At 41.8% G+C, this 144,179-nt stretch overlaps 1 protein-coding gene across 1 annotated transcript; it reads right to left on the reverse strand.

Annotated features, from left to right (window-relative positions):
* Positions 1 to 349: 349 nt before the first annotated feature.
* Positions 350 to 75,470, reverse strand: shisa6b (shisa family member 6b). The gene is made up of 9 exons (XM_078278933.1): positions 74,941 to 75,470; positions 73,180 to 73,340; positions 63,793 to 63,894; positions 20,169 to 20,207; positions 7,988 to 8,050; positions 6,939 to 6,959; positions 3,747 to 3,899; positions 1,432 to 1,535; positions 350 to 1,231 (listed from the first exon to the last, which is right to left on the reverse strand). The coding sequence occupies exons 1-9, from the start codon at positions 75,468 to 75,470 to the stop codon at positions 350 to 352; spliced, it is 2,055 nt and encodes a 684-aa protein (XP_078135059.1).
* Between the last annotated feature and the right edge of the window lie 68,709 nt (positions 75,471 to 144,179).

Here is a 144,179-nt window from a genome sequence, read left to right on the forward strand (position 1 = left end):
CCTGTGGATGAATAGGGTAATCAAGTGAAAACAATTACAGTGGAAAATAATAGGCAAGTTAGCTGGATAATACCATCCCTCTCTCATCCACGACCCTCTCTGGCTTCAGATCTAACAGGGCCTGTGTATGCAGTGTACAGTGTAACTTGTTTTTCCGGTCTCTCACAGTAAGCTTGTGGATGTTCTTGGTCCTGGAATCTCTGACTTTGCAGGAACTTCAGTCAAAGAAAGTGAAATTGCCACCATCCTACTCTAAAAGAAGGCCAGTGTACCCATGTACATCTATCATCCCCACCTCTGGCACACAGCAGTGCACCTTCCAGTGCAGTTCAGGTTGTGCTGGCTGCCGTTACACAGTCACCTCAGTCTTGCTGCCTGTGCGGTAGTGCTGCGGCTGCGGCTGCTGCTGCTGCTGCTGCTGCTGCTGCTGCTGGTGATGCGGTGGGATGTAGTGGAGCTGTTCCATAGTGTGAGTCCGTCTGGTGGCAAATGCCTGCCTCTTGGATGCTGTCTGGTTCATGGCTAAAGTGTTGGAGTGCCCACTGCCTCCCGCTCCCAGAGCCCCGCTGCCACCGCCATTGTTGGAGGCACTGGGATGGGAGTGCATTTTGGTCATCTTGTAGCGGTCCATAAGAGGCGTGGTTGGTACGAACACGTCTGTGTGCGAGATGGCACGTGACATTGACTTGTCGCTGCCATGAAACCCGCCGGAGATGTTGCTTACCATGCCGCGCTTCAGCGACATCATCAGCTTGTCCGGTGACAGCAGAGGATCCTGGGATAGGAGGCGGTCTTGTGAGTACAGCCGATCTTGTGAATAGAGGCGGTCTTGAGAGTAGTGGCGGTCTTTTGAGTAGAGGTGATCCTGCGATAGAAGTCGGTCCTTGGAGTACATGCGGTCCTTGGCGTACAGGCGATCTTGGGAGGTGTGGCGGTCCTGTGGGAAAAGACGCTCCTGGGATCGAAGACGTTCAGCAGACAGGAGCTGTTCGTCTGAGAGGATCCGGTCTCCATACGGGGACATACCATTAGAGGACGTGCTGTAGTCTTGCTGTGGGTCTCTCTGCGGGGACAGGACGCGGTCCTGGGACATGGCCCTCTGGACGCGACGGGGCCTCTGCCTTTGTTGAGACTGTTGCTGTGAAGACTGGGACTGGGGAGGGGCCTGGGAGATGGAGGACTGCGGGGGCTGGCTCTGGAGCTGCTGCTGCTGCTGCTGCTGTTCCCGGTGCTGTTGAGCAAAAGATGAATGAGGTGAGTTTATTCACAAGCTGAGGGGGAAAAATCTCTGCCACCCACCACTTCAAATTAAGAGAAATACCAGCTATAGCTTCTAACAAATTAAAATCTGGAGACTCAGAGATAGCACACTTACTTTGTCTTTTAGAAAAACATGACCTTGTTTAGAGGCCTGCACACTTATGTACCCACCTGGTCTTGAGTCATTTTGAGAACATGCAAGGGAAGAGTGCCTCTTGCTGCCAGGTCGGGCAGGTGGCGCTTACGAGTGTAGTAGTCGTCGACATCTTTATCTGCTGCAGAGGAGACAGGAATAAAATGACAGAATCAAGAGGTGAAGAGGAGATTCAGGGAGTGAAAGCAAAAGAAAACACGGGAAGGTGTTAGAACGCAAGGGGAGAAATTGGATAAAGTGGGTTTGGAGAACATTGTGCACAATGTCGAGAAAAGTGTTGGCGGACCCATCTGTGTTTCACCTTTCCAAGCTCATGGAGGGGGAAAAAAAAATAGAGAGACAGAGGAATCGCAGTCAGACTGTAATACATGCTAGGCACATAACAGCTACACATCCATTTGGGATTCTACAGGCAGCTCTGCTGTAGGGGCAAACTTTTCAAAGGTCATGTGAAACATGGTCATATCATACAGATACGGAGGGAAGCACGCAGGCACCTCATATGTAGTACATGCTGGACAGCTGTCTATGTATTGTTGAATTTATTCATCACTTTCCATTGAGAATGTCCTTGAGTGGATATTTTATCCCTATTAATGTGTACAAACAACTACAACATGCATTCAGAAGCAGATCAAAAAGACAAGAAAACATTTCCAGAGACAGTAGAGTGTAGGAGTGAATGTATCATCAACTGCATGCCACACAACAAAACACATGCAGAAAGACTTGTCTTTGAATACAGAACCACACACATAGTGACGCACATTCACAAGAACTCTGTCAGACATCTTGTCAAAGAGACGAAATGCAGCTCAAATTAAAAAGTGGAAACAATAAGTCCATTGTTGTAAAGATGCACATTCTGTATTCTTTCTGAACACTAGCATGAATGTTTCACCATCATGTCATCCATATGGTGGGATTAAATCATGGAGAGCAGACCTCTCCACCTTGTTGAGAATTGGTAGATGACTCTGAGCATGTCTTTTTCAGCACTGTTCACACCACCTGTCAGGATTACACTCAGCCAAAATCCCCTTCAGCAGCGAGCCACGGCTGCTTGCTGCAAATCGATTCATTATGAGAGATAATAAAAACAAGATGTTCCTTTCTCAAGCATAATAGTCTTCAGGATTTGGGCAGGGCATTGCAAACTCATCAACTATATTACCACGGAGTGAATGAATAACTTGTGATGTATACTGTCCTGCCCTGCAATGGGCTAAATGCTTTTCTTCAGTTTGATACCAATTTGCATTAATAAGCAGCAGCATTCTTCTCTTTTATTATCCCGACAATGAAAACGCTGCTCTATCTTCCCTCCAGCACAATCCAACATGATCTATCAGTGTGCAGACACTAGTTGAGCAACAAAAAGAAACTGCAGAGCCTTTTGGCTATTTGCTGCAACAAATAATTTGCTTTGGAAGCAGAAAGAAAGTTGGGAAGACTGAAGGACACTGCCTTAGGATATTTTGTCTCTTCTGTGGGCTTCCATCTCTGACTAGTTTTTTCATTTGGTTTTGTTTTACAGCCTAAACTATTACGTTAATTCGTTGTAATGTTCGTAATGTTTTTTGTGTTTTCTCCCAATAAAGGACCAGTAAATAGCAGTGTATAGTGTATAGTGTATCCTGCAAACCTGTTTTGCAATTTAGTGTGAGGTGGTGTCTGGCAGCTAACAGGGGGAGCCAGTGTGGAGTAAGCCCTGATGGGATGAGTTGTAGATCGTCATCCTTCAATTTGACTGCACGCCAGCAGCGAAGTGGGGCAGTCATGATGAAATTACACAAGCCTTGAGAAATATTTGCGTTCCACTCGGAGAACATCATGAGATGAGACCTCATTACGCAGCAGAAATCCAGCGTAGCACCACTAAATCAATACGGAGCCGAGCCGGGCACAAGAAGCCGCTTAATGTACTTATACGCTCCAAGAGAAGAATAGTGGCTGCAGCCTTTGAGTGAAGGCAAGGGAAGCATTGAATATCAATGACTCACAGTTTCTTGAGATGACTAGGCTGATTTCATGAAGGATCAGAGTTGAGGAATGGGTATTTTCTGATTCTGTTTCAGGCCCTCTCCATCCACTGAAATGATCAATGGGGAGTTGCAAAGATCTCCAGACAAATGTGTACGAGGACTTTACTTTCGACTGTTTGATGTCCTTCGTACAACACGCTAATCATTTTCACAGCTGAAACACTTCGGAGCCATTCAGTAAGTCCCAGTCAGGAGTCAGGAAAGCACACTTAATGCAGTATTTCTGTCATGCAGGGCATCAGGGCAGGGAGCCTACTCTTGCATTAGTGCAGTGAACTTGGACCTACTGAGTTTCTTCAGGGATGAGAAGCGGCTGAGGTCGGCTTTGACGGCCGCCTCATAGGAGGGCGGCAGGTGAGACAGGCTCTGGAAGGAGCGTGAGAAAGACAGGTCGTAGGGCTCCGTCTGCGAGGTCAGGATGCCACTTATCCGATTGTTTTCTGGAGACACATACATACATATACAGACACAGAAGAGGGAAGAGAAAAGACATGGGCAGGCTGGCTACTCCTGTCCCCCACCCCCCCCCAATAAAAAAGCTAGCAGGTTTAGATCATTATGGAAGACCACCTGCTGAGGTAGAGAAGGGAAGATTGAGCTGGCGGGCAAGCTGGAGCTTTAGTGTTACAAACATTTCCTGGAGGCAAAGGTACTCTGAACAAATCTCAGAAATGATCTCTTTGGTATGAATTAAGAAAGTAAGTATTCTCTTTATTGTGCAAGTAAATTTGGGTTAAATATACTACGAAAAATATAAACCAGAATTTCTTGAGACCTCTTTCAGGTCTAAATAATGCATTGTTGCCAGGGCTGTAGCTATCATTGAGGACACAGAGGACATGTCCTTGGTATTCTCTCTGGGACTTCAGGCGTTTCATTTACATATTTTCTTTTTTTTTTCTTTTTTACATGTATACGTTTTTAAGGCTTGTTTTGGCGTCAAGTTAGGGTTAGGGTTCACATAGTCTGGATCAATGGAAGAACATTTCCAGAAAAATTGCCTGACATCCTACGCGTGGCTCACGAGCCAGATGTCCCTCACCTTCCGCTCTGTGTGTGTTACCGTTCTCAAAATCCCTTCGATTCAGGAAACAACAAAGAACTTGAGCTAGCGAGCAACACGCTGAAAATGTCAAGTTTTGAAGATAATTTGATAATGCAACAAGGCAGGCCTGCTTGGTTCTTTTGGGAAATGATTGTAAAAATTTACAAAGAATATGTTTAGGGCATTTCCTCTCTAACTGGGACGTTTTGGGACTGATTGGTGGGATTGCTGTGGACAAAGTATACACAGTGATAAACAAGTAAGAGCTAATGAGGTTTAACCATTTAACCAGCTAATTTAAATAGCTCACTTACTGTATTGTGTCAACAGTTAACTTAATTTAATATTGTATGTGGCGTTTTCTTTTGCGGGGTGCAAATGTTCCACCAAAACAAGTTCCTTCCTGAGACTATTCTGCAGAGCCACCGTCTCTGAAAACATATTTTCCTCTTGCCTTTTAATTTAACATCATTTACTCAAGAAAAAAGCTTTAGTGAGAGAAATGGTTGCATATCTAAAACTCCAACTTGCTGATGGCAGCGATGGGGGAGTATAGGCGGTCACATCAGGCACTCAGTGAGTGTTTGGTGTGGGACTGACTTGACACGTGACATGGTTTGACGGGAGGAAACAGTGGTCCAAAAAAGAAAAGAGAGAAAAAAAATAAAAAGGAGACAACACACCAAACAACAGATGTGTGCTGCAGAGTGACCCTGCTCGGGACAGTGCTGTGATGTGATCTGGGGCTGGGCAGGCAGCAATGCCTGGACTGGCTGCCGCTGATGTGACGTGATATGATGCCAGGAAGACGCACAGGAGGGGGGATGGGGGGAGGGGGGGTTGACTGGACCAAAGCCCTCTTTTATTTTCTCTTTATCTCCCTTCCTCACACATGCACGCACACAAACATCTGCAGTCTGTCCCATTCACCGCCATCTTCCTTGCTCTGTCAATCTTATCTTTCCTACCATGCTGCCACCCACTTTCCTTCGCTCCTTAATTCTTTCTTGTCCATTCAGTATTCCCCTCTCTCTCATTTTATTTCTCGCTCCTGCTCTATCTCGCCCTCCCCAGTGGGCTGTGAGTCTGTCACGCAGTGCAGAGCAGCGGGCATGGGTGCGGCTCCACACCAGCCTCCAATGGAAAGATAAAAATAGGGCTTTAGTAACTGCTGCAGAATGGAGAGAAGGAAAGGAAAGAGGAAAAAGAAATGGAGATTAGAGAATCTAAAAGGAAAAAAGAGACTGAAATACAAGAAGGAAAGAATATAGTGGGATGAAAGGAGGAGGGGAGCTTGGGAGAGTAGGACGGAGGGGTGGTGGCAGGGCTGGGCGACAGCAGGGGGTCCTGGGAGCGATCTGTGATGGGACTGTCTGCCACACTGCATCAATAAGGGGAGAATTGACTCAGACTTTGGCATGCTGTTAGCTATCTCAACAGCAAACACATTTCACTGCTTCATCACGATGGACAGTACAACCACACAGACCTGACTCAAGTAGTCTTTGCAAATCTTACCTTAATCTTGTTTTTTTAAAGGATCTTAGGAAGTCTGGAGTTATTTTTCTTATTACCAACAAATGCAATGAAAAGACCAAAACCAGCGATTCATTGATTGGTAGTGTATCTCTATTGTGCACCGGGGGACATGTTCCTGCATCAAGATGAACATGGACACATACACCTGTCCTCATAACCAGACTGAATGAATTTATTCTGCCTGGCACTAGTGGGAAGGAGAGTTTAACCTCTGATCTAAGCTCTGATTGGTCAACTGTTTTCCCATCCAGTACAAACGGCACCACGACAGACCTATGTAAATCTATAAACAAACAGAAGATGTGGTCGGTTCTTCAAAGGTCTGGAATCAGGGTAATATATGCATTTCTGGTGCCATTATTATTCACTTGTGCATCAAATGTGTATTCATCCACTGCTAAAAAAAAGTCCCCAACACATTGACTATTTCCCCTTTATTTAAAAAAAAAAAATGAGAGGTTATTTTTTGTCTTACCAAGTCTTCAGTAGGAACCAGTGGGTGTGGAGTACCACAGACAGAGGGGGAAGTTAGAAAGTAGAAATGGTTGGTTTTGGTCTTTTTTTGGGAATAGTTTGAAAATAAGAAAACTATATAATAACACAAATTATACTTTGTTGCACATTTACATGAAATCACATGAATTGACTTTCATATGCTTTCATGAGTCAAAAGGATTCTGGATACTTTCTTTGTCCCACATGACAAACTAAGACACATTTTCTTGTTGAAGTAGGTTCAAACAAACTAACAAACTTATTATTTTTAGCAAATGGTACTTAAATCAGGTCTGAAAACACAGGAAGACACAAACGCTGGGGCTGGTTTGTGGTGTAGGTGAACACAAATGTTTGCTGGAATGTAACGAATGACTTTTACACTAAGTGTATGACTTACCACGTCTCAATGATCGGTGAGCTACCAAACCCAAGTGAAAAACAAATATTTCAGAGACACGTTGATGGTGAGCAAAACAGAACCTACAAAGACCTACTCCATATTCAGCATGGCTAGTAAAGAAATAATGAAATCAACACTACTTCCAGAGGCAGTGATGTACACTCGTGTTTATGATTATGCATTTTCTGTGATTTGCAGCTGTAACTCCTGGCTTTTTCAGTCACAACCTGTTGGTGGGATTTTTCATATTTTCCATAGAGCTCCAAGGCATTTCTCTAAAGTTGAGTGTGTGTGTGTGTGTGTGTGTGTGTGTGTGTGTGTGTGTGTGTGTGTGTGTGTGTGTGTGTGTGTGTGCACATGTGTGTGTGTGTGTGTTTGCAGAGCAAGCAAGCCAGGTTTCTATATTTGTGGTTGAAACAAACAAAATATAAATCAAATGGCAACATAAGAGTGATTTAATTAATATAGTGAATATTCCGCTAATCTAATCTCTGCTGTCCTTCCTCTCTCCAGCCTCCAGCTTGCTTCCTTACGCAACTTCTAGTCTCCACATCGGCCAGTCTGTGACCCCGGGCAAGACCTCGGCTCGCTCAACAACTGTTCAAACAAACAGCTGCATGACGTCAGCAATAAAAAACGATTCACGGTGATGCTCCTGTGAGGCTATGGTGATAACTTTCACACGCTCTGTCAACCAGAGGACATGATGACCTCGACAGAACATTAACTTGATCCTCCGCCAATTGTATTCCCTTTCAGAATGAGATGGACTGTGACTGCGGCCTGATCCCACTCACAGAAAGATGTTAATGACTATGGGATGTGACACGTCTATGATTCAATCTTTAACGAAAGAGCCTAATTTTAATAACGGAATGGCTTCACAGTGGGGCGAATTGAAGAGAGGACCATGTCAAGGGGCTTTTCACACATCAATGTCAAGCACTAAATTCAAGTCAATGCCTCGGTGGCCCAGGCATCATCTCAAACACTGAACTCAGCTGTGAATTCACTTGAATATTCCCACTGCCCCTAGTGTGTCTTACCATTCTTAGGTGTGCGTGTAGGGCTACCTAGAGCCACATGGTTATAGTTGTGCTGATGGGTACCTGCAATGACAAAAGCAATGAACATCTTGTTCAGTGTCCATGAGGAATGCTCTGTATCAGCTCACATACAGACTGTTAGCAGTGGGACGGGGACAGTCAAAGAGATAATTCACCAATTTTTATGTATGCTTTTCACATAATTAACACAATACAGATTGATGTAGAGAAATTTGAATTGACTTTTATAGTATACTCAAGTCACAAAGCCAATATCAATATTCTGTTGCTGACTAACTTATTGAGTGGGTGAAGTATCCCTTTAAGTTCCTCAAATTAAGTGAATGGACATAAAAATAAATGAGAGACATTATGGGATGAGTGAAACTGCAGTCGTTGTAGTCCGTTCAGTGTTACCCTGCAAAACATTCACATCAATCAGAATCCAGAAAGTCAGAGAGTACAAACACACAAAACCAGAGCTGTATAACATTGATCCCATCCTGTGCTGGAACACACTCCCATGCTCTCTGGGAAATGTATTACTTGAGAGTAAAGACACACAGACTACAGTAATCGGTGCATTCATCATGAAAAGATGCCTCAAACACAATTTAATTTAAGAAACCACAAGCCGATAACAACAAAACACAACCAAATGGTGCACATTTTTATCACCTTGAGAACACACAAACAGCACTCAAAATATCACCTCATATTCATAAACGTCAAGTAAAGAAAGGCATCTACCAAAACGACAACACGTGGCGGCACACACAGATGCTTTGCTAATCCAGTTACAAAGTGGGACGTAGAAGTATTATTGTGCCAGCGTTTTTTGTTTGCAGACACATCCTCACCTGACACAAGCACACACACACATACACACACAAACACACACACACACACACACACACACACACACACACACACACACACACACACACACACACACACACACACCCTTCGTTTTTACAGTCGCTGTAAAACTTTTTCTTATAATGATATAATCAATGATCCTCAACATAGAAACATGGGAGTCTCCTACTAATGCAACAATGCTAAAGGTTAAAGTTATGACCATCACTTTTAGGTATAAGGTAGGTATATTAGGAATTTCTTAGTTCCTAAGAAATTATGTTTTGTCAGTCAGGCACAATACCCATGAGCCTCAGCAACTATTGCTTTGCAGAAGAGGCCAGAAGCTCGTCAGAGGCGTAAATCAGATGAACTAAACTGTAGATGTGATCCAGAATCCAAAAGTCAATTTATTTACCATGCAAATTATCTCTAGCTTCCGCACAGAACAGAATTTAAGCCCCGTGGGTGGATGTTTCTTATCCAAATGCACCTTGGGAGATGTGCTATACACCTGCAATCAGAATGTTTCAACTGAAACAACATTTGCGTGGAAAAGATCCCTCTTGACCATTGAAACCGTAGTTTGACAAACCAAATCTGAATCTCAGCTGTAAAGCATGTCTATTCTCTGTAAGTTATGTGCAGTGCTTTTTGCTGTTGCTTATGTTTGCATGTGTTTCTGAATGTGCTGATGTTTTACATGCATTTGTTGTGACAGTTTTTTTGTTGCAGTCAACGATACAATTCTTTAAACATTTACACACTCTGTCCTTTGTTTCTCTGGCTCTCTGTGTGCATGAGTATGGTCTAATCAGCAGTAGCAGTCTTCTGTGTTGTCATCTGGGAAAGCAGAGCCATTTTAATTTTCAACTCAGAGAATAAACAACTGTTCAGCCAATCATCTCTCCATCCTACTGTGCAGGAGTGCTTGCGTTTGACAGGGAATATGATGCAGTGGTACAGAGCTCGGCTGGGCACCGCAGTGTGGAGGTGCTTTAGTTGAAAGATGGGCCCTTTACAGAGCCCATTGTGCTGAGAAAGATGATGAATGACAGCTATTCTCAGGATTGCGTAGGGCTGTGTGTGTGTGTGTGTGTGTGTGTGTGTGTGGTTTTGTATGTTTGTAAGTGAGGAGGAGGCAGCGATAGATGGAGACCCCGTCGTAGAGTGTTGCTGTCGCGACACGTTCATTTGCTGTCTACTGCTGTGCCTGTTTAAAAATGCATTAAAGCCAACTGCTGAAACAGTCATTTACATGTCACAGGAGTGAAGGAGGAGGGGGAGGCTCGCTGTTCTCACATTATGGGTTTCAATATTTACTCAAGCTATGGAGATAGATGGGATATGTCTTCTGTGTGCTCCTTCACTGGCTTTCTCTTTTTTCATATAAAAGCATAACAGTGATTGTCACAGAAGAGTTGTTTTGAAAAGGGGGAAACTCAAAGTGATCTGAGACTGTCTCACTATCTGTTGTGTAACAAGAGTAATTGCTTTTACAAACTGTCCCTTTCCGAAAGTGTTTCCAACAGAAAGAAACTAATGCTGAAAGTGCTAAAAATGTAGTTTACATTAGGTCTGTTCACACAATATGTCATTGTCTGTGGACGGATGGGGTAAATGTGAAGGGTCTTTTTATTATTTAACAACTCTTGCACGTCCGTCATTTCTAAAGTGATGAAATGATGAGTAGAAACATTTAAAAATCTTTCCTCTTCAAAAATAGAAGTGCAAGTTTTACAGACTACATTTAAAATTCCTGTGTGACACCACCTACAGATATAATTATAATTTTTGATATAATGTATGAATACTTAATGAACTGCTCAATTCACTTAGTTCACAAGGCCAGAGCACATGAACACAACAAAGTTTTAAGTTTCAGCAAGTTTTTCTTTTCCAACCCTGTCTCCTACCTAATAGCTTTATATACTAGTAATAGATAAGTAGTTGGAGCAAATGTCACTTAATTATTGTAATGGGTTACGTTTACTGGCACAGTTTTCCCAGAATAGGATGTTTGACAGTCCAATAATGCAGAGAAGTCATAGGATTGTCAATCCTGTGTCCCACAAACTTGGACTAGGTTAGCTTTTGTACCTATTACAAAAAGCTAATTGTTTTCATAGTCTTTCCCTAACCTGAACAAAGTGCTTTGGGCTGCCTAAACAACCATAACAGTGTAAATCATGCTTCAACTGACAGGAGCGGCTGTTGTGGGAAAAGAAATGAAACATATACATTTCTTGTTATGCTGATAAAAAAACATTTTGGGCAGCATCACGCTTCCAACAAAACCGATATGCTAATACAGATCAATTAATACTGTACATGCTGTTTTTTTTAAGACAGGGTTGTGATGTCATTACAGTCATGGTATAAATACAAAGGCTGATCTGCTGTTATGTCGTTCATTCCAAACAGGCATCTTCACGTGCAGCCTACAGCCAGTAAACATATAAGGAATTACTTCTACAGCAAAAGGAAAATCATTCAATGGGATTATCCCCAATATATTGAAAGAAGACTATAAAATGATGCACAATATTTATCCCCCTAAAGCCTGATTTATGGTTGTGCGGAGGCTCCACGCCGAGCTTTCGCCATAGCCTATGTAAGTGGCCTCATGTTTATAATTGTGCATTGGTGTGTGCCTCGAGCCAGCATGTGTGTGTGTGTGTGTGTGGTAGAGCGAGGGAGAAAGTGAGTGACGGCGATTAGCTTCGGAGCGATTACCGACTCTGGAGTCATAGTGAGAGAAACAAAGTGTCTCCCCTGTTCTTTCTGACCACGGTGAGAAATCTGGAGCAGGAAAAGTTAACCCTCTCCTTGATTTCATGTTGTTTATGGAGGAGAACCAGGAAATGAGTCACGCTGCCAAGCTACGGCCACTGTGTATTTAAGTACATTTCTTCTTAGGTTTAATTATGTTATGTCATCATTATGTAAGATTGTAATGCTCATTGAAAGGAAATGACTGCATTGTTTATATATTTCTTTAAGTACGATGCCGAACTGTTCTACAATTGTTTGTATCGCATATTTGTGAAAATATCCAAATAAACGTCCAGCCTACACTATGTATCAGGCAGTGCTGGACATGTCGTCAGTCCAACGCCAGGCCTGTACAAGTATGTGAAGAGTACTTAAGTCAACCCTATATTTGAATTATTATTATGAGAATCTATAAACTGTGACATGCTACTGGAAAATAGTTGATCCGCTAATTCTGCAACTTGTAGCTTCTCTAAAACCACAGAAAGACAAACTTCACAAAAAGAAAAAAGAAGTCAGAACTGGCCTCAGGACGCTGCTCAGGGCACCATTAGGAGGAATAAGAGATTCCATGTTTCCTTCATCCCAAGTGCTATTGATGTGCTTAATAGCAAATAGCACTCTGGCTGCATTCCTTGTACTTCTCTTGCACACTTGCACATTTGAACTCTTGTTCATGTGTACTTGTACATGTCTGAATTTCCATTTCCCTGCTCTAGCTCTGTGATTGATTGTGTTTCTGTGTCAATTTTGTCTTTGTGTATTCTGTTTCATGTGAACCCTGGTTGCAAAACACATTTCCCCTCATTCTCCCAGAGTTGATCATTAACAGGTATTATCAGCACAGCTCCCCGTCTTTCACCAAAAAGTACGGACTCGGACCGATTCTATACAATGTTCTTGATCTCTGAGAAGTTTCGTCTCAATCTGGTGATTCAAGCCCGGTCTAAGGGGTCCAGAGGGACGGGCTGAGCTGAATGGCCCACTGAGAACAAGCATAGGAAGAGTCTAGCTCATTAAGAACCTGGAAAGCCATGTTCAGTGATCCCTCCGTAATCTGGGGACCAATTAACCGCATTGAGGAAACAGTCCCAGTACAACCAGCAACCCCAACCTCTCAGAGCCATGCAGTTGCTTATCGTCTCCAGCCAGCCCACCACGCTGCCGCCCTCCTCCCCTCTTTGAGCTGACATTGCCAAATAACCTCCACACGGCGTGTTAACATGAAGCAGCTCGAGAAAATATGTTGATGATGAAGGGAGCTTACAGTGAGGGTGGGACCCCCTGGATACACTGCTGACCATTAGTCAAGCCAGTGCTGCTATACAGTGGACTGATTGAGTATGATTGACATGCTTTCCAGATCGTTGGGTTACACAGGGCCCTTATTTGAATTGCTAAATGGATCTTTTTCTGTCAGTATGTTGATGACGCAGCTGTGTGTTTGCCAGATTTAATGTCTGAATCAAGCATATATCTATGACGGGTGGGCCACAGACACATTATTCTGGATACAGTCACCCTCACCTCCGCAACAAGATTAGTCACATTAAATTTCACTTGGCTTATAACCGATCTCCGGAGGATTCCTCCTTGGCAAGTTTGCATCCAGATGGCACACAAGTGACTCAGTAATCTGACATTTGGCGTGGCATTTTGTTTCACATCACACTTCCAAACATCACATCCCTATACAGCACACAGGGGAGGCAAGAGATGGCATGCTGAGCCGGCCACAAGACACCTTGAATTCAGTGCCTCACATGCTCAGAGCTATCCTGGAAACCATCAGAACATTGATTTCTACGAATTAGCATTCTGTCCAACAACGGAACAGCCACATCATGATATCCAGTTCGCTCTTTGTAAATGATTTGTGTGTGTGAGTGTGTTTGGCCAATCTTTTGTGTTTCTATGAATAGGGAAGTCTTTCAGAGAGTTGAAATGAGGCAAATCTCCGTGACAACTACAAGGGAGCAAACAAACGTAACATACAAACAAACAAGCAAGCAAGCACATCAGAGTATTTGCTTAATCAACTGAGCAACCTCCAGGTGTGAGCTCGCACATGTCAGACCCAATACAAACACTGAGTAAGTGCATTGAACAAATCAACGATTGGATGTGCCAGACCTATCTTAAATCAAACGAAGAAAACACTAAGGTAGTTGTTTTCGGAGCCAAAGAGGAACGATTAAAAGTCAGCACAGCTTCAATCGGCAATGTTATAAACAACAGACAAAGCCAGAAATCTTGGTGTAGTCATGGATTTAGACCTGAATTTCAACAGCCACATTAAGATAATTATAAAGTTAGCCTATTATCACCTTAAGAATATATCAAGGGTTAAAGGACTTATGTCTCAGCAGGATTTGGAAAAACTTGTCCATGATTTTATCTTCATTAGACTCGAATACTGTAACGGTGTCTTAACAGGTGCAGCTGATTCAGAACGCTGCTGCTCCAGTCCTCACTAAGTCCAAAAGAGTGGATCACATCAGTCCAGTTCTGAAGTCTTTCCACTGGCTTCCCGTCTCTCGGAGAATTGGTTTCTAAATAGCACTGTTGGTTTGTTAAGCACTGAGCGGTTTATTTCTGATCAGCTGCTCCATTCTGAACCCTCCAGACCTCTCATGTGGTCTGGGTCAGCTCTGCTTTCTGTCAGAGTCAGAACTAAACATGGAAAAGCAGCCTTCACTTGCTACGCTCCACAGATCTGGAACTAACTCCCAGATAACTGCTGCAGCTCTCACTTCTTTTAAATCAAGGCTGAAGACTTTTTCTAAGTAATTGTTCATTTCTTACACTGCACTGTAACTTTTATTCTTGTATTTCATACATGTCTGTGTATTTATATTTGATCTGTTTTAATATTCTCTTTAACAAATGTTTTTTAACTGATTTTAACTGCTCTTTAATGCTGTTTTTATGCAAAGCACTTTGAATTGCCTTGTTGCTGAAATGTGCTGTACAAATAAAGCTGCCTTGCCTTGATAAGTATTAAAATGATGTGCATCACATGCTATGGCACAAGGATGCAATATTATTGACCACCGTTTGGAGATACGTGTTACATAGCACTCTCCACCACCATCATCAAAACACCTGTGCACTTGGCCAGTGAAGTGGGTGTGCTTGTCGGATTACAGAAAATGACTAAATCTGTTGGATGCACAATTCTGACATTAAGACACTTAATGTTGGTGTTCCTTTGTCACCAATGTGTACTTACTATACACAATTTATTTCCTAAAATCGGAGGGTTGATATGTAACCTGAGCTTCATACTTTTACTTTTAAAAGAATTTTATAAGAAAGAAGAAAACCCTGCAGCAGCGTATGCCCCAGATGTGAGCTACCAAGCTGTAAGTAGACATGGTAGAAACCGTGGTGGACACAGACAGACTACAAAACACTGACAATACAGACAGACAGGCACAACTTAATGGAAACCCTAAAGGCTTGGTATCTCTCAACAGAATAGAGTGGGTGGGTGGGGGGGGGGGAAGGGCAGAAATACAGTGGACACAGGATAAACTGACACAGACAGCAGATAAGAGAAGGAAAAGTATGAAAAAGGAGGCTGTGGTGGGGCAGTGGGATGAAAAGAGGAGAGAAACATGGGCCAGTGATCACAAGGCAGCACCCCCCCTCCAGACTGCACACTGCCCACCTCAGATCTATTAGAGAGCTGTGCTGCTCTCTAAAACCCACAGCCCTGCCATCCCATTAGCCCTGCCAAGTGGAGCCACTGGAGTTCTGAAAGGCCCTGAGGAGGGGGTGGTGGGGGTGCACTGTGCATGTGTGTGACAGAAATGAATGCGGATATCTCTGTCCTATCGGCTCTGTTGACAGCCTGGTGCTACCAGCACATCCCTGCCCTCCTCTCACAGCACAAGGAAGCAGAGGAAAGGGAAGCCACCGTGGGCTTGACATTTAACAACTGACAAAAGTGTTCACATTTAATCGCTAAATGTTAACTGCCATAATAGCCCAACTTCACTCGGTTAGTAGTGGACAAAGCTTTAGGCCCCTAGACAGAAGCTCCCACCTCCTCATTGATTTCACTGGCAGAGCTTGAGGCTTTAAGGGGAATTTGGGTATTTTTCATTCAACCTGGACCCTATTTTCCCATGAATTCATGTCTAAGTGACTAATGTAAATGTAAACAAACTGCATTTATATAGCATTTTTTCAGTCTTAACGAGTACTCAAAGCACTTTTACATACAGGAACTATTAACCATTCACACACACACATTTATACACTGGTGGCCGAGGCTGCCGTACAAGACGCAAACTGCTTATCAAGTAAACCTTTACACACATTCACACACTGCAATTCACACAGTTCAGTGTCTTGCCCAAGGACACTTTGACGTTGGACTGCAGGGCCAGGGATCGAACCACCGACCTTCCGATTAGTAGACAACTGCTCTACCACCTGAGCCACAGCAAAAAATCTTTGAAATTGGTCCAGCATGAGCGAGAACACTGTAATGCTGTAACCAGCAGCCGTGAAGCAGGCTGCAATGTAACCCTATAGGACAAATGTGCACCGTCAGACTAAAAGTGCTGTTTTTGCCACTGACAGGCTCAGATTGTTATTCTAACCTTGTGTTGACTTTGGGTCACATTGGCCCGTTTTAAATTTTTGTTTTATATCAGAAAATATTGGATGTAAAAATAAGCGCTGAAAATGTGTAGAAGAAAAATTAAAAAATGTAAAACGTTTTTGGTTGAAGGTTGAAGGGAAGACAACACAAGGGCTAAGTGTCTGACTACATTATGGGAAAATGGAATCTTCTGAAATCTTGCCAGGTGACTTGCTAGTGGGGAGAGAGGAGATCCAGGGAGTTTGTTGTTTTGGAGTACAGACAGTGTAGCTTAGTTTTATGTACGTTACCTTTGGATAGGGAGAGGCTGAAGTTGAGGCTAGTTGTGCTACAGCTACAAATATGCTGAGTTCAGAATGTGGAAATGTTGGAGCTGGAGCTGAGTAGTTTCTTAATCCTGTCTTCTATCCTGTTTGCAAGTATTGACTCTTGAGAAGTATTTCATTTGATATTATTATTATATTATTTGATATAGTTGTGTGTGTATAGTTAAATACAGTGTTGCCAGAGCAGGCTGTACAAGGTTTACAATGTTACAAAGTGCTGTTTCATATTTGTTGATGAAGATTGAGTTTCTGTGGGTGGCGTTCTTTTGGTTGTCATGGCAGCCACTGCTAATCATCAACTGCCCAACTCATTTTACTTTTGTCAAACAAGTTACCATTGCACTAGCTTCTCATTTCAAACTGCGACAAAACAGACTTTTATTATGAAAAGGAGACATTTATTTAAAAGATATAGGTTAAGCTTTTTGCCAGGGTAAATCCCTGTTTTAGATTGAGTCCAAACTGACTCACAGTAGCCAGTCAGTTAAGAATCAGCACTGAATGCTACAATTAGCAGAGCTAGAAATACTTTAAATATGACTTATAATTATTATCACCAGTGCTGCAATTGGGTTAGAGTTAATGGGGAATTTTGGTATTTTTTCAACATGGACCCTATTCTCCCATGCATTGGTGTCTAAGTGACTAATGTGAACAAAAATTGGTCCAGTATTAAGCGAGAACGCTGTAACCGGCAGCCATGAAGCAGGCTGCAATGTATATGTACCCTATAGGACAAATGTGCACCGCCAGTGTACTTCTACCAAAAAAACAGTTTTTGCCACTGACAGGCTCAGATTGTTATTCAAAGTGTCTCTCCACATTATAGAAAGATGGTGAAGTTTCCATTATCCTGCCATGCTTTCCTGTGTAACTAACTGATGCCAGGTCAACACAGTAACTTCAGCTAATAGCATTAGCTTACCTCTGCGTCTGGCTCCTCAAAATCAGTTTCATGTTTTTATAGCATCTTTTAAATTATTCAGATAGAATTGTTTTTGTTTGTAGAAACAAAAGAATTTGTGTTATGTGTTAATATCAGCCCATTCATGCCAGGGTCTTTATTTGTACCATATATGTTCAACTCCTAAATACAGTTGCTTGTGTGTCCCTCCACCTCAGCTACTGATATCCAGAACCTCATCATACTGTAGTTTGACAAGTTCCTCGCTACCAAATCCATCTGCTCTCTGACAAGAAAATCGTGTTTTTCGAAAGCTCCTAAACCAAGTGTGAGGTCATCACAGTTTATTTAAAGCTGAATTCATCTCTGTCGAGCTGAGAGGAACTGCTCCGGAGTCTCCTCACTAAATCTTTCACATTATACAAAGGCTTTTCCAAATCCCCAATTCCATATGCATGTAAAATAACAAATAGCCTGAAAGTGAAAATGGCTATTGCTTGTATTTCTGTGTCATGAAAGCAACAGAAGGTGCATTACATTCAGCAGGACTGCAGGGAAAGAGAAAGCACTCTGGGAAACACTATCAACAAATACTGAAAAATTAACAAAAGCAAAAAGCAAACGCTGATATATTGTTTTGTATTGCGGCTAAAACCATTTGTATAAGTAAAGTCTGCAATGTTCTAAATAGCTGTGCATGTCGGTTAACAATCTACATCTCATGTCTGCTAATGAGTGAAAACCAATTAGCACGTTTTGAATTGGTTGAAATGAATAGCTACACTGATTATCATCATTATTATCATAATCATTATGCATTCATAGATAACTCTGTTAATGAGAGTCACTAGAGCTGCAGATTGCAACGTCCCTGTGTTCTTCCAAGTGCAATAACACACCAGTCCAGACTGTTTCTGTATCTAAGTATCACTCTTCATCCCATAACTCACAATCACCCCCAGGGCACCAAAGGCCAAGCAGTCACTTGACACGTTGCTGCCTCTGCAGCTTGACAAATGTGCCATGATAGACCGAGCAGGGATAGGAAAGGGCAGGAGGTTGAGATGGACTTCATATCCAGTTCATTTTGAAATGTGATAGACAGTGAACCCAGCATGGACTATTGTGACCCTGTGTGGTAAAAGGTAATAAGAGATCCATTTTATTGAAGTAGTGCTTCATGATGGTCCTACGGCGCTCGTCTGCTTTCACCCTGTGCTCTCAAAGCTCAGGTGATTTGCTGGGTTTAAAGGTAATAATCTTTCCTGAAAATCAAACAGTGTAACAGCATGACATCGAAGGAATAAAAAAAGCCATTTCTCTCAACAGTTGATTGACATACCAGCCGACTCCATTTGCGGGCTGTTGAAAAGCAGACTTCCTTTGAGAGGAGGCGGAGGGCGAGGAAGAGGTAGAGGAGGAAGAGGAGGGTCCGTATATCTTAAGCAAGGATAAGCACAGATTTATCTGATGTCTTCTTAAAATAAAAGAAGTAACATCATCAAAACTGCCTTTATCCATGCCTTTATAGACCAGCCCTCCTCTCCACTGAGACGGACAGAGTCGAAGACCACGCACACCATAGAGGATAGGACATTGATTTCGGCCAACACAGAAAAAAAAGCTTCAGTGAAACAATTCAAAACATACATTTCAAAGAGCAGGAATTAGGACAGAGGAGTGAAATGGGACCAGTTTGGTTTAAAGGCACAACACAATGAGAAAAACAACAATGTGGGCCAGCTGCAACAAACATCAAGAGGTACAGAGTATTTTTGTTTATGTCCTAGTTTGGTGAGTTGTAACATTAATTAGGCCCAGACTCTACTCACAGAATGGAATTTTTAAATGAAGTTAAAAACCAAAAACTATTGTGCAATTGAATTCTCCTCTTTACAATGTTTCCTTGAAGGCAAGCCCACATCACCACACCATTGATTTAAACAGTACCAGATAGGGGTGTAACGATGTGTGTGTGTGTGTGTGTGTGTGTGTGTGTGTGTGTGTGTGTGTGTGTGTGTGTGTGTGTGTGCGTGTGTGTGTGTGTGTGTGGTGTGTGTGTGTGTGTGTGTGTGTGTGTGCGTCTGTGGAAACAGAAACAAGCATGCTAGCCTTAACTATTCGTCCATCACAGGGCTACATATGTTATATTACATGCATTTTAGTCAGTCCGTCGTCTCTGCTTTGTAAACAAGCACAAGCTACATCCAACCTGCAAATATCCACTCCTCACTTTCAAAAGATGACTTTAGACAGTCCCAAAGCTAATTGCCTCCTGGTTCCAGATCCATACTGAACAACACTGTGTATCAAATCTGTCAACTGAAGCCAATAAGTGTAAAGTTCATTATAAACCTCCTGCACTTGTCTTAATCTTTTTAGCAAACTGTGAATGTTGTGTACCGTTACACCCCTAGAACCAGCGAACATAGACTGCACACATTACTCAACACACGGACAGGAGAGCTACATGTCAGGGGGGGAATACACAGGTTAGAAATATACATAGAATATACAGTAGGTCAATGGAAAGGCACTGCACTACAGGTAACACTCCAGGTGTAAGCTGCCTCCAAACACTGATCAGATGGTACTTCAGACTACCACTTTTATTCCTTAACAGGTTCATAAGAGAAATACAGAAACCATTAAGAAGTGTTGAGAGGCAACTTTGACCTTTTAACAAAAAACAGCCATCCCTACCATGGTGACTCTGGGAGCGGACTGGCCAATGGTTATCTCCTGGAAAACAGAATCAAGTGGTTATTTATTAGATTGTGCTGTTGTAATAGACAGAAAAATACAGTCACATTGAACAATCGGCAGTTAATGTATTTGCACTGAAAAGCTAGGACAGGGTTAAAGTCACAACACCTGTCTGGGTTATACGTGAAACTGACCCTTTTTGTGAAAATAGGGAAATTGCAAACAATCGACAGCACCATTATATGAATAACATCTCTTTAGTCAGTCAAATATTGCCCATGTTACAGCAACAGATATGTGGAAACATAGTGCAGGAGGCTGCCGGAAATGAGTACAACTTTAGTGTTCGGATATTGATGGTGTTAAATGTTTCAACTACTGGCTGATGCTACCTGACACCATGACACAAGCCATCAAATCATTTCTCTCTCTCTCTCTCTCTCTCTCTCTCTCTCTTCTCACACACACACACACACACACACACACACACACACACACACACACACACACACACACACACACACACACACACACACACACGTACAATGCTACCAAGAGTGGGGTAAGAGAAAGGAGTTGGAATTTGAAGATAAAAAGAGAGAATTGGAGTAGGAGGAGAGGATAATGAGAAGAAGGGAAGAGGGATAAAAAGTCGGCGTTGTTCCCGCAGCCTGACAGCGCAGGGCTCCAGCCATGCGGCACTTTGATCCATCACTATTGATTTACCATCAGCTTCTCACGGCTGCTGCCTCCCACACGGCGACACAGAGCCACAGGGATGTGTTCCCCGGCTCGGAACCATGTGCACACCACATCTGACCTTAAACCCACTGACCACATAAAGCCTTATTGTTTAGCGTCATGATAAGGGGTGGGTGTGCTGCTGTAGATACACTGATAGTGCATATTGTCCCATATCAGCGTACTGATAGCAGCAGGAGGTTTAGATGAAACCCCCTGTGAGAGAAATATGCAAACAGCACATCTCGTTCTCAAGTACGCGTAACACAGCATCAGCAGAGTGAGTCACATTCTGTAGATTATTATTATTATTATTATTATGATCCACTCTTTCCTTTTCAGATTAGCCCTTCTCATCAAAACAAGAATATGTATTGTACATTAAATTGAGAGCATATGGCCTTTACAAAAAGAAATAGCACATCTGCTTTCTTAAAAAGTTATTTTCATTATTAAGCAATAAAACACACTCTGGCTCAGTTCAATACACTCTACAACCTTACTTGGTCTGGTATGACCAGTAGCCTAAAGAGGCTATTGTTAGATGAACTTTATATAAATATTCTGACATTAGGTGCTGTTGGGGGCAATATATGGTCTGGATCAACAGGAGTACATTTCCAGGATAAAGCCTGACATCGAGCATGTCAGGCTTTGCCCCTTCCTCTCTTTGTGTGTTGCAGTTCTCAAACTCCATTCTCTTTGGGAAACAACAACAGCCTTCGAGTTAGCAAGCTACACTCTGAAAATGGCTTTTGCAGAAAATGTGGATGCTTGATTCTTTCAGAGAATGATTGTAAAGATTTATAAAGAATATGTTTAGGGCATTTCCTCTCTAACTGGAATGTTTTGGGACCGATTGGTGGGATTGCTGACGAAGTACACACGGAGATACACTGGTAAGAGCCAATGAGGTTTAACCATGAATCCAGCTGATTTAAATATTTCACGTTACTGTATTGTGTCAACAGTTAACTTCATTTAATATTGTATGTGTTTTCTTTTGCGGGGTGCAAATGTTCCACCAAAACAAGTTCCTTCCTGAGACTATTTTGCAGAGCAAGCCTCGCTGCGTTAACAACTCAGAGCGTTTTTTTCTCCTATCCCAGAATGTATCTGTGATGTAGCCAGACCTCAGAGATAGAGCTGGCAATGCGAGACTAGGCGCAATGTATACACTTTAAAGTCATTAATAAGCTCCTTCCTATTTCTCCTAAATAACATATGCCCAAGCCTTCCTCTGTTACAAGTTGTATCGTCATTGCCGCGTGTCACAGAAACGTAAGCCCACCCACGACCTTTTCCTAAACCCAACCGTCCCGTTCTTCTCGCGTGTCAAACGTAAGCCCACCCACAACCTTTTCCTAAACCCAACCGTCCCGTTCTTCTCGCGTGTCATGGAAACGTAAGCCCACCCATGACCTTTTCCTTAACATAACTGCGTCAAAAGGGACGCCAATAGTCCCTACCAAGCAGATAAGATTTAAATGTTTTTTAAAGTTTTTAAAATGTTTTGGTAGTTCTTGATAACACCCCCCCCCCCATCGCAGCAGAGGCACAGCAGAGACCACTGACAGTAAGCTCTTACTGTACTCTGTTAGTGGAGATTCCTACGAGATAACCTTGAGCGTTATTCCAGTCAATAACTTATCGATGGCTTGATAAATCCATCAGGCTGTAATGCAAGGCTGACATATTGATGGCTGCAGAATGTTTTCCCCTAGAGGACACACTCTGTCATCTCCTGCATCTTTTGTTTGGTCCGTATGTCTGCTAGGGGGGGAGTGAACTCGACTATACAGGCTTAAGGCTCGGGGAAATTTGTGGCTGTGCTAAACCTTCAGCTTTAGTAGTTGTATTTTTTATTTTGCATTGGTTGTGGTAATGCATGTAATTCATGTGTTAGTGACCCTGCTATATGAGCCGCAAAAGACCAAACTCATCAATTTGTGGTCTTTCACACATCAGTTTACCGGCCTGAGTGTTCCCGCGTGGTTACTTAGAACCAAAATGTGACCTTGATGCCCAGACATTAGTTACAGTTCTCCCGACTCAACATCTTGCAGTGTATTTACGATGTGTACAGCATTTCAGTCAACAGAAACTTGTAAGGTTGAAGAATGCTACAGGAAGATTCAGCATTTCCTTTAGCGCTGCACAAGAAAACAATCATCTCATTTCACAGCGTTGCCATGTAAAGCAGTCAGTCATTTACTTGCACTGCAGGGAAAGGAGGGGAATCCAAAGGTTTAAAACTTTGGATCACTGGAGAGATGAAATGTTTACAAATTACACTCTTAAAGCAGGGCTACAAATGACATAAGTGTAGTTGGCAGCTCAAGTGTAAACATCATTGGTTATGCTCCTTAATTGGAATTAGACTGTGTTTTACAATCAACTGCTACACCTACATACAGTGAGCAGGAGTGGTGTTGGCTGGGACAGCATCCCTGAGGGGAAAGACAACTTGGAGTGAAAAGCTGCAGAGGAGTCTCTGCACTGAGGAGACCTCTCTCCCAGGGCCAGCACGCCCAACATCAGCACTTAACAATGTTTGCTCAGATTTTCAGCTCAAGGTAACTGGTTCTACAAGGCTCCGCTGCATTTCCAGCCGCCCTTACCCGGCTGGCCTTGACATATCAGCAGGGCTATCTCCTGAAATCAATGATGTGGACTCAGCCCACAAAATGTCAGCCGCAAACGTGTCATGTGTTCACAATATACACAAAGCCAAGGTAAGAGGATTTATTTTTCAACAACTTTCAGCAAAACGAACTGAGGGCAACACTAACTCTCTGGTAGGAAGCTATGTGCGGCCGAAAGCTTTGTAACATACGTTATAATGCTCGCCTAGCTGCAAGCATGGCACTCCCTCATGCACTCCCTCATGCACTCCCTCATGCTAGCTTTTTTTTTACTCTGATCTTTATTGAGCAGTACTGTATGTCATTTACAAAATACAGAAAGCTAAATTTATTTTTTGCTCAAACTTCATGTAGTCATCATAGCTGTGAGTTTCATTGATAGTAATGGGCATTTCAGTGTTTTCAGGCTACATGATGGGAACAGTGACTCCAGGGGCTTCTGCCATGCTGTGATGAATGTCTCAATAAAGCTAAATGCTTTTTTATGACTGTAAGACTTCACATACTCTTGCATTTCATATTAACACATATTGTAGCATATGTAATTTCTTATAAACCATGTTTGCTAATGTCACCGATGCATTCAGCTCACGAGCCTGGAAGCTGAAACCGCATTCAAACAAACTCTGCTGCTCATGAATTTATTGGCACAAATGTATCATTGTAATCTGCCAACTCTGAACTTTTAATGTAGCATGCAAAGCTGCTGTTAGCATACTTTACTGCCTTACTGCTTCACAATCTGAGGAGTAAGATTTTGATGATTGTATGATTTAAATGTTACGTCCAGTTTGTTACAGCTTGGGTCTTATTTTTGTAGTTTTCTATAATTTCTCTCAGTAGTAATCAAGTTCATTGCAGAGATCTGACAACACGGCGTCATCACTAAAAATAAGTCAGAAAAGGAACAAAAAACAACCCAGTCCTGAATCTAAACCGGCAATAATCAATATTCTTTGACCGACAACTTTCTTCATCTGGTTCGCTCTCACCACTCTTACGGTACAGATCCATTTGACCGACACGACTTGGTGTCGCGACGTCATACATCCATGGTTGATGCTCCACGCCCTTGACCGGCAGCTGATTGGACGAACGCGCAACGTGGATCTGGCTTCTCGAGAATTTCAACAGAGTGTCATGACGGCTCGTTGAGAATACGATCTAGTATTTTACAAAAATAGTTCACCGAAACTAGTTTCTGAAAACATTTTAAGCAAGAAACAGGCCATGCAGTTGCTGAATCTGTCTTCATTTCAGATCAACAAAGGTTAGTTTGAAAGATCTACTTCTACTGGATAGTCGCGTCGCGTTCAACGCATTAATTTGCATAAAGATGGGCATCGGCCAGCTTTTTGACGCGCAGCATTTTTTCAAATGCAGGAATCCCGGAATGCTTTGCGTGCACGTTGAAGTTGCTTGACGTCACCCATAGGAATAGAGTGGAGCGCGGCGCGACAGAAGCATTGCACGGTCAAATGGATCTGTACCGTTAGCATTGTTTTCAAAAAAAGATCTCGCCAGGTCCATGGTTTTCCTGCGGAATTGGGCTACTTTTAAAGTGTTGCCGCGGGTCGAATTTTTGGTCCGCTGGTTGGGTAGCCCAGACCCACATAGACTGGATGTGCCCCGCTGCCCATCACCTGCCTCTCTTGCCAAGGCAGCAAATGGACTAGTACACAGTTTACAACAAAACGGGCTAGTTTATGCATCAGTGAATTGGTCTACAACCTAACAAAGATGTATTTATTTATGATAACATACTGCATCTAATTACACAAAGCAAATTTAGTACCTGGGTGAAATAACTTTAACGGGAAACTGCTTTTAATGTTGGTACACTAAACATGTATGGTGTTACTTTGTAGCTATTACAATACATTAAGCAATTATAGTAATGCTGTTGGACTTTAAAGTGCTCATATTATGCTCATTTTCAGGTTCATAATTGTATTTAGAAGTTGTACCAGAAAAGGTTTATGTGGTTTAATTTTCAGAAAACACCGTATTTTTTGTTGTACTGCACATTGCTGCAGCTCTTCTTTTCACCCTGTGTGTTGAGCTCTCTGTTTTAGCTGCAGAGTGAGGCATCTCACTTCTGTACCATCTTTGTTGGGAGTCGCACATGCACACAAGTACTGCTAGCTTGTCAGTTGCAGAGCATGAGGGAGTGCCATGCTAGCAGCTAGGCGAGCATTATAACGTGTGTTACAAAGTGACGCACGTTCGTCACTGAAGTAAAGGCTGGACTACAGTAGAGCTGTTTGGAGCAGTTTGTGAACAGTGTTTTCTGTTGGAGATGGTAAATCCCTTTGGGCTGGACTTTGGGCTTTTTCACTTTGTAAACCTATAATGTGCACAAAAAGATATATAACACAATAAAGGAAAGGGGAAAAGCCAAAAAGCACATAATGAGCACTTTAAATTTATTGATGTAATACGTTTTGGCAGGGGAATATTTTGAGTTCTGGTGTTGGGCTTGTTTTGATTGCCCATTGGGCTGGTTTTATCAGAATAGATTGTCAGATTGCATTCAGCAGCTAAAGAGACAGAGATTCCAGCAGGAGCTATTGGAGACCAAAAACAGCTGAAAGACAGAGAATATTGGACTGTCATTCATCAGGTGGACACAAACACAAACTCTAACTGCTGGTGTAAGTAAGAAGCTAACACTTTCACCATTTCCGTTCAAAAAGGGATTATGTCAGTGCTGTGTTCACAACTTGTCCGTTAAGTGGCCCCAGGTTGTGCACAGGAGGGATTCTTGCCACCATTTTGAGTGTGCTCGCTTTAGGTTTTACCTCCAAATAAAGTGGTAAACCCTTAACTAGATGCACCCAGTCTGATTGTGTTTCCCTCTCTGGTGGTCTTAGTAGTAGCGATGTTGCTATGTTCACGACACAGCATTGCTCAACGATTACTTTGGCGAGTATTTCATTCTAACTGATAGAAATGATACAAAAAATAACAACAAGCCAAAACTCATATTAGCTTCAGCAGTTTGAGCCGATCGAGTGTCAGTAGAGTGTTTTGTCCTCGCACTAAGGACTACCAGGAAGTAATCCTCTGTTGTGGCTCAGCATGGGAATACGGGGAACACAAACAGCGAACGTTGTACTAAAAAAAGACTAACACTGGAAAATACCGACAAAATGTGGTTGCTGTCGCTATACAGAGATATTGCTTCATGGCCAGTATGGAGAGGACTCTTTTAATGTAGATATGACATGTTAGTATTTTATTAGGATTTACTTGAAAAAAGCACAACCTATACCCAAAGTATCTGCTTTGGACTGTAACTATAATAAATAGTTCAACATTTAAAAAAACAAAGTGCATTTCTATGTCATCTGCCATCCTGGTTGTTGATTTCTTTCAATCAACACCTCACTGAGCGAAGACGCACTCCGTTTCTTGCTTTGCTAATCACGGTACATTAGCATATTAACATATCAATTGGCACGAAATAGTGTCTCTCTGTACCTGTGGCAAAACACTGGGTGCAATATTATGTAGTGTACTGGATGTGTGATTTGTTTCACCCCCCCCTCACCTGACACATGCACGCACGCACACACACACACACACACACACACACACACACACACACACACACACACACACACACACACACACACACACACACACACACTAACACTCCCTGCTGGGTGTGTTGGATCGCTATCAGTCCCTGAGAAAGCAGCTTACATAACCATGCTGCCAGCAGCAGCCCACGTCAGCTTCTATATTAGATGATAGCATCTTAAATGGCTCTTTGACAATGTTGCATCTCACTCGCAGTTTACGAAGACAAGGCCACTTATAAGTGTGAGCGTGCATGTGCGCATGAGAGCGAGGGGCTGTGCGACTGCTGTTTTGCTTGTAAGTGATGTCAAATAAGATGGCGTGTAGTGGAAAGGAATAAAAAGGGATGATGTTGGATTGTGATATGAGAAAGGCCAACTTTAGGAGCAAAACATATTTGGGATTTGTTTGTGTTGGAGCTTATGCAGTTGTTTAAGACATATTCTCAGGGGCTTGAAAATAATGATGTTAAATATTTATGCTTAACTGGTTCAGGGGTTGGGATTGTAAAGCATGAAAGCCGATCGTGACGCGATTAACAAAAAACGAGTATAAAGTTGCCAGAGTTTACCCGTCTTTTTGCAGGGGAGAAAAAAAGCTTTCTTCATTAACTCCATCTCATACAGAAATCCCCCAAGCTCAGATAGAGAAGGGTGAGCGAGCAAGGGAAAGATTAAGAGAGGGAGAACGCGAGCAAAGATTCGATAAAGAAGGGGAGAGTCTTATTTCAGTGCTTCACACACTGCTGGATGATCAAAGTAGAAAATGCTGTTTTAATTCCAAGAATCATATCTCATCTCCTGTCCACAAGCTCATTATAGAGAATAATGCTGCAGGGGGGGAGGGGAGAGAAGAAGAAGAAGAAGAAGAAGAAGAGCAGAAATTGTACTTAATACGATTTTGCCAAGCACTGATGTACAGCTAACCTTTCTTGACTTGTTGTAGATGTTGTACATGGGCGATGTGGAGGCCTTTTCTCAGTGATGCAGCCGGGCAGCAGGGGGCCAAGCTTGAATACGACATCATTTGACATCATTATAGTGAGTAAGTTGTAGTAATAAGCTATGTTAGTCATCTCATTGCTCAGCCCAGGTCCATCAACGTTGCCTTTCAAAAACTCTAAAGCTGCCACACCGACACGCCACATCTGCTGCATTCAGGGTTGCCTGGTCTGTATGACAAAACCAATCAAAACCAGCCCAAAACCAGCCCAACAGCCAATAAAACCAAACCTAGACCAGAACCCAAAATAATTCCCTCCCAAAACATTTTACACTAACCCTTACGCTGCTTTAAAAGTCCAACAGCATTACTATAAATGCTTAATATATTGTAATATTTACAAAGCAACACCCTAAATGTGTAGGGTAAATAGTGTACCAACATTAAAAGCAATTTCCCATTAAAGTTATTTCACCTAGGTGCTACATTTGCCTTGTGTAACTAGATGCAGTATGTTATCATAAATAAATAAATCTCTGTGAAAATGTAGACCAATTCACTGAGGGCACGTCCTGTCTGTGTGGGTCTGGGCTACCCAACCAGCGGACAAAAAATTCAACCTGCGGCAACACTTTAAAAGTAGCGCAATTCCGTGGGAAAATAGCAGACCTGGCAACCCTGGCTGCATTTAACACGTGTAGGAATAGAAACGGAGGCATTGTGGTTGGAGGAGCAGCCAAACCACGGTTGGGAGGTATTTACTGTGTTGACCATCAGAAGGCCAGCTCACAGGACACAACATGTAAATAAGACAACTCAGGAGTTACTGGAACTGTCATTTTAGCTTCTGTCTCTGCACTGAACAAACAGAACCACTGTTGCACCAAATGCTTGATCTTGGGGGGAATTTTTGGGTCTCTGTAAATTATAGAGTGTGGTCTAGACCTACCCTATCTGTAAAGTGTCCTGAGATAACTCCTGTTATGATTTGACACTATAAATAAAATTGAATTGATATCAACCCTCCCTTTTTTCCCTCTTGTGTATCATAAAAAGACGACACTGTTCGTTGTGCAACCCTGTGTTGTAAAATGACAAACTCCTGACATTTTTTTTAAGTAACAGAGCGGGATGGGATTATATCATATGTTAAAAACATATTAGCAATATGATTATTGAAAGTACAGTGGATGAATCTTAAAATGGCAGCAGTGTGTTTTTAGTGTGGGGGAGGAAAAGTGAGCTCTTGGAAAACGTAAGCCAACTTCCTGTAGCCTCTAACACTCTCTGTTATCACTCGTTTTAAATGTCAGAAAAAAGGCGCAGACATTTTGCAGTGTTTATGTTTATTTTGACTTCACAATCATAAAATACTGTTGTGACTAATGACTCAGTATAGCGCAGACATTAGTGGTTGCCTGGCAGCATTTAAGAGCCGCAATCCAATCACCATTTCATGCTCTTTCAGTCATCTGGTGACAGAAACAGAGAGATATGTAAATAGAAACACTAAATTGAGTATGGTATAGTAAGCATTACATGAGTTTGGTTGTATTAAAATCATAGACTGTTAAAATAAATGAATGGAGCTTCCGGGTCTGAGAAGTGAAGCCAATGCGGAAGCTCCTTAAAGCTGCATTCTCTCTAACTTCCAGCAGGGAGAGACTCCACCGGCTCCAAAAAGAAGTCTGTTTCTATAGAAGTCTATGAGAAAATGAGCCTACTTCTCCCAGTACCTCAGTAAACATTTTCATAATGAGTTTATGGTCTCAATCGCTAGTTTCAAGTCTTCTTTAATACAGTATGATGTTCATTTTGTAAATGATGCTCCCATTTATTCTAAACTAGACGATAAAAGCAGTGGATGCTTTAGGACCTGTCAATCAGGACAGAGGCTTAGAAGTGCTAACCATGCTAACACTGTGGACATTAAAATAAACCTCAACTTGTTTTTGGCTGTTGTTCCGTGTTTTCATCTTAAACTTTGACCCTCTCACTGTGTGTTTTCACTTTAGCAAAGTTAACTGGAACATTTTGGTTGCCCAGAAATGTCTTGTTCAGCGTTCTGCCAACCAAGCTAGCTAGCGCGCGCTAGCAATAGCTGGTAACTTAAGGGAAAGTTTGCAGCCGTGCGTGCAGTACCTGGACATCCGTGTTAATCCGCTGGATGACTCGCTTCAGAAGGGTTGAAAATTGGCAACTTTACGGCATTTAGCGTTTAGCTTAGCACAGCGCCATTGCAACCATGAACAACACTGGCTTAGCTGCATCATCCTCCCCAGCTCCCACCTCTCACAAAAAATTGTCACATCTGGTTGCAAAAATCAAGATGGCCAACTCTTCACAAGGGCAGTCCACAAACCAATGGGTGACGTCACGGATGCTACGTCCATTACTTTTACAGTCTGTGATTAAAACACAGTTTAGGTGATCACAGAGAGTAGTAAAGGTTAAATTGCAACTGAGACTCTAAAGAGTAACTGGGCTGTTCCTACAGTCTGGAATCCCTGACACCACTGACCAACACCACACCTTTTTGCTTTTGTTACTTAGTTTTGTTGGCAGATATTGTTGCATGTATTTTTTATTTTAATTTTTTAATTTCTTTTCTGTATATGTTATGAAATGTTTTAATATTGTTTGACTAAATGTAGTGTTGGACCTCAGGAAGACTAGCTGGTCGTCAAGGCGTCAGCTAATGGGGATCCTTAATAAACTAAACTAAACTAAACCTAAAGAAAATATCAGTTTTTAATGAATGTTTCCACATCTACTGTTTTTTTAATGCAAAGTAAATGTGTGATGGATGAGTTTAAGCCTGAGGCCTCCAGCTGACTGAAGCCACAGCTTTACCAGCTGATGTCTGCCTGATATCAAAAACCAATCCCCTTAAGTAAATGAATGGCCACAGGATGACACCTGATGTCAGGTTGAACAGCAACACCGAGCATCGAGGCGTGACCGTCAGTCCCCAGTTCTGCCAGTGCTTGTATTTTTTCCAGTGAGTGACAGACAGAGATACCTGCACATAGTGTGCACATCCATCCATACATTACTCCTCCAGCTCCCCATTCAACAGCATAATCAAGCTCAGCAGGGGCTCCAGTCATTACAGACAGTTAATTCTAAACTCATTAACAACGGAGCCATAACAATAGTGCGCACAAAAGCAGAAGGTGTGGGTGGACTGCCTTCACGCAGGACAAAAAAAAGAAGAAATGTTGGGATTTTCATAATCAACTGCCAGTCATTTGCTAAGATAAAGGGTTCTTTAAGTCTGCATAGGGGACAGAAGCCCACAGTTGCAATTTAATTAGCATATTGCTGGAGTTTTACAAAAGAAACATAAGTATGCAGTGTCATGACTACGGAGGATTGGCTTCATGAATAGAAATGTGTTTCTACAAAAGACAGAGGAGAGAGTTGAATTAAAACCCTGACATAATCATTGAAAGTTAAGATTTTTCGGTCTCCTCTGTCCTACCAGTTGAATAAGGAATAAAGAGACAAAAGGTTGGATGGAATTTCTGTACAGTGAGAAAATCTTGGTGACCATTCGTGCCCTCTAGGATCTTTTTCACTGACTTCCACTTTGATTAGCTTTAGGTGATTTTTTACCATGAGTTAAAAAGTCAATTTTTTTGGGAGCATCACAAATTCAAATAAAAATGGTCAGAGGCAGGTCATATTCCTGGATGTGACAGACAGGCTATGGTGCTGCAACAGCACCAGTCACACAGCCTGAAGCACAAAAGCCGACAGCACTTGACAAGGTGTGCACAATTGGCTTCAGTCGCAAGTGAGACAAATGTGAATATTGATTGAGTCCATTTAATCCACCTCGGCGCTTATTGATATGTCAATCATTCTGCTAAATCTAGTAAAGCGTATCAGTCTTGCGAGCAGAACAGTGGCCCAAGGACACCGCTCGTTTCTGTCGTGTTTTAATTGCTGTTGGCACTGCACGCTGTGACTCATAATGAGTTAACGAAGTCATTGAGATTTAGTGAGCAGCCACAAGCTACAGACTTCCTGCCGAGAGTAGTGCACCATTCAATATGGCTTGATTAACATTTGAGAAAAGTGCCAATAGTCACATCGGCTGCACTGATCACAGCAATTTTGATTAAATCGTGGCCTGCCAGATCAGACTGGATGGAGCTCGGTGGGCTGTAATTTAGGATGAGGTTTATGGCACCACATGTAGGCATGGTAATAGTTCATCATGATTGGATCTCACAGGGAAGTAAATCCTTTTCTCTTTTTTCCATTTTCTGCTTTTTGAGTTCACACACACCATACTATATACTGTACAGGGCCTATAAAAAAGTAGAAAATTCCGCAAGAAATGTTGACAGTGTGCTATTTGGTACACAACCCAATGCCAATATTACCAGTATTAAGTAAGCTGTATCATTGAGATTCGTAGGCCACACGCTGTGTGAACTTGTTGCTATAGTGATTTGTGAAGCGAGGGAGTAGAGGAGGGAGGGATAGTATGTTGGACAGGTCAAATGTGTCAATTTAATGATTATTATACCTCTCAAGTTCCTTCTGTAATTTAAAATCTGAGTCCAAAAGCTAAAATATTATCATCTCCAGAGAGTCTTCTGAACATTTAGCATTGTTCATGTTCACATTTAGCACAAAGACCAGCTGTGCCTCAGTAAAGCCTCATGGAGCTGCTAGCATGACTCTTGTTGGACACTGATCAACCAAAAAGGCAGTTAAATGAGTGAAAACAGATCTCTACAAAGTGATCTAAATAATTACAAATATAAAATACAAAATACATGTTTTAAGGGGTGACAGCTACATCATCAATGGTGCAGCCAATTGGTCACATAATTAATCAAATGGAGATAACCTGTGGGTATTCTATTCATCGTGGTATAAGTAGAGCTGTATCGAGAACAAAGGTTATTAAAAATTTAGGGAATGGATACAAGTAAACCTCCAAGGCACCGTACCTTTGTTGGAGTCCAGTTAATTGAATCATTAAGAAATGGAAAGAATGTGGCACCTCTGTAAATCTGCCTGAGCTAGCTTTAAAAACTGAGTGAGCCAAGAAGGAGAGTAGGGAGGGAGGACACCAAGACACCTATGTCAACTCAAGACTGTCCTTACAATAAAATCATTCAGCAGTCCTTTCAGCAAATGCCCCACAACGACATATGTTTATGTTCAAGTGACAAAGCCTTTACAACAGGAATCATGTGATGTTATAGATCACTAAAGTGTGCGTAGGGAGGATGGTTAGCTTAACAAAATGTTGGCCTTTAACATGTGAGACCGCTGTTACCTGTTTCCAACTGCGTAGGGCTGGGTATCGGTACTTGATATACTTGATATAGTAAAGGTATCGACCAAAATAACCAAGTACCAAGTAGTATTAAAACTTCTCCAGTTAATCGATAACTTCATTCGTTTTGACACCCAGATCTTGAAAAAACTGACTATTTGTTCGGTTTTGCTCGCAGCCAATCACTGCAAGCGTTCTTCCATTTAATGCGATGTAAGTGCGGTGTATTTTTTAAGATAATTTGTTGGACATTTTAGACCTTTCTTTGTATAGGACAACTTAGACTTGAAAGGGGAGAGAGAGGGGGAATGACAAGCTGCAAAGGGCCTCAGGGCGGAGTTGAACCTGCGGCTGCTGCGTCAAGGAATAAACCTCTAAATATGGGCGCCCATTCTAGTGAGCTAACCAGGAGCAAAAGTTTGGTGTATTTGAGTTGGCTGTTCAGCGTGCCGAGATGCTTCCATTCACAGGATGGGTATCGACTGAAATATACAAAAACGTATCAAATGAAATACTCTGTTGGTATCATTAACATTTTAAGGATACTAATATTGTAATGTTTGTTTTATTGTAAACGATACCCAGCCCTAACTGCGAGGCAACAATGTTTTTTAAACCACGACTGTTCCCTCACCTAAACTAAGAAGTTATTATTGTCATGACAACAAAGGTACCTTAACCTTAACAAATTAGTAATTGTAACGTAGTAATTGTAACTCTAACCCAATGTTTCCCTAAATCTAACCAAGTCGCATTTGTTCCTAGCAAACCTCAACCATAGCGCTGTCACATCATAAAACTTTCAGCAGCGAAGTGGAAGGCACAGACAAATGACGCCGTCCAGCTTCATCAGATCAAGAAACCCTTCTATATATATACCACAAGGATTGGCCATGTACTTCACCAGTTGCAGTTAAAGAGTGCCAACGAGTTGAAAGAGCTCACATGACATGTTACATACATTTTGTCAGAAGACACGTGAGAGACTGAAGTCAGCTAGAAAAAGCTTCTGTGGTCAGATGAGGTCCAAATGAACCTTTTGGCCAGAGATATTTGCCTGATATCAAAACTTCCAATGGGAGTGATACTGTAGTACTATACGTTCTGCATTATTTATTTTAGCTCAGGTAATGAATACAGAAATCACAGATAACATTTGGATGATCATTTTGTACACTTTCCTGTAAAAATAAATCTCATAGAGCACACTCTGTTCAAAAATAATCTGCACATCATCATGAGCATGAAATCCCCGTTTTGTGCTGTGGGGATCCTTCCTTTCTATAATAATTTCTTTTAATTAGAATGATTTCAATTCAAATCAAGCTTGCTATATTCTCTAATGAGGAGTAAAACTTAAAAGATTTAAATTCCATCTACTCTTGAAAAACAGTGACTTACCCCACAGCAACAAAGCGAAAAAGTAGAAACAGGTTTTATGTATTCATGCCTTTTTTTTAAAGATTTGATGTCAGGTAATTGGTGTGCCAAGTGTCCCGAGCGATCAGTATTCTTTGTCAGCGACTTAGGTAGGGCGAGTCTCAGTCGGAGGCAGGGGAGATATCTGACAGAGCCTTCCCTCTGATCTAATTAAGTAATAACCTCGTTGAGAGAAACCCAGAATGAGCAGAGAGAAAAATCTATAGAACTCATTTCCAGAGATGCAGTGGCAATTTGTTTCAAAGTGACAAATATTGCATTTGTTGGATGTACAAAAACATAAATCATCATATGAATTTGTTATGGGGTGAAGGACCCCATTTTACATTGTTGGTCATTTTGCTTTGCTAAATTGGCACATTAGGGCTTGTTGGAAGGACGTCTGTCTGTGTCCTCTAGAGTTTTTCACTCCAACTCTGTGCTGTCGTCTAGCTTCAGTGTACTCCTGAACTAGCAAATCCAGGGCTCCTTGTGCAAATATTTCTGGAGATGAGATTGACATCATGCAGCATAATGGAGAGGCACTATGGAGAAGAGGCCAGTCTGCAGATTGCAAGGTGATGGGACTATGGACTCCTGTGGTTGGAGAGGAAATGTTCCCCGCTGTGTGAAATGATATGTGCACAGCAAAAACTGCAACACAAACAACTTCAAATATCCCAGATTTGAAAAGAAAACCAGGTATCGTCTCCTGCTCCCCTTCATAATAAAAGGATGGGTTGGCCAAGGACAACCGCTTGTGGCTTTTGTTTGGGCCAAACACATAAAACTCTCGGACAAATAGTTTTTTGATGGTGTACTAGCAAGGCATGTCTTCCTTCTTCCACCATTTCTCTTTTGATATCATGTGGGGAAACAAATTGAAAGGTGACTGAAGTATAAAATTACTGTTAGTATATTGTAGCTCTGTATAAACTGGTGAAGCATTGTAATTATGCACTGTAGCCAAGCATGAAATGTTTACCCAGGGAAACAGCTCAGAAATGTGTAACATGTATGTGTCAATGGATGAAATACAATGGGTCTTTACGGGTGTGTTTAATTATTACATTCTGCAGCTCTGGAGCCAACATGCTCCCTCTGCCTTTGACAAAGCGTCATATTTCACGTTGGCATGCATTTCAGTCAAATGAGAGCGAGTCAGGTTGATAGATTGAGGGTCTGTAGAGATGATGCATTTCCCTTGTGATTGCTTTCATAGCCATTACTCACAGCACAGGGTGATTAGTGGGCCGGCAGCTGACACCTTTGCTTGCGCCTGTGCGACGGAGAAGTCTTATAGGAGGGTCCGGTTACCTCTGCCGCAACACTGATCTTTGATTGCTGGGCTCAATCAATAGGCCTAAATAATGGATTATGCGCATCCTTATCAATCAGCCTGCCAGGGGAAGAAAGTCATGAAGGACAGACAGCAGCTATTTATGAAAGAAGACTTTTAGCAATATCACTCACATTCTGTCCTCCTGGATGTCACTGTGTTAACTGTTCAATGTATTCTGGGAGGAATATGTCTGTGCTGACCTTGCCTAGCCTCTGCACACAATGAGAGAATGAGAGAGAGCAACAGTGACAAACTGCTTGCTTGACCCTTAGACTGAGGTGACATCCACGGACACCAGCCTGTTGGAGAGATTTAGGCTACTGGGGCTGGGTTATTTTATCAAGAGATCAAGTTTGAACGAATGACATTCAACACATACAGTATACTGTCAGATTAATCTGTGTGCAATCCATGCATCCTAATGCTCAACTACTCTAACTAATCCCTAGTGGTTTAGTGGTTAGGAGGAAATGCTTTGTGGGTGGCAGTAGCTCAGTCCATAGGGAGTTAGATTGGGAACTGGAGGGTCACTGGTCTCCCCTCTGGGGATTAATAAAAAATATAAATTAAAATGAAATTACTCTGAATGAACATTCATGGTGCCTCAGCTACCTCACTGAGTGACAAGTGGGCAGATTGTTTTTTACTAGTTGTATTTTTTAAAGGCTCTGAACACCAGCAAAGTTGTTTTTAGATCATCTGGGGTCCGTTTCAGAAAGCAGGTTTAGTGAAAACTCTGAGTTTGTTAACCCTGAGATGAGGGAAACTCTGGGTTTTCCGTTTCAGAAAGAGAGGTAACTTTATCTTATAAAACGTTTTTTTCTCAAACATGTCATGTCCTTTTGTCGACGATCCCGTTGATGAAAAAGCTGTATTGCTTCACAGAGAGTTTACGTCGGGAGATGATATTGAGTCCAGACTAAATGTATTTTAATTTCCAAATTTTTTCACAGTCCATCAGATATGTAGATAGGCCTAACTTATCCGTCCTCATATCACTAACATCCACCATCGTGGACAGGCTTGGTGATGATGGACATCCCAGCAGATTCTTTGTGTCGCATTACGTTTTTCGCAAACAGCATTTTTCTTTATTGGTGATGCGGATCATAGTGTAATAGTAAAGCCACTCTAGCCGTCAGAAAAGTGTGACTCGCTCTGAAACGTTTTTTAAACGTTTTTTGTAGTTGTTCCCTGGACAAAAAACAGTGAGAGCCATTAAAAAGAAATAAATGATTATACATTATAGTTCTGTTAATGGTGTTGCAGCCTCAGAATGGGATATAGTAGTAGGCCTAGCTTACTTTTTCGCCCGCAGGATTGCACTCAAATGAAATTATAGGTGTAATACAATTCCAGTTTTCACCAGTAATATTATAAGTTAACTGTGATTAAATATGAAATGAATACACTGTTAATGTTTACGCATTGACTCGAGCAGCAATTTTCTCCCACAAAGATTCTCCCTCTGTTGCAGCAGCAGCCGCTGTCTTGCTTTTTTAACGAAATACGTGTTCAAACTCGTTGTTTGTGCGCATGAGTATTTCCGCCGACCTGTTTGTTTGTGGTTGTTACCATGGTGAATCGTAGTATCATGGCTCCATTCATACTGCCTTTTTATTGTGGTGGTGCACGCGCTTGAACCTACTCGGAGTTGATTGAACCAACTCATATCAGCTGTTCTGGAACCGAAAACTAAGTTTCCCATCTCAGGGTAAATCAACACAGACATCAGGGTTAGACTCAGAGTTTGTTAAACCTCCTTCCTGAAACGGACCCCTGGTGATTGGACCTCTTCTATGGACTGTGTGGGAGTGTACAGACTGTAATTGATTGACATCTTTCTGAGTGTCCTGTTAGCTCTGCTGCACCTGATATGGCTGGACAAATGACACCTTTATCATTTTTATTGGTAGATGAAGATTTGTGACCTAATAAATTCCCGTCAAGGTTCTGGCCCACCTTCACCCTTTTTGTGAAGTTTAATCACCTGTGAGGCTTTAAAGGTAGCAAACAATGTTACCTTTGGTCTTTTCAAATCCTAAATGCTTCCACACTTCTGATTGCTGTTTTTCTTTTATATATTTTTTTTGACAGTGGGTGGGGCTCAGTTGGAAAGCAATGACATCATGTACTTCGGGGCACCACAACTTTATTGTCCAGCCGAGACCAGAAAATCTACTTTGGTCTCACCCAAACAGATACAAATCATCAGATTACAGATAAAACATTGCATCAATGCAAACATACACACCCATACACACAGTGTACAATATTCATTCTATGCAGAAAGGTGCAGATTAGTGCAGTTTATTCATTAGGTTTATTGCATTACTACATTTAACATTTCGGTCAGACGACAGTTATTATTTACAGCTTGTAAACCCATTATAAAGGGCGACTCATTAGAAATGGTACCAATGTGGCTAATTAACTAAATACCCTCAATTTAACAGCATTAAGCAACCTCCGGCATTAAGAAACATCACTCAACTGTGCACATTCTGATACTGCAGCTATTTGTTTTGTATATCACAATTATTGGATGGTGTATGGACATGATTGTGTTAATGAGAAGTCGTTTTATTTGCACAAATGCATCTGCTCCAGTCAAACTGCATAGTCAAATTCAATTAGAACAAATTAGAGTACATTAGTGATGCCCTATTAAATGATTAGGGGAAGTTACTTGAGCGAACACTTACATAAGACCTGTTTTTTTTTATTTTTTATATAAATATATCCTTTAGATCAGAGATCTTCAACTGGGGGTCCAGGACCCCTAGGGAGTCCTCAGAGTCACTGCAGGGTGGCCTCGAAATTATTAATATATTATATAATATATATATAATATTAACATGAATCCAACATATTTTTGGCAAATATAAATCCCCACTGATGATAGGCTTACTGGCCTATAGGTAAGGTAGTCACCAAGGTAGCCATCCACAGATACTGTTAATCCCAAAGGATTCACTGTGCCACATGTACAGTATGTTTACCATTAAAACATGATTTATAAAATCATGCCAACAATTATTATTTCAATAGCTTAGTATTCTATGCAAAAAAAATATTCATTTATTTATATATATATAAAATAATGGATGGATTCCTGCTCCGCCTCTCTTTCAGTTAAGGGGTCCTTGGTTTAAAAAACGTTGAAGACCCCTGCATTAGATCTTTTACCATACAAATGTGTGACCTATACAATGGATGGGAATGGGAAAATGACATTTCCTCAATTAGTGTTCTTAAAATAGAGTCCGAGATGGCAGCCCCGGGTTAGTTAGCCAGCTCAGCCCTGACACCCTGAGAAATAGGCCGTGGACTTGGTAGGTCTCTGGGGACTCAACTCAAACAACCAAGTCAGACATGAAGTTTGTCACGTGACCCTAATTGTGCATTAATCACTATCAAATTCCATTCTGTGTCACAACAATACACACTGTGGGTTTTGAGATAATCTTCTCAGGCCATTCATCAAAAGCAAGATAGTTTAACATCAGCAGCACATGCACAGAGCCAGCAGGGTCTGCAGAATCAGTCAGCTCAAAGGCTTGAAGTCAATGTGCTGCCAGCACCGTAAATATCATCCACTGAAACACTTTCTATTTTTTACTATATTTCCCAGAGGGCATTGTGGCAGCTGCATGGCTGATTCCTCCTGGTTTAATTTAATATCTTCATGCTTCACTAGATTGCTGTGTCTGCCAGATAAAGCACCATTATCAAGAGAAGGATGGAGGAGGGAACAATGAAAAGTCAGGTGGAGTTTGGGCCAAAATCTGGTCCAACTGTGTTCCAGACAACAGAGCCAGACATTATCAACTCCCTGCGCTGCTCAGGTGGGTTCCAGCACTCAGAAGTCATTCCTGAGATAATTCAATCTAACTTCCAGCGAGCAAATATTGACTCACTCTCTTGTAAACATTTAATTTCCTCGGAACAGCTGATGAAAAGACCAAAACACTAATTACCGGGAATACTAATTAATGCTTGAGGAGATTAATAATTTAAAAGTCACTTTTTGTTCAACCCAAGAGTATAATTTCCTAACCTCCCGTCTTGGCACAAAAGCCTTATTATTCTGTCCTCTGGTGTACAAAATAAAGCTATAGGGTGACATCAACCACCAGTGACTCTCCCCGCCGAGGGAATGAAGACAGCCATGAATTTTATTACCTCTCCCGAGATGGACTGCAAAAGAGTTCCGAGCTGTTTAGACTGAACCTGATGTAATATTGATGGCGCTGGTCAGGCTGGCACAGACAATGCTCTGAGTAGACAGATCAATGCCACATCAAGGGAATAGGGGCAGTTTAGGGAAGGGAGCACAATTGAACTGAAGGCAGATCTACTCTGTGTGGTTGAAAATCAACAGAAAGGATACATGGTAGGCTACAACATAAAGGCTCAGCAGGCTGTGTGTCATCGGGAGAAGTGCAATGACACAGAGCAGACATGATTAAGATAGCGTCTTTACATCCTACCACCAGTCCGGTTGTTTTTGTGGACAACGTTATGTTTTGCAGCATCACAAGATCTCACATCAGTGTCATGTTGCTGCTGTCTCCGTGCATGGTGTACCCACCAACACCTTGGGTGTCTGCCTTTGCGGTTCATTGCCCGCGCCTGCAGGACTCAATTCTCTCTGCAGGGTCTTTTTGCGCTTTTCCACTATCAACTAACTCAAAGAAAACTCTGGCTGTAAATTGTCTGGGTACAAAACACATTAGTACATTAGTCTTTTATTTTAAGTTTCTATCTAACTGCAGTTATTAAATTGAATGGAGGACTTAAGTGCCCTTAAGTGTTTGGAGCCCCATGGTGTCTCAACACTAGCTGAAAGGATTGAGTTTAGTTCTGCCATTTGATTGGTATACTGCTGACAATGATGTGATCCTGTAGCCATGTCACAGCCAAAGCACCTTGTTTCAAAGCCGAGTAAGAAAATGTGTGAGAAAATATAAATCATGATGGTGTAAGAGTAGCGTTTTTATTCAGGGGTTGTAGGCTGGAAGCAATGTGTGTGTAGTGTCTATTTGTTAACGGCAGTTTGGTCGCAAATTTTGTCGATTGGCTTTTTTTTTCTGAATTGCTTGCTTGCAGCTTTTCATTGTTTTCTATGGCCGCCTTCCAGCTGTGACGTGGCCGCCGGAGCTGATCGCAGCCACTCTTTGATGTCGTTCATAACTGGACTTTTAACAGTATTAACTTTATCTGAAGGCTACAGCACAACAAAGTAGCAAATATCAAACAAACACAAACACAATTAAAAGAGACAAAAAAGGAAACCATTTAACTACGTAGCCTACTAACCTACTAACGCTCCCGGGTGGTATAAAGCGATGCGGAGAACGGAATAAAATGCGATCAGAGCCAAAACGCGGCACAGCGGCATTAGGTGGAAACCAGGGCACGCCTCAATTCTTTTAATATGTGTCAAAGTAGAAAGCTATCATACTTTTGCAACGGAAGCGCTGCAAAACCATGAGCAACAGTGCTTTAGACAGAGAGAGAGGGGGACTCGGCTGAGAGATTGCGGCGTCCGTCTCACTTTTCTTTTGCATAGCAAGAAGCTTTGTCTATAGGTAAGTGGTGTACAGTAGGCTCTCCTTGCTCTTTGTTAGATCATTTATGGATAATTGCAGTCCATTCAAAAGTGAAATTTCAATTAGTCTACTCTGCTCTGCTAGCCAGGTTTTCCCTACATATAAACCCAGCCTTTGAACTGAGTTATTTTATTTGACGTTCTCTGCCAGACCGCCCATGATGGAGCTCAGGCCATGTTCCTGGAGAGATATGCCTACTGGAATCCACTCGAGAAGAGCAAACCCATGATATGACAGAATCCAAGCTGCATCTTCAAAGTGGCATATACCAAGTTTAGAATAGCAGGATGCCAAAAGTACAATAAATGTTTTCAGCCAAACTCCGTTTAGCTTTCTTCCTCTGAGAAATGTTGGCCAGCCCAGGCCGTGTTGTGACACAGCTTTTAGGCTTTCATTCTTATTCTTGTTCATCGTAGGCTATTATTATCCTCTTATTTAAGTTAGAATCGTACTAGCTTAGTTTTCCTACGAAACACTTTTTGAAAATGTAATTATCTTTGAAACATGTGGAATAAAAATCAGATATTTTAATTTCAAAGTGGATAGCCTACATATCCTTCTGTGTTTTGCAGTGGCCTCAGGCTTTGTCCTTGGTAGGCTGGTCTTGTTTTCCTTTGGAACGATTCATAAGAATGCTTCTTGTTTGGCACCAACGCCAAATTACCGCTCTCTGATTAGCTGATGTTTGTGATCAATAACGAGACCTAATTAAAGTTTGAATGTCAAATTTCAAACTGTTGCATTTGTTTAACACTCATAAATGTAATTTCTATTCACATGGCTTTTTTGCTCCCTAATGACAATGATAATGATAATGATAATGATATTCCAACTGTCCAGTTTAATCAAATCTGTAATTTGGCATTCAATGACATGGTTTTTTAATGATATACACTGAGTTATAATCAACATTAATATTCTAGGAAGACATTAGCCTACTTTTTAATTGATGGGGGCCGTAAGGGACCTGAATTTTGGATAGGGGGGCGCTGGCTGTGAACCACTGTGTTAGAGCTATTGCTGCATACTATACACAGATACATGGTTTTCATTCTCTCAAAAAAGGTTATGTGCATTGGAAACCGTCCTTTGGCACTAACTAAAAGCTGGTGTTGCTATAGGAGACACAATGTCAACTTTTGTGGTGTGCTACCGAGTCCAGTACCGAGTCCAGTACCGAGTCCAGTACCGAGTCATGTACCGAGTCACGTACAGAGTCACGTACTGAGACTATATATATATATGGTCTACAAACTGACCACTGTAGTCCCAGTCTAGAGCTTTTGAAACATCCCAGTCTTGCCTCTACTGCTGTCAGCATTCCTGGGGGGGTCTGCCGTTATGTGCAAAATAAAACATACCAGCCAGTACCCAACTTCTTCAAAAGAAAAAAGAGACTGAGAGCATCGACACACTGAAAATCTTCTGTTTTGCGCCGGCATATGGATGTTTCAATTTTGCCATATGTGCTTGAGGGGAATTCTCCCTTGAGCTAGCTATTCCTCTTTCTTCTGCTCCTCCTCGGGGATCTCGGGCCCCCTCCACCACCGCTCCTGTCATCCCAGGCGTGCTCGCCGGGAGCCTTTTCTCCACTGCATTCTCCCCTGGCTTCTGTCATCAACCGCTGTCTGAGTGTCTCAGCTGAGTCCCTAACTCCCGGCGGCTCCCGCTAGCTCTGCAGTGCACTGTGCCAAATGTGAGGTAATTAAGACACAGAAAACTCCTCCACTCAGTTGGGAAGAGGACTGAAAAGCTCATATCTGTCAGAAGCGGCAGCATGCTGCTAATTTTGCCTCATTTGAAAGCGCTTCAAGGGTGTGCCAATTACTATGTGCATACTATAGGCAGTGACATGTGACTTGCATGGCAGCCATGTGCAGTCTGGGGAAAAGAAAAGTTGTTTTTGCTTGATTATGTTCCTCCTCTGTCACCTCTGTCACTACATACAGGCTACATTTAGATATTTACCTTTTTATCAAACATCAGATAGCCGCCAGTCACGATGTTTGAATTTTATTAAATCTAAAATGAGATTAGAGATTAGAGATTTTAAGATTAAGGTTTGACAGCAGCTACATAAAAGTCCTGTAATGAAATTGAAAAATTAAGTACTGCTCCAAGGGTGCCGTACCATGGTTGACCCTGCACTACGGGCTGTGTTGCATGTCTGTGCTGTGTGTATAAGTGCTGTATGTGTAATGAGGGGTTTGCGTAAAGGCCCAGACAGAGCTGACAGCCAAACATTGGCAGAAAAGGCAGTTGGGCTGATCAGTCTCCCCAAATTGGTCAAAAAAGTGCCTCGGAACACACCAAAGCGTCAAGACGTAATACGTCTCTTTAACAGCAGGCGGCGCTAATCTGTATTGTCGCCCAAAAATGAAAACCAGCAGCTGAATGGACGAACGCGTCACATGGGTCTTGTTTCTCTGGAAATTCAAAGACAGACTGTCATGGTCGTCTTGTTCAGAATATGATCTCATATTGTACTAAAATAGTTCACCGAAACGTGTTTCCGAAAACATTTTAAGTGAGAAATAGGCCATGCAGTTACTGAATCTGTCTTCATTTCAGATCAACAAACGTCAGTTTAAAAGATTTTCATCAGATTTTGAGAGACTCTAGTCACGCTCATTCCGCTCCCCGTTTCCGGGTTAGCACTCTACCAATCAGATGGGTCATTTGCGTCCAACTGCCGGCAGTGCCCGCTACGCCGATTATACATGATGACGGCCCTTCGGACAGATGACGGCACGCAACACACCGAACAGACTCGAGTCACTGACCTCGCTAGACTGTCCAACGGCCGATTATCTATGTGTGTCCGGCCCATAAGATACATTTCAATTGCCAATTACATGTACCTTGTGGATCGACAAATGAAGCTCTCTTTCTCTTTAAACAAAGGCACCAAAAGTACAATCCTCCAACACATATCTTGCAAAACACTACATACTGTTTCTTATAATAAGTACTTTGTTCAAGAATGAAATCTCTTGCAATCATTGGGAAAACACTTCTATTCAGCATGCAAAACATACCTGAAATTGGCAACACCCACACACGCACTTATACACTAATTGAACACCAAGCGGTCCGAGCATTAGCACTACTCAGGTAAGCTCCCCTCCTTTGTGAGAACTTTGCAAATGTGGAGGCAGCGAGAGGAGGAGGAGTAGGAGGACGATGAGGACAGGAACAAAGAAGGGGACCAGGCAACAGAAGAGACATATTTCGATGACATTAGGACGTGTCATAAATCATGGCCTGACAATGAGCGAGGCTCGGCAGAGTCCAGCCCAATCTGAGTTGCTACACCGTAGCATGAGACTGTCCTACCTCAGGAAACAACCCCATAAGTCATTTGTTGAAGCAGCAATTACGACCCAAATATATATATATATAGTGGCAGCGCCCTCTATTCAATTCAATTCAATTAAATTTTATTTATAGTATCAAATCATAACAAGAGTTATCTCAAGACACTTTACAGATAGAGTAGGCCTAGACCACACTATAATTTACAAAGACCCAACAATTCCAGTAATTACCCCAAGAGCAGTTTTGAGGAAAAACTTCCTTTTAGGCAGAAACCTCGGACAGAGCCAGGCTCTAGGTGGGCGGGTGTCTGACGGTGCCGGTTGGGGGTACGATGAACAGTGGCAAATCCTCTAGTGGCCATAGTAGTTGTGATAGTGCCAAACTCTGCGTATGGAGGCAGGTCGGAGTGGCGGATGGGTCAAACAAACACAGGATGTTTCTCAGGAGACCGGGGTTCGTGTCCCCTTTCAAATAAAAGGAAACGTTTAGAAACGTTTTTTTTACCTTTACGGACCTCACGTGTGTAACCGTGAGTGACGTAACGTAACGTAACGTTGATTTTAACATAAACCACCATTATTTTCTAAACTTAACTAAGTAGTTTTTGCGTCTAAACCTAGCCAAACTGCAACGTTAACAAAATGTTTAAATTCACGACCATTTCCTACCTCCGCTAGGGTAATTTATGAAACGCTCCTGTGGGTCGTATTAGAGGGGAGGAGCAAACGACCGACATGGTCGTACGGTTTGAAGGACTTGTTGGGTAGGATCCGTAATACAGACATTTAGACTGGAGGACAGGTATGTCTTCAACTTTCTACACTAGACTGAATTGGTACATATTATAAATGGAAAGCAAAATATAAAGGCTTCCATATATATATACATATGTATGCCTTTCTATTTTTGCTATTTTTTTGTTCATTGAAATGTAAGTAGATGTACTAAACTTGAACAATCTTTCACAGAATTAAAAAGGTATACAAAGTACTAAAGACACAGAAGTAGATAGTGTAGATCAGTGTGTTGTTGCTGCTTTAAAAGAGTAATTCAAATGGTGCATGTGTGTATCATTTTGTGTTTAACTTTGACATAGAAGTGAGATTTGTGTTGCGTCTTATTAGCATATTATTATGGCATGTGTGTAGAGTTATGACACAATGAGTCACATTATGGCACAAGTGTGTGCACAATCTATGTCTCTTGAACCTTTGCACATTCCCTCAACCTCCTTTTCACATCCTGCACTAACCCATTCTTTTCTTATTGTTAAACAGTTATATTGTACATATCTGTTTATTTATTTATGTTCTCTTACATGTACAATTTATTTCCTAATATGTTTATTTTGATTTATGTTTGCACCATCCACCATGGCAAATTCCTTGTAAGTGTTAACTACTTGTCAATAAACCATTTTCTGATTCTGTAAGCAATCCCAAAAACTGTAATTGGAAAAATCTGCATTCCCAAACCTGAAAAAGATGTAACAGACAAATGTAAAGCTTGATGTTCACTGTGACTACACAACTAAAGCAGGCATCAGCAGGCGGCTCAGCTAATAAATGGAAAGCAATGGCTACCACATCCTTTAATTTCTAGAAAGCCTGCAGTATTCTGATAATAATTTTGATAATATATATCATCCATCTAGAACTAACAATGTTTTGAAAATATATAAATAATTTGTAGTACATGGGCGATAACATGCAAAAGCACTGGTATGGTGCTTTAATGTCTTTACTCTTAATTGAAATGGTTAGGGGCCGTTCGGTATTTATGGAATGGACCACCGGAGGAAAATAGGGGAGGGTCATGTCTTTTTATTCTTTGTTGAGGGGAGGGTCATACATTTTTTTTAGTCTAGGGGGGAGGGTCACCCAACGTTTGTATGAATGAGAACAGCAACATTTCAAAGTGGCTTGTTTGGTGCATATTTATCCATGTAGCTCCATGTAGCTCTCTCAGTCTTGGCCCCTATCGCTAGCAGATGGGTCTCTCCCTATTTAGTCAGCAAGACCATTTGAACTGTAGCTTTAGAGACAGTGAGATTTCCCAAACTGAATAAATCCCGCTCGCACATATAAACACAAAACTGCTTTGCTAGCTCCATCGTGTTGTAACTAAGACATCTGATGAAAAAATAATGTTATTGATTAGCATGATTGCCATACTGTTTAGTTCAAAAACATCCAAAACACCGTACGAAAACATAACGGACCAGACGCAAGCTTTTATTTTCAAAAGTCAAAGCTTGCGGACTGCACCAAGTCAGGAGGGCATAAGACGGGAGGTCTCCAGGCTGCAGCCATACCCCACTCAAATATCCTTTCGGTCCCGGTGATATTATATATATACACAAACGACAGCCTTTTCAAGGCATTTGAGAAGCAAGGGGTGGTTGCATGCAAGCTCCCAAATTGACGCTCGTCTGAGAAATGAAGTTTTATATAATGTTCAGCTTTGGCAGCTTTACCTATATGCTAAAATATGCAATGACTGAGGAAGCCTAGTGACGAGTCCATAGCAACCAGTGTTGACTTTGTTACTACCCAGTGTGCTTTGCTGAATGGTCTCAATGTTTTATTTTTTTATTTCATGTGAATACTAGTTTACTAGATGAGTAACTTAGTATATGAAGTAATGCAGTAATGCAAGAAGTGTGCATTTAGTTTCCATTCTTATTGTGTTTCCACAATCAGTTGGGGAGGGTCATCCCTTTTTTCCATATCATTTTGGAGGGTCATCCAAAATGTATTGCTGGTGAAGGGAGGGTCAGGTATATTTTGACTAACGATCCCAAAACTGAAAACCTGAAATAAATAAAGAACAGTCCCTTATGTCGGGAAATAACACCTCGGCAAACAGTAATACCACAGCTACGTCATGCATTGACTAGTTCTGGTTGATTGATGATGAAGCAGTGTGAGTGCCTCCCCCCTCCTGTGTTTTCACACCTGTATCATATTCCCTCCATGGCTCACTCAGTGTGGGGTAACAGGCTGGCTCCATATATGTGAGAACATCTCCCTTCAACAGACACACTCCCTTCCCCAACCCCTAATGGCCCAGAGGGAAACTTCATTATTTATTGCTATTGAAGGGGCCTTTCAGTTCTAATACCTCAGGCCCCCCCCCCCCCCCCCCCCACTCCCCTGTCTATTACCCCACAGTGTGGGCGGATAGATTGAATACCTTTAGCCTCTATCAGCGATAACTCAGGCGCCCCACCATGTGAGAAGTTCACAGAACCTGCACCGGTGACAACATGGAGACAATTTGGCACTCTGGTTGGAGAGGGCCGAGAACGCTGCAGCGTAATGTGTGATAGGGGGATGGAGTCAGTGACAGCTGAGAGAGATGTAGGCGTATAAACATGGCTCGGATTTCTCTCTTTAACCAACGGCTCATGGAGTAGTTCAGCATCAGCCCGACGGAGCTGCTCTCGGCATGTCCAGTCTCTCACGTCTTGTGTGATTATTTCAAATTGGAGCCTAATGCCAAGCGTGACATGGTGTTGATCCCTCATCCCTCCAGCTTGCGTGTTGCGTGAACAACATAGTGAAACGGATGGCCAGGAAAACACCGCCTACTATATGAAGAGGCCGAGAGACTCGGATTGCTGTTAAATATATGGCAGAGATACTAGAAAGGTAGTTTAAAGGTTTGGTCGTCCCAGCTCAGCGAATTGGTTATGCACTCATTTACTGAGAGCCACAAACTAAAGGTGTCTCATAATGTTTTATCATCTGTGAATGTGAAATTAGCAAATTGTTTAGGTGCTCAGTAAACAATTACTCACTGTAAATTGATAATGATTACTGATTATCACAACCACAGGAGACATTTATCATTCTTTACAAAGACACAAGGGCTGCTAAAAATGGTTGTAGGTCTTTGCATTGGTAGGTGGGTGCCTGTGTTTTTGCATGTGTAATAGGTGGATGTATACTTGTATTACAAAGTAAGGTAGTACAATTAAGCAGTATTGTAGTACTCAAGACCGATCTTGGTCTTAAGACCACTTTTTGAAGGTCTCGTCTTGGAATCGACCACATTTTTGTGAAGAGGACTTGGGATTTTATTTCAAGACTATATTATCTATCTATGTCTATTCATAACTATAGGGATTTCACTAAACCGCCTGTGTATTGTCTGATTTATGTGTTAACATCATTACTGTGATTGGATGTAAAACTTCCTGCTTCAAATGCAAACAATAACTTGATTAATTTCTAGTTTGAAATCTTTGAAAAGTGTTACTGTTAACCCCCGTTCCCCGACCCCTTAACACGTACTCCCAAAGTGAATGTAGGTGACAGAAGAAGAAGCTCTAACTGTCTGGGAGATGTCAACCAAATCCTCAGTAATATCATTTCATTTATATTTTTAAAAGAGTCTATTTGCAAAACAACATCTAAAAGAAAACACACAGCAGTGTGTAAATTCTGCAATGTCAGGAAAGGTAAGCTAATTGTAAGTGACGCTAGCGAAGCTAGCTATCTAAAGTTATCAATCTGCCTCTGTACCAAAACTCTCCAGTAATCCCTTCACCCCTCACCCAAAGGGATTTAGCGAATACTAGCTATACATATTAGCTAGTTGTGTATATACTGTATGTTTCAGTTGTTTGTTTTGGTCTTTTTCTTGTCTTGTTCTCGATACATTCTGGTCTTGGTAATGACTTGGTCTCGGTTTAGGTGGTCTTGACTACAACACTGCAATTAAGACTAGGGTTTTGGCCCTTGGATTGGTTAGGGTTGTGTTTAGGGCAAGTACTGGTAAGGGTTTAGGAAAGGGTAAAGGACCATCCACACCAAGAATGATAACTATAAATCTATAGTCTTAAAAATCGTTCTAACTCCAGTGGATGGTGGAGTCCACATCACAACTATAACGACAACGACACTGGAGAACGATATCGTTGGGATCACTTTTAGAGAGATTTGATGAACGATAGAAACACTGACAGCCAATCACAATCAGAATTACAACACGTCACGGCGGAGAGAGACACGGCGAAGAGAGACACGGTGAAGAGAGACACGGGGAAGAGATTTGTTGCACACAGGTGGTTAGGGGCGTGACTTTTCCCCTCTGCGCTCCTCTGCACAGATCTGACACCGCCCGCCCGCTCTCATCCCCAGCTCTCTGCAGCTCTGTACACCGCTGTTTCCTGGAGAAGGCAGCAGTGTTGTTGCCCTGGGGACTGCCGGGAGACATTTTTGGTTCAGAAAATGTACCTGAATACACAAATATGTAGGATATAACTACAGACATTCCTGTAATTGTACGTTGCAACGTCTGCTGTGATGTATTATTATCAGCTGGAGCGTGACGTGCGTGCGTATGACGTCGCTGTTTGCAGAACGTTATCGCTCAGCAGTGTGATGCTCACATCATTATAATTATGGTTATAGTTATGGTTATAGTTATTGTTCTTGGTGCGGATGACCCTTAACTTTAGATAGGTTCAGTGTTTTAAAGTGTTTAAAATGTGCATGTCTTAACTGAAGAGATGGAGTCGACATTAAAAACACTACCTCTGCTCCGACAGACTCACTAACTCCTAACATTTGGCCAGAATTGATAAAAAAACAAGAAAGTCTGACGGAGCAAATTAACACTAAACTAAAACACACGCTCCCCTTTGGCTTTTTCATCTGCTGGAAATAGATTTGGAGATGGATCCCAACCCAGAGCTGATACATTTTAATTTGATCCCTCCCATGCATCCTTTTCACAATGCAACTGGCAGTCTTAGCTTGTGTGCTCTGAATAGTAAGTTTACATTCAAATTCTGCACAGAATACAAAATCCCCCCACCCCTATACAACAAAAGGCAATCATTCCATTTGTTTTCCCAGACAATGGCCTCTGGATAATAGTAATATGGGGGTGGGGGTGGATGGAGGAAAAAGCGACCAAGTTATCTGCCTTTCCCAGTCTCCGTCTCTTCGTTATGAATAATAGATTACAGATGAGAGCGGGAGGTGGGTATAAAGCAGTGTGAGGTCAGCGCGGAAAGCCAAAATCAGTCTTTTACCAGGCCTTTCTCGAACACTTGGAGAGGTATCCTCAAAACGCCCTATTTATTTTTATCACTCAAAGCAACTCAGTCCAAGGACATGGATGGTCAATACACAATATCATGCTTTTCAGCACGATAAACAGCTTGGGCCAGCTATTGTTGGTGCTTCTCTTGCTAAAGATTTGGTAACCCAGGCTGTGCAGCGCTCTGCTGTTGAGCTCTTTACCTATTTTATCCCTCCTTAACCTTAATGCTTGTTATGTTGGATTCTCAGCCGGTGGGGAGCGACTATGGCTGATTAGCAGGTTAGACGTATTCAGAGAAAACTAAAATCCAAATAACCGCCACCTTGTAATCAAACTATGACACCGTGTGTGTGTGTGTGTGTGTGTGTGTGTGTGTGTGTGTGTGTGTGTGTGTTTGTGTGCGTCTTTCAAACTGATCCTGCATGCACAAAAGACGTCACACGCAATACAATGATGTAAGGGGCTCTGTACAGCAGAGGGGGCGGGGTGGATACATCTGGATAACAAGCAAGCGCGGAAAGCCTACAGGAACATCGCAACATTTGTGTAAGTTTTCCATATTAACTTTCACCACTAATAACTTATTACGTTAATACCTCCGTAAAAACAAGCAAATAATACGCTTAGTTGAACCTAGTCTTGCCAGACTTTCCTCCACAGCCCTGCAGAGGAGGGTCTGGCTAGTCCACACAGCATTCCTAGATGGGAGAAAAAAACGTGCTCTGGTTTATTGGCATTTCTTTAAACCAATCACAATCGTCTTAGGCGCCGGACAGAGCCACCGTGTCTCTACAAAATAGCCTCAGGAAGGAATTTGTTTTGGTGGAACATGTGTACGTTCAAAAGTAGTTTTAGTCGTGCAACAGAAAACTCAGATTGGACAGATAGTCTAGCTAGCTGTCTGGATTTACCCTGCAGAGATCTGAGGAGCAGTTAATTATAGTCCTCAGAAATCCACCAGAGTTTGGAACGCCAACACAAAGAAAGAGGAAGGTGACGGACATCTGGCCGAAAATGAGGGACAGCCGGCAGTATGTAGTATTACAATGTTTTCCTCTGAGGTAGAAGTACACAGTAAGTCAGTAGTATTCAGTGGTTGTTGCATATTAAGTGCTATGGGGTCATTCTGTAAGTTATTTTGGGGTACAATGGTTCTGGAGAAAGCTGAAAGCAGCAATACAGGAGTCTTAAGCCATCGGCCCGTTCCAAACAGGCACGCTTGGAACGGGCACTGCACTGGTTTAATTAATGTAGTCAGGAGTGAGAGGCATGTTAAATAGGGAAGGTTGAAAGAAAAAGGCTCGACACATTCCTTTTAGGAGTTGATTGACAGCTCTCAGATCTGCGCCCATGTCTCGAATCAGAAAGGGCATTTACTGCTCACGTTTGGTCATATAAAAATCAATTAAAACTAAACATTGGATTAAATCCCTTTGTGTACGGTGTGAAGAAGAAGAAGAAGAAGAAGAAGAAGAAGAAGAAGAAGAAGAAGAAGAAGAAGAAGAAAAAGAAGAAGAAGAAAAGCCCCAGTGTGCAGAAGCTTGAAATTCAAAGACTGGGCGCCGAACCAAAACACAATTCATCTGCTCATGCCAACCTCCTTTCATCTGCTAAGGCGTTCGCGGGGGAGGCAAAATGGTCCACAGGGATGGATATTTGGGGCAAAGTTCATTATATTTGAGAGCAGGCCATGGCATTTTAAGTCATCTTATCAGTTTTGGGTGGACCTGCAGAAGTGGGTGTGAAGGTGTGGATTTAAAGTGTTCTTTTCATCAAGGTCGGAAAGTTGGAGGACAGGAACTTTGATTTCCACGCGCTGTTTGTCCTCCACTTTAAAGGATGATAAATATTTCATTGTAAAAAAAAGGAGTTAGTGTTACACTTCTTTAATTTGACTCAAACAAAAAGTCCTGTTGAACAACTGGAGGAGGGTTTAATCCATTATACAGTTTCATTAACCATATCTAAAACTCCTGAGCTTGCTAAATAAACTTAAGCAGCAGTAGCAATCCAAAGATGTGATGCTTCAGCACACGGCGGATTCCAGACTCCACTGCACTTTATTTCTGTGCAGGACCCCGTTGATCAAAGATGATGAATAACGAATCTAACAGAGGGAAATTAGCATGAAAAAGTCCCTGCATTCCAACTGATGCATAAAATATTTGCACTTACTTTAATGAGTGGCGATAAAAGTTGCCATGCTGTGCGCATCTTGATTGATGCTGCGCATTAAGAGTATGCTACCGTGCACAAGCAAACATCACAACAGCCTCGACAGCCCATTGTCTCCAACTACCTGCCTGCAAGGACTCTCTATCTCCTCTCCTACCATTTAACCTGCTCTCAAAATCCCTTTTCTTGTTAAGCTCGCTCACTTTTTACCACTCAGATATTCTGTCTCTGCTACATTTCTTGCATATTCTCTTCTCCCGTCTTTCTCAGAGAAAAAAGCATGCTTTCTCTTCCCTCCAGCATACTGTAGCACGCTGCCAGACAAATAGCTCCACTTGTTTCAAAGTGGCCACAACAGAAGGACAATGATAAGAGAGCTGTCTCCCAAACTGTCATTTCCTCCGTCTGCCACCACATCTCACATCACTGTAATTGACTGCAGTGTATGTGGAGGTGCTATTGTTCCTCAGGATACCCAAGAGTAGTGTCAGGGTGGCTTGTCATTCACTGACCTCAACATATTTGAGTACTGGTGGTATTTTGAAAAATGCTACAAGGTGTTTGTCGCATGTGTTCATTTCTCAATACCCAGTCCCTGGGCTAAAGGACACCAAGGATAGTTACTGAGATGTTTAAACGAGGGGGAAGAAAAGTGCATTAAGTGTCAGTGCCTTTCCACTTTTACATACAGTAGCACAGCACCTCTGTCCTTCTCCTTGCATCGCCTGCATATTCAGTAGAGCAACAGATATAGATGTCGGGCCATCGCTCTGTATGTGTGCAAGAGAAATCTGTCTTGATCTCTCTTTTCTGCTAATGAGTGCCCAGGCCCTGCTCTCTCCTGGACCTTATTAACACTGTCTTATTGGTTATTCCACAGAGTGCTTAGCCAGCAGGTCAGCCCTGCCACCTCCCTCTCAACCTGACCATCAATTCTTATGAGCGAGTACACTTTTGCCCGATCGGAGCGTGCTGTCAATCAAAAACAGCCACTGAGCGTAAAAAGTGAGCCGGCTGGCCAGATTTTCATCCACTAAAACTAATTTGGGGGCACAGATTGCTCCCTGAAGTGGGACCTGGTTTCAAAGTGTTTAAAGAGGAAGTTCTGTCAGTGAGGGAAGAAAAGTAATCTTTGGAAGGAGAGCAACCAGTGATTTTCTTATCATTGCTGGCCAACACCAATATCTTTTACTATAAAGATAATCATTCACTTTGCTGAGACTTCTATGGTGTGTAATGTGATCACTGGAGGCTACTTTTAGCAGCCTTGCTAGCTTGACTACTTGTACTTTAAAATAAGTCATCAGTGGAGAAGCATACAATGCTATTTTTCATAGCAAAGGGAAAATACGGTATGGGCTGTTTTTGTGTTGTTTTTCCTGAATTTAGGTTTGACATACAAAGCGATGTCCCTTTTCTTTAATATAATCAAATGTAATCCTCTGTCATCATTTGCAAATGTTGCGTTGTCATTATGAGAAACAAAGACTGAATGTGACATTGAACTGTTCACGGATACTCATGCTAACATAACCTCTATTTGTGCAGATTTGGAGAGCCAAAAGTAGTGGCAGAACTTAACGCACTGCCATCACTGTGGTGGTATTTTATTTTTGTAAATAAAGGACTTTAGGTTCTAACTGCTTTTGTGCAGCTTTTGCTGGTAAATGTGTCGAGGGCTCCTGTAGAAACTTTTACGTACAGAAAATGCAATCACTGAAATGTCATTGGATAAAGGATAAAAAAAAATCTGCATTTTTCACTCAATTTCATGCCGGTTTAAATAGATGCCTCAATGTCTTATTACCAATGTCTGTGCTGTTATCGACCCCTTCAACAGTAACCTTAAATAAAGAAAACAGAAAAGAAGTAGGGATAGACCAATTATCGGTCCGTTTTTTGGCAGTTTGCAGATTATCTGTATCTGCGTTTAATTTGCCTAATAACTGATCAAATTCATGAATTAAAAAGTGCTCTACTTTGGCTCGGCTACAGCTCTGACTTAATGTCCCCCCCACAACACTATCTGACTATCTGTTACTGGGTGTTATGTTCAAAGTTTGTCATTCATTAAATAATATCATTTAAACAAAGTTTTGTGTTGGAGTTTGTAACATTCCAAAATCTTAATTTTGACTTAAAGATTTTCATTTTCACTGTAAATGCGTATCGGGTCCAAATGTCGGTTTCATTAACTACTGTTAATCGGTAGTTAAAAAAACAAAAAAATTATTGAAAAAAAACAGTATCGGTCGATCCCTAAAAAGAAGACCAAAATCCTTTGCTCCATGAAATCACTTTCACTTTAATTCATCTTCACTCAGTCCTACAATTTCATGTGTCAGTGTGTTTTATTAAATTGTTGTGTTTACAATGATAACCATGCAAGAATGCATGGCTTGCATGTTTGTTCATGTATAGCCACTTTCACTGTCAGTATAAATGTGTTGAGTTTAGCACAATGTCCCCTTAGTTTACTAACACTGGCTCGGCAACCTCCATCTGTCATGACCCTTGTAGCTGTCCTTCTACACTCTGGCGTTTAGTTGTAAGTAATATAATAATAAAACATTACTGTGGTTTTATTTCATAGATATTTGTCTAAAGAGGGTAAAAAGGCTTTGCACATCTCATTAATGCAGCTAAAAATAACACAGGCCTGGCCAAATGTGCAAACCATCAGTGAGTCAGTAAAGCTGACAAACTGAACTGAAGGTTGAAGTGAGTGACTGTTTGTCTATACTATTTGATCTGCTGGAAAATGTGAGTTTTGCATCAGAGATTTCATTTTCCATCTCTGGTTTGATGATGCGTTGGAGCTTTTCATGGCCACAGAATGAATCAATTCCTGTCTGGGATGGCTTTTTACTCATGTAGCTAAAACAACACCAAAGGTTTTCACGGGCGGATGTTTTCATCTTGTGCCTCATCATCCTGGAGTGTTGATTACACGGGCTGGAAATGACGATACTGCCTGTGGGCTTGTTGTTCAACGGCTTCTGATTCATTCGGAGAAACAGGAGATGACTATTTCACAATCAGAAGGAAGTACTGAGACGCAGAGAGGACCTTTTTATACTCTGTCATCAAGTTCTTCACAAAAGGTAAACAAAAAGGACAAATTAGAGGCAAACAGCTGTTAGAAGGCAACAGTATGCTTTTGTAACCGGAAGTACATTGTCACGTGAGACATCACGTGAGACACACGGAAATAAATGCCCGTCTGGTAAACTCTGACTTTCCCTTTGTCTGCTGTTGTTGCTGCCTGGTGTGTTGTTCTGTGGTCCAACATTTATGCTCTGTGGTTTGCAGGTTCGCTGGAGGAGACAGCCAAGGTACTTTTGTTTTGTTTGTCACTCTTGCTGTGTGTTTTTGCCATGCCAGGACAGACATTGACCTTTGTTTTTTTCTGTTCATGCAGGGCGCAGCGCCGCTGCTGTTTTGCCTAGTCTGAGTTTTACACTTATTTATTTAGCTTACCTGTTTTATTAATTTTAACTTATCTGTATGTTCTTTACGAGCGGGTTTTATGTTTGTATTGAGGGGAGTTCATTTCGTTTGGCTATTGTGTATTAGGGTTAGTAACTTTTAATCTGGCCTGAGATTTTAGAAACCTAGTGGTTGCTTGAGTTACTCGTAGAGGTGGTGACGTATAACTGCCTCATTTTATTAGTAACATTGCATGGTTTTAGTGTGTGATTTGGGTTTATTTTGATATTTGCATGTTGTGTTTATTGGTAGTCCCTGTTTTTTTTGTTATATGAGCCACCCACGATAACCACTTTAACCACTTAAATAGTTTTCACTTTAAATAGTCTTTATCTGAATGAAATTCTCCTCTCCTACTGTGTTTTGTATTTTTGGTTGTTTTGTTTTTGTTGTATTGGCTCTGTTTTAATTTATTTTTTATATAGTTATGTTGAACTGAACATTGTTTCTTTTGGGTTTATAATAAATGATTTTCTAACATCTAATAGCCTCAGCACGTACATCAAGCAGGGAGAGCTCAGCGTTATCACGAACCAGCCGTTTCAGTTCCCTGTGAAGAGCAGAATCATTAACATTTTCTACAAACTGGTCACGTAGTAGTACAGCAGAGTTCGTCATTCTACTAGGGTCACCAGCAACAACCTTCTCCATAAGACAATATAAAGCATGTGAATATTCTTGCAAGGATTCTCCTTCTAGCTGTTTTCTGGAAAAGAAATCTTCCTGTAAAGACACATAAGATTTAGAACAGCCATACAAGTCCTGCAGTATAGTCAGAATACGCTCAGGGTCCTCTTGTTCACCACGGGGCCTATACCTGATCTCATCCTTAGCTGCTCCCTCTAAGTGATCAAATATAAAATAGGCCTGGTCAAGAGGTCCTAGATGTCTAGCTCTCATACTAGCCCGTACTTCTTCCACCCACTCATCTACCCTAATGCCATGGGCACCTCTAAACAGGGGACATTTTCTCTCTCTTGGGAGATAAAATACACGCTCAGATGTAGCGGGGTTAGACACAGTGTGGGTGTTTGAATCACTAGGGCTCTGTTGTGCCTCTGCCCATTCTTGCCACAGACTGTCCTTTTCCGCCTGGAGCTGCTGTACACGATCCCTCAGTTCTTGCAATTCTTGAGCCATGACTACTCAACACCGATTGGACACCGCCCAGAAAAAAACTCCAGCAGGGGAATGTCGTCTGGTCCCTCGTGGTGCCAGCTGCTGTTTTGCTTTAAAACTACTCAACTACCCCTATCTGATGGACCATATATAAAAAAAAAAAAAGTAAAACAGGTGAAATACAACACACATGTGAATCCTGCCGACGACGCCAATATTTGTAACCGGGCTCAATAGAGGGCTTAGCCCAAAATTTAGCAATGTAACAGTTGACAACACCACCTTGGGACTTTCACCCAAAGAGTTTAAAATTTTCTGGGGGCCCCCACTACACAGGCAAGCCCCCTTAAATAATCAGAGACGAGGTTGATTTGGGCAACTCAAATCAACCTATTGGGCCCGTTACACTTTGTTAGATCCTCTCCCTTGATAGTCCCTACGGCCTCTTAGTACTGTACTGTGCTACTGTACAACTTGCTGCATAAGGAGCACACCAATCAGTCTCTCTTGCAGTCGTTAATGTGCTGAAATTGCACAGTAAATAAAAGTTCCCCCGCTAATTCTGCTGCTACATCACCATATCCACTATTCCAGACACATCATATTCATAAAAACAATAATTGCCTGCCATGGAAACCAATTTGACTTCCTCACAGGACAGAATTAAAAGTTGGGCTTAGCAAGGTAATGAAGTATGGCACACGCTAAGTCAAGGATCGAGGCTTTGTCTGAGGTAATCACTTCTCCGGATGCTGTGGCTTGGCTGTGTTTCATGTCAACAAGACTGACATATGGAAAAATAATTAAAACGGACGCATTCAACCAATTTCAGCTGGCAAGCTGCATTTTTAATACCTTATCAAATTTTCATGCTGGCTGTCAATCCACTGTCCTGTCTGAGGTAATCCAGCTACATCGAAGGCAGAGATTCTCAATCCCAAGCGCCCGCATGCAGAAACACACAGAACTATGTGTGACAATGTGACAGTGATTTACAGCGAAGAGGTTTGCTCGGTGACAGTGAGTGAGTAGAAAAGTACACCGCAGTTCTTCTGTGACAGAAACAATTAACATAAGCCAGCAATTGGGCTTCAGTCTGCGTAGGCTACAAGCGATGATGTGCTATAGCGTTGCATCACCACTGTCAGCAAAAAAGGGGAAGCTCCCTCTTATCTATCTTCTGAAATGATGTTTCCAGAGAACTTTTATACAATCTCTGAAGCTTCAAACCGAGTTCTGCAGTTTATACACCCAAGGCAGCGTAACAGTGCAGTCCCATCTGACAGCAGCACACACACAACAGATCAGTGAGCATCCTCATTAGTTGGGCTCCGTTTGACAGAAACCTCAAACTTGCTGCCTCCTAATTTTGGACAAGAGGACAACAGAATACAGAGGAGCTGGGCATGTGTGAGGCGGTGCATCGATCTGGACAGATGGCTGACGGGACAGGAGCAAGGTAAGAAGCTGTGCATGCTAAATAAAGTTTAGCACTACTACTTGTCACTCTGGGAAAACACTAGGCTGGAGGAATTTTGAAAAACACAAGTAACAAATAAAAGTGACCCTATGTGTTTGTGCCATTAAATCTTCCCCAAAAGAAAGAAAAAAATAACATAAAGCATTCACTCCAAAATCCCAAATCCAAACCACCTCTGCAGCCTGTATTTCTGGATGTTCATCGCTGTTTGGACAAAGCAGGGACTTTGAGCAAAGGGAAAACGGCCACTCACCTTCACACTACACCTGACTCCATACAGGAGCAGGAGGTTTCGGGAGGAGACGTTCAATTGCGAAAAAATTTAATGTTCTTGTGCAAAAAGCTTGTCTCTGCTGGTGGTTTGACAAAAATATGGTTACATCGCTCTTTCCCATCTGAGGAGACGTGAATGGTCTGTAAGCTGCTGTGAAGGTGACTATAAACCACCATTCTCTCATCTCTCATTTTACACGTCATTGTTCTCCTCCCATACACTGTTGCACAAAGCAAGGGCAAAAAAATGCCTCCGCACTCAATTGGATGGACCTACAATCAATCAGAGCAACGGAGAGTCAAAGGCAGGCTTCAACCAACCCCTGAGGAACAGCGCCACGTCTTAAAGCAACTATGGGCTTAGCGGCCAATGGTGGAACTGCACCCCTCTGGCCTAGAAAGACTTTTCCCATAGAATTTGCATGGCGAAAGAAACTTCTATATTTCAGCGGACGGGTGTGGCAATGTGTATACATACGTGATCGCGGTTCTCTGTTCCTCTTTTAAAATTAATGCGCTGTCGATCTTCTATAACAGATGCCTTTGTTGTAAACAAATTCAACCCAAGTGCTCTTTGGTGACGTGGTTGATTACGTTACTGTTGATCATTTGTCCATCATGTATAAAGCCCGCCCTGACAATTTGATTGGTCTGAACAGCTCTGGTTCGAGCATAGTCGCTACACAACGGATCAAGTCTAGACCGAACTTCCCAACCTCAAATGTTGTGGGCGGGGCTAAGTTTGGCTGGCATCCAGGCTATTAATTTGCTGCATTTTGGTGAATTTTTATGCAACAATTTGTGTAGCACAAGTAGACAATCCCTTGTTAGACATTCCATTGTTCTTCAGTTCCTCGACACTTGCCGGGACCCCTTTACCCACCCAGTTTAAGTTAGACAGGAATCCGTCCCTTGAAGGTCTGTCATGGTACTGTCATTATCGTGGGTTTGTATTTTTATTAAGTCTGTTTCCTGTTTTATTTTGAAGGTTTGAAGATTTGTTCCACCTGTGTTTTGTCCCCCTTGTGTATTTAGTCTGTGTTCCCCTGTCTCATCTTCAGCTCATCTTCATTGGGGATTGGAGTTTAGTTTGACCTGCCTGTTTTTGGACTTGAGAAACCTTTGTGTTCATTGAACGATCTAACTGCACCAGTCGTTTCTCCTGCTCCCTGTTCTTTAACCGTGACAATAAGGGAACAGCTGAATGCAAACTTTTTTTTTCAACTAGAAAAACAACATCTTATTAGAAAAAGAGTTTACTGTCCACGTTTTAGGTAGTTTTGTAGAGAAAGAAAGATGGTCATCGCAGTGCCTCAAACGAAGAGGTTTTACAATGACTTCATGCTTTTTCCTGGTTTTTAATTGTTTTCCAATATCTTCCTTCCAGACCAACATCTGCAAATTCTTTCAGCCTACGTCTCAATTCCTTATTCACTATTAACCCCTCACCATATGCTTCAATATAGAGCACTATGTTGTTGTGTGTCAGATGGAGAAATGAAAAACAATTCTAGACTTTTGCTTAGATTATTACTTTCATCTGGCATTTATATAAATGTACCTCTTATTCTTCCTGACCTTCAGCACTGCTCTGTTAATCTCGGTGAAAGATACTTTGCATTTCCTATAGCTCGTTCACAATAAAAGCTTAGTTTAGCCACTTCCAGTGTGAACACAGAACCTGCTTAGAAATTGTATGCATTATGACATTAGGACACAAAAGAAAAGTCCATCTCTGTGCACACGAGACATGGTCACAACAAGTTCATGACCCTTTTCTTAAGGTTGGTGAGAGGCATTTTGGGAAATGTAGGATGCTGTGCACTAACTAATGTAGAATTACACAGGCTAAGCCGAGGGGAAGGTTAGTACGCCACAAAGATGCATTACAGCAAACTCTTGGACTGCAGTATGAGAGTCTGGCTTTTAGTTTGCCATCCCGGCGCTCATGGCAGATCTCATTTAGAGTTCAGCACGCGTTGTTTTGTTCCCCAGTGCACAGATGTGAAGCATCCAGCTGCTCCGACGCTCAGCAACACTCTCTGACCTCACCTGTCCTCCCCTAGGGCTGCACTGCACATACACACACACACACACACACACATACACACACACACACACACACACACACACACACACACACACACACACACACACACACACACACACACACACACACACACACACACACACACACACACACACACCTACAGCTTGCCATATAATTAACAAGCAAACACACTTTCCGCCTGTATAATTAAGCACCGTAAGAGACGGCGTGCTTACCCAAGCCAAAGGACTACATCAGGACTCTAAACCTTGTTCTGTCAGCGGGACAAAAAAACCCCAACTGAGACGCAGCAAAGAAGACATCTGTTTCCAGATTAATGTGAACAGAATTTTTCCACTGACTGGCCAGGGATATCTATGAGGATTTTTTTTTGTTCCCAGCGTTGATACTCTCTGCCAGAGCAAACCAAGCTGTGCAAACCTCTTCAAAACTAATAAAGCTCAGTATGATTTAACTGGACTGTTTAACCTTAACGTGACTCCATCTCATCACTGCGAGTGCACATCAGCCCACAGATTTGCTGCGCTCAACCTTAAAATCCATCCACAGATTTTTGATAAATTCAATACTGGGATCAAGTGATTTACTGACTACTTGTAAATCGTTAAACTGGACAGATGATTGTGTGTTGTCAAAAACACTGAATATGCTGTAGGTAGGAGCAATTTATATCCTCCAATCAGTGAAGGAGAGAAGTGCTGATTATGTAGCTGAAGCCATTTTGCTTTTGTGGAGATAAAGAGTGCTTGTAAAGAGACTATGAGAGAGCGGGGGAGGCTTGGTTAAACTGTTTTTCCCTCCACAACCCTGAAGTGATTGTACACTTGTGAAATACTACAGATTATACCAAGCAGCAACAATACCCATACCAAACTTTTGTTTCATTGATTTTAGATTGCAATCCACAGTAAAACCCTGCCTCTGGGCCCACAGCAGTCCAAAAGAGACGAAAGAAGAATACTGTTTAGAAAGTGAGGCTCTTGCACATGCTTTACATACATTTTTGCAAGAAATCTTAGTGTCAGCAGACCTTTCCAAGATCTCAATCTGTCACGTTTTATTTGTTTCTGCAGCAGAGAAATCAAAGGCTACCCGCTGCAAGAAAACACAGATTTCACTGCACAGATGCTCAGCACTAAACCATACCCCATGCTGTTGTTGTGACAAGTAGCCGGAGATGCCAGAGTGATGCTATTATGATATCTGTACAGAAGGGAACATCTATTTAAGAGAATCAGGATTCATAAAACCTGGGGAGGGAGGGAACAGCTAATAAATTAGATTTCATGTAAACATAAATATGGTTCCCCATTAGAAATAAAAGTGGAGAAGCTGGAAATACATATGCAGCAGTGGAACCAGATTACATCTAATGTAACTATGTCGGTTTTTACTAAAGCATTCACAATCTGGCACACACACATTCAATTAAACATTGGAAAGCAGTATCAGGTAAAGGAGTTACGCGCGCACACACACACACACACACACACACACACACACACACACACACACACACACACACACACACACACACACACACACACAGGGCTGATTTGTGGAACCAAAATGGATGGGAATAAATCACTAGAGCTTGGCCAACATGGCTGCATACTAATCAGTGTATTACCCCTGGGAAAACTCTGCCTGCCTCCCGACTAATGGCTGCATGTGTGTTTGTTTGTGTGTGTGTGTGTGTGTGTGTGTGTGTGTGTGTGTGTGTGTGTGTGTGTGTGTGTGCGAGTTCAGAGTCACCTTCTCCACCCTGTAGTCGCCCATAAGCAGCAGTAAGTGTGTGTCTGCTTGTATTTAATTGCAAAATGCAGAGGCAGGAGTTCATGTGAATTGCTTGGGAGGGAAATTGAATCGGCAAACATTTCACCTTTTGTCCGTGTCTTGTTGTTGATTACTGGTATTGCAAGTGGAACATTACGCGGGTCGCTTTAGCATTGAGCAAGCATACAGCACAGTGTTTGTAGAAAAGAAGAGTTAATTTGATCTCCTGTGAGAGAGAAGAGAAGAAAAGGCAGAAAGAAAAGGTACTTTACCTTTTGGATGGCCTCGACCCAACGTCACAAAACCAGAGGAGATGAAGCTGTGAAGCTCAGCGCCGCCACTGTTTCGAACGCTCTCCTTCCCATAGTGGAGACCTGTTCACACATGCACGCACACATGCACACACACACACACACACACACACACACACACACACACACACACAGATATAATTAGTCAGGCAGTCATATATATATATATATATATATATATATATATATATATATATATATATATATATATATATATATAGAAGTCACAAGATAAATCTGAGGGCTCACAAGCAGAAAAAGAAACATTTATGTGAATTACTTACAAATTAAATTTGAATTCCTGGATATAGTTTTAGCTCATAATTCCCCTAAAGATTATTCAAATAAAACAGGAAAACAATCTCTCGCTCTCTCTCCCTTCTCTCTCTCTCTCTCGCTCTCTCTCTCTCTCTCTCTCTCTCTCTCTCTCTCTCTCATATATATATATATATATATATATATATATATATATATATATATATTTATTTGTTTTTATCGCCACGACCCTGTGTGTGCAGCCATACATGTAGATTGACTAGAACCAGAGCTCACAAGCACGATTTCCGCCCGTAAACCTTTAGCTGTGCACTGTTAGCAACATGTGTGAGGTTAGCACAACAAGCTGATTGGCGTGCGAGTCAGTCTCACTATGATGAGCACAGATGAAATGGCAGAGCAGGAAGAACCGCCTGCAGGTTCCCGCTCAGCTCCAACAGCAGCGGAGAGAGAGGACGGTGTGTCGGCGTCGCTTCACATTTTACTGCTTACACTGCAATACATAAATGTTTGGGTACCATTAATGTTTATATACGGCCAGGGTGAAACTAATTAAAACACTCCTCCTAATTAACACATTTTATTTTGTATTTCATTTTGTAGACTTCAGTTTTCAGTTTCACACAATTAGATTAGATTAGATTAGATTAGATTCAACTTTATTGTCATTGTGCAGAGTACAAGTACAAAGACAACAGTTAGAAATGCTTTTCAGCATTATAGCCTGTTGTGACCTGTTGCCTTCTGGGAAAGTGTGTGTTCAGTGTTCGTCCAGTGTGATACACATGTTTGAAATGCTCGGATTTTTTATAATGAAAATAGATTACCGAAGTTGCCAGAGGACAAAATGTCCCCTCAGTCCCAGCAGGAGGATTGGGCTGTTCCTCGCCTTAAAAGTTCAATTCATTTAAACTTACAGGCCTGCTACATTACACATGTAACGTATGCGGAGCGGACGTTCCAACACTACGCTTTCACTTTAATCAATGAAACTGGTGACACCGGGCAGAGAGCAGGGTAGTGGTGCGTTTGCTCCGTGGATATCCGCTCTACAATAAACCTGTTTAACCCTCTTTAACCCGACTCTTTAAATTAACTCAAGAGTTGCGAGTCTCTAGTATCATTAACCCGGTTCAGTTGAGTCCTACTACAATTCAATCTAAAATGATAACAGCGCCACACTCAAACCTCTTGCAATATTAGCTACTACTAGTCCTAGCCATCTTAGCTGCCAAAAGCTTTATAACTTACAATTTCGTAAGCAACCACAACTCCACAAGTCAACTCAAGCGACTGAGTGAGCACAGAGACAGTCCGAGACACAACTTCCCGACCCGCAGACTCAGAGCCGGAAACATTGCAAGTTCGCAGACCACTCGAGAACTCACGAGCCCTGGACGACCCACGAGTCCTTGACGACCCGCTAGCCGGCGAATCAGCCGTCTATGTTGTGAGTGGATAATTCTGTAGCAGACGAGCGAGTGAACTTCACTCGAGTTCAGGGTAAAGCAAATCAACAGCAAAAGCCATTCTTTCACTTCTGAAATAATATCAAATGTTCTGCACGTAGCCTAGCTAGGCTCACTGTAGGTTTTGGTGTAAAATGTAGTATGTTAAAATGCAATTAGGTCGAGCAGACAGTCCGAAACATTGTAAGCTCGCCTCGGCTCGCCTATAGAGCAATACTGACTCAAGTGACTCAAGTGACTTGCACAACCCGGATCAGTTTAGTGAGTGACACAGAATAACCCGAATCCTTAAAAGGAATCGAGTTTGCCAAGTCTACTCTACAAGCCTAAAAATAGGACAGTCTTCTATTTATATTTTTACACAAGGTGTGTGCGGCCCTTTTACACAGAAATGGATCATAGTGGTGTAGTAAGTGTCTATATTTCTTTTAAATTAAACCAACGATATACAGGAAACGACTTAATGACTGTGAATGAGCGTATTGGCAGTTTCATTTTGAGAGTTTCTGTTTTTATTTCTTGGTTCCCTCCCCTGCGTCCTCTGATAACAGCTGATAGTAGATTGACGTTTTCACAGCTCTGTGCCGCCTCCAAAAAACTGAAGAAACAACAACAATCCCAAAGCAAAAGCTCTCCGTCTCACCTGTGACTCACACAATCCTACGCCGTGTGGCGGTCCAGGTAAATACGGGTAAAAGATACATTCAGCGGCACATATGCTTCGCCAACGGTCCGCATACATTACACGTTCAATGTAGGCAAAGTCGCGCAACCCCCACCCCAACTACTTTTTGGGGGAGAGTCACCACCCCCCACTGGACAAAAATCCTTGGTGAAACACTGCATATGGAAATATGCTGGCTCTATACACGCTAAAAGTATTGTTTATTAAAATGGAGTCTGGTGGGTTTGGTGATGGTGATTTTGGGGCTGTTTCATGTTAAACAAAAAGGATCTTACTCTTTAACAAAACAGGTCTACCTCTGTAGGGATCCTTTCCATAATGCTGTCTGTTAGAGATAAGAAAATAGTGTTTGGCTTTTCCATCACGTTCTCAGTGGCACCTGTTGTGTTTTTTTCACAGTGTCGAACAGAGAGCTTCCGGTAGTGTCTTTTCCTCAGGCACAGATAAGAGGGGAAATGGTGGAAAAGGTAACCTTACAAGCAAACCTTGTGCAATGATCCTCAGAAAAAAAGCAATATGTTAGAGTCACCCACATATCAATGCACTCTGAACTCAATCACAGCTCTGCTGTCACAGCTGCACATGGAGGATCTGCTGGGATTGTCTTCCCATTCAGTCATAGCAACAATTCTGTGTGTGACAGACACACACACACACACACACACACACACACCATGTGTCTTCCTTTGTCACCTTTGTCATTGGTAGGCCACTCCACGAGCCACTGCGACAACCCTCTAATCGGAGAGCCCCTTCAGAAGCATTCCTCCTGCTCCCACTCCCAGCTCATTAAGGTGAGCTAGAGTAAAGAGCCTGCAGGGGGAAGCTACGCATTAGGAATATCGTCCTTGATACAAAGAATATCGTGACTTTCACCTCAACCATGTGCTGCTGAGGATTCATATGGTAATACTTTTTTTAATCAGACACCAAAACCTCTGAGTTACCTCTGAACATGTGAATAATAAGATAATTATATCATGAAGCGAGCTGGATGTCGCACTGCATCGGGGAGGTGATCCAAGGTGGATGAAGTTTTAACACAGCCAGGCGGAGGTCATTTACATGCTACATAGATTTTTATAGCATTATCAGATGCCGATCTGCTGGAGTGGACATCATCTCGATAAAGTTATTCAGCTGGAGCTCGGCATCGCATATCTTCCTATCTTTATCTTCCTCTCAGTCTGAGATACACGCTGGAGCTTTTGAAATGCCGTCTTGGCAAATGCATGCCCCCTTTTCTCTTAACCCTGCCCCTGTCCTCCCGTCACTGTAATGGTGCAGTGCAGTAAGTCCTGATCCACAACCAGTCCATAATGAAATGGTAGCGCTGCTGGAAAGAGATGCTGATGGATCCTTACCTCCACACCTGAACGCTCTTCACACGCACACACATGAGCACTCAGGGGGCCAAAGGTCCAGCTGCATAATCAGGGGCAATAATGAGATCTAGGGCAGGAGACAATTAGGCAGGGTCTCTCAGATGCTGAGGTTTAACACAGGTGCACTCAGGAAGAAGCTTCTATTAAACACGTTGATGCAGTCAGCAGAGAATATGGGGGGGGGGGAATTATCTGACCAATGGGGAGCCAGCGAGGTCACAGTGGACAACATTACATCATGACTTTCCAAGCCAAGTGGCGTGTTATCTGTATGCATTTTGAGCTATCGTACACAGCGGACGGCAGAGTCTGCAACGTCACAGCGTAAACATACACGCCACTTTCTAAAGCCACGTGGCGTGAACACGTGAGGCTACGTGTTACCGCGAGGCTACGGTTGGGTTTAAAAGAAGAACCGGTTGGGATTAGGAAAAAAAGACGGGGTTAGGTTTAGGAAAAGAACAATCATGGAAAGGAAACATCACACGCGGGACACAATCCCCACTCTCCTGGGTGAAAGTCCTGTGTTTTACCCATCCTCCACCCCGACCAATCTCCCTGTGCGGATTTTCGCCCTTTCATAACACTCGCTACGGCGTCAATTCACACGCAATCGCAAGGTAATGTAAGTCAATGGAGGCCAAACAGCGTTGATAAACACGCTAAAAAGCGAGTATGCGTCTTGATAACATGCCAATAATGGCATACGAATTGGCGTGTCATACATACGTCACTTCATGAGTTCAGTCTGCAGTGGAGATGTTATACCTGCACACTGTAACTGTTAATTGGAGGGAATAGAGGGAGGTGTTTTATGTGTGTGTGTGTGTGTGTCTGTGGGGGGGGGGGTAATTATTGTTTTATTATTTAGGCAAAAGTTCTTGTTTGGGTAACTCACCACACACACACACACACACACACACACACACACACACACACAGCTTCGTGCTATAAAAATATCTGAAGGTCATGTCAAAGCTGCTAAATAGCTGAGATGTTATTCTATCATCAGGACCACTGATTGTCCACAGCAGCTGACCTTTGAGCGCTCGGCTCAGACTAAACGAACCGACGGCTCTGATGTTTGCAGTGCTGGAGGAGCTCCGACACGGAGAGACGCTGACCACTCCAACATCGTCATTCCTATATTCTGCGTATTCTGGTTCCTCTGGTGCAGTAAACACAGAGCCATAACTCATAATCCAGTTTGCCTATTCTTTGTTTTTGTTTTTTGCAGGAGTGCTCTATGGGAGAAATTGTTTTTCTTTGGTTTCTGTTGAGTAAACTGAGACGGCGGAAACAGCTTCTCTCTGCACTACCTGAAAACTATATTTCATCATTCTGCGTATTAGGAAAATGTCAGAGAGGAAACCAAGCAACACTTTTCAAAAAACAAAAAAGAGAGGCAAATCTTTGCCTGTGGTGTGCGGTAAATAAATCCACTTCATCTGAAGAGAGCTGTGGGCCAAACTGCATTACTGGAGAAGCAGTTATTGTTTACTTTAACCAGAGGCCAACTCCGGTAAAGGTATCTCCACCTCCCTTTCAAGGTCTGCTCTGTGTTTTGGCCGGGGGGGGGGGGCACAACACGGAGGATCTGAGCGCACAACAATGCAAAGTGGATGTGAATAGAAATAGCAGCACTTGCTCTGGTATCATATTATGCAGCCTGTACTGTTTTGCTTTGGGCTCTGTTTTTTTTTTTAAAGAATATCTCGTTCTAAAAATGCAGGGACGTTTTTGCAGTGCACCAAGGGTACCATGTCACTACACAAGGCATGCAATGTGAAAAAATAAATCAGCATGTATTTTTAGAATTGAGTCTAAACAAAGCTCTGAGGATGAAATAAATTATTACTGCTGAGAGCAGCTGGGCATGGTCGCATGTTGAGGATGAAAGGAGGAACGGATGTTATTCCCACTCTTGACATTAGTTAATAGGATCCTCTTGGGCCCTTTAGCCACTTGCTTTGTGAGGTCTCTCCACCTGATTTAAAAGTGTCTGAAAAAGCCTCCGGATGTGCAGTGCCATTCTTTCACTCCTTATGAGGCCTGCCTCCACGCTCTGTGTCAAATGTCCATTTAGGCGCACATGAATATGCATTTTCCAGAGAACCAGTGCACCTTGGAGCCTGTGAAGGCATCGACCGGAGTTCCCAATTTATATGCACACATTAACCACGCTTTGGCCTGGGCTGTCACTGTCTTTCATGTCCAACCCCATCAGGACTGCCCTGGTCCCCCAATGAAGGCTGTGCTACACTGAGCTGATTTGTGTTCTCGTTGCAGTGATTGTGTGCAAGCAGGCAAAATAGTCCCAGCCAAGCAGAGAGACAGATAAAGTAATGCTCGACCTTTACTGAGTATAAATGCATGCAAGGACTTACTGAACGCAGCCTGCCACGTGCAGCTGTGTGTCCGCCGTGCACGGCTGGCTACTGACCATTAGCGATAGACTGATGCAGCAGACGAGAGAGGGAGACACTAAGTGAACCAACGCAGACTGTGGTCGTGACCAACACTGAGCTACGAGAAAATGTTCCCAGCAAGTGTTTGATAGATGGCGATGTGGCAGAAAGAGGCCAGCTTACATGACACACAAGAGTCTGTCAGCCCAAACACCGCTGAAAGTATGCACAATTTATTATTTAGAGAACAAGAAACAAAAATATTCAGCCGTAACAGCAGCATGTACTGTATCAGCTGCTGTGGTGTTTGGATCCCATAACTCCAAAAATGTTGCTGCAGTTCTGTCAGAAAATGCTCGGTGAACTCTGCACTGCACACCGCCGCACTGAGGCAACAGAGAATCTTTTAAAATATCTAAATACATGTCTGATGAATGGAAGAGGAGCTGGAAGTGGCTCCACATGTGGCACACAGCCAGAAGAACGCCAAGATAAATGTAACTGTTACGAGATATCTTTCAGGAAGTTTACGTGGTTAGTCTGGGTCAGAAGGTCAGAACTGATATGACACTTGAGGGGGCGTAGAAAAGCAAACGCTCATCCAGTCAAGCACAGGTCTCTTTCTGAAGTTAAATGCATGACGCAGGGACAGGAGACCAATACCGTTAATGTTACGAGCTAGGTTAGCCTTTAGTAGCTGTGTTTCTTTGTTCTACGAGCCCGGGTTAGCTTAGCATTGTAACAGTAACTATTTCACATCATTAAATCAAGATGACTTTTTGGAAGAATACAAGCATGTGCCTGAGAAGCATCATCAATGGTTTAAAGACATATTACTTTTTTTGTTATCTATTGCTTAACTGTGATTTTCCATTTGGCATTGTTAGTAGGCTACTGAGGAATTCCTTGCCCAATGATGGAGATGTATTCTGTTTTTATTATAATAATTTCAGTGTTTTCTCTATCTTTGTGGAAGACTTAGGTGCGTGTATTTGGGGGGTGGGGGGGTTTAGGCGTCCTTCCTCAAGAAATGTGAAGTTTTTCAATAAAACAAAAGTAATTTGTAACATTTTATGCCATTTTTGTTTGTGTTTTGGGTTGTTTTGTGTCCCTTGTGTCTCTTTGTGGTAGTTTTGCATCTCTTTTTCTCATCATTTTGGAGCGTTATTATCACATATCTGTGTCTAAAACGTTGGAAAAGCTAGAGCAGAAAATACATTAATAACATTCAAAAAGCTTAAAGACAAAACTTGCTAAAGAAGTCCAACTACAATCATTAGATCTGAGAAAAGTCTTTTAGTTACATTCATTTGGCAAAGATTGAATCTACTAATACTGACACAGACACATGTTCTCTAAAAGGCTGAGGGGAACCTGATTGGGTCTTGCAGGCGGCGACAGCGAGGCAGTTCTGTAGGTGTCCCCATAGTGCCACCACACTCCTGGTCCTCACAGAACTAAGTGTTTCTGGGCGCCTGGGTAGCTCACCTGGTAGCGCACTCGCCCCTATATAGAGGTTTACTCCTTGACGCAGCAGCCGCGGGTTGGACTCCGACCTGCGGCCCTTTGCTGCTCGTTGTTCCCCCTCTCTCCCTTTTCAAGTCTAAGCTGTTCAAATAAAGGCCCAAGATGCCCCAAAAAAAGAAATACATGTTTCTTAACCCAATATTTGCTGTGATAGTATGAACAGCATGTTGCTGTGTTGTAGTGTAGGGTGGGAATGACCAGAGGCCCGACCATACCATTATCATGATACTTATGTCTCGACATGATATTATTGCGGTTTTTAACATATTGTGATATTCTGCAATATATTGCAGTTTATTGCCTTTTTTCCAACTTTAAATGATGTCCCCAAAGGAAAACTTTGTCAACATCTACAAAGCAAAAAGATACATTTCTCTGTTTGTTCCAGTGGACTGAAAAAGCAATTCATTTTATTATTTTAGTACCAAAAAGTTAAATTCTCATATGCAATTTATGTAATAATAGATCGATACTTGGCGTGTATCGCTACAGTATTGCCACAGAAAATATTATGATAGTATGCTGTATCGATTTTTTCCCCACCCCTAGAAGTAATGAAACACAGAGAATGTGATGAACAAAATATTAATTCATAAAACATGTTTTGAAAAATACTGAAATATTACGAAAATATTGAAGAGACCATTATGCACATCGCTGTGCTCCAAAATGTCATCTTTTGAGTTTTGGAGAAATATCTCAACCCAGAAAGGAAATGTCTTTCAGGTTTACTTAAAAGTTCAAAATTGGCAGATTTGGAGATGTACGTTTTTCACTGGACAGCGACATTTCACCGAAAAATAATAATTCTTTGCTTGATGTATTCTACCTATATGTGTTCATAAGTCTTTTTAAAGCTAACTGCACACACGTCATCATTTCGGCTGAAATCAACAACTATACTTTTCTCCATTTGAATATTTCTTTACTTATCTCTGCACTCATCTTTCTGTTTTTCTTTCCATCTCACCGACTCCTTTGTGTTTCCAATATCTCATTATTTTCCATCCGTGTCTCTCTCCTTGAGTGTCTTTGCCTCTTTCGATCTGATAACACCTGCTCTGTGGAAGAAGCTGCCGGCGCTGACTGGCTTCCCCTGGACCAACCTGCTTTTCCTGCACCGTTTTTGGACATATTACCTTATTATTAATTATTATTAATAATTATTATTATGCTCCTTGCCTGTTGTCTGAATGGCTGGGTTAAACCACGGCGTGTGACTGAGAGGCCATCACTTGCAGCCTGTCAGAGAGTGCAGGGCCGCGCTACCTTGCCAGCCTGTAATTATCTCCGCTAGCTGGCCCGTCTTTTTCTCTGCCGCTCTCTCCCTAGTACTCTCTCGCTCAAATCGGATGATTACTGGATGTTAACATCGGAGATTACACCGCTGAAAGGGTGAGCACAGTGGATGCTCTTTGGAGGGGAATGCAGAATCTTGCGCCGAAACAATCGATGTATTGCAAAATGCTACAGTACACAAAGACACACTGAGAGTGAAACCGGCCTTCAAGCTGTGTTTGACCAACAGTCGTGACACATCAACTAGTGGATGCTTGTGAAGCTGTGAGTATTGAGTGGAGAGAGAGGAGAGCTCTTACCGTGGTTGGATTTGGAGGTGTGAACAGGGGTGTAGTGGTTCTTGGATGAAGTTCTGAGCGGCGTGTTGTCTTTGGGCGAGCCATTCATCGCTGCAAAGTTCTCACAGTCGTATTGCGAGATGGGGATGGGCCCCTGCTGCCTCAGGATATCTGCGAGGGCCCTGCAACCCGAGAACAACAAACAAGAATGGCTGTTAATGCTGCACGCATGTTTCTCTTCTTGTACAGTTTTTCTCCCTTAGTGCAGCTGAACTCAGTTTAAAATGAAGTGCTAGCACGTCTGTTTTCGGCACGCCGAATGGCTGCTAATTGTCAAGACAGTGTTGTGCTATTATGGGTAATTCAGGGCTGCGCTGTTCTTTTTTTTCTTTTTCTTTTTTTTTTATACATCTGGGAACATGACGAATGTTCATTTGCAAGAGAATCAACATTGGATGTGTGAGTATCTTGTCTAATTGGGTTGAATTTGAATGTTTTTCAGACGGCACCAGGTGCATGTGGAAGGATGGAGTCCTCGAGGGAGGAGAGAGAGGAAGAGAGGGAGAAGCAATCACGATGAAAGAAAGTTCAAAAAGTGTTTGTTTGCTTTTTCTGGCGTTGCTTTTGAAAGAGGAAATCAAATTACTTTCGCAGCGCTGCAGCAGCTCAAAGCTTTTGTACGACCACAAATGTATCACCGACCGTAACCTTTGCTTTTAAATTAATATTTTAGCTTCACCCACTCCCTTCCTGTTCCTTATTGAATGTGCAGCGGTGCATGCATGTCACACGACCTTGATACAGCCGCAACGTTTACACTGCATTATTCAGTCTTAAGATTGCTCAAGTGTTGAATAATGCATCCAATAAAAAATAGCGATTCAATCTTGAGGAAATAATGTGTGTCAGAATTTGTTTACTGATGTAGGAACATCACATGTTGTCACTCTTGGTATGGAGTCAGCTGAGGAGCTGAGATGCAATCATTCACCATGGTATCCCATCTCTGCTAAACATTCTTGTCAAAACCCCACCTGAACACACCAGACAGCCCTGTGCTGATGTGCAGAGGATGTTTGACAGCTGGCTGCCTTGACTTGGTTAGGGGCGAATAATTAAAGTAAGTTAATCATTGTTTTATTATTTAGGCAAAACTGTCTTGTTGGTGTAACTCACTATACACACACACACACACACACACACACACACACACACACACACACACACACACACACACACACACACACACACACACACATTCCATGTGCACCAGTCTGCCACAATCACTATAATAGTTCTCTTTTAACTCCTCGGTAATTATTTGTATCTTTCATTCCCATGCACTTCTTTGGGATTTAACATCTGTTGCGAGTCTAATCTGATCCGAAAAATTCAAACATACTGTCAGTATGATTCATAGTTCACTATTTCTAATATAGGGAAATAAACACTCTGACTTAAGATATAAATATAATAAGTTGCATTATAATACATTGGAGACTACTGCATTAACATGGCTCTAGTCTTGTTTCTGACATGAATCTTGACCTTTGATCCCTGAGAGCAAACAAGTCTATACTGTTATAGGATCATAACAGTCATGGTCTATATATCTAGCACGTGATGAGCTCTCAGGATGGGACTTTGTTTCTCTTTTTATCTCACTGAGGGGAGAACATTGTAAAGTAATGATGAGCAAATATTTGTGCTGCAAACACACTGCGTGGATTCACAAGTCATTCTCACATAATATGTGATTGAAACTGTCTTCTGCCCACTCACCTATGTATATTCATTTCCTGAGGCGGCTCTGTAGCTTTGTCGTAGGCGACTTTGACCGACACTCCCACCACTATGATGAAGGCTATGATCCCACAGGTGATGTACACCGCCGTGCTGGTCTGATCCATGCTCGGATCGTACGTTTCCCCGGTCGGGATGGGGTCAGGTGAGGGTCCCGTCTGCACCCACACCGGCGTCTGGTAGTTCTTGCAGGCTTTCTGATCCAACCGGTCTTTCTTGTACTCGCAGCAGAAGCGCAGGTAGCACGTCCCGCAGCAGTACCGGTGGTCCGTGTTGTTGCACTCGAACAGTTTGTCATACTGCCCGCTCACGTCGTAGTAGCCCAGGCATGTGTCGTGGTTGCTGGCGGGCGCCGGCTGCGGGGTCTTCTGTGGGACGGCTGTGGGGACCGCCGTGGCTTTGGGAGCCTTCCGGGGCGCCGGCTTGGGCTTTTTACCGCCTGCAGCGGCGCTCAGCACGCACAGCGGGTCCAGGTATATTAGCAGCAACAAAAGGTGTCTTATCCCCATTGTAGTGTGAATAACTTAAGTCTGATGTTTCGGCAAAGACACTTTAACTCTAGTCAAACATGTAGGGTTTAGTCGTGCGTAAGTTTCGCCGCCGAGTCTTCCACTGCTCGCTCAGTCTCCTGTGCCGCCGTCATGCTGAAATCAACTCTGTGTAGACGGATGTCAAGGGCATTTCTCGGCTGCTATTATGCAACGGAAAAACTGCGACCCATCGTGGCAGCAGAGCATCGTATCCTGACTGGGAGGGGATCTGCTGAGTGCCCGGGATCTGCGCTCTCTCCCTCGGCTGAGCGGCGTGTGAGAGCCGCGGTGCGTCGCTGTCCAAGGTGCTGATTCCAGGAGCCCCAGTCACTTATGCTCCAGTCAAAGTTAGGCTGGAGAACAAATAAGCCAAATGGGCTCATTAGGTATTATCACCACGTCAGAGTCACGTCATTATTTATTTAGTAGGCTTCTACACGGTCCAAATAACTTGACAGATTTTGCCATGAGAATACATCCCGTTTTGAGTCGTTTTTGCAGTTTGCATGACACATTCAACTTGGTAACATGACAAAATCTGTCAAACACAGCACAAACATCTTCCAAATGAATGTGGTATGTCATCTGTATGTTAAGCATCACAACATACCAACGCTGCACTCAACTGGACGTGACTACAGGACAATTACTGATAGTGTTTTCAAATACAATTCAAATATAACTTGAATACATTGAAATTTCTTGATATATTCAAAGAGTGACAGTGTAATAAGCCAGCCTACCTCAGTTAGGATACCCGCTGGGGAGTTGCTCTCTGTCTGTGTCTCTGAAAGTGAGGAGAATATCAGGGCTGTGAACCCCCCTCTCCCTCCTCCTCCCCTCCCGCCCCCCCTCCTCTCTCTCTCTCCCTCTCTCTCCTCTCTCTACTTCTTCTCTCCTCCTCATCGGCTTTCTCCCCCCCCTCCGTATCTTACATCATTTCAGTGCTGGCGTCAGAACTCAGTCAAGTAACCAAGCAAGAACACAAGCCTGCTTGTTGGCATTAACATGTCTAAATGAAATGGCTGCACAGACCTCTGTCCGCAGAACATGTTTGTGGGCTGTGTCTCCCCCTCCACTCTCTTAACACTGGCATGTTTATTTGCACACAGTTGCTCAACCTTTTGTACTGCCAGCTTTTATTGCAGCTACATGCCCATAAACAAGCATCATTTTTAGGATGAAACAGTAATTGGCTGTGCTCTCTCAGTTAACACACTCATTATTTCAGATACAGTCGTTCATATTGGTCTGTAGCCAAGCCATGGCACCTGGGGGATTATGGAGAACTGATAGGGCTAGATTACCAGTCAAGTGTGTTTCAACACTGCTACGCTGAAATGAACCAACGCTGTATAGCACACTCCTACACACAGCTCTGTCCTTGTTACAAAAGCCTTTTATTCTTCTTCAGTAGCATCTATATCCATGCTCACCAATGAAAACACTGTATAATTATGTGTAGGTCTTTCCAAATAAACTAATGAGCACACATCTAACCAGCAGGTATAGGGCCCGTTTATAATGACAAACTGCTCTCAGTGGCACTTTGTAATCGGCAAGTGTTGAGCGCAAATATGATGCAATATAGCTCAGTGCTCTCTACTAACTACCGAGGTTGTCTTGACATGAGCAGCTACAGAGAGGTGTGGTAGCTGCAGGCCGGGACCTTAAATTGGAATTATCCGCCTTGGATAGGAACACATGCAACATGAAGACCATACAGCACATTGTTTCTGACAGACAGCAGGCTGTAATGATGTGAGTCAAAAGAACACTTGCACTTCCAGGACAGATAGTCTGGAGGAGCAAAATCTAAATGATGAAAAGGTTTCTCTTTATCTATACACAGTAAACTTGTGATCACGGGTGAACATTGTTAAAATCTTATTGTATTCATGGGCTTTAGTTTAAACTTTGCATTTCAAAATCCATTTTCCAGCAACCTTATCACGACATCAGGTCCAGGACACGTTACAAGATCTTTCCAATTGTAAGTCCATCCTTCTTCGTCCGCTTATCCGGGGTCGGGTCGCGGGGGTAGCAGCTCCAGCAGGGGACCCCAAACTTCCCTTTCCAGAGCCACATCAACCAGCTCCGACTGGGGGATCCCGAGGCGTTCCCAGGCCAGGTTGGAGATATAATCCCTCCACCTAGTCCTGGGTCTTCCCCGAGGCCTCCTCCCAGCTGGACATGCCTGGAACACCTCCCTAGGGAGGCGCCCAGGGGGCATCCTTACCAGATGCCCGAACCACCTCAACTGGCTCCTTTCGACGCGAAGGAGCAGCGGCTCTACTCCGAGCTCCTCACGGATAACTGAGCTTCTCACCCTATCTCTAAGGGAGACACCAGCTACCCTCCTGAGGAAACCCATTTCGGCCGCTTGTACCCTGGATCTTGTTCTTTCGGTCATGACCCAGCCTTCATGACCATAGGTGAGGGTAGGAACAAAAACTGACCGGTAGATTGAGAGCTTTGCCTTCTGGCTCAGCTCTCTTTTCGTCACAACGATGCGATAAATTGAATGTAATACCGCACCCGCTGTGTCGATTCTCCGACCAATCTCCCGCTCCATTGTTCCCTCACTCGCGAAGAAGACCCCAAATTGTAAGTGATAATGGAAAAACGGAACATTTAGAGCTTAAAGTCCTTCCTCCTCTATTGCAAATTCAGTTATGGCTGTGTGAATGTCTTGCTGTGAGTCAAGGCTTGAACAAGAGCACACCAAAGGAGTGTAGAAACACTTGATTAAAAACCAAATACTGTATGTTTCCCCGCCCATTTGAAAGGTTTGGAGTGACTTCATTTACCCAGTATGTACAATGCAACTAGTGTAGGCTGATTACAACCACTCTATATGTGTGTGTGTGTGTGTGTGTGTGTGTGTGTGTGTGTGTGTGTGTGTGTGTGTGTGTGTGTGTGTGTGGTGAGTTACACAAACAAGACAGTTTTGCCTAAATAATAAAACAGTGATTAACTTACTCTAATTATTTGCCAAAAGGCACTTTTATAATCAACCCTCCCCCCATGTGCATGTCTGTGTGTGTGTGTGTGTGTGTGTGTGTGTGTGTGTGTGTGTGTGTGTGTGTGTGTGTGTGTGTGTGTGTGTGTGTGTGTGTGTGTGTGTGTGTGTGTGTGTGTGTGGTGAGGTACACAAACAAGACAGTTTTGCCTAAATAATAAAACAGGGATTAACTTACTCTAATTATTTGCCAAAAGGCACTTTTATAATCAACCCTCCCCCCATGTGCATGTCTGTGTGTGTGTGTGTGTGTGTGTGTGTGTGTGTGTGTGTGTGAGTGTGCGTGTGTGCGTGCGTGTGTGCATGCGTGCATGCGTGCGTGTGTGTGTGTTCGAGGTTTTACTAAAAGTCTTGTTTGCAGTATTTAAAGTGGAAAGGCAGCACTCAGCAGGTCAGGAGGTGAGAACACACTCATTAAAGCTGCTACTTGCCAACTGTCCATGATGACATTCTCTGTTTACTGCAATAAGTGCAGACTCGCCACAATCAGGAAAATGGCCATTGCCAAATCAGGATGAAAATCTTGCTTTTAATCACAGTGTGTTCCCAACTTGGAGTAGTGACGTACAATGTTAACCAATCACAACACAGCATTGCAACTATTATGTAACTGTATGTTGTGCCCCTCATTTAAAAATCAACATGTTCAGTAGCAGGGACGTGCACAGACATTTGGCTATTGCTCTAATCTGGAAAAAAAGCAATAACGTCGCATTTTACGATGCAATGTTGCGAGACATGATGCAAACGTTACAAGCTGAAGTTGCACATTATTCAAAGCTCAAGTGGATTGTTTGGTTACTATTCACAGGGCATTTTTCATAATCTCCATAACTTTAAAAACTCACATAAAGGCAGAAGTGTGAGAAAACAAAGTCACATGACAGGGGGCAGTGGGCATCGCTGAGGGCAAGATTGCATGATATAGCGAATTAATTTGATTTAAATTTGGTAATGATGGTCGTATTATCGTATTGATGTAGCCACAACAGCAAAAAAAAATTAAAGAAAGAAAAGTTTATTTAGGCTCTTTCACCAGAGGTGCAGCTATGCCAATCAGGGCAACAATAGCCCGTACCTGTGCACGTCCCTGTTCAGCAGGAACCAGTGTCTCAGGGATGATGTCAAGCTTGTGAAGAAAAAAACAATCTTCTTTTCATGGGATTTGTTTAAATTAAAGAATATAGAACACAGCCTTATCCTTAAAATATTTGTACCTAAACTACATTTATTTGCAAAATATCCAAAGACAATTCATATTTCTGCGCTGTGGTACAATTGAAAACATTGCAAAGTGATTATTATGGGACCTTTAAAAGCTGCCTGAATCCGCCTCCATCAGCACGGCCTGTCAAAGCCAGCGGTGCCAGCTCAGATATCGCTGCTGCAGATGGCGGTCACACAGCTGACCGCCGCCTTGCAAGCATATAACATTGTTAATAAAACAAACATAAACCCAAGTAAGACTTCTCTATAAGCTGAGAGCAGAAGACTTTCAATGACTGTGTTACTTTCACTGCTGTCACCCTTCTGTCGCTAACCCTCCCCTCCAGAGGAAATACTGAAGGAAGGTGGAATGCCAGCTTTCATTAGAAAAGGGATTTCAAAAGCTCCCTGACAGGAACAGTAGGGGAAAAATGCTTTGCATAAGCATCTTTTTCACTATCACCAGTGGTGTGACTGGCAGCAGGTTAGGGTACCACAAGATCCTTATTTAAAGTCTAAGCCCTTTCCTATAAAACTTACAGTATCTCCTGAATTGCTTATACACCTTCAGCACATCAGGCTGAAGTTGATAGACTGACTCAGGAAATAGATTTGTCCTTCAGGACACTAAATTGGAAGACATTTTGATCAAAAGCGCTTTGTTTTTTTTCATTTACTACCTATCAAATGAATCCATTCAATAAAGGTTTTGCACACTGAGTGACACGCAGGGAGGAAAAGAGTGTGATGATATTTGTGTCTGAATCTCAAACCAGCAACGCCACTGATTGGGAGGCTAAGAAGCAGTTGCTTGGTAACCATGTTTTACGATGCCATCCATACTCGTTGTAATGAAAAATTTAAACTCCTCAGTACTGCACTACTTTCTAGGACTTCAACATGAGATTTACTCAGAGACATATGGATAAGGGCATCACATAAAAGGACACAGTGGTGCAAAATATGCAAACACACAGCAGGAATACAGACCTTACTGCTATTCCATGATTGATGAATCCTGTTACTGTACCTTGTAGGCCTACATGGCCCTAAAGCAGCCATAATGCACAGATGGAAGATCATGTTTTAGCCCGAGTCTTCTACATCCGTGTGCTGCCGTTTGTGGCCGACTGGGATGATGTTCCATTAATGTTTCAGATCCATTTCTGTTCCTGCAGTAAACTTGATTGAGGATGCATCATGTATGAGGCTGCATTTGGTCTCATTACTACATCCCTGCTTTTTTCTTGTGGGCGTATGATCACTGCTGCTATTATTGTATGGATTCACAGTGTTTCCCATACATAGGTTCTACTCATAGACAGTATATAATGGACCAACAGATCCCATTGCTCTGGACAGAGACCAGTGAAGGATATTGGAAGCACTTTTCTGGTGAGCGCTGAGCGTTACTGCACAGCCTCCAACTGAGAGAGATGACGTAAATGTGACGTGAGCAACCTGTCTGAAAGTTGTAAGTCTTCTGGTAGCTGTGCCAAGAGAAAACTCAATCATTCCCAATCTTGCAGAGACAGAGAGCGTAGGTATATGTAAGGAGATAACATAGGCACAAGCTAATTATTGCTAACTAAAATGATAGTTAACATTAGTATTTAAACCTAAACAGCTAATGTAAGTCGAAACTGCCTGAGAGCTTCTCCTGTACTATATGGTAATTCCTCTACTATGCGACAGTAAGTCACGTGGTTATGACACAATCGTTAGCCTATTTTTATAAAAACATCTACTACGGAGCGATAACATGAGATACAAGGTAATGGAGCCTTTTATACTTTGTCGTGTTTCTTTAGAAATAAACAATGGACAAAAAAAGTCTATAAACGCTTCAGATGTAAAGTTATTCGCTGTCAAAGTGACGTCAAAATGAATGGCAGTCAATGGAATGCTAACGTCGGGTGATCGTTTGGTAGCATCAAAATGGCGCCATAGGAGGTTCGAGTTCTGAAGCGAAGCTTACTCCCTCGGTTCAACTTGGTCGCGCCGCCCAGGTAGTTTGAGACCCGCCAAAATGTATTTTTTACAGCGCACACAGACCAGCGGCCTCCAGCCCCTCCCCCTTATGAAGTCGCGCTCTGCGTGCATGACGGCGTCAACGCTTCACTTCAGGCTAGTAGCATGCTGTTAGTGGTTTGACCGTGGGATTAACTGTATTAACAAACTGTAGAAATGCCGCGGCCACATCGCTGTGAAAGCTCGCTGAACGTCATTCATCAAAGTTTGGTTGTTAACCCTGTCCGCGGCAGTCTCCTCCACTCCATATCTTTATAATGGAGCTAACCGAAGCTAACGGAAGCTAACCGCTAACGGAGCTAATCATTTCTAGCTGAGCCTTCAGTTGTCGTTCTCCGTGCCTGAGTCCATGCATTTATGGACTTAAGCCCGAATAAAACCCAATATTTTATTAAGTTGGCTATAAAAGTTTTAAACTACAACTCAGAGTTGTTTGAATGACAGAAATCTTCAGATAAGATTTTAATGAATGCAACAAGGACATGTAGCTATAGTAGCCTACAAAACCGTGTGTTTACGATCCCAAAAACAAACAAAGACCTAACAATTTTTTATTTATTTTTTTTACTTTAGATAGCCTTAGTCTTGTATGATTTAACAGGAATTAGGAGGAGACAGTGTTGAGATTTGTAATAACATGTAACTGTCTCTATGGATCATTGAATTAAGGTTAAGTTACATATAATAGCATAGGTATTTTATCTGCTGAACTATAGCATTTGACAAACCAACCAGATTTAATTGACAAAGCATATCATGGCTACACTTCATCTGTATCTGTATCATCTTTTAGTCTGATATGTTTAATATGTAAATAGTTATTTATTTCGAACGTATCTGTTAATGTTATGTAGCCTCGTCATTGTTTTCAATAAATACTTCATAAACCTTTGTTTGACTAGTTTTTACTGAACCCAGCCATCACGCTCCGCGCCGTCACATTCCACCACCACAGGTACATTTTGGTTGCATTGTTTTCATCACATATTCCATTCTATTCTACTTTATGTTTAGCTATATACACTAGTCATAAATGGTTTATCATATATATAATGTAGTCATAAGCAAATAAAGGACATTTGTTACGCAAGACTGCAACTTTTGAAAGAAGAAGACCACATTCATGCTGTTACTAGTCTATATCGACAAAGTTTAATTTCCGGGAATAATCCGGTGCCGCCGGAACTTCCGCTGGATGTCCGTCCCCTTCCTCTGTCTTTGTGTTAGCGTTCTAAACTCCGGTGGATTTATGAGGACTATGGTTAACTGCTCCTCAGATCTCTGCAGGGTAAATCCAGGGAGCTAGCTGGACTATCTGTCCAATCTGAGTTTTCTGTTGCACGACTAAAACAACTTTTTTTAACGTACACATGTTCCACCAAAACAAGTTCCTTCCCGAGGCTATTTAGCAGAGGCACCGTTGCTCTGGCCAGAGCTAGTGCCACCCAAGACGATTGTGATTGGTTTAAAGAAATGCCAATAAACCAGAGCACGTTTTTCTCCCATCCCAGAATGCTGTGTGGACTAGCCAGACCTTCCTTCACAGCGTTGTGGAGGGAGGGTCTGGCAAAGCGAGACTATCCTGTTAAAAATAAAAAAGTTGAACTCCTTTGTCTGTGCCTGTGCTATTGTTTCACTACATGTTAGCATTTGCCATTATCCTGTAATTGGAATGGACACTGACTACTCCCAGTAACGCTCTATTACTTTGACGTTCAGTTTAATGGACGGTTGGTATCAGTTTGGTCTGTGGACAGACTGGTCTAGCATGTTGGCTTGGTGCAGGGAGGGGGGTTAGCCTAGCCTCTACCAGAAGAGGAGAAACACAACTTCTTCTGATTGCAAAGTTGTCTTATTCACATGTGGAGTCTTTTTTCGTTTTTCGTTTAGAGTTAGAGGGTGTGTGACTCCCAGAGCGGAGGTCGGGACTTCTGGAGAGCTGTGTGCAGTCACCGAGGCTAAGCTAGCTGCTGGATGGTCTGTAAATCCCTCTAAATTGTAGGCTGCCTGCTTGTTAAACCATAATGTCTCCTTTTCTATTTCTACACATGTTAAATACTAAATCTGTCGGGCGCCCATATATAGAGGTTTACTCCTTGATGCAGTGGGTCGACTCCGACCTGCGGCCCTTTGCTGCATGTCATTCCCCCTCTCTCTCCCCTTTCATGTCTTCTGCTGTCCTCTCAAAATAAAGGCTGAAAATGCCCAAAGGAAATAATCTTAAAAAAAATATATACTAAACCTGTGCCGTGTGGGTGTGGAGGGGTCTGGAGTAGTTAGAAGATAAGACAAGATAAGATAAACTTTATTGTCCCGTAGGAAATTTGTCTTGGGCAAGAAGCGCTGACAACAGCTGCATACAAACATATGCAGTAGATATCAACAGACAGTAAGTACATAACAATATTAGGGCTGTCAAACGATTCATTTTTTCTTAATCGTAATTTCTTTATCACATGATTAAAATTCTATTATTTTGCATTTCAGAACAGTTTTTAAGTACATATTAACAATGGAAAGCAATTTTTACCAGTGTATCTTGATTGGGAATCAAATGAATGCAAAGAAAGTTACTTTATGAACTTGACTTTAAGATTTGTATTTTATTTATTTACTGTAAACAAAAGAAAAATGTGTGAATCTAGTCACACATTTGAATCTAGAGTCAGTATAGTGTGCAGTAACTCCAAAATAATGTTGATTAGTCACTGATGTCCAGTGATCACCGGTTAATGAGACAGCATTTGCACTTTGCAGCAGTTCCAGTTGCGTGTATGTATGCGTGAAAACTACTGTTCCCTTGACGGCAGTGTATAAGACGGGTCAGAACATGCCAACCGTAGTATGTCTTTAAGACCTGAGTCCTCTACGATGCTGACAGGTCTGCAGTTAGTTGCCACCAATTTCGCAAGAGCTGTAATATTTTTTGGGGGGATTTGGTTTCATCCACAGGTTGGCAAGTAGCACTCTCCAAAATAGTGCTTTGCCTGAGCCCACTAGCATCAACCTGAGTCACGTTAACTGTACTACTATGCTTAGCTTGTAGGTGGTAGCTCAAGCTTGACGTGCTTCGTGATATTTTAATTTGGCTTTACACAATGTGCGGGAGTTTTGGAAAATAAAAAGCGCCATTCAGAATTGTGTTGCTGCTGTCTTTCTCCATCATGCCTGCAGTCTGCAGCAGCAGGATGTGTTAGGAGGAAGTATGGCACCTTGATGACAATTAAAGGTGCGGCAAAGGGTCAAAATAGTAGCCTGTTAGGCACGACACGAAGCCGAGTGAAGTGTAAAATAAATTAATAAACGGCGGCATGCGCTTAAAAAACATTAACGCGTTATGCTCGGCCCTTAATCGCATCGTGATTAACGTGTTAATGCTGACAGCCCTAAACAATATATAACAAGAAAACAATGTGCTTTGGGACAAGCAAAGAAGAAATAAGATCATCCACTAGTTCCACTAGGATATTGCACAGGCCCTGATGTAGTAAAGAACTGCATGTGCCCCATTATAAAGTAAGTTACGCATAATACTTTGATGGAGCTGGACTGAGGAAGGCAAGTAACCAGTAGGGGTGGAGAAAAAAATGTATACAGCATAGTATCGCGGTATTTTCCGTGGCAATACTGTATCGATACACAGACGCCAAGTATGAATCTATTATTATATATGTGTAGGTCAGTTTGTCTGCTTGACAATCCCATTTTGCAGCAATAAAATTGAAGTGAGATGAACAAACAGAGACATTGATCTTTTTAGATAAAACAGATGTTGACAAAGTTTCCTTTTGGGGACATCATTTGAAATAAGGAAAAATTTGAAGTTGGAAAAAAGATGGAAAGTATCGAGATGATATCGTATCGTGAGGCCTCTGGTGATTCCCACCCCTAGTGATTAGTAATAACTTTTTCAATGAGTATTTGATTACAATTATAAAGTAACTTGTCCAACACTGGCCAAGTTCATGAACATCCTTAAACCTGTCTGTGAATGATTTATACAGCTAACAAATATAAAAAGCTCTCAATCTTCCTACATTGGAATTTAATATATATTTTTTTTAATATTTAAATAATATTCAAATATTTAATGCTCAAATGCAGCCTGAAGAGGGAGATAATCTAACGTTAGCCAACATATTAATAAAAAAAAAAATCACATTTGAATAGTAATTTCAGCATCCAAATAGTGTTAATTTTTTTACTATTCAAATTATATTTGACTTTCACAATTTGTTCCAACAGCCCTACTAACAAATGCTCTATAACACACTGTCAGGGTTTGTTCATGTGTGTAATCATATATCCATATAAGGTTCTGTTCTGTTAGCCTTGATACAGTCAGGCACTTCTTAGATGTGTTTATCATCAAGTTAAAGAGTAAGTGATTCAAGGCGCTGCAAAAATAAGTTCAAAGGCACCTGCATTTCTGTTTGTGTAGTCATAACTGCAAGTTATGAAGTTCACAGTGACCAGCTGAGCAGAATAAAGGCCTTTTAACAGATTTTTGGAGTGCCTCGGATCTCTTTTTTCCCTCTGTAATTTTAAGCTTGCAATTATGACTAGCCATGCAGAATAAAGGCTTCAGGCACGGTTTTCGAAGTGCTTTGGATTTCTTTTTTCCACATGACCACCAAAAGAGCCTTTTTTCATCTGAAAAAGCTTCGAACTTCACAATCATTAGAGGCTAAGAAACACTTTAAGCTTCTTACTTGTTTATGGAATGACCCAGGATCAGTGCCGTGTGCACGTGTTGCCCTCAGATGATGTACATTACCTTAAGGTGGGGGAAACAGAAAGGCAGGCCGAGGAATGCCAGTTCTTTCAGCAGACAAGACATTGCTGTTACGCCACTGTCAAAGCAAAGTAGCGGCCCCGTCTGAGCAGGCCACCATTGTTCTTGACTCCTCTTGTTCTCTCTCCAGGGGCCGATCCTTTATACATGTCATGTTCTTCTGCCATTATCATGACCCAATTTCTTTAGAAAACTGTTTCCTAAATTGCAGAAAGAGCCGAGGCTGGTACAAGAGCTTTTAAGAAGAACTGTCCCCTTGAGTTTAACTATGCGTGCTGCTGAGTCCTACTGCAGAAAGTGCTTTGTCAAGAATTTCTGATAATGCTCTCTGTTTTTTGCCCCACAAGAATACAAGTCTGAGCCATAGGCTTTGGGCTGGCGGAGAGTGGCGCTGGGCAGACAATTACAGCCCGGACGGCTAATCTAATATGGATACAGAGAATGTATCGCTGATTTAGCCTCATATGCTGCCTCCTTTCTGCAATAAGTATAGTGTACTAATGCCCAATGAAACCAACTGAATGCATTCCATCACTTAGCGAGTACCAAAACATTTGAACCCTGTCAATATTTCTCTCAGCTTTCAGCCATTTGCCAGCTGCCTCCTCAGAACGAATAGTGTGTCAGGTCTGGAGTAATGAACCTTGCCAGCATGCTGTCATCACTTCCCATAACTGTCTTGTTAGTCTAAAATCCTGTCCCTGGCTCCTGCGCTGGCACGTTATAATGTCTCACTAATTTACAGCCAGACTTACAACTGAGTGAGCTGTTTGATGTTCAGCGTTGGCTTTGGATCAGGGTCATATATTCAGAGAGCTCAGTGGATATAAATGATTGTTACTGTAGCAGCGCTTTGTAGAATATAATGAATGGAGTTAAGGGGAGTGTGTGCCTGGGGAGTGGTGACCTCATCTAGGAACTAAAAGCCTTTTTTCAAACTGGCATCAGTTACAGATTATGATAATCTACTATAATTGTCTTTAGGGAATCTTGGGATGTTCCAAATCTACACTGTAAACAATGCAATGTGTTTGTGGCATTGTGGTTGTGACAAGACATTCTGAGCCACAAAGTACAAATGTGGGCAACAGGATGGAATCTGGACAGATTCAAGGTGAGATGAGTGGCATATGCTGAAGTACCTTTCCTTCCTCCATACATAACCCAAATAACCTTTTTTAGCAACCTTGTTAAATATGCACAAATACATATTTCATATTACCAGGAGATCAAATGGCTAATGGGTCGCTTGTATTGACGGACCTACAGAGAATTATCACCCAACTCTGCAGTTCCCCTCAGCTCTATAGACCTTTTTAGTGTCTTTGAGCTGAGCTTGTTGTGGGTTTTGGGCTGCAACTCCACTTTCAATCTCAAATCCTGACGCAGCAAGCAGCTGTCCTCAGCAAAACGACACTACCTGCCCAGTAGTCTTGCTTTGCCAGACCTTCCTCCACAGTGCTGCAGAGGAGGGTCTGGCTAGTCCACACAGCATTCCGGAATGGGAGAAAAATGTGCTCTTGTTTACTGGCATTTCTTTGAACCAATCAAAATTGTCTTGGGCAGTGCTGAGCGCTGTACGGAGCCACGGTGCCTCTGCAAAATAGCATCGGGAAGGAACTTGTTTTGGTGGAACGTGCACGTTCAAAAGTAGTTTTGTTAAGAGCTAGTTCTGACCCAGAACGCAGAGATATCACACAGACAATGTAGAGCAGTTTTAAAAGGTTTAATTAAACAACATGTACTCAGAGTTAGAGTTGATTGTGTCAGGGCGGGAAAACTCCTGGCTGGTCTGAGATAGAGGCGAGCCGACAGGGAAGAGTCCAGGTGGTTTCGGGACACTAGGCCTCGGCTTGTCAGGGTGACCTCGATGGAAGTCCGTCACCAGTTGCGGATCCAAAATAAATCCCCCTACCATCAAAAGCCTTTGGACAGTGTAGGCTGGGTGGTCGTCAATCATGCGTACAGGAGGTGGAGGATCCGCAGGCGGGCACAGAGGACTGGATGAGACAGGTTTCAGATGCGACACATGGAAGGTGGGATAACACCTCATAGTCCGCAGCAACTTTAGCCGCACAGCAGAGGGATTGATAATCGAATCAATAATGAATGGACCAATGAAACCGAGGTGCCAACTTGCGTGATTCGATCCGCAGAGGAATGTTCTTGGAGGAAAGCCACACCTGTTGTCCCGGTTGGTACTGGGGAGCTGGGATCCTGCACCGATCTGCCGAACTCTTGTTCTGCTCCGCAGTCCTGAGCGTCACGCCAAACCTGATGACAGCGACGTAAGTTCTCCTGAACTGAGGGGACAGCCAACTCTCTTGATCAGGAAACAGAGGAGGTTGATAGGCCTGTGGCAGAGGTGGTCAGGGAATTATGGGCATACTCGATCCAGGGAAGGTGTTTCGCCCAAGAAGATGGATGCTGAGCCGCCACGCAGCGAAGAGACGCTTCCAGGTCCTGGTTGGCTCTCTCAGTCTGGCCGTTTGATTGCGGATGAAATCCTGAGGAGAGATTCACAGTCGCGCCAAGAGCAGAACAAAAATCTTTCCAGACTTGAGAAATTAACTGTGGGCCTCTGTCAGAAACAAAGTCTACAGGTATTCCATGGGGACGGAATACATGTAAGACTAAGAGGTCCGCTGCCTCACTGGCAGTCGGTAATGCTACATAGTGAGCAGATTTAGAAAATCTGTCCACAATGGTGAGTATTTTATCATTACCTCCAGACACAGGGAGGTAAGAGACAAAGTCCAGGGCTATGTGGGACCAGGTACGACTTGGAACCGGCAGAGGCTGCACTAAACCCGAGGGAGACTGGTGGGAGGCTTTTCCTCGAGCACAGGTGGTACATGCTGCCACGTAAGCCCGGAAATGTCTTTTGAGCAACGTTAGGGCACGTTGCATCCCTGGATTACAGGCGAAACGGGAAGAATGGACCCACTGCAGAACTTCAGACCACACAGACACAGGGACATAGAGCCGGCCAGGTGGTCCATCTGCTGGTCCAGGGTCGGATTCTTGGGCAGACTTGACGAGGGATTCGATTTCCCAACGGACTGTGGCCACGACGCAGGTAGATGGCAGGATGGACTCAGGCTCACTGGACTCTTCAGAGACTGAGAACTGGCGGGACAAAGCATCAGGTTTTACATTGCGAGAGCCAGGACGGTAAGTAAGAGTAAAGTTAAACCTGCTGAAGAAGATGGACCATCTATCTTGGCGGGAGTTTAGTCTTTTAGATGACTGGATAAAGGCCAGGTTTTTGTGGTCGGTCCAAACCGCAAAAGGCTGCTCCGCCCCGTCCAGCCAATGTCTCCATTCCTCCAATGCCAGTTTCACGGCCAGCAACTCCCGGTTCCCCACATCGTAGTGTCTCTCTGCTGGTGACAATTTTGAGAAAAAAGGCACAAGGATGGAGCTTTTGGTCCGTGGGGGAGCGTTGTGAGAGAACAGCTCCAACACCTAAATCTGACGCATCCATTTCCACAATAAAAAGGCAATGATGTGTCTGGGTGAATGAGCACTGGGGAGGTGGAAAACAGTTCTTTCAGGGTACTCATGGCTTGATCTGCTTCAGGAGACCACACAAATGGGACTTTAGGGGAAGTGAGCTACTACCCGACTAAAAGCCTGGATAAATCTCCTGTAAAAATTACTGTTTGCGAGTCTGAGGTATGGGCAATTCAGTTACTGCTTTAATTTTCTCAGGATCTGCAGAAACCTGTCCCTTCTCTATGATGAACCCCAGGAAAGGAACTGACTCACGATGGAATTCACATTTTTTCCGCTTTTACAAAAAGCTTGTTCTCCAAGAGGCGTTTAAGGACTAGATGGACATGGGAGACATGTTCCTCAAGGGAACTTAGAAAAAAAATCTAAATGTCGTGTCCAGGTAGACGAACACAAAACGATTTAACATGTCTCTCAAAACATCATTCACCATCACTTGGAATACTGCTGATGCATTTGTAAGTCCGAACGGCATTACCAGGTATTCAAAGTGTCCAAGCAGTGTATTAAAGGCAGTTTTCCCACTCATCCCCATGCCAAATCCTGACAAGGTGGTAGGCATTGCGCAGGTCCAGTTTTGAGAAAACCGTGGCGCCCTGAAGGGGTTCAAAAGCAGAGTTTATGAGTGGCAATGGGTATTTATTTATCACTGTAATATTGTTCAATCCGCGAAAATCAATACAGGGGCGTAGTGTCTTGTCCTTCTTGTCCACAAAGAACAAACCCCCCCCACAGGAGACGCTGATGGGCGAATAATACCTGTAGCCAGTGAATCACCGATATGTTTCTCCATCGCCTCTCTTTCAGGCCTGGACAGGTTGTAGAGTCGGCTTGAAGGCAAGGGGGCTCCTGGAAACAACTCAATAGCACAATCATAGGGTCTGTGAGGTGGCAAAGCTAAAGCCTTTTCCTTGCTAAATACTTCAGCTAAATCCAGATATTCTTTGGGGACCAATGACAAATCAGGCAGTTTCACAGATGCAGTTGGGGTTACAATTTTGGGAGGAATAGCCGAACCGAGACATGTGGAATAACAGAAACTGCTCCAACTGTTTATAGTCTTGTGTTGCCAGTCTATTTGAGGATTGTGTAACCTGAGCCAGGGAAAAGCAAGAATGAGAGGAGAGAACGATGCTGCCACAACCTTGAAGATAACCTCCTCTCGGTGGTTACCGGAAAGAACGAGAGTTACTGGGACTGTTTGCTGAGTTACCTTTGCCAGTAACTGACTGGCAATGGTCGCCACATTGATAGGGGATGGGAGTGATTCGAGGGGAATGTTAGCCTGCTTAACCAGATTAGAGTCAATGAAATTATCCTCTGCCGCCGAATCAATAAGGGCTGACAGCGGTAGTGAACCAAATTGGAGAGTTGCAGAGAGAGATAAACGAGGGGATGTGGGTTCAACTTCAGGAACTGGGCTCGCTAGTGTACCCACTCTCACTAACGACCCTTTTCTTTTGGGCGTACAGGACAACTAGCGAGGTAATGGGAGGAGTTTCCACAGTATAGGCACTCACCTGCCTGTCGGCGGCGCAAGCGTTCAGCTGGGGGTAACCGAGCCCGACCCAATTGCATGGGTTCCTCCTCATCCCTCGTAGCGGGGACTGGTGCTGCCGAGAGCTCTCGACGGGGAGATGAGGAACAGGACTTTGGTGCCTTGGACGCCCGAACCGGAACGTGTCCACTCCTCTCCCGGAGCCTATTGTTGATCTTAATGGCTAGAGAAACAAGACTGTGCAGGTTACTGGGTTCATCGTGAAGAGCAAGCTCATCTTTAACTGAAGGGTTCAAATCGTGCACAAAAACTCCCTGTAGTGCCTCATTCCATTTGGAATCAGCTGCTAATGTCCAAAACTCAATTGAGTACTCGGCCACTCTCAGTACCCTGTCTGAGGTCCAACAGGCTCTTGGAGGCGTTTCAGCCATAATCTGGGTGATCAAAAACGGTTCTCAACCGTGCGGAAAAAAAAATCAAAAATAGTTAAATTGGTGAGGTGTTGATTAGAGCACATCGCTTCTGCCCACACTAGTGCCTTTCCCCTGAGTAACCCCAGTGCGTAATGTACCTTAGATGATTCCGAGGCAAACGACAACGACTTCTGTTGAAAAATGAGTCCACATTGGAGCAGGAAACCTCTGCATTTGTTCAGTTCTCCAGAGAATGGCTCCGGTGGTGTCACTGGGGGTTCCAGGGTGAATGAAGAGGAGTCCATGGCTGAGGAAGCAGACTGAGAGGGAGGAATGGGGAGAGGTGAAACACTAGGTTCACTGGGAAGAGACAGAGTAGCAATTTGAGCGGACAGCTGAGTCACTTGATTGAACAATTGCTGATTGGTCTCGAGTAATTTGTGAATTAACTGGTCGTGCTGCCCTAACAAAGCTCCTTGATTTTTGATGGCACGAAAGATGCCGTCTTCGTCCGTTACGTGTGAAATCTCTGCAGGGTCCATGGGCAGTTTGTTCTGTTAGGAGCTAGTTCTGACCCAGAACGCAGAGATATCACACAGACAATGTAGAGCAGTTTTAAAAGGTTTAATTAAACGTGTACTCAGAGTTACACAGTTGATTGTGTCAGGGCGGGAAAACTCCTGGCTGGTCCGAGATAGAGGCGAGCCGACGGGGAAGAGTCCAGGTGGTTTCGGGACACGAGGGAGACAGGCAGAGATGAGTACACTGGTGGTTTTCCCAAAGTGGAGACTGAGGCTGGACGGTGAGGGTGGGAGCATGCAGGCACAGCTGAGAAAGCAGCAGGTCTGAGCGGGAACTAGAGAGAGACACAGGGTAAGTTTAAGCACAGAGAACAAAGGCAAAACTAGAATTATTCTGGGACTTGGAGCCAAATTACCACGAGTTGTAGTTAACGAACTGGCGCTGAGATGATGATCAGCCCGGGTTTAAATACTGCTGGGTTGAATCTGGATGATTAGCTGCAGCTGTGAAGATCGGCAGTGCATGGTAGAAGCGGCCACGCCCATTGACCTACTTTCCTCCAGACCACGCCTCCAGCACTCCAGACAAAACACAAACAAACACAGACACATAGGAAAAAGACATCCAAAGCAGGGCGGAGAGAGAGCTGACCATAACAGTTTTAGTCGTGCAACAGAAAAGTCAGATAGGACAGATAGTCTAGCTAGCTGTCTGGATTTACCCTGCAGAGATCTGAGGAGCAGTTAACCATAGTCCTCAGAAACGCCAACACAAAGAAAGAGGAAGGTAATGGAATCCATGCGGCGCTTAGTGCTGCCCAAGACGATTGTGATTGGTTTAAAGAAATGCCAATAAACCAGAGCACATCTTCCTCTGCAGTGCTGTGGAGGAAGGTCTGGCAGTGCAAGGCTACGTGACCAAAGACTCTACGAGGGAGCAGTGCTGCACCTGCCCCCCTTTCCACATCCTGCCAGAAGATCACCAGGCCTGTTTCTTACAGAGTTTAACACAGGACACAAACCAGCACAGATCCTGTGGTTGCCAATTTCCAGGATAAAGTCATTAATTATGAATTAATTCATATTCAAATTAACCTAGATATACTGTACCTAGAGGTTACATACTCAGTTACATGTGTTTATTTGTGAGCTCTCAAACCTGGTAAGAGATTTGGATAAAATTAATTAGGCCCAGGATCGAGTGACTAGTTTTATTTTGTTTGTTTAATTAAGTTCTCTCAACTGCAAGATTGCAAGCATTTTTGAACGTTTTGATTTGCTTTTGCTTATTGTACTCACTTGGGGGGGGGGGGGCATCTGGCATGATTGTCTGTGTGTTTTTCTGATGTAGAGCCAGATGAAAATTGAAACATTTTTAGTAATATATAAACTAATTGAGGATTGTGTAGTAGTATAGTAGTTGGAAGTATGCACTGTGTTTTGAGTTTTGGTGGTGGGGCTTATTAATGGTAAACTTCACCTATAGCCGCTCTCTCTTATGTGACGTTATTTAAAGCTGAACATATAAAAACAACTGATGTTAGTGTAGTGTAAATATATAGATATATTAATTTCTGTACAGTTTGGGTTTTATTGGAGAAAGCATCTAGTGGTCATTAGAGGAAGCGCATTTTAACACATTTCAGCACTGGCCACATTGGCTTTAATTAAAACTTATACAGTACCTCAGCATATTCTTGATTACTTTTCCTCATGATTGATTTTAGGGTTGCACAACATTGACAAAATGTGATATTGTGATATTGAGCATGAATATTGCGATATCGATATTCATTTCGATATTCTTAAACATATAGAAAAACACAAAAGTTATGGGAAAACACATCAAAATAGATTAATAGAATATCAAAACAACGTACAACACAAGGGTTTATTTAAACTGAAAGTACAACCTGAATAAATAAATACAAAAAATTTAGGATATTACTGTGCACTCATTGTACAGTGTCTTGTATTGGTTTTTGAGGTGAGAAAAGAGGTTGGTTGTATTTCCTCTTACGCACACTTTTTGCATAGTGCATTAGCTTGAGCAACATCTGTTGGCTTAAAGCCAAGGGGGTAAGCCTCTCCTTGGAACGCGTAGCTCCTATGGCGCCATTTTGATGCTACCAAGCCATCACCTCCCGTTAGCATTCCATTGACTGCCATTCAATTTGGCGCCACTTTGACAGCGAATAACTTTATATCTGAAGCGTTTAAAGACTCTATTTCTCCATTGTTTATTTCTAAAGAAACACGACAATGTATAAAAGGCTCCATTATCTCACATTATGGCTCCGTAGCAGACGTTTTTGTAAAAATAGGCTAACGATTGTGTCATAACCACGCGACTTACTGTCGCATAGTAGAGGAATTACCGTATAGTACAGGAGAAGCTTGCAGGCAGTTTCGACTTACATTCGCTGTTTAAGTTTAATTACTAATGTTAACTAGCATTTTAGTTAGCAATAATTAGCCTGTGCCTATGTTATCTCCTTACATATACCCATAGGCGCCGATTTATGTTTTCCTCCGTGGGTGCTCACGGGCGCACATTGCAAGATGAACACCTTTCTGTTTTGCCAAGTCCAAGCACATGTCTCTATGCAATGTCAGCCTGCTTCCATACATATCATCCCCATAGAACTGCATTATGTCTTTACAGTCCGCCTTCCCGGTTAAAAAATCTTCAACGTCTTGCATGTGTTTGAATACAGAAGGATTAAATCTGCAGTTCAGAGATGTTGATGCTGTATCCATGACCTCAAAGTACTGCTGTCGGTACATGGCTTCCGGTGTTTGAAAATCGCCGGGGGATTCTTCTTAGTCTTGGCACATTTGGGCTATCCAAGTCCAGGACATGCGCTTCTGCTGTAGTATTTTTCCAAAATTCTTGGAATCCTTCTTCACGAAGACACTTTATGTCTTCTCTCAGTGTTTCAATCATCTGCCTAGCTTTCTGTAGGTGCAACTGGCTGTTTTGAAGTGCAACATTGACTGTTTCCATGCGAGAGAAGAATTTCAGCATGAGTTTCAAGGAGAAAAAGGTGCTAAATTTCAGCAGGTGCGTGAGAAGACCGTTTGCTTTCCCTCCTGCCTCTCCCCTTTCTTTTTCAGACAGGTCCTCCAGCAATTCCAGCAGCACACTGTAGTTGGATGCAATGGATTGTAACAAGGCCGTTTTCAAGGTCCATCTGGTTGGGCACAGAGGCCTAAGAGATGAAGCGCCGTCGTCTTGAAAGTCCTGGAACCAGGCCAGTCGCTTTGGTGAATTTCTGATGAGTGTGACCAGGTCACGTATATTTGTCAAAAAGTTGCGGCATGCTGGAATGTTTTCGGAAACATCATGCAAAACCAAATTCACAACGTGCGGTGCAATGGATGTACTGTGCTCGAGGCTCCAGCGCCTGCATGCGAGCCTGCAGACCTGTTCGAATACCGGACACATTTGATGCGCCGTCATAGCACTGTCCTCTGCATTTATTGACTGGCAGGGCGAATCTCATCAGAACGTCTTTTAAAAGCTGAAAAAGTGTGTCTGCAGTTGTTTTTGATGTCTCATAAAGTCCTAAGAAAAGTTCTTCTGGCTCCAGATCAAAGAACAGACACCTGTTCTTTGACCGTAATATCGGTTGTCTCATCCATAATTACAGAGAAAACCCCAGCAGACTGTATTTCTCCAACTAATTTTCTCAAGACATCATGAGCCATAATTTCAATCATCTCGTTTAGGATGTCATGAGAGAGCCACTTGTTGTCCTTACGAGCAAGCCATGACCGTAACTCTGGGATATCCTTAGCACGCACATATAGCATCTGCATAAAATTGGACTCTTGGTCAGTTTTTCCTCTAATGGCCACTCCCTGACAGGAAAGAAACTGGAGGGTAGAAATAATAGCCAGCGAAGCGATTCTGACATCAGCCATCTGCCTTCGTTTACCAGCAGAGAGCGAAGCAGCAACATTAACACCTGTATTGGTAGCTGCCATAATGCTAACAGCAGTGCGATGCAAATTTCCCTTTTCATGTGATCTAAATCGTTCGAGTGATTTAGCCCAGCTCGAAAAGCCATCTTGAACAAAAGCTTTTAAAGATTCTTGGTCATGGATTGATGATGGAAGAGGGGCATTCATGTTTTTAGCTGTAGTGCAGATATTACAGAACACTTTGTTTTTTGTGGAGTCATATGCTATCCAGGGGAATTTTGCTTTCCAACTAGCCTAATATGTCCTTCCCTTATTTCGTCCATCTTCACTGTTGCTCCTAGCTTCACTGTTGCTCCTAGCTTCACTGTAGCGCCTCGCTTCTTCACTGTTGTTATCTGCTTCTGACAGGGCACTGGTGGAACTCTCTGCATTGTTGGTGGATGTCGATGCAGTTGCATCATTAAGTTTTGCTTTTTTAATTACAAATCTGTCCATTTTAGTCTCACTCTGATTACCGAACGCTCACTGTATAGTGGGGGGATGGAGCGGGGTCACTAAAGAGGCGTTTTCATCCGAGAGACGCTGGTGGATAGGATATGGAGCAGGGGACTGACAGCAACATAACCAATCACACTATGATGACGCTCCACTTAGCACCAACTGCAATGTTTATTTTTAAAATGTATGTAGCCTACTGGCAGTCTGGCACACGTGGGTGCTCAGTGGGTGCTCGGTATTCTCCGTGGGTGCTCGAGCCCCGGAGCACCCACGGTATCGGCGCCTATGCATATACCTACGCTCTCCGTCTCTGTAAGATTGGGAATGATTGAGATTTCTCTTGGCACAGCTACCAGAAGACTTCCAACTTTCAGATAGGTTGCTCACGTCACATTTACGTCTTCGAGCTCAGTTGGAGGCTGCGCAGTAACGCTCAGCCATCACTGGAAAAGTGCTTCTAATATCCTTCACTGGTCTTCGTCCAGAGTAACAGGATCTGTTGGTCCAGTTTATATACTGTCTATGCTTAAAGCCAAAGAACTTCCACGCTGGCGAGAAGGCATTATGTTTGGCTACTAACGTTTCCTCTTCAATCTCCATAATTTCATCGTCTCCCTGAGCCACACTCATGTTCCTACTATTCTGTCTCTTCTTTTCTTTCGCTCCACACACTCGCTTCGTACTCTCGCTTTCTGTCATTTCGCTTCTCACTTCTGTCGCTGTCTCTGTCTCTATCTCCCTCTTCCCTCACGCTGTCCAAGTGTGCCATGTGACAGGGCGACTGGCCAATGAAATATGCGGGCTCTTGAATTGATCACAACACAGAGCCACCAGCGCATCTCTCCACAAAATTAATGAAATATTGCATATGACATTGCAAAAACAACATTGAGTTGATATATCATGCACCCCTAATTGATTTGTTTTGCTCCTAAATACTGCAAACATATTAACTGTGTTGCTCCCCCACTAGCTGATGGAGAAAGCTGGACTGATCCTTTCCCTCTCCTGTCCCTTTGCAACCTTTTATAAAAAAAGCAGAACAGATTAGCCAGGTTGGTAATCATCACCTCGCCGTGTGCAGTCCACTGACATCACATGAGGATCTGGATCTTTTTCGGTACTGTGGGAAACTCTGGCCCCCACATGGATGCATCAGCATGTGCAGCACATTTTTAAACGGATAATTTATTGCCATTAACAAACTGCACCGACAAAAAAAAAAGCCTCTGCAGCGTCTTGTTCAAAGCATCTGTGATCATCTTGTTTTTCTTGAGTAACGTTTACAGCTGGTGTTTATGATCAGATTAATTCTATCGTATTTCATGTCGTCAGTTACTTCGTCACCCTTCTCACAAGTACCACACTGTCTTTTTTTATGCTGCCACTGGGGGAGATCTGATATATTTAAAACCACATCACAAATGTGTGCGTGAAAATGTTATTTCTTTCTTTTTGAGCGCTGTAAGTAACAATAACATGAGCTTGCAGTATATATTAGGGAATAAGGGAAAAAGAATACATCTAAAACCAAGAACACGTCCATCACATCTAAGATGACGTTTGTCGATTCAGCTCCAGCTGAGCCTCAGGGAAACTTAAATGCTTCGCCTCACTCCGGAGGAGACACTTAAACTACGGTTAAACATTAATGAGTAATTATTTATACATTGTGTGGTCTCACATGCCTCCTTATAGTACAGCACAGTACATTCCTCAGCTCCCTAGGCTGGTCTGCTTATGTGTTCCACCAATTAGTTGTGCAGCCATCAGTTGCCACAGCGAACGCACTGGGAAGTCACCTAGCAGAGTGCTGCACTACCAAAGTTATGGGAAACGCAGTGAGCTCCCACAAATCATGTCAATGCCTCCCAAAGGACGACTTTTCCAGATGCCTCTGTTTTCCTCTTCACTGATGCATTACAGCATGTGTGGGTGTGTGTGAGTGCACGTAGCTCAAGTATGAATGTGTAAAAGTGGGTCACAGCTGCCAATCGATGGCGGTTTTCTCAAAGCAGGGGCTTTCCTTGAGCAGAGAGGAGAAATGAAACGAGTGCATCAGCCTTGTCCTTCCGTTGCCCTCATCCAGCCCCATTTCTAACCACGTTCTCTCGCATGGAAGTGAGAGGAACACGGAGGCGATATAGAACCTAACATTTTCCAGATAGGCTGTCATACTGATGTGCGTCCCTGCCTCTATCTTTTCATAGGCCTTTCAACTATCCCTCCATTTCTCTTTAATAGCTGCTCTGTCTCCCAACTCCCAGCAGAGCATGTTTCCTAATCTTTGTTGTTGAGGAAAACCCATTTTAGAGTCTTGTATTTTCCATTTCTGTGTAGATTGTTAGGCTGAAAATATTTTCTGAATATTCCACTTTGTGTTTTTCTTCAAACACATTCCTGCTAATAAAAAACAAGCAGACATTCTCTGCCTACATTTGAAGAATTTAGCATTATTAGGAGGGGATTACAAAAATCAATTAACAAGTACCTCCTAAAGTGCTTCTTGCAAATATTCTTTTGCTTGTTAAACGGAGATTTGGTTTTTCTAACTATACAAGTGAAATAACGCTGTCAGTTCCCTCTCTGTCTCCTCTCTCTCTGACTAAAGGTTTACATAATGAAAGCGCCTCAGTGAGATGTAGACAAGTGATAGGGTCAGCGAGGGGAGCATCCACTAAATTGAAACCGCACACATTATTTATCGAGCCTGACACATTAATACCAGTCCAGCGAGTGATGGTCAACATTATCAATGCAGTTTTCCAGCTCATTACACAGAGTTCTCCTGAGAGATGTTTCCATGTGCTTTAGTGTATCGAACTGTAGAACAACACAGCTCATGAATATAGCAACATTGTGGACATTGATAATTGAACAAAGGGAAAACAAACCGAACAAGCCGAGGCTGAAAGCAAAAAGCCTTTTTGTGTTATGGTTTGTAGGATACTAATGAGCGCTTGCGGCTCTCTATTTCTGCATCATCCATATGTCCGGGGCCATATTCACATGTAAACTGCTTCAGCTACTGTATTTCCCATCAATGTTTCTGTTGCACTGTTGTGGGGATTGAATGCTGCCTGAGGGCTGCCAGAAAAACAAAGCCATTCAATATCTGCTCTTTCTCCATGTACCATTTTTTTTTTTTTTTCCAGTCTTAGCTTGTCATTCAAAATGACGATAAGACATGGTCCATCTGAAATTAAATTGTTTGTCTGTGTTTCTGCTACAGCAGAGATGTGTAAATTACTGAACATTTACAATTATTCTTTTTTTTTTTATAGATGAATCAGTGTCACAAAGGAAGAAATGTATATTATGTATACATGTTTGAAGGCTAATGGAGTGTTTTGATATATCCGGAAAGACCCTTTATTCTTCAATAATTACAAAAATAAAAACCATTTGTGACTGCAACTAACTAGTTCAGATTTTAATTGCATTGGTCAAACATTAGGTCACACATAATTACAGTATTATTGCAGCTCTGGAAATTTCTAGAATCATTTTTTATAGTATATGTATAGTATAAGTATATGCACAGATATAGAAAAAAAAGGATATTGAAGCAAATTTCAGATTCATTCATGTAACATAAACTTCAGTACAGTTAAAGTGCAAGGTGGTATTCTTATTCTTTCATTAGATACAGATTTATGTGGGAAAATAATTCAAACTTCAAAGATAAAAGTTTATCATTTATGTAATGCTCTCTGATGTGAGTGTTTTTTAGGCCAGTGTGTTCTGAGTTCTGAGTGGAGATGTTTGCTTTCTGAGTGAGACTTGTTGCCAGGGTTTTTGTCCACCGAGCTGATTTTGAGACATGTATGAAATGTTTTAATGGTTGGAGTTTTGGAGGTGAGATTAACTGCTTAGCCAAGATGCATGCTGACTGTATGAAGAGTTTAAAATGGTGGCTTCAGTATTGACTGATACATGTTAGCAATTTGAAAAAAACTGTAACGTCTTGAACTTTTAGCCACTAAGGGATCATGATGGAGGCCCTAACAGAAGCTCCGGGAAAGGCAAAAAGAGAGGCAGGGAAAGAGACAGAGACAGAAAGATAGAGACAGCAAGCTCATAGGTTGTACCTGTGAGTGAAGCTGGGAAAAGACCTCTTCTGCCTGCATTACCATGCTCACATTAGACCAAGCCACAGCTGTGCTGAGTTGGCTTTGTGTCACTGGGAGTGTGCCTGTGTCTGCATGCATGATTGTTTCTATGCATACTTTCATGTGTGTGTACTTCATATTTGTATGTATTTGGGAGTATATATGTATGTGTGTGCGTGTGTGTGTGTGTGTGTGTGTGTGTGTGTGTGTGTTTGACATGTTGGGGACAAACAGTTGTTCCCGTTGAGACTCCAGAGAATGACGGCCACTGATTGACCTTCATTATGAGTCCATTTAAAGCCTGAAACTGCCTCTTATAGGGAAACCATGAAATGGCAGGGGTCGTGCTTCACAGTGCCACCATTAAGTCTTTACACTACAGTTAACCCACACCAGAGTACTGTACACAGGCATATACAATATTCATCACACAAATTGTGATAAACTCTGTATTTTCTTTTAAACACTGCCAAATGTAATTTAGCTATTTTGAATAAAGTTTAAGTCAAAGCAAGAAAGCTCGGGAAGCCATCACCTTATCATGGTGGAGAGGTTTGTGTGTCCCTATAAACCGGAGGGCTGTTTGTCTGGAGCCTGGTGCTCCTGGTAGGGTCTCCCATGGCAAAGTGGTCTCAGGTGAGGGGCCAGACTAAGAATGGTTCAAAAAGACCCTATGAAAAATCGATAGAGAGGAGAAGTAACCTTGTTCGAGAAAGCACGGGGCCCCCCTCTGGAGCCAGTCCCAGATAGAGGGCTCGTCAGCGAGCGCCTGGTGGCTGGGTTTCCCAGGGAGCCCGGCTGGGGAAAGCCCAAAAAAGAAGAAGACATGGCACCCCACTCTTCATCCCATGGGCCCACCACCTAGGCTCTGTTACCCAGGAAGGGCTTTCTGTCGGCACCAAGGTGATTCTGGAAAACCATCCGCCACCTCTGGATGGAAACAGGTAACTATCCAAGCTGTGGGGAAGTTTGGGGTCCTTTGCTGGAGCTGCTGCCCCCGTAACCCAATCCCGCATAAGCGGATGAAGGTGGATGGATGGATAGATGGATTGATAGATTAAAGCAATAAAAAGCAAAGAATACAAATGAACATATTTCAAGCACTTGAAGTGTCAGCTCTTAATGGGCTAAGTTTGCCAGTGTTTTAAAATAGCAACAAAATTAATTTATTACAATAACTTAACTTTGATGGAAGCAGAGCTGAAGCTGGACATTGTAAAAGACAGGTAAGCTACAAGCTACAGTACAAGAAACTATAGATACAATTACTGAAAAAAATTACTCACAAACATGATTGTTTATTATAGAAATTTTGGTATCACTGCATATTACGGTACGGTAATAAGATGGTAATAGTGGAGTAACAGTGAGATAATAAAGAGGTAATATATAGGTAATAACATGTAATTACCAAAGTAATAACGTAGTAATACATCACAGTAAAAAGACGTAATACTGGTGTAATAAGGTAATAAAGGTAACAGATGTAATAACATGCAATTACCAATGTAAAAAGTAAGAAAGGGTTCGACAATAACCATATGTATATCTAGGTAATGGTAATATAGTTATATTTATATTGTAATAACATGGTAATAATGGGGTAATATATGTTGATGTTTTCACAATATTATAAGCTACTATCAGCGTAATACCTTCCAAATTAGGTAAAACTTCTTGGAATTTAAAATTGGTAATTACCATATTATAATGCTGAAATTCATCCACCCTTTATGCTCCAAACATTTCCCTTTTGTTTCAAGGTAATACTTTATGTTAATTTATGTTAATGTTTAATCTTGTGACTTCTTACCTGGAAACGCTTCTGGTAGTTTCTGTGTAACAACCATGAATCAGGGCCGCAAAATGCAAAACTGCCTGTTTCTATTTTATTTCAAGGTAATACAATACAAAAAACATTTTATAGTATTGATGCCTTGTATGTAAAACTCCAAAGGAATGCCATGTATGAACATGTTAATACTGATATCCATCAATTAATTATTTACTGAACAAAACACAAATGGCTGATTTTGATACAAACAGGGGAAAAAAAAATCACTGTAACCTCAGCCACACCTTATAAATAAAAATATTTCACCTAAAACTAAAATCTGCAGCATTCAACTCAAAAATTTAAAATTTTTCTCAAAAACAAAAATGGAATACCATCACCACCTAATTCCCTTTTACTTTATATTTGACCGGCAGGAACTCTCTCTCCTCTCTTTTTTTCAATTTTTGCTTTCAATGCTGGCTCCCTGTCAAGGAAAAGCTTAAGTTCTTTCCCATATTTTAGGAGAGAGCCACCTGGAAAGGGTGGAACCCTAGCTTTCTCCTCACTGTCAGCTGCCAAACGGACCTCTGCAATCACAGCAGTATAGGCGATGGTGTTTCGATCCGCTTTGTGTTTTTCACAAGTTCTGTTGACACTTCGGGTCTTCTGGAAGGTTTTAAGGACCGCCATGTACCTGTGTTGGACATCTTCTGGGGTTGTCACTATAAAGGCAAAGAAAAAGTTACAACATATAGGGTCTTGAGTGGCTCCCAATCTGTTTTATAATGGACAAAAATGATCACACATTGGCTTATGTACCAAGCCATAGTCCTGTCACCCTGAACATCCTGCAGTTCAATAAAGCATTGCTTTGAAAGGACTCTCAAATATTGGGCAGCTTGTCACAGTAACTTTGATACTGTGCAACAAATAAGACTATTTGTCAATTAAAAGTTTGAACAAAACATTTAGCTTACTTCTTTTGCCAAACTGTGCCCCTTTATCCTTTTTTATGCTTTTCCTCTTGGTCTTCTTCTTCCTCTTCCTCCTGTCACTGGATGAAGAGGAAGATTTGGAGTCTGAAGAATATGAATGAGATGAATCTGAGCCTGAAGGTGATTGATGTTTTCCTGGAAAAGAAAAATAAGTTAAAGAAGAATAATATTGCACTATCCAACGTTGAAAAATAAATTGATTTGTTAGGTAGGAGGAGCTATGTTTTATGTTTTTGTTTCCTGAAGTACTGCACTGTATTAATATAAATCATTTCCCCGTAGAAAATGTTATGTGGACACAGTTGGAGCTTAGATCATAAACATTGAAAACTAAGTGCTGTGTTTAAGTTACATTTAGTACATACACAAAAAGATTTGAAATGGGAGTAAAACTGGGGAATGAAATGAAAATGAAACCTGCGGCCCCTCTCATTGCATAACAATTGTAGCATATGAGAACATACTGTATATACAATATATATTATGTTGAAAAAAAACTGAAAACCCCACAAATACAATTGATGTTATTAAGGCTTTGCAATCTGTCTACAAGCTTATCAGCTGTTCTCTTAGGAAGTTTCTTTCATCCTGAAGGGCTGTTATTTTCTGTCTTTGCTGCTCAATTATTGCTTTGGCTGTCGGAGCCAATGTGGATCAGGTTCTTGGTGCTTTAATTAAGAAAAAAGAAAAAATACATGTCTACATGTGATTTAAAAAAAAAGCATTAAAAGAAATCACAACAAAATATATTATGACAGTTCAGTACAGTGTAACATTTTATCTTCATTGGTTTTCTCTGTTTTGTGCTTTACAATCACAAAAGGGAAAATACTACACCAATGCATATAATGCTTATTGATTAATTATCTACATGCATCTAATAGTTGATTTTTTTTTACTATCTGCACCCATTGCACTTTGTTTTACAAAGGATCAGTGTGATAAATAACATTTACTTTCCACTCCAGCTTCCTGTAACACTTCAGTTTCCTCTATTGTGAAGTTCCTCAACTTCTGCAGATCCACCAATGCTATCTGCGTCGATGGATGAAGGAAACTGCTTGGCTCTTTTGCCGCTTCTTGTAGAAGGCATTGTTCTGAAAAGTTTGAATATCATTATGAAAATATTTAGTCGTGTAATGGTGACTTGAGAACAGTAACTACAGCAGTAGTATGCTGCCTTCACATTAATTCATTAGTAGCAATACAGTAACCTAGTAATATAGTTCAGCACTCACATGGGACATGTTCTGAATAAAGACATATCTAAAATACATTTTGCCCAACTTTTATTTATGTAGTATTTTTATGTTTCAACACAAGGGACTGGCTTAAAGGCTTTTCTTGAACAGTAAACACTACAGCTTATATTAAAGCACTCTGTGGTGTTGAGGACCACAATGGAAATAAGTCCTGGACTTTATTGTGTTTTTATCCTTGATTGTATTTGATGTATTTTTCTTTTCATTTGTAAGGCATTCTTGATACAATTAAATAAATCAAATCAAATCAAAAAAGCATGATTGAGTGCAGCCTTACTCGGCAAGATGTGCACTTCCACTACATCTGTAACGTTATCCGTTTTAAGAAAGTCTACAGTAAATCACCCTGCATATAGCATATAACATAATGTACCTCACAATACACACCATCACACCACAGGTGTGTATCCACAGGTAGGCCTATACAAGTTAGTAGTGCGATATCGTGTGCTGTAATTGACATCCTGTACACACAAGTCTGTATTGTGAGCCTATTGCACACTAGAGCAAGAGCAGCAAGAGACTAATACAAACTTACAAACTAAACAGTTTATTTATTTTACCCATTTTTTCAAAAAACAATGTGTCTTTCAAAAGCAAAAATGGATGTGTGCAGTTAACAGGCCATGTTTTATAAAAAAAAAACGTCTCACAGAGTAAAAATACATACATGTGCTTGGAATTCTAAAATATGAAAATTAATTGAAAACCTACATACATAATCGTGTGATGACATGACATAATAGTCACAGCCCAAATAAATACATCTCACAAATACTAAAATTTATATTAACAGAATGAGGGTTAACCGGGGTAAAGCTTGTATACAGTATGGGATCATTAACATTACCTAGCAGCGATCAGGGTCCTCAGCAAGAATGATGGCGTTGGCGCCTGAAGTCTTGTTCGTGTGCTGTCTTTCTTCATGAAGCACAAATCAGCGTTGAAGTCCCGCTTCCGCCCTCTACTGGTAGCAAACTCCTGTCAGTTGTGTGCCTTACAGTCTATGGTTGAGATGTAAGAAGAGGAAGTGCCAGTGACCGATGGATAAGATAGCTAGCCAATAGTTTTGTCATCGCGCCAATATTTTAAATTCCGGTAACGTTAGGTAGATTATACTAACTGAGGCTGTTGATTCTGACGCAGTGCTCATCATGAGCATCGTAAAGAAACTGTTAGAAAAAATCAAAACAGGAAAAAGGAGGACAATTAAACTGATAAAATGGCTACAACAAAAGAAACTGCTATGTAAAAAAAAAAAGAGATGCCCTAGGTGTGGAAAACGGATGGAAATGAAAAAGTGTGTAAACACCAAGGATGGATACCGGTGGTGAGTTCTTGATCTCTAGCTATATTTCTTCCTTTTTATCTATTTATCAATGTGCCATGAATTAAGATAGCTGACCCTACTTAAAGGAGAATTCCGGTCGATTTCAATATGTAGCTCTGTTGTTTGGAAATGTGGAGTGCTGTCAGTGGCAAGAAAAACTAAAACAATCGGTGCTGCCTACACCGTGTTATCCCCCTGCTAGCGTTAGCACCCAACAGGGTGTTTTTAGCCTCTAAACATGCTCGAAATGTCATTACAAATGCCTACCCATGTGCAGTGATTCCTTCCGTTGGAACACAACAAATTTGACTGGAATATTGGATTGTATGAGTTCGACAATCGACTAGTGTTGACTTGACCAGAAAACAGATAAATAAACAGAGGTATGTGCACTGGCTGGATTAACACAACTTTTATGCCTTTCTGTCACATCTACTACAGTCAGATTCGCTGTGTTCCCTTGGAAGGAATCACTGCACATGGGTAGGCAATTATAATGACATTTCGAGCATGTTTAGAGGCTTAAAACACGTTTAAAACTTGCCCTGTTTAAGCCTGTTGGGTGCTAACGCTAGCAGGGGGATAACATGGTGTAGGCAGCACCGATTGTTTTCGTTGTTTTTTGCTACTGACAGCACTCCAAATTTCCAAACAACAGAGCTACGTGTTGAAATTGACCGGAATTCTCCTTTAATCAGTAGCTAACCGTTCGTAACTGTATCCAGTAACCGCGGTCAGCGCTCGTGGACAGCTGTCTTCTCTCTCCACCGCATAGCTAGCTGCGAGGTTGTCAGCTCTGTGTCTGCCTGGCATACTCTCTGTGCAGGACGGTCGATAGGACTGGGCTTTAGTCTGTTTAAGGAATAAACATGATCATGGTGTGTGGAGAGAGTCACAGATAGGTATTTTAAATTGGGGGAATATGCCCTTTATCCATCTGTTAACTATTACGACTTACTACTATTAAGTAGCCTACTGATTCTACTGAAGTGCTGAACGTTTTGACAGCCCTGTATCATTTTTGTCATGTCTTGCATTTTATTCTTAGGATTTGCAGGAAACATCAAAGAGTTTTGTCTAGATCCATAAGAAAAGGGTCAGTTTTCTCTGGCTCTCGTACTTCTTTAACATCTTGGATGATGTTTATTCATAGGTGAGTTATATTAACCAGTTAACAATATTTAATGTATAATATACATATATAACAATCTATTTGCATTCTGCTTTTTTTCCAAAAGCATTTGTCGAGAATCACGAGTGTCTGTCTGCATGTTAGCTACTATTCTATCACAATTTTTTTTGTTTAAATTAAATATGCTTTTTTATACATAATACAAAATACAATGACACATTTCTATGATTCTGGAATCACTACTAAAGTGTGTTTTTGTTGTAATACTGTAGATTATAATTTTATTGATTTAAGAATATGTAATTCCAAACAGGGAAATTACATTACAAAAGTTAATCACAGAATTGTTGCATGTTGCAGGTTTGCTCAAGGATTAGGACTGAGACAAGTAGATTTGATTGAAGAAGGAGTGTGTGGAAGCATTCACACATTGAGCAACATGTCCAGCAAACTTAGACATGTGTGTGTATGAGCAGTCAAACGCTTGCAGAGAAAGGGGAAAATGAGAATAGGTGGTGGAAATGCCTTGTCATTGATGAGAGCAAATTCTGTCACAAGAGAAAGGTAAGCATGTTAATTAAGTCAGTGTGTGTACTATATGTGTGTGTGTATGTGGCAAGTCTAATTGCATACTGATTCAGTTTTTACACTGTTTTTTGTTTTGGTTTTTTGAACCTCCTGTTGTCCTCGGGTCAAATTTGACCCGTTTTCAAAGTTTCTATATCATAAATTTGGGTTTCTTTAACCAACCTGCCCCATAATAACATGGATGGTTCCATAAGATGCTCTTCACAAAAGGAAATTAAGGATCAGATCTCTATTTTCATAGAATTTTGGCTGTTGTATTCAATTTTATAGCATTATCCTGATCACTTTGACAGATCTGTTATTATCCATTACCTACATTCCTCTGATCTTAACCATTAGTCAAAATCATTGATAATTTCAGCTTTTTTCTTACACAAAAATTAGAAAATTGCATATAAATGAGGTTTATTGACCATGAATTCCAAAAATAAATGTAAAACTATTGCAAATAAATAGGTCTAGTGTTGAATATACTGGTGTTAATGGAAAACAGTACCAAAAAACGTTGAAATAAGCAACAAAAACGTAAAAAAAAGGGGGAAAAAAGCAAGCATAACGTGGGGAAAAAGCAACAAAAATGTAAAAACAGTGTCTAAAAAAGTAGGGCTGTCAATCGATTAAAAAATGTAATCTAATTCATTACATACTCTGTGATTAATTAATCGAAATGAATCGCATACATAATTAACGGTGCCTGAACCGTTACTTTTTAAGAAAGTAAAGAAAAGAAAAGAAAAAGAAAGGGTACTAAACAACAGTCGTTGACATTAAAGAACGGCTTGTTTATTGCTAAGGCCATATGGTCAAAATTAAATGATTTAATAATAATGTATAACAATAACTTATTTCACTAGTAAATTGCTGTTGAACGACAAAAACAACCACCAGATGAGAAAAGGACATTTACAATAACTTCAAATGCACCACGAGACTGTAGTTTACCAGTTTCATTGAACGCACTGTCTGTGTTGTTTCTCCGACAGCAGCTGCAGATTGTTACATCCCGGTGTTGAATCCTCTACAGTAAAACACAGTCAAACTTTACACCGTTTAGCGTTAGCTGTCAGCATTGTAACCGTGTATAATCCAGCTACTAGCTAGCGGTAGGCTAACGTTAGCTGCTGTCGAGTATAGTGTTAACTAGCGCCACGTGCAGCAGTGTTTTTGTTGCCTGTATCGTCTGTTTCAGAGCATCAGAGAGAAGTGCAGACATATCAGTGGCACCAGACTTCGGTAGCCAGGGTTGGCAGGAAGAAGATTTTTACAAGTAAATGTTCCAATTAATGATCCAGGCAGAACATTCTCGTCTCCCTCCTTCATTTTACAGTTGAATGGTGGCTAGAATGGCTCCGGGTCAATATGGAATAGATTAATCTGAGTTATTTTTTTTAACGCATTATTTTTTCTCAGATTAATTAATAGAAATTAACGCGTTATTTTGACAGCCCTATAAAAAGTGTTAATTTTGACCCGGGAGGACAACACAAGGGTTAAATTAGCTGCCATAGCAGTTTCTTTAAAAAAATGTATGAGTCAATTACTTTTGCAATTGTACTTCAGTCTAAAATAAAATAAATAACCTTATTTCTGAAGTAGTTTTTCGACATTATTCTTTTTTTCATATCCCTATGGTCACAACTAAATTGATGAAGTGGCCCTGTTATGCAAATTGGGGCTTATATATCACATTACATTTCATAATTCAGGAAATGTTTACAAATGAACCTCCAATAGTGACCTAAGCAAACATTTGTCAGCAAAACCTCACCATTCATGTGGTGCATTCATCTGTCTGTATGTATTGGGATCATTGAATAGAGAAACATATGCTCAAAAAACTAATTAATCATACACCGTCCTTGTTGTTCTGTTAACTGATTTATGGTTGTGCGGAGGCTCCACGCAGAGCTTTCGCGGCAGCCTACGTGTTTAGCCTGAAGTTTATACTTGTCGTTGGTGTGTGCGTCGAGTCGGCAGTAGAGTGAGGGAAAGTGAGAGAATGACGGCATTATCTTTGGAGCGAGTATAGCAACTCTAGAGTCATAGTGAGAGAAACAAAGTGTCTCCCCTGTTCTTTCTGACCACGGTGGGAAATCTGGAGCAGGAAAAGTTAACCCTCTCCTTGATTTCATGTTGTTTATGGAGAAGGAGAACCAGCAAATGAATCGGGGGTAGGGTATCGAAACATCAAAATGTTTCGATACCGGTTCTTAACGATACTTTTTTCGATACCATATGTTTTAAAATCCATTTCAACATCAACAAAAATCCATTAAACACAACACCAATTTTCACAAACACAACACCAATTTTCTACCTTAATTGTGAATCAAAACAGTTATCAATATTAAAAAATTCTGGTAACACTGCTCACTTAGAGTAACATTAATAAAACTGGTTGTGCTTTTGGATAGGGGTGCACCAGTCAGATACTCAGGATTGGTATCAATCCCAACTTTAAAAATTAACAAAAAAGGAGAAAACTTTTAGCCACAACATGAACATATTATAAATAACAAATAAATAAACAAATGACATTGTGTACAGGCTAATATTGAACTAATCAAATGCAAAGGAATCTAAACAACAAAGACTTTTTAGGTCAAACTGCATAATGACTCAAACCATTAACAATAAACTTGGTGACTGCCCTGTTGTCAACATTGGAGAACTAACTTAAGTGCAAAGGATTGTAATTGAATTGTCTTGTTACTGAAAGGTGCTGTAGAAGTAAAGTTGCCTTTCCTTACAACCTCAGCCTGTCAGTCAGTCAGTCAGAGCACAGAAACCACCGTTGTGCCTGCTTGTCTTACAGGAAGTGTAAAACAACAGCACCGCGACAGCTTTCGGCTCGCACTTAATATCATATTATGTCATATATATCATATACTTTATCGGAATTGCCGTGAGTCACTGTAACTTAAACAAAACTGCAGAGACGACGTAGCTTACTCCGTCTGCACCTCTGCGCGCGTGTGTGTTGGTCGGTCGGAGCTCCATTCTCAGTCAATATGCTGAGAGGACAGATAAGCTTGCAAATTTTGCACCGAAAGATAAATAATTTTTTGATACTCATAGGATTGCAGTATTTTTTTCGGTGCCATAAAAGTATCGACGTTCGGTGCCCAGCCCTATTAGGGGGAAATGCAACGCTACCAAGCCATGGCCGAGCAACATACGTTGCCGCGACGTTTAGTTACATTTTTCGAGGGGTGAACGTCAGGCTACAGTGTAGGGTCAGGCGTAGGTTTGTGTCTCCATGTACCTACATACATAGCAACGGCGTGGATTTTACGCAGAAGTATATATCAAGCTTCTTTCCTCGTATTTCCATGACTGTTGTTTAAATAACTTCCAATTGAATCACCCCTGATTTGTCCATGTCATCCTTACAAATCTTTCCATTTTTCAGTATGCACGTGGTGCTACTTGGAGGAGGAGAGGATGGGTCTTTGGACTGCTAGAGGTCAAGCAACGACAAAGACGGCCTATCTTGAAGTTTGATCGCAGACGAAATGCAGACAACCTGCTTCCCATTATACAGAGATATTGCAGACCAGCAAGTACGATTATGAGTGATTCCCGGCGCCCCTATCACAGACTGAGTGAATATGGATATATCCATTACCAAGTCAACCACCAGAGGTTCTTTGTTCACCCAGCAACGGGAGCACACACACAACACATAGAGAGGTCCTGGAGGACCTTCAAGAATGAAGTGTACCGCTTCAGAGGCAACATGACAGAGGAAACATTAAGAGAAACCCTACAATTCATTGAGTGGAACTATTGGCTGGCTAAAACACACAGGGATGGAGCCCTTGGTCGCCTTTTCAAGGACATAAGAGCAATCTATCTTTTATAATACACACATGCACACACACACAAACATGACCACACACACTCAAACAGACACAGTTTAGTTTCAAGAGAAATATTTTTATTTCTAAGGTGTGGCTAAGGTTAGTGATTTTTTTTCTTCCATTTGTATCAAAATCAGCCATTTGTGTTTTGTTCAGTAAATAATGAATTGATGGATATCAGTATAAACATGTTCATACATGGCATTCCTTTGTTCATACATAGCATTCCTTTGGAATTTTAAATACAAGGCATCAATACTATAAAATGTGTATGTATCAAATATTAACTGGAAATAAAATAGAAACAGGCAGTTTTGCATTTTGTAGCACTGATTCAAGGTTGTTACCTCTGTCATTCTAATATTACCATGTAATAAAATAGAAACAGGCAGTTTTGCATTTTGCGGCCCTGATTCATGGTTGTTACATAGAAACTACCAGAAGCTTTTCCAGGTAATATCTACACCTCTGTTATTCTAATATTACCATGTAATACAATAGAAACAGGCAGTTTTGCATTTTGCGGCCCTGATTCATGGTTGTTACACAGAAACTATCAGAAGCTTTTCCAGGTAATATCTACACATCTGTTATTCAAATGTTACCATGTAATACAATAGAAACAGGCAGTTTTGCATTTTGCAACACTGATTCATGGTTGTTACACAGAAAGCGTTTCCAGGTAAGAAGTCACAAGATTAAACATTAACATAAATAAACATAAAGTATTACCTTGAAACAAAAGGGAAATGTTTGGAGCATAAAGGATGAATTTCAGCATTATAATATGGTAATTGCCAATTTTAAATTCCAAGAAGTTTTATCTAATTTGGAAGGTATTACGCTGATAGTAGCCTATAATACTGTGAAAACATCAACATATATTACCCCGTTATTACCATGTTATTACAATATAAATATAACTATATTACCATTACCTTGCTATACATATGGTTATTGTCGAACCCTTTCTTACTTATTACATTGGTAATTGCATGTTATTACCTATATATTACCTCTTTATTATCTCACTGTTACCCCACTATTACCATCTTATTACCGTACCGTAATATATGCAGTGCTACTGAAATCTTTACACAAAGAAATATGGTTTCTCTCTACTAGCAAGTAGTGAGGAACATGAACCAGATAAAGTAACAGGCTAACACATCAATCAGGCAAGAGTATGCTTCTGGCAGTAATGTTGTCAAATGGCAAGGTAACTCTGGGTGGTCAACCCAGGAGGTGGAAAGGTTGGTGGAGCTTCTGCTCCACTGAAGAGACTAAACATGGCAGCAGATGAACATCAGAGCTGTGCAGAGTGATGAGGAGCCTGTTACCTCCCCACATTTTATTGTTTTGTTGATTACAATGACTTTTCGAAGATGTGACTACATGGTTCTGTTGCCACTGAAATTGTGTCAGTGAACCAGCATGCACAATACTAGGACCCTGAAACTGACACAGAAAAGAAATGTAGAAATGTCTTCTGTGAAAAAAGAAGTTTTGTCATGGCTATACTTTCAACCCGGTCTCACGCCAGTTCGTAAATAGTCACGTTATTTTGATTTATTGATTCATGTACAGGTCACGATTTTCTCGTTTATTTTGTGTACAGGTCACGATTTTCGAACGTTACCATTTCACGAACTGCCATGACACTGGGCTGCTCTGGGGGACGCAACAACGGGGAAATTAAACACCACACACCAGCGACAACAACAGGACGGACCGCCACACGGGGACGCGATCTCTGGGCGCAGGGACACGATCCGCGGTCTCTGTGGCACGCAACAACGGATACATGAAACGCAACACAACGGGACGGTTGAGGTTAGGAAAAAAAAAAACTGGGAAAGGAACCGTCACACGCAGAACACGCCAACAACAACGGGACATTTGTGGTTAGGAAGAGAATAACGTGGAAAGGAACTGCAACACGCCGGACTCGATCCCTGCTCTCTAGGGTGAAGAGTTAGCATAATTAGTATTGCTACATCAAATTCTGTATCTTTCTCCATGTAAAAACATACTAATCATGATAATTCTGAGAAGCTGTATGCAGTAAAAAAAACATTGGTAATAAAGTGTATTAAATATTGCATCAGGTAGAAATGGATAATACAATGTGATGAAATATGTATAACTCCTCACACACATATTAATGTGTAAGGATAGTAGAATGAAGCTCAAAGTGTTTGGGTCCCTGCAGCGACAGCATTGTGATTCAAGGCCTGGTAGAACATTGCACCCAGGGGTCCTTGGGGGTAGGTACTAGGAGCAGCGAAGGGTCCTTTTGTGGATCACTGCTTCATAACACAATAAAGGGCCTTTTTTCTGGTCCCCAGTCTGCTCTGCTGTTTTAAAACTGAAGGACACAAAAATGGCCCACTCATCCCAAATACCGCCCAGCTCATCAAAACAGCCCAGAGATGGCTTGATGTTGGAACATAATGCACTTTTCTTACCAGAATAAAAAAATGTGCATATGGCCATCTCAGCATTCTTACAGGCCCTGCTCAGGGATCAATGTCATTGGTATGTATGGGCTGCCATACCCCCCGCCCATCCAGCTCTGTAAGTCTCCAGGCATCGTCTTCAGCACTTTTCAATATGGGATCATCAGAAAGAAAAGAAAAGTAAAATCGCCATGGTTTTCTTTAATCGTTGCATTTCTGCATGGGAGATGAGGAAATGGACATATTCCATTGCCAGTCCATCAGTGATTTTATTGTACCTCATCATTATTTTATCCAGCCTAAGCTCAGATTAATGTTGTTCATCTAGATAATCAGTGGGCTTGGTTTGGATGTATTCGTGTGATTGATCAGGCTGTTGCACTTTACAGAGCTGAGGACACCTTCAGCAGAGTTCATGTCCTTAGATCAATCGTACCTTCCTTCCAAAATTATTCTGCTACAAGCTCCAACGCAGGACTTAAAGCAGGATGTTTCTTGTGTTTAACTGCCTCAGCGCAACGTGGGAAATTGCCCTGGGTCTCTTGGCTACACATGAGCAGAATGAATGAACTAAACTCGAAAACAAATTCATGGCAATAAAGGGATGTTTCTCTCTCTGTGTTTTCTGTGGCAGACACATTTCTATTCTCACAAGGATTCCAAGTGTTTTGGGGGGACAGCTATATTCATGAAAAGAAATTATCGATGAATATGTTTTATGCACTTATATACAGTATTTGTTGTGAGCCACATTAAACACTGATAATATAAACCAAACAAAAAACTCAATGTTTCATTGAATCATGTACTGCAGTTTTAAGGTAAAACACACACACACATACACACACACACACACACACACACACACACACACACACACACACACACACACATAATCATCATCTGCGGTCATCATACCTGTCCTCTCTGTAGGGTTTTGCACCTGTGGGTCTTCAGATGGCTGTAGAGGCCGATCCACATACTTGAGTGGTAAGTGGTGGTGGTTGAGCCTTTTTTGCTCTCTGCTGTTGCTTTGTCTCTGCGGCACGGCGAGTTCCATTTCATGATGTGCAACCCGCCCACTCCGCTCTGCATCAGTCAACCTGCTTGCTGCCCCCTCACAGCGAGGGACAACTAATCACTCAACAAATACCCGACTGTTTGCTGTCCTGGCTCCTAAATGGTGGAATGAGCTCCCTATTGACATCAGGATGGCCAAAAGCCTAGGCATCTTCCGCCGAAGGCTAAAAACACATCTCTTCCGACTACACCTCAGATAAACATAAAAAAAAAAAAAAAAAAATTATATATATTTCTTGAAGCTGCACTTTCATATGGCTCTTTGCAGTTTTGCTTATTTAAAGCTAATGTATTTGCATTTACTACTTGTTGTCTGGAGTTTGCACCTTCAGGGTTGGAAGCACTTAATTGGAAGTCGCTTTGAATAAAAAAAGCAAAGAAGTTACATTACATTACATGTCATTTAGCTGTCAAATGACATGTAATGTAATGTAACTTCTTCCTGTATGGAATTCTTCTCGAAGCGCCTGTCCAGTGAAACGTGCTCTCAGTTGCTCAATGTGATTTGAAATTGCCTTGATATTGTCCTTGAAATGTTTCTTTTGCCTGCCGGGGGCTTGCTGACTTCCTTTACTTGGAATTAGAGGATATATTTAGGGAGAGGTGAGTTGAACATGCGCACGACATGGCTGGTCTATCGGAGTTGGAACTGCATTTCTGTGGTGGTGATGGGGGTCATGTTTGCTTCCTCCAGAATGCTGATGTTGGGTGTGTGGGTCTCTCCTCCCAGCTAATCTGGCGAATCTTAGTGTATTTGGTGGTGTTGAAGTTCCAAGATGGTGGTGTTGCTGACTTTGCTCTTGGCCTTGAACCTATTCAGGTTGAAGATCCTTGTCAGTTTTGTACAGGATTGGAATCTCCTGTGGCAACTATATGCCAATAAGGTGGAGTATGGCAGCAATGAAGATGGCCAATAGGGTGGGTGTAATGATGCATCGCTGTTTGACCCTTGATTCCACAGTAAAGTCAGAAGACTGAGTCAGAACAAGTCAGAGCTGCTGTTACAGAGCACTGTGACTGATTGTCGTCATGTAGAAGCCTCAGTATTCTGATGTACTTATCATAGCAGCCATGTCTTGATAATATGCTCCACAGAGCCTGGCAGTCTACCGTGTCAAAGGCCTTTGTCAAGTCCATGTAGGCCATACACAACGGTAGTTTTCGAAACCGCATACTATAATATCAGTACATAATGATTTGGCAAAAATGTAGTATGCAGTATGCAAAGAAATGCAAAATCTGCAGTATTCCAAAAATTCCCAGATGTCGTACTGATTCAGAGAAAATCTCCAGTATGCATCGGATTATTTTGTAATAAAATTCAATTTACTCAGGGTTCCCCAGGTTTTTAGAGCGCTTAGGTGCTAATGATGTCATACACTCATTTATTAGTGATGTCACTGCACAATTATTTGCATAAAGCTTAGCAGTTGTCGGTTGCAGCGAGGGAGAGATTACTAAAGCAAAACTTGGAGGAGCAGTTTTGTCACTTAAAACAAAGAATTTCTAATAAGGGAAGAAGTTCCACTCTCTCGTTATTTCCGGCTTCTGAACTGGTTGCAGTTCCACCAGAGTTCCATATAGGGGGCGCTCACAGGCCAGTGCAGAATGAATGGGACTCTATGGAGCTATACCCCTCAAAATCCACTTTTCTCAGGATATTATTTTTTGTCTAGTAATTTGAATGTTGCATTCGAAAGGGGAGGCTAAGAAAATACACACTGCTGGGTGTTAGATTTTTTTAAAGTGGCTTTTTTGTTCTAAAAAGCCTTTTAAAATGTCAATGACGTCATACACATATACGGCCAGAGATACTGCTTTACGGCAAGCTCTGAGTCGCTTCCTTTGTTCTCTCGAAGCATCGACAACACAGCTGACAGGTTAGGCTCTCCCTGTTAATACACGTGCTAGAAAGAGGTTTTGCTAATTTCGGCGCTAAAGACCACGCCGAAATATTCACTCTGACATTCTGGTTCTGCTTTGGATGCCGTCAAGCGGGATCTCCGATCGTAATCAGTCCTTCACTGACCAATCAGCATTCATTAGCAGAATGCTAGCGTGTTATGGGCAACAACGACTCAACCTGTAAGAAATCGAAAGGACACAAGTACTCGTTCATTTAACTTTTGATCTATAATCCATGCTGAACTTGCAAAAACTACAATCAAATCTGAGATTTCTCAACGACAATCAGGCGAAAGAGACAAATGTAGCCGTCTAGCGCCATGAAGTCCCATTCACTTAGCACTGGACCGTGATCACCCCCATTGGAACTCTGGTGGAACTGCAACCAAATTCGGTACAATGGGGCTGAATAGGGAGTGGAACGGCTTTCCGTAGACGGGCTTTGCTTAAAATGAGAATAGCTGGTCCACTTTAAAGCCAGCCCACCTTAAGTTAGTTAGCCTGCGCTGAAGTTGTCGCTAGCTCTGTGGCTAACCCTGAGGTAGCAAGCAAGACACAAGCACGAGCAAACTTGCCTTGGGTCTTGAGGAGCGACAGTAAACTGTACACAGACTGTGCTGCTACGGTCACAGCTATAATTGTACTGCTACTTAATACTCGCGGACAAACACTTTCCTCTCTCTCCACCGCGCATTCAAGTGTTGCCTCTGCAGCAGTTTGCACAACATGCATGGTGTGTGTGTGTGTGTGTGGCTGCACTGTTTCTGCCGCGGTGGGCGGCAACTATCATGCGGCAAGTGCCAAAGACAACAAGGCTACATGGATATATAATAACAACAGTCAGCTCCGTGTCCAGATTCTCTCCACATTGTTTTTACCTTCATACACTTAGGCGGTGCGCAAAAATGCTTCGGTGCTGCCCCTCAACAGGAGGTGGCGTTCTCAGTATTGAAGGTATTCTCTGTGCTCTGGCACTACACTTTTTTCAATTAATTCAAGCCACTATATGTAGGATTTGTACGTGATTATAGCATCTTTAGAATTGTTGTGATCAAAGATTTTTGTTTGGAATGTAGGTTATGTTTTTTGTACTATGACTATGGGACCCATGTTGGGAATTGTGGGAATGTTTTAAACCCTTTTTCATTAATTTGTCTTTAACTTCCATAGTTTTCATTATGTCATGTCTATAGTTTATGAAAAGGACATTTATCCAGACACAAATGTTTCAGATAAATTGTTTTATTTTCACTCCATCCATCCCAGCTCTGTTGCCAGTGATGTCGATATGTCTACAGAGGTCCTGTCCCAGTAGAGCCATAGGAGGTGTGTTGGGTTACCAGCTTTATTTCAGATGCTGGCACATTGCACTGAGTTTGCTCAGAGGGCCACTCCAACATGAGTGATCTCTCACTCTAGATGGGATGCAATCTGTCTTCTCCCAGGGCTCTTTGTCTAATACTGCTAATTAGAGAAAGAGAGAAAACGGTCAATCCTCTCTGTGTGTTCTCCATACACCCTCTCTCTCCTTCTGTCCCTCTCTTTCTCTCGCTGATTCTCTCTACCAATTACTGGATTAGAAGGCACACTACCAAGAGTCACTTAGAAACCCAGGCATACATGCGCTGTCACTACCAATATAGGGCTAATGGTGACTATAACATGGCCTTAAAGAGCCCTGTGGTTGGTGACCAAAGTTGGCCATTAGCTGATTACTGCAGTTAATGTAGAACAGCAGGCAAATAGCTACACGTTTTTTATTCTTTATTTAGAATTACCCCTAAAACTAAGATAACACTACATTATTGTAGTGTTATCTTAGTTTGAAGAAACAGCATGTCTGAATGCATGAGGGCTAAACCTGATTGTACTCACTGACCCTGACTGTTAAATAGATTTCTTGGAAGTGCAGTGAAACCTGAACAACCAAATGAACCATCCAGATGGTCTATAAGACATCGTATATATAGCAAGATATAATTTGGCTCTGCTTCTGTGCTTCTTTCTCACTGTTTGCTCTCTACACATCATTTTTTAGACGTGAAAGAATGGGCATCTCAATCAAAGGGTGTTTTCCAGCCAACAAAATGCTGCCAAAACTCACCATCTGTTCCTATTTGAGGGCGGAGGTAGTAGAATAGTGTATTAAAGCAACTCCAGCAACCTTTCCTTGGCTGGTATCAGTAGAAGATGCTCCTAGCCACTTGATCAGTTACATGGCCTTGAAACCTCAATGTTAACCTTATTCTGTTGTGGTGCCCGCCCAGCTATCACTGTTGCCCCTATGTAAATATCTTGTATATTCAACTAGCCTCACTTGTTTAAGATTAGCACCATCTCTGCAGTGATGTGCTGTACTGATACTGTATGTATGAATCACCTACAGGTAACAGATGGTTGAAAATCATCATTGAATATAATAGGTGTGATAGAAGTGTTAAATGCGAGCTGCAGCGTGACCCTCCTGCAGAATCAATCAGGAAGCAATAATCATTCTGCATGATCTAATCATGTTGGCATCTGCTGTTTAGATGTAAGATCTTTAATTCTCAACCTTGTACAGTATTGAGCCATGACATGATGGCAGTATTTCCCTTGGCAACGACTGGAACTACTGACAAACAAGATAGGACAGAACTTTGCTTAGAGAAACAGACTTTCCCTGGTGGTTGCAACTGTAGTTATGCAAATTGGACACTCGTGGGTATAGGCTTGATGACTCACGCATGGGACAATTTTGAGATGTGTCTCTGCTCAGTACTTCAATAGAGAGATGTGTTGATTATCTGGCTCAGAGCTTTTTTATGTTGTTTTCCTTCTCATTTTGCCACACAAGAAACCTTAGAATTTCCCACAGATCCTACAAAATGCAGCCTAACTTTTGCCTGAATAAGTTGTGAGCTTAAATCACAGCAAATCAAGCCTCTTTTGAAGAGGAAAGGCCTAACCCCCCTCCCTTCTGCTTGTTAGCAAGCCAGCGACGTGACAGTGTTTAATTGATTAAACTATGAATGCCTTCGAAGGCTCAGCTCCACCAAGAGATGCAGTGCACAGACACAGTATGGATGGCAGGCAACAGCAGAGAGCCCCAAATCTCCAAAATGACTCACAAGTGCAAGAGAATATGGTGTTGATTATATAATTGTGTGCATGCCTACTTCAGTAAGGCTCATTGACTCAAGCTTTCATGCAGCACTCCTATCGTCAACGGCACATTTACGTTCCCACGATGTGTGTGGTGTGTGTGTGTGTGTGTGTGTGTGTGTGTGTGTGTGTGTGTGTGTGTGTGCATATGATTTGTGTTTCTTACTAACAACCTCCTTCACATGAAACTTTTCTGTTTGTCTGCTTTCATTTGATCTGCCAACACTGTTGTGCTTATTTGTGCCAGAGGAGGCTTGTTAGCTGGGATTGTTTATTGCCCTGAGAGACTCAGTTTTGTCATTGCATTTCTCGACATCTCAACAGCCGCCGAGTGGCTTCTTAATAAATTGACCTAAATTATGTATAACTTTCTTTGGGTTGGTGCAAAAGGGTCCCTTTGTCCAATATAAAAAGAATCAATTTTATTATTTTACAACAAACTATATTTTTTGACAGGGATCAACCGAAAAAGAGCCTTAAGTCAAAGTGAAAGCTCTGTCAGGTTGCGTAGGGGTTGTGACTGGGATCGGGATTCCAGGTCCAGGACATTACAGTAAAATTGTTATTTTTGAAGCCATTCCTGTGTAGCTTTGGATTAAAACTTGGACTCATTGTCTCAGGTGGTAGGTTTCTTACAGAGGGCATCAGATTTTCCTCCAGGTGTTCTCTGAATTTTGCTGCATTCATTTACCCCCTACCCTCACAAGTCTTCCAGGGCCTGCTGCAGAAGAGCATCTCTCATATCACCACCATGCTTCACGCTGGTGAAGCTATGTTGTCCATGATGTTTGCATTTATTGTGATGGCCCAAAAAGCTCAGATTTTGGGTCTCATCAGAATAAAAAACATTATTCCAGCTTCAGAGTCTCCCACATGCCTCCTGGCAAACTACAGCCCAGATGTGATGTAAGTGAGTGATGGGCACATGTCACGGCTCTAGGTCCACCACTTTGGTCCAGAATTAAATATCTCAACAACTTTTGAATTGATTGCCATGGAATCTAGAACATTCATGTTTCCCAGAGGATAAATCCTAACAACTTTGGTGATCCATTGGTGGTTTGAGTTTTCATTTAGTGCCGTCATCAGGTCAAAAGTTTAATTTGTCGACTGCTTTGGTGGTGACAAATACCTGCAAAACTGACATTCCTGTGATCCTCAGCTGTACTTTGTCTTAGGGCTAATTAGCACCTTATCATGCTAACATGCATAAGATGGTGAACTTGTAGACATTATATCTGCTAAAAATCAGCATGTGAGCATTGTCATTGGGAACAGGGGTTTTCACGTATTTCTGGTTAATTAGACCATTGAAGTTGGATGGATTTAGATGAGTGTTACAGCTGTGTAGGTGTTGCATGGCTGTGTAGGGCATCTAAAGGTATTTTCGGACCAAACAAGAAAAATGTAGTGATGCATGTAGCATGTAATTTTAACGTTCCTATTCTGCAGTGCATGTATTTGTTTGTCCACAGTTATTTTGATTTCTGCAGATTGCGGACGCCAATAAATACAAGCCAACCAATAAAATAATGACTTTTGCTCATGTGATCAATACATTTTCTCAGACGTCAACATCGTTAACCTTGTGAAACAGTTGCAGTTTGGTTACTTTCAGGCACAAAAACTATTTGGTTTAGAAAAAATCGTAGTTTGGGTTAAAATCAGTACATTTGTTACGTAACTTCACATCCGGTTACACATGTGACACAGAACGTGACGTAGTGCTGTTTGTTCTGTATTTTATTTTCAAACGGGACATGAACTCCGGTCTCCTGGGTGAAACTCCTGTGTTTGTTTGATCCATCCCCCCCAAACCTGCCTCCTTATGCAGAGTTTCGACGCTCTTATACTTCCGTTACCTTACTTCCTGTCATAACTACTACAACCATTAGAGGGCGAGTCCACTAAAAACGCAAATATGGGTCATAATTGCTGCTTCAACAAACGACTTATGGGGTCGTTTTTTCGGGGGGGAACAGTGTCATCACATCTAACATATATATATATATATATATATATATATATATATATATATATATATATATATATATATATATATATATATATGATAAACGCAGCTCTGTTCAGTCAGTATTTACATTCATTACAATAGGTTCCATTTCCCATAGGAAATGTGACCACAGAAACCTTTCTACATAGCACACTTGGAACAATAAGCCCATCTGCAGTGTATATAATTGACTGTGGGATTATTATTGTAATAAACATGATGATAATGGTGATTTTGTGACGGTGCAAAACTTTAAAATGTTATAATTGTGTCGATACCAAACGATACCAAAGTGTCAAATAATGAGGTACGTTAACCAAGCTTTCAGAGGAGCTGCAGAAAGTGCACAGATAACGGAAAGTTTCCCGCAATCTACATAGTTTTTTGTGCAGTTAATCATGTCTGACTGCATAATAGGAGTCCTGAATCAAAACTAAGACCAAAACAATAGTATAATAACTGCTCTTCAATTTTCAGAGGAATGCACGGAATGCAAATATCCATGTCAGCCCAGGTGTGAAAGGTTTGAACGAAAACAATCTTCAACAAATATCCAAATAATTTTTTGTTGTTCAGTGTCAAAAAAGCTTCATTACATCTACTTCGATCCAATGTTGTAAAACAATAAAACATGAACATTTCAGAAGGGGAAATCTGATCTGTGTCTCTGCAGGGAATCTATCCAAGGCCTGTCTTGTACTAAACCCCACATGCATACAGTAGATGGAGTATAATCAGGATTTGATGAAGTATACATGCAAAACAATTTATTTTCTCTTGTGACTGGCTGACTGTAGGGGCGATTATTGGAAGGATGCCACTGCAGAGAATCTTTACAGGGATTACCAAACAGTGCTTAATAAAGAATGTGGATAATTAGTTTCAACCACAGCAATTGGCAATTGTTATTTATATAATTTCCGACAAGCTTGATTAACAGATCCAAATTCCACATAATCCATCTGGACGCACGCCAGCCGGTTTGGGAGCTCCTGCTGACAGTTTGACTCCTGGTTTACAATTCTAATCATAAAAGCGAGAGTCAATTCTCAAAAGAAATCACGGAGGAGGTGACCCTCTGCCAAAGCTGTCACATGATTTTTTTTATAGTGGCTGAGTTGCTGGCATATATTCTGTCACCAATTAAAGTGCCCATTTGATAATGAATAACCAGTGTTTACGCTGATTCAATAGCACACATTCATCCAGCATGGGTTTATACCTCATTTGTTTTCATTCTCCCCTCTTTCTCCCCAGTTTGAGTATTCAAAGCTTATGATGCATGGCTGGGAGATATTCTATTAGCCCACACGGCTGTAGATTCACCATGCTCATGTTGGAGCAGAGGCAGTTTGTGTTTGTAAAAGGAATGGGGGGGGATGAGAGAAGCTTTTCCCACTTATTACAAAGTGCAAGGAGATTGGATTAAGTGTAGGTCAGGGTGCAAAATTGATTGCTACGAAATTGTCTACAAACATTGATGGTCCCCAGAGAATGATTTGTCCTGACTTTTGTGATCCTCTGACCTTTCGCTGAACCAGCAAGTCAAAGTTTTAAATCATGCAGGGAAATATCTCAACATCTACATGATTAGCACAATGGTTTGTACTGGCATTCATGTATTTAGTATTTTGCTATATGACCAAATGCCTGCAGTACTGCTTCAGCTGTGCTTTGTTTTTAGTGCAAATTACCAAATGCTAGCATGGGAACACGCTAAACTAGAATGTTGAACATGGTAAATGTTATATTCAAGATTCAAGATATTTTATTGTCATTTTATGAACGAAATTCCGTTAGTGGCAATCAGTGCAGCAGCAGTAAATAATAAATAAATAAAAACAACATAAAAAAGAAATATATACCAGCTAAACATGAGCATTTTAGCATTTAGTGCAAAGCACCACTGTGCCTAAGTACAGTCTCACAGAGCTGCTAGCTTGGCTGTAGACCTAGTTTTAGTTCTTAGTTTTGTTAACTGTAATCTAAAGGATGATTGTGGTTTTCTGATTATCTCAACCATTTTATTGGACACTTTATGATTAACATCATAGTTTGTATCCTATACCAGACCTGCAATTAACCATAACCACAATTTTTTCCTAGTCCTAACCATAACCACGTCTCTTGTCCTGATGAACTTCCTTTAACTGATGTTGCCACATTCCGAGTTCCCAGCATTTTTCATATTTTTAAGATAAGTTTTTGGACATTTCCGCCTTTAATTGATAGGACAGTTGAAAAAGGGGGGGGATGACACATGCAGCAAAGGGCCGCAGGTCGGATTCTAACCTTGGGCCGCTGCGGTTAGGACTGAGCCTTGGTACATGGTACCGAGTTCCCAGCATTTACTTTGGTGAGTATTTGGTTGTATATTACAATAACCAATTGAAACAATGGCCAAACCTACAAATTAAACAGGAATTATCCTTTTACGCCACCACTCTTAATGACGAATGTGAACATGTCTGAATTTGGCAACTCCTAGTGGCAGTATCAGAAAAAATCACTATGGCAGACAGCAATGTAAGCCATGGATCTGGCCGGACGACACGAGGAACACATACACCAGTTCTCCACAGAATTGTCTCATGCTTTGACTAAACTTACTGTATGCCTATAACCTCATAACTAATTGGTTCATATTACATCCTCTCCTAATCATCTGCACTTCAGCTCACTTTAAAGGTAGTGACGATCTTCTTTAACTTCTCAATGTAAGTGTTTGGTGGCATCTGAAATTGAATTGCCATGTTCTCAACGATCTAAAGTAAAGCGGTAAACACTCCAGAGTTTGAAGAAACGCTGCTGGAAGGGCCATAGATTCAGAGTGATGAAATGCAAAAGTAAGTCCCGCATTGATGAAAATGGTCTGTAGATAAGTACAGTTCCAATTCGATGATACACTGAAGACAGCAAGTCGTTTCCCTTTTCCGAGAGGCTGATTCAGTGGAGCAGATGAGAGTTGAGCTGGTAGAAAGTGGAGTTACATTCCACTCAGAGAAAGGTAGCCCTGGAGATTTAGGGGCGAGAATTTTCTCCACGCATCGTTTGCTTCTTTAATTTGAGGATCCTAACAGGAAGAGTGGTGCTGTATGGCTGAGCGATTCAATCCCTCATTATAAAATGGCTGCTTGTCTCAGTCCATAGGCTCGGTCCTATTACTTCCACTGTTGCAGACACAGGTTATTATAAAGCTCTGCAACTTATTCACAACAGGGGTGTTGTTGGGGAGTGGCTTCTTGTTTAATACTTTGAAAAGTTTGACAAGAGTAAGACATAGGTTCTTTGTATGTGTTGTAGAAGTGGGCTGCCTTGATGTTAGCATGACAGCGTTAAAGCCTGTGCGTGGGATGTGGTTGTATTGAGGTACCCCTCTGCCACGTAAACCATCCTCATTCCATTATCCTAAATTATTTTATACTTTTTCTATCAGTCCTTTCACTTTCTGCACGTACTTTTAAAGAATATTTTTCTTACTCTCATCTCTTGACATCCAAGTGTAGTAAACTGCTGTATTTTATCAAATATAACTGGTTCGGCTCACTCGCCCCATGCATGATTTCTCTTGCTTTTCAATCACTTTACTCTGGGATCAGATCCAAGCTCCAGCCACAGCCAGAGAGATATAATGCAACCAGATAATGCATCCAGACAGTCTATTACTCTGATGGCCAGCACAATGATGCCTCTGAGATTTCTGACAAATTCCAGGCTCTCATAACTCTCGATTTGTACTGTAGGCTCACAGCAACAACAGCACAGTGAGGGGGGGAAACAACATGAGAGTGTCCAAAAAACAAAGTGCCTACCTGTGTTTTGTTTCCAAGCAGCCTTTCAACAGTTTGTTACTGCTTGTTTTCATCAGCCTCTGAGCTCAGTGATGAAACTAACCCCACAGTCCTGCTTCTGTCCAGCTGACAGGCCTTCCAGATGTTAGCATCCGTTCTTCTTGCCCACTCACTCTGTTCTGTCTTCCTTGACCTCTTTTTGTCTGGCTGTCTTAATTTGCATTACCCTCCCTCCCTCTTATTGCTGTCACTATCACTGTCTTTCACCATTGTGCAACCTCCCGCACTCTCATGTCAGATATCATCTCAAGACATATATAAGTGGTTTGGACTGCTGGTGCTCCAACAGTTGGTCATCTTTAGGCTGTTGCCAAAAAAAGTAAAATGGCAGGGCAATAGTGTGAACAAGCAACCAAGTATTTCTGGGTATTTTAACCATATTGGATGATTCTGCACCTCACAGTTGGTATTTAATACCAATGTTCAGTCCAATGATGAAAGTAATTTATGTAGAGAGGGGTTGTGTGACTTCCATACAGGTGACCTGACAGACCTGCAATTAACATTTGCTTTTTTGATCAACCCTAACCAATACGTTGGCATTGGACAGAAAAAAAAAAGTAATTCAACTTAATCCAGGGTTTTGCAGAATCATTCGGGGGGTTGTTTTAGATTTGCCCTAACCAATCAGCAGTGAGATATGTATCAGCCTTGCTGACGTCATTTTCAGTTGACGCAGATGTGTTAATGGTAATGGTTGTTAGAGGGAAGTTAGCTCGATGTTTGACATGTAGGTCAATTTACAACCACCTGTACAGCTACGTTGATCAGCTGTTGATATTTTGTGGACATTTTTTCTGTCGCTATTTTTCAAGTAGTTGGAAAGCTAGCTAGCTGCTGTAAATTCCCAATAATTAATCACAATACCTGACAGAACCAGGCCTTTATTTTGAACAGGCATGTATTATAGTATATATATACTTTAATTTTTTATTTATTCTGTTTCCAGATAATGCAAGTCCTCCATGATCTCTGTTCAGCACATTGTACATGTACAGCATTAATTCCATCAATACAACAGTCACGCCATTGTCAAGACTTTGTGGCTCTAAAACATCCATTCACTAGTTAATTTCTGTCATTACACTTTCTGTGTAATAGTAATTTCTGCGCAGTTTCTCTCGAACATTGTTGAATTACCGTGAATGAAACTCCTGCGTCATACGTCACTTACACGGCCAATAGGGAGACAGAGAAGAGTGCATGTCAGACATGTGGAAGTGTTTATTTTACAAAGAATGATGCGTAAATGTGACGATCTTTGCCAGATGTTGCTGCTGTTCGCAATGCGTAGAATGGATTTGATAGTTATTACATCACCTTTGTTTGACAAGTTAGTAAAGGTTTTGTTGTGTAAAAGTGAGCTTCACTTACAAATAGTATATCTGAACAGCCACTGTTATCATACTGTTCTGTGCACATATGTGAGTATATGTATAAAAAAAACCTATAGATTCAACATATACTCATTAGTATTAGTAGTACATATCTTACATCAAAGACAAAATATAAAATAAATAATGCAAAATACAATGCGATGACATTATTTAACATTTCCAATCACCTTTGACCCATATGGAAGGATACTTTACATGTTTCTATCCTGACGTTATTAGATTATCAGTTGCTACCAGCAGCAATCGCAAGCAGAAAAAACGTTTTCTCACATTTCTTCTAATAGATAGAGACTAGAGCAAGCCAGGCCTCTTTAAAACCTGGGTGCTATTCTCAGGTCTGAGCTGACACTTGTCACTTGTCTTCACTCTTGCTGCTTTTAACCTACCTGTTCTTGTCATGAGGAATTAAGGGCACCAGCAGAGGCCAGGCAGCATAATGGTGGCTGGACTGAGGAGGGGCAAGAGAGTGTACGAACAAGTACCGTGGACATGTAGGGAAACATCAGCCCTGAAAGGTAGTAATGTATACATATGAATACATGGCATGGTCACCAGCTAATGGACAACTAGTCTCACATTGCCAGACCTTCTTCCACAACACTGCATAGAAGGGTCTGGCTAGTCTACACAGCATTCCGGGATGGGAGTAAAACGTGTTCTGGTTTATTGGCATTTCTTTAAACCAATCACAATCATCATAAGCGGCGTTGAGCACAATAACGGTGCCTCTGCAAAATAGCCTCTGGAAGGAACTTCTTTTGGTGGAACATGTGTATGTTCAAAAGTAGTTTTAGTCGTGCAACAGAAAAATCTGATTGGACAGATAGTCTAGCTAGCTGTCTGGATTTACCCTGCAGAGATCTGAGGAGCAGTTCACCATAGTCCTCATAAATCCACCGGAGTTAAGAACACCAACACAAAGAAAGAGGAAGGTGATGGACATCCGGCCAAAAATGTGGGGCATGCGGCGGGTCTTCCTGCGGCAATGGAGCAGTCCCTTAAATCATCGTCGACAAAGACTAATGGACAACAAACGTACCATCCATGGCCTTACCATTGTCAGTTTCAGTGGACTGTTTTAGCTGGGTCCACCACAAGTAACCTCCCTGTTTACTGATAGCTCTAACAAGTTAGTGTTAATGCTAACCAAACATTTGTCACTGTTGTTGCTTCACATTAAAAGCGTTCCACTGTCAAATCATGGAGTGGCTTTTATTGTGAAGCAGCCACATGATATGCAATATATTTGTTACCAAGATTAGTGTTACTGTTAGCAGTGATATTTTTGGTTTTCATTAGGGTTGCATCTAATGATTGTGTTTGGAAACTACTGCTTATTTTATTGATAATTAATCAAACAATGTTTGATCTATAAAACAACTCTTTAATACTTTGTCAATAAAATGTCTATAAAATGAAAATAGTGAAAACTTTCCGTCACATTTAAATTGCTTTTTTTTGTCTAAAACCAAAAACCAAAAGATATCCATCTTACTATTATAGAATACTTCAAAAATAGGAAATATTCACAAATATGAGAAGCTGGAACCAGTTGACACTTGGCATGTTTGCATAAAAAATGACTTATTATCAAAATAATATAAAAAAAACAGCCAACTAATTGGTTTATTAATTTGTTAATTATTTCAACTCTAGTATTCACAACAACATGTGGAATTTTTGTTTCACTTTTTGTCAGTGGATCAGTTCAAGAAGAGTACAAGAAGAAGCAGTTACAGTGAGCTGTTACTATAGATGGAGAGCTGCAGATAACAGCTGTTCAGTTGTATGGAAAAGCCCTCCTGCCATGTCCGCAGCAAAAGACCTGATCAGGGTGGCTGACAGCGTTGCTCAGCATGGGTATCCCAGCCAAATTACTTATCGTCTTCTTTATTGAAACAATCTGATGCGATGGATCCGCTCGGCCCACAGTTTGTTGCTAATCTTCTGTTGCATTTCTGACTGAGGCTACATCTACACCCCTACGTTTTGGTTTTTAAGCGTTAAGTTTTGAGCCAAAAGCGATCTCCGTGCACCAAGTCTTTTTATCTCCAGTAGAAGAATTAATCTATGTTTAAACTAACACGCCCAAACCTCATATCTCACCAACATTCTGGTATACTGGGCATAAACAGGAGGCAGCGTGGAAACTCCGCCCACTGCTGGTAGTTGCCATGGTAACATTAGTAGATTTAGTCTCAGAGAACGAGATGTCGTGACCGATAAGACCCAATCAGGAAGAGAAACATTGGTCTCCGTTTGCGTGCAACACAACCACGCAGATTCCAAACCAAAACGGGTCAGAAGTGTTTCCAAATGTCTCCAGTTTAAGGGGTCGGAAACTCCAGAGCAGGGAGAATGAGAGGGGGAAATGCCAGAGCAGGGGGAATGAGAGGGGGAAATGCCAGAGCAGGGGGAATGACAGGGGGAAATGTAGCAAAACATATTTGCAACGTAGCAAAATATATTTGTTTTTAAACCAAAATGTAGTAATGTAAATGCTGCCTGAGTAGCCTCTTGATGTGTTTGTTGCCTAAAGTGATCAATATACATGTTATTTGGAATGATACTCTGGGACCTGTATTAACCTCAGGTGTCACCAAATTCACCAAGCCTGCAACAGTTTGCATATTTTTGGCCACTTGGAAACCAGCTATAAACACACAACATTGAAATTATAATTCTATATAAAATAATTATACTGAACGTATTTACACATCCAGCAGACACAGAGCAATGTCAGTTCTTTTGGAGTTCTTTTGTACAAAAAAAAGTTGATTCTAGCAACTTTAAGGATTATAACTTTATAATACAGTTCGCGACTTGTGTGGTAATTACCCGACACTTACGGTGTAATATCGTCATATGAATAAGTACATATAAATACTTAAATGTAGGTACAGCGGAACAAGGGAGTAACAATTGGGCCTTTTAGAGAAAAGGATAACTGACTTATACTGTAAGTAGTACTAGGTACTGGGTACCGACAGGCAGTGTTGTGCCTGAACGCGTTCATTGAACGATAGTTCATGAACTCGTTCATATTTTGGGCGCACGTGAACTGAACGTACTGTATTACTGCCTGATGAACGTTACTGTGAACTCGTTCATTCTGGTGTCTGTGAACGGCACGCTCTCTCAGTTTAACTTCGTTCAATAGGGTGCCAGATTTCTATAGAGCCTTCCGGGCGAAAACCCGGCTAAAACGCACCGTAAACGGGCCTTAATATGTAGCGGAAAAAACACCCAATCTGGCAACACCAGCCACCAGTGTCGCACCGCCGCATGCGTCATCAAAACAAAAAGCAGCATGGAGGCGACAGCAGCATGTAGCTAGGCGACAAAGCAGCAAGGAGGCGTCGTATGATCATTTAAACTAGTTTTATGACAAGGTCGGTGAGGATGGGAAAAATCTTACATTTCTGTGCAAACTTTGCCCACCGGCTTTCAAAAAGAAAATCCGCACTTCAGTCACATCCACAGCAAACCTGAAACGCCACATTGAACTGAAGCACCCGGCTAGCCTTTCAAGGTATGTGCAAGCAAATAAATAATCAAAAGACAGAGCCACAGCTGGACAACCTGGTGGTGCAGTATATTGTCGGAGACCTGCAGCCTTTGAGTACAGTGGAAAGCCCAGCTTGAATGGACAGCAACAAAGCGTTAAAACAACAATGGGGAAATGCTGTCCCCTCAATGCTAACGTAAACCCTGGATACCGTTGGATAAGGATTCAAAATTGGATATGAAGATGAAATCTGACGCATAGTTTCAGTGTTAAAACTGATAAAATAATTGCTGTCTGTGGTTCTATATGGGCTGTGGCAATAATTTTGAAAAATAATAGCAACATATGGAAAAAAAGTTCATTTTTGGAACTGTGAACTTAGTTCAACATTTTGAAGTATGAACTATGAACTGAACTAGTTCATTTTAAAATTTGTGAACTGAACTTTGAACTAGTTCATGTAGAAAGTGAACTTTCCCAACACTTCCGACAGAGTATTTCAGAGGAAAGGAGAAATTACTTACTTACCGGTAAGTAATTATATGTAGTGATTCATACGGCAAGTTATGAGGACTTACACCAGGTAAGTGTTGTGTTATTACATTGTAAGTACACATTTTAGGTATGGTACTATGTTTTTTCTTTTGCATACTTTGCAAATTCTGATTTTACACTGAACATGATAGGCGCAATAACTAATTCATTCCTTAGTTTTCTCCTCCCTTCTTTCCTTCCTTATTTTACTTTTCTCTATCTCCATTCATTTCTTTCCTTTTTTCTTTACTTCTTTAACTCCTATTTTTCTCATTTTCCTTTATCCTTCCTTCCATTCTTTTTTTTCCTCCATCTTTCTTTTTATTAAGTTTCTATTAGCACAACAACAATCTACTCTTAATATTAACTTTAGATGTTTAGCACATGTCACAGCCCCAATGTAGAACTAGTAATTATTTTTGACTAATTGAGTGTACTTGCAACCAGACTGAACTCTACTTCTTATGGCTTTCTAAATTGGGACCTTTCGACTTTGGATTGAAACCTAAGTTATCCCAACTTAAGAGTTGAGCGAGGATGACTCGGTCACATTGCTGGTGTCAGCACTATGCCCACATAAGTGTTTCAGGCATTCATGCAGTCCCAACTAATTGATATGTGTTAGAGAGTGGGATATGCTGATGTGCCAAAGTCATTAGCTGAAATGTGAGGAATAATCATTTTGTTTCAGGGCCATAGGCCAAAGCAAGAGAGAGAGGGGCCTCATTCTAATTCTCCAGCTAACTGAGCCATAGAGTGAAGTAGGCTCACCTGGACGAGCTCCAAAAGCTGCACTTGGAAGTCAATCTCTCCTTAGTTTATCAGAGACAGTCATCAATATCCTCCAGGCTGATTTCAATAGGTACACAGATCATTAAGCGAGGCCTCTGGAGTGAGTTCAAATGAATCTACAATCGGTGTGATGAAATTCTTAAAAAACACATTGCTATCTGCCCATCTGCTTTACAAAGTTTTCCCTTTTCAAACTGCATTTGGATCAGTATGAGTATACATTATGTTTTCATATGGCTCTTATGACTTCATGTCCAAGTGTCTTTGCAGTGCATGCATAGATGTAAATACGTATTTTTGTTTTGATATTGAAATCATTTTTGACTTTGTAAACTTTATCCTCTCCGCAGTTAGTTAGTATTTGCAGATCCCTTGTGTTTCCCGTGAGTCATTCAGCATGAGGTAATGTCACTATATGTACAGTAGGCTACAACACCTGAGAAATACAACCACTGTGGATTACCATAATCAGCTCTTAAATGATTATGTGATACAACTGGGCTTAATTCACATGGCACTGGTGATTACATTATAGCAATTTTGTGACCCTTCTCCATTTACACAATTTGTCTCATATTAAAAAAGACTTTAAGCCTTGTGAAAAATTGCCTTTGTGCCTCATCTTTTTATGCAGCCTAAACCAGGGAAATTGGGTCACAGAAAAATATGAATGAAACACAGACAGTGCTGATTCAGTTGCCAAGGAGTCCCAGTGACGTGTGGACTCATAGAGAACAGCCAGCACTCAGGAGGGGTAAGATGAAGGTAGGGATGCATTCAAAGCGTGATCCAAGCTTCAGTGTAGACCATGACAGTGTGACACATCTGGGTCTGATGTGTCAGAGCCCTGTCCATGTTCTGATGGTCCCACCGTGCCAAATAATTTGGCATTTTGCTTCGCTGACACATTTAAAAATAATTTCTGGCTTAACGGAATAAAAAAAAAAGAAAATGACAATAACGATGGCCGGATTAACCAACCAGGGCAGCCAGGGACAAAATGACCCTTACTGACCCCCTCATCATCTCAACCTCTGTGCAGATTGTGCCGGTAAGTACGGCAGCAATCAGGATAATGGGGGGGTGGGGGGGGGGGCGCTGTTCTCAAGGGGAGTATGTTTCACAGTAAACAACTGGTGCGATAGCAGGAATATCGTGTCTTGACAAGCTCCTGTTCGCGCAGCCTGGAGCTCCTGACCATCAAATGTCACCTTTTCTATCTTTCCTGAGAGTTCACCTCAGTGTTACGGCCACCAACTGTCAATCAGCAGAATAGCGTGAACCAAGTGTTACCGCAGTGTTTATGTGTATGTCGACCCTCATGCAGGGTGCAATTGTGTTTGTGTGTTTTTTTGATCATGCACAACAAAACAAAACGTGCAAAAATTAACTCACCCTTTGTATACCACCATGTTCATAGTGCCACTATAACCCTAACTAACACTAGCCCTAACCCCACAACGTGGTGTCAACATAATAAAATACAAAATACTTTCACCCAAGAAACACTCGTTCGTTCCTTGGGAGTGTTTTTACTGCAATCTTTTTCCTAAACTTACAGTTTTTTTTCCATTGCTTAACGACAGTGGGCACAACTGGAGTCACAAGTGCAAAACTCTAACCACAGTCTGCACAGCAGCAGTTCATGCGGACCAAACTCTAGTTCGTTTTTCATTGCTTGAACAAAGTATCAAAACTCTTCACACTTATCCCATGACTTTATCCACAACCTGCACAGCACTGTGGATCTACAGCACTTTGTTCAAATGCTAACACACTGCTGTCAAAACTGTTAACCACTTTCAAAACAGAATAGATTTCAGCCTGGTGCATTTCAAACACTTTTGATTTTAGCTGAAAGCCTATGTAGGTGTCTTGTTTTAGACTTGTTAGTGAACACATACCGTACAGTATATATATATATATATATATATATATATATATATATATATATAGGGAAAGCTCAGAAAGGTTTTTTTGGAAATAAAGAAACACCAAATAAGACTGAAACAGTTATACATTGTGCCATTTCAGAGAAACAGTGAACAGGTGAAAGAGCAAAGATACCAATACGTCCAGGTAAGATGTCTGACGTTACATACAGTTATAAAAAAATGTGAAAAACACTTCCTTTACTTTAGTAAAACTGCGCACTTACTGTTTTTCACAAAGTAATGGAGGTGTAAGCAATTAAAGTTGACAAAAGTTGAAAGATGTAAAGCAAGTCATTTGTATTTATAGATAATGTAGGTTCATGGCAAGAGAAGACATCCAATGTGCTGATAAAAAAACCTATATATATTACGTACCTTTAGTTTGTAACATTTCCAGTAATTACGTAAATTATTCAGACAAAATAAAAAATATCTATTTACTGTAGGTGAGCAAACTGAGGATTTTCATGCATTATTGTTTACCTAAAATTACCTAAAATATTGAAACTGTAAAGATGAAATGTTTGTATTTTCTGTATTGGTGTTTGATGCTAGTGTTTTTACTCTCAGTGTGTTCTGAGTGACAGTGTGTGTGTTGTCTCAGTGAGGATTGTTCTGAGTGTTTGGCTTCACTTAGCATGTTTTGAGACGTTTGTTGTGTTGTGTTGCTTGGAATGAGTTTTTCAGGTGATGTGAACTGTTTAGCTCAGGTGACTGTTGGTAATGCAGACTGTAGTTAGAGTTTTGCATGTGTGGCTTCAGTTGTGCCCAGTGTTGTTTAGCAATCAGAAAAAACTGTAAATAGTCGTTTTGGTGCCTAACTGTCATCTCCGCAATGACGCTCACTTTTTCTGGCCGGAGCTCTGTAGAGGCTAAATACAACCAGCAACTGCTGCTCGGATTTTATCGTTCTATAGCACTGTAGACTGTTAACATTAGAAGGCTTTATTTAGTTAAAATACTTCTATTTTAGGTATATAATATGTGGTCTATTGGTGAAGTAGCATTGATCACTTTGAAGGGAGGTACATTTTGTCCCCACTGGGGATAAAAATATTTCAGCAGAGGCAGGGATATATAGACCAGAAAGGGAGAAATCCCACACATCCCAGCCGGAAAGTCACACCCTGCCCACATGCAAGTGCACGATACAAACAAAGCAGGGACACACTCGTAAACACATCACTTAAGCGCTACTAATGGTCAAAAGCTCCACAGGTTACCTTTAAGCTGCATGCTGTTATGTTTTCTAAAGATAATTCATCTTTAGCTTCCACCCATAGTGGAGTGCATAATGCACAATGGTAGTCATAGTAAACCTTTTCCTTCTCAGTCTTAAATTCACCCAACCTTTGAAAGTGCTCCAACTGCCACTAACCTAACCTCGTCTTTGAAGAAAATGAACAGGCCTTTTATTTTCAGAACCCTGCGCACCTAAAATATCTCTCCTAACTTTGCAACTCTATTTTAATGGTGCATACCCCCAAGCCAAGTTGCACATACTATGATTATCACAAACCAACTGACTTGGAGTGTCCCTGGAAGTCTGGGGGCAATGAAAAATGGACTATTATCATGAAAGGCAGGGTGTCATATTAAGTAAGATCTAGATTTGTTAACAGTAATTTGATTAAAAAAAACAACATCTCAACTCAATGTCCACTTATTATCTTTCTCCCAGAGCTTTCAATCACATTTCACAGTCTTCCCAGATTGAAATATTGTTTTGTCAAACAAAAAAATTTAGATTGTTTAAGGCTGGAAATAGCAGACACGATTACAACTGCAGCCACTTCTCACTATTTTAATGAATTAAACAGCAAAGATGTGGGTTTTTCAAAAAATATGAACGAATAGAACCCCAGAGAGTGCCTACTGTCAGCTGTATGATTTCTTTTTCTATAAGAGGGTCAATGTGACGGTTCATACACACAATTGCACTTACATGCTCGGGTTCCATCAAGTAGAGGGACTAGAGTACTGGCTGTCCACATCACAGTAAGCAGAAAGAAAAGTCCACACTGAAAGCTATCACATTTTTCAGAGTGCTCAAAGTGAAACAGAGTAAGCCTGTACGCGTGGACACTGCTAAACTGCAGCATTTCATCACTAATCCTCTTCCCAGTTTAATTAAATCTATAGTTACGGTTGTAGAGGCCAAATGCAGCTGACACACACGGAGGCGGTGGACAGCAGATGGGGGGGTGAGGGGCTGGCCCCCCTATCACTTACCAAAGATGGTCTGCAGTGGCTTGATAACTGGATGGATGAATCCCTTTAATCTATTTTCATGTACCCCTGATCCTCTCATTGCTGTTTCCAGTTTGCTGCCAGTCACACGCACTTCCTGTTTCACTAAGTGACACGGCTAGGTGTAATTCTTGGATTGTATTGTTGCTGTCCAGGGATGAAGGGAACAACAGTGATACATTCCTTTTCTACTTTCTAAACTTTTTAAGATAAAGACCAGAGTGACACTGAAAAGAGAATACAAATCTGCCTGTGCATTTGATAGAATTCACCTCTCTGCTTTCATCTCCATCTCTATAGCTGACTAATTAACACATATTTCATAAATTTAATGTGTTCACCAACAGCAGTGTAAAGATAATGTGTGGGTGTGGGGAGATTTACATTCTTTATCTATTTCTTGGCAAACAAGTGCATTGTGTTAATTACTGAGCTTTAGAGGTGTTAGGCATATTTTTAACTTTGGAGGCTGTTACCCATTTAAAGTATTTATGTTAGGCTAACCATGTCCTGACTATACTATACTTCATTAATTTGACAACACATGCGCAGCATTCAGCAAACGCACTGCAAATGCACACAACACAACCAAATACATAAACGCGCTGCAAATATGAAACGATGCAAAAAGAAAAGCACACAAACCCAGAAAACAAATGCAACAAAAAAACGCAGCATCCAGATTACACAACGGAAGTTCTCCAGGACTCTAGAGGGAGCAGCTAGTGGAACAGCTTGATTTTCGACCCCACGGGGAGAGAGAGGGAGAGCGAGAGAAAGAGAGAGAGAGAGAGAGAGAGAGAGAGAGAGAGAGAGAGAGCAACTGCTGTTTTCGCTCGTTTGGTGTCTCGGCTCCGGTCACAGGTGATACTCAATCAGCAGAGACGTCTGTAAACTCATGGTAATAAAACATTTAAAACTGCATCAGTGTTTAACGTTGACGTTTGTTTAAGCCATATTACATGAGAGGGTTTCATTTCGAGGTCCGAAAGGCGCATTACTGAAGTGTAGGCCTCCTCAAGTGTAATACTGTGATTATACAACAACGGTTACCAACAAAATAAGTGATCAATCTGTATTCATATTGTGGAGCAATTCGCTCTTGAAATACAAAAAACAAACAGGATTTATAGTCCCTCCCTGTTTAGTAAACCAGCCAATTTACCGTAGGATTTATCAATCTGAATAAATCCCGCTCGCACATATAAACACAAAACTGCTCTGCTAACTCCAACGTGTTGTAAGTAAGACATCTGCTGAAAAAGTTATTGTATTCATTAGCATGATTGCCGTACTGTTTAGTTCACAAACATCCAACACACCAAAGTACAAACACATAGCGGACCAGACGCGAGCTTTTATTTAGAAAAGCCGAAGCTCGGGGACGGCACCAGCGGGAGCATAGACTTTATATTATTAATATATTATGTTATTAATAATAATATGAATTTAATATACAGTCTATGGAGTTCTCCAGGCTGCAGCCATACCCGACTTTAATAAAAAGGCAGAGCACTCTCTCCCCGTGGGGTCGAAAATCAAGCTGTTCCACTAGCTGCTCCCTCTAGAGGTCTGGAGAACTTCCGTTGTGTAATCTGGATGCTGCGTTTTTTTGTTGCATTTGTTTTATGGGTTTGTGTGCTTTTCTTTTTGCATCGTTTCATATTTGCAGCACGTTTATGTATTTGGTTGTGGTGTGTATTTGCAGCGCGTTTATGTATTTGGTTGTGTTGTGTGCATTTGCAGCGCGTTTGCTGAATGCTGCGCATGTGTTGTAAAATTAATGAAGTTGTTTTCCTAATTTGCTTGTGTTTTGTCTATTTGCGTGTGTTTTCTTAATTTTCAGGGCGTTTGCCCCTGTCGGCCACCGTACTCTCTCTCTCAAATTCAAATTCAAAGAGGCTTTATTAGCATGACCAAATTGACACACAGTATTGCTAAAGCACATAAACAGGGAAACATTTAACACATTTACATACAGTTGTACAGTAGGATGCAGACAATAAAGCATTAGGTTAACATTCGTGCAAAAGCAACAATCATGTCAAAATTCTGTGGCTGTCAGCAATGCAAGCCCTAGTTCTTGTCAATTTTGTTGACATGATTGTTGCTTTTGCACGAATGTTAACCTAATGCTTTATTGTCTGCATCCTACTGTACAACTGTATGTAAATGTGTTAAATGTTTCCCTGTTTATGTGCTTTAGCAATACTATGTGTCAATATGGTCATGCTAATAAAGCCTCTTTGAATTTGAATTTGAGAGAGAGAGTACGGTGGCCGACAGGGGCAAACGCCCTGAAATTTTTTATCGAATGCCGCCATTTATTAATTTATTTTACACTTCACTCGGCTTCGCGTCGTGCCTAACAGGCTACTATTTTGACCCTTTGCCGCACCTTTACTTATCATCAACTGCCATACTTCCTCCTAACACATCCTGCTGCTGCAGGCTGCAGGCATGATGGAGAAAGACAGCAGCAACACAATTCTGAATGGCGCTTTTTATTTTCCAAAACTCCTGGACAGCTCATTAGACAAGTCGAAAGCCACATGCACATTGTGTAAAGCCGAATTAAAATATCACCGAAGCACGTCAAGCTTGAGCTACCACCTACGGAGCTAGTTAACGTGACACAGGTTGATGCTAGCGGGCTCAGGCAAAGCACTATTTTTGACAGTGCTACTCGCCGACCTGTTGATGAAACCAAATCCCCAAAAATACTACAGCTCTTGCGAAATGGATGGCAACTAACTGCAGACCTGTCAGCATCGTAAAAGACTCGGGTCTTAAGGACGTACTACGGTTGGCATGTTCTGACCCTTGCTGTCAAGGGGGACATGTAATGTAATATATATGAATGTTATCTAGCTCTGTGTTGTAGTCAGGGAAAGAGCCAGTATGTGCGTTCAGGTCCCCACAGATTAGCACACTTCTCTGGGCCTGGAAGCTGCAGATCTGCTCATGGAGAAGAGGGGAAGATATCTTCATCATAGTATGGTGAGTCACTAGGGGGAATATATACAGCACACAGGAATATGTCTGTTGGAGGGTTAATGATGTCTTGTTTAATTTTAAGCCAAATGTGTGAGCGTTCATATTTTATAAGGGTGATGTACTTTGATATTTCTTCTTTGTACCAGATAATAATCCCTCCTGAGTCCCTCCCTCTTTTAACAGCAAAAAAATATTTTTCATCAGCCAAACTCGGCTGATGAAAAATATTTTTTTTAGCCATAAGCCATATAGCCATAAGGCTATTATTACCAGATTTATATGAAAATAAAAATGTAATATGAAAAATAATATAAATCTAAAAATAAATAAAGATTTATTTTAATTTTCATATTTTATTTTAACCTATTTATTTCTATTTACTTTTTGCCTTCCAGTGCAGAATGAGTTAGCCTTTTTCTTATTGGTCATTACTTAAAAATTAAGAGTACATCTCTGGCATCACAATAATTAATATTCATATTCATATTCAAGAGACCTAGTGTAGATCCGGCTCTGTCACTCACTGTCCCCCAAACTACAGAGAAATCATTCTGTCATCAGCCAAACTCCCTGCTGTTAAAAGAGGGAGGGACTGAGGAGGGAGGGACTGAGGAGGGAGTTGATCGACTGTTCAATTCAGGTCTTAAGTTATAAAATGTAAGACCTGACTTGAATAGTCGATCAACCACAAAACAGAGACAAAACAGCCCTAATTAAAAGTGGATAGTAGTTAAATTTATAAAACTTGAGACTACGTTATGAAAACACACTATTCTAAAAATAAGAATAGTGTTTATGATACCTTAGAGTCCCACTGACTTAGCTATCAGTCTGGAACATATGAGACTAAGCAGGTGTTTGATCTCCCCCGAGGTCTGCAGGGCTGCCAGCACTGGTTGGTGTGAGTGTCTCAGCGTAGCTCCTCTGCCCCGGGTGCTGAGCGTGGTGTTGGGCTGGGCCAGCAGGGTGGGGTCCAGGGTGAGGCCTGGGGAATATGGGCTGGGTGGGTCCTGAGGTGGCTGCCTTGTGCATAAGAAGGTGGAGGGTGGTGTGGGCTGGATCTGTGAGGTGGTGGAGGGTGATGGGGGCTGGGTCTGTGAGGTGGTGACAGCTGCAGGCCAGCTGGATGGAAGCTGCTCCGTCTGTTGGTTCTGGGAAGGGGGGGGTTCCTTGGTTGCGTCCTTAAGCCACATCTTTTAATGTCTTTGCAAAGGTGCTGACGGTATCTTTGCAGAGGTGGACATTATCGTAAAGGCTGTGGATGTTGAGGGTAGGGTGGGGGGCCAGGTGGACATTTGGCATGAGGGCACATCCACATGAGATGTCAGCATTTATCCGGTGGATGGTGTCAGGATGGAAGTCTCTTCGTGGGAGGATGGTTGAGATTATGATTTTTGATGAGGGGAAGGTCTGTGTAGCCCTCTGTGCTACTCTCTTCACAGACTCTGCTACCCTCTCCTGCTGTAGTCTCATGTCATTAGTACCTGTGTGAATGATAACATGGCTAGGCTGACCCAGGATGGGCTCAGTGAGCAGCTGGAGGGCATTGTCAGTCCTGGGGCATTGGATTTTGGTGACTTTTTGTCCGGGGAAAAGCTGGTCCTCATTCACAAATTTCCCATTAGAATCTATAAGGATAATGATCTCAGCATCACTGGTTTTCTTTTGCTCTCCAGATGTATTAGGCTTGTTGGTAGTGGCCTCTCTATGTGGGTCGGTGGTGGAGGGGGTGGGCATTACTGCAGGTTGTTGTGATGGGTCTGGTCTTAGTTAGGGTGGAGGTGGATGGCTGTGGTTCAGGTTGAGGGGGGCTGTTGATGGTGATGGAGGGTTGTGGTTGGTGTTGGCAGGCTCTCAGACTGTGGAGCTGCTCCTTGAGGCTGAGGATGGTTTGCTCTCTCAGGTGCAGCTCCTCTCTTATAGCAGTGAGTTCTCTGCCCATGGCCAGTCTGTCCTGCTGCAGTTCCTGGACCTCTTCTCTTAGCTCCTGTATGGAGGCCTTCATTCCTCACCTGGCTGAACTGGTCTCTTAGCTGCTGTGTGGATTCAGTGGATGTCTGTTTGGAAAGCAGTAGCTCCTTCAGTTCCACCAGCTCTACTTCTTGCAGAGACAGACTCTCTCTAATCTGGGACACTCTGCTATCCAGTTGACTGATGTGCCCTGAACGGTCTCCTAAAGGCTGTTCCTCTTCCAGCTCTTCGCCTGGTGGCTGCTCTGTGGGGTTGATGTTGCTCTTCTCCTCACTGCTGATCTTGTCCTGTCTCTGTTTCTCAGTCTCTGCCAGAGCTTTGATGGCGTTGAAGTCCTCTTGGACAGAGTTGAAACTGGCCTCATTGCCTTGAAACATGATGGTCCTATTGTGGTAGACATTGACAGTGAGAGGTGGGCTGTCCTTGTCTTCATCTCGATGACTATCTGTCTCCCAGTGCATATGCCTCTCTTCTTGTGATGGTCATAATGGGCACAGATAGCTTTATGCCGAGCATCGGTATTGGTTGTGTACAGTAATAGGTTACTAATTCCTCCTGTGTGGCATACATCTGCAGTCAAAGCCTCTGTGTTTTCTCTTAGTTTTTTGTGTTTATAAGCTTTGTTTGCCTGTGCACTTTTAATTTCTTTTGGGTAGCCAATCACAAGGAGGCAGGGCTCTCCCCTGGGAAATCGCAACATTGTTTGAGTTCTTAACTGCCGCTCTGCCGCTCCCTCTGCTGCTACTTAGCAGGCTATATTAAATTAGCACAGGGCTAGCCTTTGTTTCTTGAGGTAGAAATTTGAAATTAAACTATTGTGGGTATGATGGAAGCTTACCTTACTACTCTACTACAGCTTCTCTTGAGTGGGAAGGAGACTGAGCTAGCCTTTTGGTGGGTTTTTCCTTTGGTTTGGAGCCTTTTGGTCCTTAGCTTAGCGTAGCATAGCCTTCTTGCTCTTCTTCTCTGTCCTTAGCTGTTGTGTTAGCAGAGTTAGCTCGTCTTTGTCGTCACTTGTCTTGCCTTATAAAATCTTTTCCTTGATGATTTTCATTCCAAAAGTCATCTTCTTCGTTTTCCTCTTTTTAAGGTTTGATTTTTTTGAGAATGTAGTAGGTTTATCTCAGTTTAAAACTATGTATTTGTTTCTGTAGGAGCTTTAGCAATAAAACATGCCTGCTAAATCTCTCTCTCTCTCTCTCTCTCTCTCTCTCTCTCTCTCTCTCTCAAGTCAATTCAATTCAATTAAATTTACTTTACTGGCATACGATCCTAAACCAATCTGTAACGTTGGGATCTTATAGTGGTGAGTCCCTCAGGTTGTGGTAGGCAGATACATATTTAGCTGCCAGTGGAGCAGCTGTCCATTCTCCTAGGAGAACTTCCAGCTTCTTTTCTGATGTTAACATTGGGCAATTTGCTATTTTTTGGCTATTTTTCCAAACTGTAAATATCTTAGTGAAGAGAATTTTTCACAATGGAGGAGGAAGTGTATCTCTGTTTCTACCTCCCCTGTTGTGCAGTGAGCACATATACGCTCCTCTCTGGGCAGCCATGTCTGTCTGAGTCTTCCTGTCTCTACAGCCAGTTGGTGGTTGCCTGTATTTAGTCAGGATCCGTCTCTGCTTCAGATCTCTGACAGTGTGCAGATAATCAGCCAATTTATATTCTCTGTTAAGAGTCAAATAACAATTTAGTCTACTTTGTGTTTTTGTTTTTTTTCAATTTTTCCAATGTTCTAAATATTGATCTTTTGAATGATTCAAATGTTTTGTAGTGTTGTTTTGAACCAGTACTGATGGGAGCCTGGTAAGGGACCGTTCGGTATTCATGGAATGGACCACCAGAGGAAAATAGGGGAGGGTCATGTCTTTTTATTCTTTGTTAAGGGGAGGGTCACCCAACATTTTTTAGTCGTGGGGGGTCACCCAACTTTTGTATTCATGAAAACAGCTAAATTTCAAAGTGGCTTGTTTGGTGCATTTTTCCATGTAGCTCTCAGTCTCGACCCTCCTTCGCTACCAGATGGGTCTGCCCCCATGGTGGCTGAAACGGGTAATTGCATTGTTTAAAAAATGAGTGGAATAATTACGTCTGGCATGACCAGATATTTTATAAATATCTTAAATAACACAAAACAACTAAATGGTGGTAGGTAATACATCAGATTTCATATACTGCTTTAGTAAAAAAAATATTACCTGGCTGACGATGGGAGCAGTAGGATGCAAAAAACTGAAAATTATTGTTGCACTAGTCTGGACATCTTGCTGTGCCAACCTTGCAATAAAGGTTTCCTAAATGCCATGTATATAATAATATAATATAATTTGATGTCAGCTTACTAATTGATTGCGGGTTTTGTG

This window comes from Sander vitreus, chromosome 21 (genome assembly GCF_031162955.1).
Source record: "Sander vitreus isolate 19-12246 chromosome 21, sanVit1, whole genome shotgun sequence".
Classification (NCBI taxonomy): Eukaryota; Metazoa; Chordata; class Actinopteri; order Perciformes; family Percidae; genus Sander; species Sander vitreus.

Bases quoted from the DNA above. Each gene is read 5' to 3' on its own strand.
- shisa6b (XM_078278933.1), bottom strand. From the start codon at position 75,470: ATGGGGATAAGACACCTTTTGTTGCTGCTAATATACCTGGACCCGCTG. The intron at 20,208-63,792 runs GTAAAGTACCTT...TCTGTTTTCCAG, and splicing joins GGGTCGAGGCCATCCAAAAG to GAGATAACCATTGGCCAGTC. The intron at 3,900-6,938 runs GTAAGTCATACA...ATGTGTCTCCAG, and splicing joins TCACCGATCATTGAGACGTG to AAAACAATCGGATAAGTGGC.